Source organism: Diadema antillarum, unplaced genomic scaffold (assembly GCF_040938485.1).
Source record: "Diadema antillarum isolate AM-2024a unplaced genomic scaffold, OU_Dant_1.0 seq00000611_RagTag, whole genome shotgun sequence".
Lineage (NCBI taxonomy): Eukaryota > Metazoa > Echinodermata > Echinoidea > Diadematoida > Diadematidae > Diadema > Diadema antillarum.
In genome coordinates this window covers 356,106-500,284 of record NW_027271536.1, presented here as the reverse complement: position 1 = coordinate 500,284, position 144,179 = coordinate 356,106, and the positions used below count along the sequence as shown (strand labels likewise).

General features: G+C 38.4%; 4 protein-coding genes across 4 annotated transcripts in view; 2 read left to right on the top strand and 2 right to left on the bottom strand.

Annotated features, from left to right (window-relative positions):
• Window positions 1-113, bottom strand: part of LOC139735938 (uncharacterized) — an 8,041-nt gene extending 7,928 nt beyond the window's left edge. The window contains exon 1 of the mRNA XM_071646692.1: window positions 1-113. This exon is cut by the window's left edge and continues 535 nt beyond it. The gene's annotated coding sequence lies outside the window, so the exon portion shown is untranslated.
• An 82,924-nt stretch (window positions 114-83,037) lies between these two features.
• On the top strand, window positions 83,038-89,561 carry LOC139735941 (uncharacterized). Its single transcript, XM_071646694.1, has 2 exons — window positions 83,038-83,055; window positions 88,995-89,561. The coding sequence occupies exons 1-2, from the start codon at window positions 83,038-83,040 to the stop codon at window positions 89,559-89,561; spliced, it is 585 nt and encodes a 194-aa protein (XP_071502795.1).
• Window positions 88,200-94,101, top strand: LOC139735945 (dnaJ homolog subfamily C member 22-like). The gene is made up of 4 exons (XM_071646699.1): window positions 88,200-88,259; window positions 90,764-91,408; window positions 93,024-93,265; window positions 93,877-94,101. The coding sequence occupies exons 2-4, from the start codon at window positions 90,802-90,804 to the stop codon at window positions 94,099-94,101; spliced, it is 1,074 nt and encodes a 357-aa protein (XP_071502800.1). The 5' UTR covers window positions 88,200-88,259; window positions 90,764-90,801.
• A 5,720-nt stretch (window positions 94,102-99,821) lies between these two features.
• LOC139735940 (uncharacterized) lies at window positions 99,822-142,928 on the bottom strand. The gene is made up of 35 exons (XM_071646693.1): window positions 142,812-142,928; window positions 140,464-140,627; window positions 139,716-139,767; window positions 138,826-138,929; window positions 137,862-137,943; window positions 136,978-137,171; window positions 132,206-132,330; window positions 131,521-131,609; window positions 129,411-129,518; window positions 126,934-127,029; window positions 126,346-126,420; window positions 125,234-125,401; window positions 124,071-124,310; window positions 123,092-123,160; window positions 122,509-122,579; window positions 120,479-120,629; window positions 119,319-119,387; window positions 118,636-118,751; window positions 117,992-118,108; window positions 117,474-117,652; window positions 116,312-116,542; window positions 115,730-115,821; window positions 114,677-114,730; window positions 112,959-113,154; window positions 111,621-111,679; window positions 109,921-110,095; window positions 108,929-108,998; window positions 108,078-108,249; window positions 107,333-107,446; window positions 105,841-106,026; window positions 103,863-105,005; window positions 103,032-103,363; window positions 102,431-102,688; window positions 101,247-101,409; window positions 99,822-100,043 (listed from the first exon to the last, which is right to left on the bottom strand). The coding sequence occupies exons 1-35, from the start codon at window positions 142,926-142,928 to the stop codon at window positions 99,822-99,824; spliced, it is 5,853 nt and encodes a 1,950-aa protein (XP_071502794.1).
• Window positions 142,929-144,179: the final 1,251 nt, after the last annotated feature.

The window sequence follows — 144,179 nt, the reverse complement described above, 5'->3', positions numbered from 1 at the left end:
GGGTCATGACTCTATCCTTACCCCTATCTTACCAGGCACTCAGTTTTTATACCTGGATGAAGAGGTTAACAGGTTAACAGGTTAACATGGGATGAAAGGGACTTGACGTTAACCCCTTGACTCCAAAATGCAGTATCCCTTACACGATTCTGTGCATTAAATACCCGTTCCAGCAAGAAGTGAGTGAAGAAGTCTTGAGTACGAGTTCGAGCCCTCAACTGTTATGCAATTCCGTGTGGAAGCATTTCACCCACGACACTCTCCAAAATGTAAAGTTCCTTGCAGATATACGACCCTCCAATCCATGCCGTCATTTAGACTTCTCACTTCGCATTCGCATTTGGTTTATTCGAACTACATCACATTGTCTTTTCTCTTTGTTCGAGAACGATCACCATTACTGTCTATGTGAAGCCGAAAAATCCACAAGTGCGGCAATGTATCATTCATTTCAGCTATGCAAATGTGTTTCGAGCGTGTCATGCTGTACTGAAGGCTGCATTGTACATGTTTTTACTCAGCGCCGACTGCCTGTGGGTATGAGTGCGAAACAATAGCGTTTTGTAGGTACATCTGGGATGGAGTTAAACAAAGAGCATTCCTTTATGTTCTGATATATTTGATCGCATTTAAGTCTGTGTAGACAAATAAATGTAAAAATGCAATTCCAATGGCCCCTTTCATAAATGAATACACGAAAATGATGCTTGTGCTAGTTTTCGCAAAGTTCATGGACTGCGCTGGGGTGCACTGACGTGTGCGTAAACCCTTCAAATCTTTTTGATTTTTCGTTCTACGAAAGCTTATTAAAACGATTGTTCCCCTTTCTGTTTGATACAAGAGGGAAGACTTCCAAGTGGTAATGTTGTACACAAACAATACAAAATACATGTTGCTCCATACTCTTGATATCTAAAACGCTATTTGAAAAGTTTGAAGCGCTTACACTGAAACGGCCATATCAGCAGAAACAAAATGTCGGGCAAAGTTTAGATAACGCCATCCAATTAGAGTGTATGTAGTTGCAAATTTACAGCTAATTCATCTACCCCAAATATTTCTGAATGTTAAAACACATGTTGAGTGTTTAGGCATATCTCTCACGTTTCTGGTTCTATTTGTTTTTCCCTAGCTCCCCACCCCCCGTTTCTTTATCCTAAGACATTCCCTACGCGTCCTACCATCTGACCATTAAATCAGATTAACAGCTCAGACATTTGTATTAAGCGTTTCCTGCGATTTGTATTACTACCATTACATCGACTGAGAACGGAAGTTGCGGGGAATTAAAAGTTGTATAGCCCCTTTTGTCACATGACACTCGAAAGATAATCACAGTTCTTGTTGTCCATACACGATATGATAGGAAAAACTATGTTACTGTGTAATTCTAACCGAATTCAATCTCGTGTGCTATACGACGGAGAAACTGCGTTTGTAGGATAACGAAATTGTGAATTGTTCAGTCAGTGTATGTCTTGAGAATTAAATTGGAAGCTATTAGTTAACTCAGGACGTCGTCATTTGTGTTCTGACCCTGCCTTCGTGTTAACCACTGTGTATGATTTTCGTACGGTTTATTTTGAAAATGGTTGAAAATTCACCGAACTGAAGCGAGCACCAAACTCGAAGTCCAAATATGAGCTCTCTGGTAATAATTTCGTACTGAATGCAAACAATGTCAAGCCTTGCTAAAGATGCATGAAGAATACTGAACTTTCGCATTGCTCGTGTTGATGTACAAGTATATTATATTTTCCTTCATGCATATGTTCCAATGACAGTTCGTCGGATTTTGATTGATTGCCTTCCTGTGTTTTGTTTGCGTATGCGTGTGTGTGTGTGTGTGTGTGTGTGTGCATGTGCGTGTATATGTTTTATGATAAAGACATAAACACCATGAAAACATAAAAACGGCTGGAGATCCACACTATCCCCAGCTCGTTCCAAGTACACGCTGTACATACAGCTGTGCGTCTATAGACGATACGAAGACAAAAAAACAAAAAACAAAACAAAAAACAAAAACAAAAAAATATTGGAGCCAAAGGATCCCTGTTCGGAAAATCTTGACATTCTTGCACGGATGTTACAGTGATCGGTGTGTAATCCTCTTCATGAGACTAGTCGCTCTGGTTAGGCATTGTGTTCGGCCTTGCATCATGGGATTGCCGGATAAAGCGATGACAAAAACAAGATCTCCCACACGTTGCGCTCAGCTTAGACGGTCGAAAATCGCTCGATTTTTCATTCAACGGAAGGCGAAAAAATAGTGCACTAAATGTTGCTTTCATATACAGAATATGTTTTTTACTTTTCAAAGTTTATCTAAAAATATTCACTACGTCTGGGATCGAGCGGTCCATTCCTGACATAATTTTACGCTTTCAGAAAGCTTTTATTTTTGACTCTACTTGGGGGCATTTCATGAAACATTTTTGTCCGACAACTTGTCGGACAAATTTGCTCTCAGCCAATCAGATGCAAGGATTTCAGTAGCTTTTAACATTTTGTCAGACGAAATATCTGACAAAACGCTTCATGAAAGGCCCCCCCAGGTCATCACTTTCCCTGTGAAGATGTTGCTCCGTACTCTCTCAATTTACACACAAAGCAAACGGAAACGGTAAAACGGCAATGATCATGACAGAATGTAAAACTTACATTGATATAATAGCAAGAATGTCCCCCTGTAAGGGGCGACTTGATTAAGAAAAATAGCACCTTCGCGCCTTCGTGAGTTTCAACGTGTCGCCTCCCAACCATCGGGTCCTACGCAAGGTGTTATGGGTCTTCAGCGGCTGCGCGTTCCATCACGTCGCCGACTCGCTACACGTTCAAGCTGCCGGGGAATCGGATCGTCTGCTCGTCCAACAAACTAACCACAAAAGATGCTCATCTAACTCCACTGGAAGCCGCTGTCTCGACAGGTTAACACTTGTTGGTGTTCCCTCTACCTTTGCCTACCTTGATGAGATGAGACCGTAATCCGATGTCTTGAGGGTTTTTACGAGGCTACAGCTTCTTTAAGTCATAATCGGCAGAGTCCTAGAGAAGAAACTGATTGCTTCGCATTCCTTTGCAGCTTATAAGATTGCAGCAGACGGACAGTAAACAGGTCCGTACTCAAGTGACATAATGATAATTACTGAGTCGATATTTATTGATCGCAAGAACACCAGACATATTTTAGCAGGTAATGTTCCCCATGCTAATCCCCAGTAATATCAAAATGTCCATACGTAAACTTCATTTTTACATCCTTTAACATTGACTCGGTAAATATCAGTAACCGTGGTAACTAGCGCCATGTGGACCGGCTGAAATTCGTCCGTTAAATAAAGTGTGGTTGAGTATAATTTGTCATCTCTGTGAATCTCATGTTACTATGTACATTTACCATTAAGTTTGATAGAAAGTGGAGTCAACAGTGGAACTAACAAGGGGGTACTCGTTACTTATACCAAGACTTGGGAAGGGAATTTAGGATTGGATAAGATCTTGAGGGAATGTGTTGTGGATTTGGGTTCATCATCGAGGTTGCGAGCACAGAGTTATGATGAGAAACCGGATTAGACGAGCTGAAAGTATATCAAACAACTTCAGAATAAAAGCAAACTCACGTAATACTGTAGCCTGTCAGTTGCACTGTATACGTTTATCATAGTTGTTGGCATGTATAAATAGGGCTCAAAGTTGGATATCTCCAGGAAATTAGTTATGATAGAATATGGATCTATTTACTCAAGGGGGTCATGCAAACACGTGTTATCTCATTAATGAAAGGAAGGCATTCAAACGATTGGGGCAGAAGGGGCATTGTTGGTTAAACGTCTTGTCCAAGGGTGTGAGCAACGAACAGGTTTCGAACTTTGGATGCACACTTGTAGGGCCATATAGGTCTTTAATATAATCGGTTACACGGTGATGGCAAAGGTACGGATAATCATGGTGCTGTACAATATAGATTAAAAGGATTTTCCCCTGAACATAGGCATATGTTGATGCAGTGAGTGCAAATCATTAGTGAAACCCTTTGTGAAAATCTGATGAAAGCTGGACAACTGTTAAAAAGATTACGAATGTTCTTACAGTTTGGGTAATTCCATATCCTGTTGTAGCTGATGATACCCTCTCTAGATAATTTTGAACTCTGCAGGTATTTCAAACGGAAGAATCGAGTGAATATTGATAAGATTTGTTTACTCTTTCATGCTTACGAGTGTCAATGAGGATATTGTCCTTCTTGATTGGTTGAAAATGTTCTGTCGTGGAGAATAAGAAAAAATGACGCACATCGAGAAGTTATTATCGATGACACGTCTTATCATACGGTAAAAAAATGGAAAATTTAAGAAGAATTTCAACTGAGTTATTGCTTTTAAAATTGATTCCATGAATGCATTTCTTCTTTTATTTTTTACTTTTGTCGTATCATATAAGTCTGCACAGGCTATATGTTTCCACGTGTTATATCATTCCTTGGGCGGTATTACCAGCTTGTAGGCATTCTCTTTTCTGTAAAAGGTTTCTCAGCTGGACAGTGGCTACCTATTCATGTCGACATGCGGCTACACAATGCAGGGATGTATACTCAGTCCCCTGGTATTCGTCGAATCGCCGACGTGTTGATAATCAGTTTAAAGAGGCTTAACGGACGGTGTCTATTTGAACGAAGGTATTATAGAGAGAGAGAGGGCTCAAGAACGTGAAGACATATTGACAGCACACACTACCTTGAATGGAACAGTCCCGAATATTCCTATTATTTGTTCCTCTCGCGATATTTTTGTTTGACGCGACATTCCTACAAAGTCCAAATGTCGTCTTGGTTGAATAGCGCGCGCTACAGTTCCCTGTCGTCTGCAGAATGAATAGTCGTGGGAGGGTCCCTACATAAAGACAAAAAATGTACCCCATGGGAAAAAAACACAAAGATTGAAGAATACAAGGTGACAAAGGGAACTATGATCGAGGGAAGTTTGGAGCGAAATCAAACAAATCTTAAAGATATTAACACTGTTTGAATGTTGAAAAGTGCGGTGTAGAATCTAGGATAACGTTAACAGGCTCATCAAACCCATTTTGTTCGTCACCATGGAACCCCAGCGCTACTTACAAAATCTGTTCTTCATTCAGGCATGCATTCTGTGGCTTAAAGCTCACTTTAATACAAAATATCATACTTAATAAATACCTTCGTTTCTCGGCTGCAATCAAAACGCGGACAGAGTTGTTTCAGTCACATAAAGTCAATAATAAATCACGCTATGGCTATTAAGGGTGGGGGTATAAAACGAATTAAGCAAATGCAGGTGACATTAAGATCATGTGACTATTTCCCCCGAGGCTCCTCGTATATTAGGACGCCATGTTGTATACATGTAGCTTTCTCATGCAGAGAATCATCTCTACTGACGAGTGCGCCATTTCGCCAAACATTTCAGACCGTCCTTTGCTCTGATTCATCTTCTCCTTCTTTCTTTTTCTTCCAGAGGGATTAATTGCATTCATGAATCAAACTCTCCTGCAATCATCCTTCAAGAAATAATAAGTTAGACTATCAATTCGGTCCCGATATCTGTACCAAGGATACCCGGACCTTCATCCATTCACTATAGAGGAGGATTTGCTCCACCTATAGTTTGTTGTGATTGTATTGTTTGTTTTTATTCTGACATGTTTTTCGAATTTTGAAGATCACAACGTTTTCTTCCTATTTATATGACAAGAAAGTCGTATATAATAGGGGTATTTTCGTCCAATTATAACTTAACCGCTTATTTTCGTTGCAAATCAGATTATACTTAAATCAGCGCTATAAGGAGCATCTACATTGTATAACACAATTCGTCTTGTTACCAGTTAAATTCTATGGTAGGGTAAAAACGAAAACGATGAGGAAAACGGCGCTCTGGTTCTGAAAGTTCGCATTATCATCTGCACGTTGACCTGGAATGATTGAACACAATCACCACACCTCTTGTACGTGTTGTTAATCACCGTGGAATGTGAGCGTCTGCATGCAATAGCCGGGGAGTTATGATTTATGACAATTTAACAATTCACACGTTGGCAGCTTTTCGAACTGTTCGACCTACATGTACATGTATTTTCTTTTATCTTATTGTGTGAGTGCGCGCAGCAAGGTGGTCTATTCTTCAAATTTATAAACTCAGAAAGCTTTCTATATTTTCTATAAATTCCTTTTCATTTCAGATCAACTTGAGTTTTGTTGCAAAGAAGGCAAGACGGAGTGTCACGTTGGCGTACACGAGTCAAAAAGGTGACACGCTTTGTTACATTTAATGAACGCTGTGTCAAATTCGAATGAACAAATCAACGTCTCACCCGAAGTCGGTTGCATGAAAGAGGGTTATTTTCAACCCCCCCCCCCCACACACACACACATACATACATACATACATACATACATACATGCACACATACATACATACATACATACATACATAAAGTACATACATACAGACCCGAGGATCATATCGTATGCCATAAAAGTGTGAAAGTTCAACTCAGAAGCTGATTTTCCCTGCTTATAATGTTACTCTTCATTCGGTAGATTTAAAGAAACTAAAATAAGCACAAAGGACACACAGACATGCAACAAGTAAATACGGACAACGCAATAATCTCGGCCATTGACGACTGCGTCCCGTGGTCCTTATAATCATTGCTATATCGCCCTTGACCAGTTTCGACACACCCATTGTTGATGTTCAGAAATTCCGTCACACAAAAACCACGCGTTGGTCGCCGTTCCTGCATTTATAGCGCCAAAAATACGACACAAACAAATAAAAAAACTAGGAAGATTGGGATAAACAGAATCCTGACCCTTCATAGCTGAACGTGGCAAAATATTTTAAGGTGTGACTGGACAACGATCTAGAAAAGAATGATGTTTAAACAAACAAACAAACAAACAAACAGACAGACAAACAAACGGACAAACAGATAAACAGGAGGTAAACGTATGTAGTACCTGTATATAACGAGAAATAAGTCAATTCTTTAACAACGTTCGATTCGTCATCAATGTGTGGTTCGCCCTTCAACCATTTTACGACTTCGTGATGTTTAATGCGTGAAACAAAAAGAGTCACAGAGACAAAATTTAAAGCAAGTATAAAATGTATTCAGTAGCCAGTAGCAGGATATTTCAACTTGGGGACATATCCAAACAAGCTGTACAATATGTCCGTGCCTCGTGAATACATTTAATTACTTGGAAGCTACTTTTCATGCATTGTTGGTGTATTAATTATATGGGCGAGGAGTAGACAAGCTTGCTGGTTGCTAGAAACCAGTACGCATAATCATTTTATCTTTGCCTATGCTAGCAAACTGATATATTCAATGATTCCTTCGGATGCATTCCAAAATTCGGAATCCTGTTTGGATCCATTAAGGTACTGTTACCTCAGCCATACTTCTGTGGCGAAATGTATACGGACAGAGAAGTACATCATTAGACCATAATGTATATTCTGTCTGTTCGAATGACGTGCAAAAAGTGTATCACTTCTAAGGAATGATTTTCTTTTATCATTTTTTTCTTTGGAAAAATTAATACAAATATGACAAAGTTTAAAGAGTATCGGAACACACAGCTCCCATGCAAACATTCATCTTATACCCAAGCAACGTGATGGAAGTCTTCGCCATCTGAGGAAGTATTTGAATACTGAAATAAGCCAGTTCACAAGCCGCAGGTCACAGCTGGCTAAAAAGTTACTCGCGATGTTTGGCGGTGGTGGGGACCCCAACTCCCTCATAGCTTCTCGAGTGGAAGTTTCGCGAGAAGTTTCGCGAGAAGTTTCGAGGGAAGTTGGCGCGGTCACACCACGAAACATCGCGAGCTTAAACCTATCTTTTGCCTGTGTGACTGCGGCTATTGATCCACTTTGCGCATGAACAGGGTGCTTGCTAGCACATCCACCAGACAGCAGGTCTGATATTTCTTAATATTAGTTCGAAGAGGGTTGTTAATGCATTCGATTCAAAACAATGATTATGAATGCCTGCCGAAGTGTCAATTGACAGACCATTCTGGTCACCTGGTCTATACGCAAGTTCACTCTTTATTTGAAGATGAATTTCATAAATGAATTGTTACGTTCCGGTCGAGCAAGCTTTTGCATTATGCTGCTCTGAAAACGAGTGGCTCGCATAACCAACTGAGCAAAATAAGCAAATGACAATATTTGTCTATGTGCAAATGAGCTGATGGTGACCTGCCTCGTATATAGATCATGTTCACAAAATGATATAATCTTAAATTCATGGATCCTTTTCCTCTAAGGACCTATTGTAGTTAATATATAAGAGTTCCATCTATATACATACATTATTTATTTACACTATATACATCTCATAATTTCATATGTACCTCGCATGCAATAGTAGTTGCTAAGTCGGTCAAGCCTCATGAAGGTTCTGGTTATCAGAGCACGGTAATAATTATAAGCATGAATTTTTAATGAGTCAGTAAAGTTGACAGAGTATCTTTTTTGTTCATTGCTACGAATTCAGTCAAGATTGGCGCTAGAGTCAAGAGGGCATTCAAAGACGGCTCATAACATTTTCAAACCTCACCAGCCCACAGCCATTGCGATGAAACTGTTTTCAAGAAAGGACACATCTCCTGGAATTTCGAAGGTGTAGAGTAGAACGCCGCGAAAACTTAAAGGACAAGTCCACCTTCATATACATAAGGATTGAGAGAATGCAGCAATATTAGTAGAACACATCAGTGAAAGTTTGAGGAAAATTGGACAATCCGTTCAAAAGTTACGAATATTTTAAGTATCTGCGCAGTCACTGCTGGAAGAGAAGACTACTACAGTGTATGATGTCACATGCGTACAACTATATAAGGAAAATAAAAAGAGAATTTCACAAACTTTACTTTTTGAATAAAGTGCACATTTCTTCGTCTTGCTACTGACGTATGTTACGGGCAATATTATTCCCCCTGCTTTCTGAAAGAGAGAAGTCGAGTGCTCTTTTGTTATGCGAGAAAAATGGAAATATGTTGAATTTTCTTTATTCTTTCTCTGTATCGTTGTACTCATGTGACATCACAAGCTTACTTAGTCTTTTCATCCAGCCGTGACTGAGCAGAAACTTCAAAAATTCATAACTTTTGAACGGATTGTCCGATTTTCCTCAAACTTTCACTGATGTGTTCTACTAATATTGCTGCATTCACGCAACCCACGTGTCTATGAAGGTGAACTTGTCCTTTAAGTCTATCTACGCGCAATGATCGAAGAGAATTTTTCTTTTCGCTTACATTCTGTCTGTTTGTGCAGCGGCGAGGGAAAATATTTAGACGCGACAGCTCGAATCCTTGGGAGAAAGACAGAAAGAAAAAGAAACTATTCACATTGGGTCGCATTTATTTAGATCCATGTCAATATGGACATTGATGAGCACGTGGTACGCTCCTCTATCTCTAAGCAAATATACATTGTGGAAAGAATGTGCAGATTGCCGAGATTAAATACACAACTGTGGAATTTCCTATTCGAGAAATAAACACTCTGAACGTGATAACTCGATGAAAAAAAAATGAAATGTGACATTACAAAAGTAATTTTGGTCAAAGCAAACATCACCTGCGGAAGTCACATCGAATAATGGGTAAAATATCTTTGTTTTCTCGTGTTGTCTTTCTTCTGGAAGGCAAAAAAAAAAAAAAACGAGTTGCAAATAAGCAAGACGTGCAGCATACTATAGGGAACAACATTAAATTCTATCGTATAGAAAGATGGAAATGCTTCACTTGACAAAATATGGTATACTTGTAAGCAATGGAAATCCTATTTGGCTCTGGAATATGAGAAACAAAACCCCTGTTCAAATCATAATAGCCCGATAGATCGACGCAGAAGAAGGGGAAGGGGGAATTAATGGTGTTTCCCATTAGGGTCCATGATTTGACAAAACGTCAGCATAAATCGAGGACAAGGATTATACACGCATCATTTCGTGTGACAGCAGTTTAAACCACGACGAAATAGGGTGCCATATACAGGGATATACAATTTATTCACCATCTGGGCATTATACCCTTCCCAAGTTGACCGAACAGTGGTACTGTGACGTCACGTCTTTGCGGAGCATGATCAGACACCCTCTAATGATGCAGTCGGATAAAATGTGGTATTATCGGAATCAAATGCTGGAGTTTCCCTGGCGTCGTGTGGGCGACCGCTTTGCTCATAATCGGAAGACTGAGATTTGGAAGAAAAACAACCAGACGAAAAGCCCTTGAATTCTTTTAGAGAAGTTCACCTCAGTTTTCCCTCTCAAACAGATGTCTAACCTCCATTTGAACTCTTATCGATCACAATGATTTACCCTGACACAATGAACCATCCACTATATTTTTTTATGTTGATTTCTGTGCCGTCTTTGCCAATATAATACATCTTCGTGGTTATTATCAAGAAAAAGTACGTGTTGATGTTGTTGTTGATGATATCCTTAGGGCTATTCGTTTCATATTTGACCGACTGAACTCTATTGAAATTCCAGCGTTCATTCGATATTTCTACATGCCATTGCAGCTCCACCACTAAAACGTACATTCCTTCGAGACAGTTGTATAGGCTCGGAGAGAGAGAGAAAAAAACCAAACAAATAATGTGTCAATAATGCATTGTGCACCATCTAAACTGAGCAATGGGGCGAGTTATAAACTAAAGGCCTTCGTAATACATCATCATCACGAGGCAATTGTGTATTGCAGTTGAAGACGAGAGGTTATTCGTGTAGGCCTACCTGCATAAAAGCAAAGCTATCTACGGAATGTACTTGGTTCTAAAGGAGCCATGTGACGTCATGGAAGCACCTTTTAAATGTTTCAAATTTCTCCCTTGTTCTATATTTCTAGTCAGGAAAACACAAGCCGCGGTCACACTAGGCGTTTTCACATCAGCCCGATGTTTCGAAATAGCGCGCTATTTTCTGACATGGGAAGTTAAAAAAATATCTCGAGCTTGGATTTTTATCGGGCTGATGTGAAAACGCCTACTGACAAGTAGATCGAGAAGTTTAAGATCGCGATCTTTAAGATCTCGAAGTTTTAGATCGCGATCTTTAAGATTTCGAAGTTTTAGATCGCGATCTTTAAGATTTCGAAGTTTTGCCAGTGTGACCGCGGCTAAAGTCATGTCATCAGTCTATATATCGCAGATTCATCCTTCGTATTGTTTAAAGCATGTTTTCCCTGACATAAGCAAACTCCACATTTTTATGTAGGACCCAAATGAACATTTCTTTACATCTTAAACCTACAGACGCGCCCTTTTATTTCATAACCCTCACCGGTCACATGTGTAGTAAATACCTTTACAGTTTGTTTGTCGGAAGTATCTGCACATAAATGTGTTTGGAGATCAAATAACGATCCACTTTTAAAGACGTCGAATAATAAAATTCATGTTTCCAATTTATGGTCAATAAAACTACTAGAGTTGAGGTTCTAAACTTTAGTCAATTGTATGTCCCTATTCCGTGAAAGAAATCTTATACACGGTGTAGTATTTCCCCACCGCTTACATGTACAAGTTGTACGTTTATGAATGCATTTTTCATTTTTTTTATTCGATTCGTTTCGTTTGTTTCCCCCATCGAATGTTAGCCCTTGATTTTTTTTTATTTCAGGTCAAGTGTTTTCAAAGTTCATTGAGTTGCCCTAGAGTATGGAAATTCTCTTTGATACATTTGAAGGAAGATATTTTTATATAATCATTTTAACGAAGAAAGAGAGAGAAAAATATTGTAACAACCACAAGTTGGTTTGTTATAGTATGTACGGGTGTGTGTTTATTTAAAAGGAAGGCATGGGCTCGGCAATCAGGTATGGGCTGAGAAATGTGTGCATGTGTGGGTGTGTGCGTGTGTGCATGTGTGTATACGATTAGACCTACAGCTGCATATACACAAGTTTTCCTTCCATCTACACTGTATGTCCCATGTTGGGGACCTCGATGGTAACATAATGTCCTCGTGCAGTGTATAGACACAGACACATTCCATTCACAGAATTACATGGGGAGCCCAGAAAATAAGCACATACTTTGGTTGATATTTAACGAAAAGCGTCATTGATTCGCGCGAACACAAAGCAATCTAGGCACCATACAAGGTAGCTGCAGCGGCTGTCCACTTCGATCGCCTTCACACCTCCGTTGGGGATGATGTACATAGTTCATTCTGTGAAGAGTTAAAAGCCATTTTACTCTGATCGATCGCTCACTGCTTCAAGGTTGTATGCCCGTATTGAATGGAGAGAAGATACAGTAAAATAAAGTGCTTATCAAAAAAAAGGTAATCCAACGTTGGATGGCTACTATTTCGTAATTGTCAGCTATGGAGAGCGCAATGTTGGTTGTGAGGAAAGAAGAACTCGTCTTCTTTCCATTGGTACCTAATTATGTTGACCAATGTCATGCTTGCCTGAGCACATGAATTACAAATTGCCTTTTTCTACAGTTTTAAAGTTTGAGTGTCTCGATGTCATGAAGGAACAATGAATGTCTCACTGGATGGATGGAATCTGTCAATGAAAGTGGCCAAATTGACAGACCAGCCTGCATAACCGCAGGATTGTGTTCAGGGTTTCTTTTAACCTTTTAAGGTCCATAACCCTCAACATGGCCACATCGTCGATAATCTAGACACTACCACAAAGGTTAACCCTTTATCCATTTTTCTCCCTTCATATTCAAGACATGATTTTGTCGATACGAGGTATGTGTTGAATGAACAGAGAAAATGGACTGTGTGGGTTGGCCTTGTGCGAGTGACCAAGTTATCGGACAAGTGGCCATGTTTGCAGGTTTAAAATGGACCATAAAATGTCAGAAGAAACCCTGAACACAAACCTAAACATAAACGTGCATTATTTTGTAAAGGCTGGGATGTTGAACTCGTGCCTTCACAATACTCTTAAAACGCTTGCTCGCCGAGCAGTATTCATATTTAAAACAAAATTTACTGCATTGTGTGCTTTTTACTCTAAAAATCTGTCTTAGAACTGATCAAGTTCAGCGCCGCATCCAGTGTAATTCACAGCTCAAGTTTGTTTTCATTAGCAATTCGTTTTGACTGAAGCTTTTTCTCTCATGCGATTAAAAATGTTTCTGTAATATCTGAGACTATTGTGTTCATACCAAATCTGTCAACAAGGGGAACAGACAAGGGGGTACTTGTATTTGAAAACGGAGCTAATACGAGCGCGTGAAATCGAAGCTGCAACTTTAGTTCTAGACCCGCAAAGATAAGTGTTATTTGCTTTGACACTCTGCGCGAAATGCATTCACCGCTATTTACATAGGCCGAAGCTGGACGTGACAAATGCAGAACATTTCTAGCATTCTCCCATGATAGGATAAAGTCGGTATATATTAAACTCTTTACGGCTTTTGCGTTAGGTGAGTGTCTGATGAAACTGAATGCTTTTAATTTCCCATTAAAAAGGGATTTTATTTTCTTGAGTCCCATACCGATGCTGAGTTTTATACTGTACTTAAACGATGAGCTATCGAGGACAGACATCAGGTGTTACTGACTGTGGTCTCACGTGAAAAATGAAATAGATTTGCGATGACTTGGTCTCAAGTTACAAATTAGTATAAAAGCCTTAAAAAAAGAAAAATTTCGTACTTTTTCGGGGGGGGGGGGGTTGCGTGTCTTTTTGTGTTGTCAATTTGAACGTTAGCACAAATTTCTTGTATCTTCGGCATGTTCGATATGAATATTTCGGTCTCATTCTCCCAGGGGGCCTCAACAATGCGAACCCGCAGAGGGCCCGGCCATCATCACTACTGCCAGATACTACACTGCCGGGTACTCGTTTATACTCGTTTATACACGTGTACACCTGGTTCAAGACGGACACCTGGTTCAAGACGGTATCTCATTGGTCTGGGGACTAGGTGCAGACCTACAGTGTAGTGGCAACTCGAGTTTCGCTGGCTGCGGAGACATTGTGGAGACGTCTCTGCGACGCCTTTTGAAGACTAGCCGGGTCGCCTAGAGAATCAAACATGTTCGATATTTACAGAAAATTTTTTTCCAGTTTTGGAGTCGTCTTTGCGACGTATCCTTAGTCGCGGCTACGTCGCGGAAACTTATTTCATCCGCGACTTCTCTGAGACGTCTCCGCGACCTTGCAGAGACCCATGGATGGCGACCTACCGGTGACGATGTGGAGACGTCACGGATACGTTTCCTCAACTTAAAAGACGTCGCGGCGACGTCCCAGCGACTTCGGGGGGGGGGGGGGGGGGGGAAGGTTGTTACCTTGATAGGAGACGTCTCGGAGTCGCCTCCTTAGTGAGAGCGCAAGCTAATTTTTCGGTCTTTCAAGTCGTGGCAGTCGCGGCAGTCGCGGCAGTCCTCCAATGAGACAGGCTCCTAAGGGTAAAATTGGTTGGTGTGGTTGTGCTCTTTTCTTCTCTTTCTTCCTTTTTTCAGAAATTTCATGGAAATGAGCCAAATTGCAATCTAAAATCGTGTTCTGATCCAGGCCAAGTACAAGGCAAAGCAACGGATGCTTCATTCTATCATGCCTTGTCGTACCGTGGGACAATTTTCCACGTTCCCGTTTCGAGAGACTACCACTGACCGAGTATACACAACGCCTTTTTTGTTGTCGCTGCAACAAGTCACCGGCGCATGCAATTCTCTTGTTATACACGAACCATCAAGGGCAGTCAAATTGCCACAATAAGTTTTCCATCAAAGCACGCACCCTAGTTTTCTGCTCGGTGTGTTTGTAGAGAGTTCGTCCTGTTCTTCTGCTTAATGACAGTAGATAACAACAGCAACAAAGAAATAAGAATAGAAAGCATCATAGCGTCGGGTTCTAATGAATATAGAGCATGTGATCTAGAAACCTCACACCAAACCGCTAATGTCAGAATCTCAACAAGCGAAGTGCTAGTTACTCTCAATTTACCATCAGGTCCTTACCAGCTTCACCTAACTTTGTTATGGACCTATCTTCTTTAAGTCACATGGTCCTACTTCACCCTTGCGCGCGAAAAGCACAGTGGATATAGGAAAGGACTGCACGGAAAAAAAGCAACCTGCAATCGCGCCACGATGTTTATTTCACTCCAAATTTAGAGACAATTCGATCATCAGAGGAGCATGACAGATACAATAGGCACATAATTACGACTACGTGAGCCATGTACAGAATTCCTGTGATTCCTGTCCAATCATCTATTGTTTACTTAGACGAACAATCAGCTATCTAATCGACTGTCAGACTGATCGTCCGATGAAAAATACCATGCGTTCTTTATATCTCTTGTCAACAACCTTGAAGAAATCCCCAGTTTTGAGATAGTGCCAAATTGCATAGTACAGTGTTCATCTGTGCGATTTAAGTCTCGTATAGTGGAATCATGATAGTCCAGTTTACAAATTAATCTAAAGTTCATTCATTGCAAAAGGTCATTCCTTCAACGAAATGATTGGTCCAGACAAACAGGATACTTGCCTGATCCATTACCAGACAAATAACGACGGTTAGACACATGTACATATAGCATTGTCAGATATTTATCAGGATAAACCTAAATATATAGGCCTACACTGTTGAATGGAGGGAATGTGGCAATATTAGAAAACATAAGCGAAGTGTGAGGATAATCGCACAATCCCTTCTAATATTAAGGTGTGTGTGTGTGTGCGTGTGTGTGTGTGTGTGTGTTGAAGTTGTGGTGCAGCCATCGCCGAATGAGAAGACTACAACACTTTGTGACGTCACGTATGGGCAACGATACACAGACATTACGAAGAAAAATCAACATAATTATTTTCACTTTACGAATAATGAAAAGCATTTTACTTCATCTTTCAGAAAGCAGTTGGAATACATGTAATATTAACCTCAACATGTCAGTGACAAGTCGAGAGAATGCGTACATCTTTCTTGAAAACACAACCTTTCTTGGAATGCAATCTCTTTGTATTTTCTTTGTATCGTTGTACATACATGTACATTGTAAGTAACATCACGAACGGTAGTGGTCTTCTCATCAAACTATGTCTACAACGAATTTAAACGATTCACAACTTTTCAACGGATTGTCCAATTTTCCTCAAAATTCGATGTGATGTGATCTACTATTGAAATGTTGCTGCATTCACTTAATTTACATACTACAATTAAGTACATTGTTCAGGTATTATGTGGCTTTCATCCCCTTTAACAGTTGGTCTCTATTCGGTCTTGTATCTCCAGGGGATTATCAGAAAGTTTGACATCATTCGTAAAAATCGACCTTCTCTCCGACAATGACCTTCAATGACAGCTGATATAGAATTGAGACTAATTCATCAGAAATATACCAGATTGCTCACGTCGGGTGCTGTTCGTTATTCCGAAGGTTCGATATTCCGAAGGTTCGTAATTCCGAAGGTTCGTTGATCCGAAACACACAAATTCCCTATACCTAGAGGTTCGTTAATCCGAAAATGAAAAAGGGTTGGTTAATCCGAACATTTGTGGCGTTATTCCGAAGTTTCGTTATTCCGAAGATTTGTTAATCCGAAAATGAAATTCGGAAAAACGAACCTTCGGAATAACGAATCTTCGGACTGAAGAGCCTTCGGAATAACGAACCTTCGGAATAACGAGCTGTAACCCTAACGTCTGCGTTGCTACGAAAAGCAAAACAAAACAAAACGAAACCGATTGATGTTCGTGCCTTTTTAGGAACAATTTTGGGTGCACGTTACGAGACCGACACTTACGAGTCATACAGCCCACGAGTCATAGAGCTCGACCACAAGTCATACGGCCCATTAGTTCGACACTAAGCTAACAAGGCCCACGAGACCGACACATTAAGCCCCGTGTTGTATCTGTCGAACTCGTGGACTGTTTTTACCTAGTGTCGCACTCATGGGCATTATTTGCCTAGTGTCGAACTCATGAGCTGTATGACTCGTAAGCTGTATGACTCATGGACCTATTTTCGATGTCGAACTCGTGGGCTGTATGACTCGTGGGTGTCGGTCTAGTGGGATGACGACCCCACAATTTTCCTGTCATGGAGTAAATTTGCACAGCACTTTACTAACACTCCTCTCTGTGTGAGGACGATCAAGAGAAAATGGCATAAAGTATGGCCATGTTTTCCACGAAAGTTTATTATTTCAACCTACAGTAATACGCCATACAGGTACAGTAGAAAATGGTGAATATGAACCCCACATTTTCTGGTCATCGTGTTCATGTTTAGACGTGTTGCAGCATTTAGCAAATCCTGAGAATCCCTAACTCTTCTCAGGTATGCATAAAAAGCCTTTTTAAAGTTAGAAATTGTCTGCGATGACCTTTGAACCACAGACTTTTCAAAACATGGATTTATCTTTTTATTCAAGGAGGAGTCGAAAACAGCCAGGCAGAAAGGGGTAATTCACACGCAAATTGCTGCAATGAGAGGCTTTTCTTAGCTTGGTTGGAAAGAGCAAATATTCACTGTACATCCCGATATGCGAGAAGTTCATATTTTATTAAATTTTCATGAAAACCTGTGTATGCAGTTTTTCAAATACCTCAGGTGAGTCAGTTTCAGGTGAAGATCTACAATGCCCTTTATCTGCACATGCTCAGATTGTAGCTGTGAACTGGCTTAAGTGTTTGATTCCAGATTATGAAGTCTCGTACTAATTCTCATGCACTGGACCAGTGGTCCGCTTTTGGGAACATATCAATGAAACCTGTCAGTTACAATTTACTCACAAAACGTTGCCTGTATCAAACTCACAAATAATGCAGTAATGAGCCTATACAAGATGTATACGGACTGTCTCACCGGTCGCTTATCTGATTGAGGACAGATTATCAGTATCCCGGCATTAATCTTTATAGGTATGCATTTGCATCGTTACGCATGACAACCCGGATGTGGATAGGGGTATGAAAGGGGAATAGGTCGCCCCGTGGTTAATTCGCAACATTCAATCGACACGCTTCGATTCTTAGGGGAGATAAAAAAAGTCGACAAATGCCTTCCAAAAGCTAGACCACACGACGCAGGTTTTGTGAGACAATGGAGGGAGGGAGAGAGAGATAGAGAAGGAAAGACAGACAGACAGAAAAATCGATTTCGTTTGACTTATCCTCACGAAGAACAATGGCAGAGTACGTGCTTCAATCAGTAAAGTGACAGAATGCCTGTATAGGAACACTGATAGATAAACAGCCAACACGTTTCACGACTTTTGGGGTCGTTCCAAATCGTTTATAGTGTCAATGAATGTGTACTGCCACATCTTACTGTTCCTCACTATTTCAAATGTGTGGAGGTTGTAAGGTTATTTTTATCATACATTGCAATGATACGTAAATCGCAAATAAAGTGTGACTTGAATTCCTTCTCGCACGGTTCCCAGATTATGGGACCCATGGCTGGTTTTATGTCTGTGGTGATGCGAATATATAGCGCTATGTGGTCGGAGAACCACAAACAACAAGACTTAATCACGTCTGTGCTAACTTTTTACTGCATGTTTTCGTGAAAATGGATTTATTCATTTTTTTTTAATTCATCCTTCCTCCTCTAAGTTTTTTTTTTTTTTTTTTCAGGCAGTTTTCAATGTGCTTTCTGATGGACCTCCTACGGTGGTATAGGGCCTACATGTACATACGTACATTCTAATCCTTTGGACAGAACGCTCTGTGAAGCTTGTTTGGTCTATATTTTACCTAATTACTGTCCGTTATTCCGACAGTTCGTTATTCCGAAGGTTCGTTAATCCGAAAATGTGATAAGGTTCGTTATTCCGAAGGTTCCTTAATCCGAAAATGAAACAAAGCTCGTTATTCCGAAGGTTTGTTACGGACCCTATTTCATTGTCGGATCAACGAACCTTCGGAATAACGAACCCTATTTCATTTTCGGATTAGCGAACCTTCGGAGTAACAAACCCTACTTCATTTTCGGATAAACGAGCCTTCGGAAGAGCGAACCCTATTTCATTTTCGGATAAACGAACCTTCGGAATAACGCCACAAATGTTCGGATTAACGAACCCTTTTTCATTTTCGGATTAACGAACCTCTAGGTATAGGGAATTTGTGTGTTTTGGATAAACGAACCTTCGGCATAACGAACAGCACCCATTTTACCTCGCACGTCAACCCAAGTCACAATGTGATTTTATGAGCTAACGAAACCGTTTAAACGTTCTCCACCATTATTCCCTGCAGTACATCCAACATGAGTCGTGTTTCCCGACTTCAAAAAGGAGTGACGCCTTGTAATGCGGCCGTTTTTAACTGCACCACAGGAAAGCTACATACAGCAAAGCTTATTCCATTAGAACAGATCAAATATTTGCAGAACTTATTGTCAGGTGAGCCCGCATATGCAACACGTGTTCCACGCCAGAGTTTCGATTTTGGCCAAGGGGGAAAATTGGAATATTGACTTACCAACTGGAAAAAGAATATTTGCTTTTTCAGTTTTGTTTTGTGTGGAACCGACCATTTGTCATGTACGCACGTAGCCTACCCCTGTGAAAGGGAAGGTAATCGATTTTAGTGCACATTTTTCTCGATGTATTACTAGTAGTTTGAGACGTTGTATAGCCTTAGTGCCGTGACAAAACAACAGAGAAAATCGCCTGCATGCATTTCGCACACAATTCACCTGGCTAACATGAGTTGTTACAAACAAGCATATTCTTGTATGCTTGAGTTGGATCAAATTGAAGTGCATGTCCTTGAACTTTATCCGTTCAAATTCGTCCCACTGATATTTTTGTTTTACGACATTTTTTGCGCGTGCGTGTCTTAGTCACGAAATACTATAGAATATGTATATTTACATTGAAAAACCTAAAATCATTTTGTTTTTCTTGGTGAATAATGTACTTACTTGCAAGTTTTAAAGATTTTATTGTAGACCTACAACCCTGTACATGTACAAATGTACATGTACATACATGTACAATGTTTTCTGCCTCCATGCTCTCAATATTACGGTTAAAATCTGATTTCTCTCTGGACCAAGTTCTTGGTCGAAAATAAAGTGATATCACGTGATGCTTAACTTTTCCCCAGTAAGTGACGATTTCACTTGTATAAGTATTTGACTTTTGATTAATATATGGCGCTTGTGCCTTGTTAGATGAGGCTTGAAACCGCAATCATTAATTCAGGCGTCTTTGCGTTGTACCGCAACAGCAACGCTAATTGCTATTCAACACCAGGACACCATTTCATAAAAGATGTTGGGATAGCAACTCATGCTGGAATGGCAACGTTCCACAGCAACCCTAATCAGGAAGCTGGATTCTTGTCATTACCATTACCATGAAAACAAGAGTTGCTATCATATTCACGTTTTTTTTTATGAAACGGGGCTCAGGTCCATTGCAGGTTGACTGTTTTAAAAAGACAGACAGAGATCTGTCATGACAGGGTTTCCATTGGGGGAGATACCATAGAGCAGGTGTCAGAGTACAAATACCTTGGAACAATTATAGACGATAAACTTAGGTGGGATGCAAGTACTAAGAAAATTCAGTCAAAAGGAAACCAGCGATTGTATTTCCTTAGAAAACTCAGGTCATTTAATGTGAAGAGTCAAACACTTGTTCTGTTCTATCAAAGTGTAATACAGTCTGTTATGTGCTTCTCATCAGTAGCATGGTTTAGTTGTTTAACAGAGAAAAATAAGTCCAAATTGATAAGGGTTGTATCACAAGCCAGTAAAATTATAGGAATGCCTGTGCAACATCTAGAGGATATTGTACAATCTGCTCTTGTGTCTAGACTTGATATTGTAATGAAAGATGAATCACATCCGTTTCATGATGAGGTGACTGTAAACAGATCAGGTAGAATTAGATTTCCAAAAGTAAAGACGTAGAGGTTCAGACGGTCATTTCTGATCGCAGCATGTAAAGCTTTCAATAGCAGATTTAATAGATGAGGTTATGTTTTTTGTTATTTATAGTACATGTCATATGTTTAGAATATGTGAACTGTTTTAATGATTCATGATTCATGAGTCGTATTTTAAGACAAGTGCCAGATGACTCGGCCCAAGCAGGGCTCTGACCTATCTACATGTACTGCATGTGTTGAGCTTAACTACCCCTTGTGCAATGTACATAAAAGGTGTATTTGTGGTGTGAAAGTCCAGTATGTGTGCACTTGATGACAATTGTATTGTTCGTTAGTTACATGGTTGTATGTTGAATTGTTACATATTTTTGACTCATTGCAAAATAATTGTACACAAATTTGTAAACAGCAGCAGTGTAATTGTGGATGAGCCAACAGTAGACCTGGGAAGTTTTGAGCTGCATGTCTTGCCAACCCTATGACCTATGGCTGAATTGAATGTTCTAGATTTTGTGATGAAATATTTTTAATTTATTATATATCGTATTTGTTACTGGAACATACGCAGAAAAGGAAAGAAGGAAAAGAGTTAAGAGAACTTTTAAACAAAATGCAAATATGATAACATTATTGAGCATTAATATTTTGCAATACGTCACACTGCCTGTTATATTTTAGTATGGTGTATGAATGTCTCTGTCTTTTTATAGCCTTTGTCACGCAGCAAATTCTCTTTGAGATAATTTACTGTCTCCTATCCTTGCCCAGGCTTTTTGTGTGCTGGAGCGCTCTTTCACGTTGATTAGGTGATAGTTTTGGTGTATGTGTGTGTGTATGTATAAGTTTAAATGGGTGTAACTCGCGGGTGTGGGGTATGTGTGTGTGTGTGTGTGCGTGTGTGTGTGGGTGTGTATGTGGAAGTGTACTCTGTGAGAGTCGGGGGGGGGGGGTAGTGGTGGTGTGTAGAACATGTGTTAAAGTCTCAACTGGAGGAGTGCTCTAGCATATGGAAGTGCCTGGATGGGGCGAATGGGGCGAAGGAAAAAAATGCATACTTTATATACGCTTATTTTCTCCTGCAATATTTCATTTTTTTTTGTATTAGATGTATGTATTTTATGTATGTATGGCATAAAACTCATGTTAAGTTATTTCATGATTTATATTCTTCATTTATGCACCTCTATCTTTATGTATGTCCGAAAACAAATTTTATGTATATTTTATACATGACAATAGATTATCTTTAATCTTGAATCTTGAATCTTGAATCTTGAAATCTTGAGAGAGAAAGAGAGTAAAAAATAGGAATACAAACATATAGAGAAACACAGAAGTCTAGCAAAATCGGACGCTGTAGAAGTAGACAATTATAATAAGGAGACTCCACAATTCCACAGATATTGACAGATGAGTAGACTGGGCTGCAACAGCTATAATACAGGTACGCATTGTCTAGAGAGAGATAGTACGGTTAACTCACCCCCCCCCCCCCCCCCCCCCCCCCCCCGGTTGGCTTGTTGCAAAGCAATTACACAAAAATCATATTTGGGTCCACAATTCAGCAGCTATTTACATACCTCTTTTCATCAGGGTCACTATTGTTGCGATACTGTAAAAGTATCTTTGTTGTTGTTGAAAGAAAAATGACTTTCTTTTACTTTCACGTCAGAAAGGACGTTGTGAACATTTCTGGGATGCAGGTCAATGGTCGACATGTGAGGTTATGACATTATCATCTCGTCTTGAGTTTGATAGGGATTGTGTGGTTGCTGCTGATGTTACCACTTCGTGAAAATTATATCATACACTTCAGCGAAGATGGCAATGAACTCAGTGAACGAGGATGAATCATTTATCTCCTTTTGTGACCACACACCCACAAAGCAAACAATTCTTCTTGTTTAAAAGCAACCACGCACGCACGCATCACACACACACGCAAACACACACATGTATTCATTATTGCATATTATTACAATGACTGGACATACAGGTCGATGGCGAGAACTTCTGACACACGGTTAATCATGATTCACGGCTCGTTCTATAGAATGTTAGGTGCTGAAGACACAGTACACTCTGTCCGTAAAGCGTGTACTAGTATACAAATTTGTACAAAGTACATGTACTTTGATTACGTGTTATATACATGGAAGCTGCATCAATGAGAGTCGCTTCCTAGAACGCTGCTAAAAGCACTACACGACGTGGGGTAAATAGGGGGAGTCCCGACTTCCCCCAAATAAGCTCCCATAGGACGGGTTGTTCGGTACCCTTGTGGAAAAGCACAAAGTCAGCATGAGATAGGCCTACACAGAAGCAAATCGCAGAACCGAAAAATAGGCCAAGAACATCCATGAAGATTATGGGGCCAGTGGAAAAATGCGTGATCTAAAATGCACATTCATGATATGAAAAGTAAATGACAAGTATAACAAGTAGTTCCTGGTTAATTGACACACAAACACAAATCAATGTCATTATGCAGGAATTTTGCAATTAAGGCCGAGTGACTTCCTAGTTAGAAACGTTTTGATCGTGTCAATCATCAGTCAATGAACCTAGTCTCAATGCGATTCGTAATTATTTACAAATTCTAAACTAGAGCCTGTGTCAAAGCAAGATATTTCTCCATTTTGGCCAAAATGTGAGATATGCCTACCATCTACTGGTGATTTAGAATTTCTCGCATCGTTTCGCAGGAAAGAAGGGGGCTAAAACAATCCAGATTGTACCAACTCATGTCGTCGAGTTGTGTTATCGATCGAGTGCGACACACCTACCTCATTAACGGCTCAAAGAGGAGATCGAGCTCCCAGGCTGAAATGTTGGACGAATCTTGCCAAGATCTACTGACGATCCGGGCGACCTGCACCAAACTCAGTTTTGCAGCCAATGCCTTACTTCTGCTGTGCTGCTGAGATGCGCCCCTGCACACATACACACCATTATGCACGTACACACAAGAAGACAGAATCAACGAAAGTCATACAACGCCATACTCAGTAATATGCATGCTTTTTAAGGGCTCGCTATGTACTACATTAGCCTACTTGTTCTGCTTTTATTCTACCCCCATCTTTCTTTTTCCTGTCGTCCTTGTATTGTTTGTGTGTGTGACAGCGCACTCAAGTTCGCTCACTTTTTTTTGTAGTCCTTCTCATAGCCCGTCGTATTTGCCATGCTCTTCGGTACACGAAGATGACAATGGTGAGTGAGCACAATAATACGCTCGAACAAAAAACGCCCTGTCCACGCTCAAACAGAACAGGGTATAAGGTAAACGTTTTAGAGCCATGTTCTTCTGCTTGACTATCTGTTCAATGTGTATCAAACCAGAACGCCCAACGCTTCTGTCGTGTATATTACGTTTCTTCGGATTCGCCCTTCGTCTATGTCTTGAACATGGGAATGGCCAACCCGTGAATATTCGTCTATCTACATTGTATGAGGTATCCACTGACACCTGTTCACTACGAATGAAACCGGTCTACTTTCTCTCCGAACGGAACCATACCTTCAACCAAACATTCAGATCCCCCCTCCCCCAAATCCCATGAATAAACAAGGCCGTCAGGCACTGAGCTCATTCAAATCGTTCACCCCTGGCAATTGTTATAGGCCTATATAAAGTTTACACGAAATAAATGTTAGAAATCTCTTCATTCTTCTATATACAGCACTGGCATAGAGCTAGCATTACACCCATTTACTGTATTAGCTCAAAACATGAATGATCAATGCAGACGACACTGAGTGGTGAGAAAGAAATTCAAAGCACACTCTCCCAGACCAAATATGCAGACGGAAACGAACAGTTACCTTGGCAACCGATCAGCTGCTACAAATCAGTGCTCGCATATCTTGGACGGAACGCCAAGTCGTCCCCCAGCACGAAAACAGTGATTGATATTCCACTCCACGCGATGGATTGCGAACTGACGGCGGAGCTCGAAGCACAGTCGCCCGAGTTGATGGGTGCACCGAAAGCTAACGCACGAAGATGAATTCTTGCAGAGAACGCCTTGCTGTAGCTGCGATCTTCGTCACTCCAAATCAGTGATTGAAGAATCGGCAACGTCCACGACCCAACTCCGCCATTGATATTCCAAAACTAAGAAATGACGGTTCATAAGGTGCAAGGCAGTGGCGTCTGCAATTGAGAAGATGGCGTGTGGATTTTCAAACGCGGAATGACAAAGATTGTGCGTTTAGGAGTGTCGGGAGGGTTCCACCTTTATGCACGCTCCAGTACTTCCGTCCCACACGCACTCACGCACGTAAACACTGGGATTCGCTCAGTCCCTTTCGACATATTCTTGTCTTATTATATTTGTCCCTTGCGGCGGAGAATAGACGAAGACAAAACCAACAGCAACAACTAGTTTTAAAAAGGAGAAAGAAATGCGTAGGCGAAGTATGGTATCAATTTAACTTCGTGGGAACTTCGTATCCGTAGCCCGGGGGTTCAGCCATGAGCGGAGATGTGTTTTCTTCTCGGTCTTCGTTCTTTTATGAGGTAAACTTGAACGTTAGATGTGCACTTATGGAGAGCCGCCACCATTTTCGCCTTTGAAATAACAATAATAGCAATGATGATTACAATTACACACACACACACACACACACACACACACACACACACACACACACACACACACACACATATATATATATATATATATATATATATATATATATATATATATATATATATATAATTTAGGTACAGGAATTGAATTTATAACTATATAGTTATAAATGTAACTTCTTCGTCTATACACTTCTTAATTTTTGGGGTCACATTCAATTCAAGCTGCTTCTGCAAAACTATTGTGTATGGAACGACGTAGGCCTACTTGCCAAAATTTTGATAATATTACGAAGAACGCAGATTCGCTGGATGTATTTATGGCAGCTCTAAAAACTGTCCTATTTTGGAAGGCTCTTGGTGTTTAATACTATAAGAATTCTATGTGACTCTATATGCACCCACTCATCATTTCTTATTCTTAAAGGACAAGTTCACCTTCTTATACATTTGAATTGTAGGAATGCAGCAATGTCAACAGAACACATCAGTGAAAGTTTGAGGAAAATCGGACAATCCGTTCAAAAGTAATAATAATTTTTGAAGTTTCATTGCAGCCATCGCTGGATGAAAAGACTACTACACCTTGTGATGTCACATGTGTAGAACGATATAAAGAAAGTATAAAGAAAATTCAACATATTTTCACTTTTCTCACTTAATAAAAGAATACCTGACTTGCCTCTTTCAGAAGGCAAGGAAGGGATATAATATTACCCGTAACATTTGTCGGTGACTAATCGAGGGACTGTGTACTTTTTTTTCTCAAAAAATGAATTGTGAAATTCTCTTTATATTTTCCTTATATCGTTCTACGCATGTGACATCATAAACTGTAGTAGTCTTGTCTTCCAGCAGTGACTGTGCAGAAACTTTAAAAAAAAAATCATAACTTTTGAATAGATTTTCAGATTTCCCTCAAATTTTCACTGATGTCACTGGATGTGTTCTACTAAGATTGCTGCATTCACTCAATCCACATTGTATATGAACGTGAACTTGCCCTTTACTTCCATTGTACTGACTAAAGAAATACGTGCAGCGAGTATTTTGATTGTATTACGATATATGATAGTAGATATATATTTTGTTCATGATAACGCTATACTTCACATTTCAAGCGTATCAGGAGTCGCGGTTCATGGTTTATGAGTCCCTTTTGACGATTAAAAGGGACAGTTCCTGACGGTGGACCATTCAGCCGTTCTCATTTTTATCCACCACTCATCCACAGCGGGCAGAGATTTGACCTGTCAATGTCGCGCAGTTCCTCCACCTATGAAAATGTTAAAAAGCATCAGCCAAACTTACATTCATCCTTTATTCTTGTTACCTTGTTTCAGTGCCGTGTGGAAAAAAAAAATGTTTTCTGATGACATAAGACTGCATGAGAGGTTAGAATTATCATTTCATAATTATCATGTATGTGGACTGAGATTCCAATCGGGTGATGATCATAATATGGTTATGTATTATTAAAGATAAACGCTATACTGATCACAGTAATTTACACGTGTGAATATTAACCTTACTTTGAATGCAGCAACAATCACACCTGATATATTCAGTATTGTTGATTGACGTCAGCATGTTTCACCATAAATGTTCAGTTTTTAGACTATCGAGAACTCTAAGCTATTTAATCCTTCCCGCCTGTTAAAAAAACACCCCAATACAAAAGCAAAAAACTTATATGTAAATCAAAGACAAAAAGCGTGCAAAAGAAAAATATTATAACACAAATGCTGATACAAATACAATTCCTGAGATTATGTATGAAAAGACATAGGAATCCATAGGCAAAGTTCACATAGAAAGGGGACAAAAATGTGTGCATCAAAGTAACGCTATAATCAATGTAATGAGACTGATCAAAATCAACTAAAAAAAAAAAAGGGTCAATGAAGCGAAGAAAGAAAAACAGCATCGAGCCGACACACAATCAACACGGGAACAAGCGGGGAACAATCAACAATATTTTACGCTTACGAGTGAAATTACATCTTATCAATGTTTCCTAAGCTACATATTAAAGGTTTTCATAATAATTAAAAAAAGGGTCAGTTTCTCATAAATTCAATTCAATTCATTTCATTTATTTTCATTCTTCTTTTTCCAACAAAACATAACTCATGATAAATGTGGAATTACATCATAAACATAAACATGATACAGATAAACAAAAGAATGCATACTGGCCAAAAAAAAAAAGATTACAAAGTAATGCTTCAGTTGAGAAAAAAAAAGAATTGAGAGGTCCACTAAAAAGCAAGCTTGTATGTTGTGAACCATTCATTTACAGGTGCAAAAATTATTTGCCACTTACTTTCTTTTCTCAACCATGGGCATATTGATATCTGCATTTGTAGTGACGTTTGTATCATATACTATGATTTTTCCCCCAATTTCATGTAGTGAGATGCCTTGCTCAGGGATACGATTGTGTAAATACCAAGAAAACGGCAAACACAACCAGGAAAGAAAATCACGTTATCAAGACAGCGTACGACAGAACTTTAAGCAAACACGCCCACAAAGATTGGCAAGAAAATAAACTTTGAGAAGGACAAAGCGAAAAAAAGGAGAAAACAATGGCGAGAAAGACAAGCGTTCAACTGTTAAATGCTTTGAATTGACTTCATGTGATTTCATGGATTTTCACCCTAAAACAGTTAAAGTTATAGCCACATTTTGTCTGTATGTAACGAATTCTTTCTTTCTATCTTCCACATATCTACGAACACACACAAACAAACACACACACACACACACATATGTATATATATATATATATATATATATATATATATACATATATATATATATATATATATTCATTTAGTTATTTATTTATTGATTTATTTATTTATTTATTTATTTATCTATTTATATTTGTGGGTGTGTAGGCCTATGTGTAGAGGTGTGACATATTATGAAAAAAATATAAGATGTAGCAACCTGCCAGATTTGTAGAAGCTTTCGACTTTTGTCTTCCTCAGCTTTATTTTCTGTACACATAATACACGAAGTAATAAAGAAATAAACATAAACAGATGTGCATGCCATATTGGGATAGGAGTAATGACCGTAAAAACTTGAACACTAAGAAAAGCTCTGGATGTGATGGAATCACCAATTTTCTCCTTAAAAACATCATTAATGAAATAGTTATACCATTAACACACATTTTTAATTTATCGTTATCTACTGGCATAGTTCCACAAAAAATGAAAATAGCTAAAGTAGTACCAATTTCAAAAAAAGGACAAAAAGAATCTGTGACAAATTATCGCCCTACATCTTTGTTAACTTCATTTTCAAAACTTCTTGAAAGGTTGGTATATACGCGCACACACAAATTTCTCGAAAAGTGTGAAGTTTTTTGTAACTCCCAGTTTGGTTTTAGGAAAAACCACAGTACGACCCATGCCTTACTCACTTTTATTCATAAAGTTGCTCATGCTATAGATGATGTCTCCCACACTATTGGAGTTTTTCTTGATTTTTCGAAGGCCTTCGACACAATTGACCACGATATTTTGATTTACAAGCTACGACATTATGGTATACGTGGGAAGGCTTTGGACTGGTTTCGAGATTATCTATCAAACAGAAAACAATTTGTGAGTATAAATGGCCGTGATTCTCAGTTAAAGTTAATTTCATGTGGTGTTCCACAGGGCTCCTTACTAGGCCCACTATTGTTCATTTTGTACATTAACGATCTTCCTAGTTCCTCGCCAATTCTTTCCTTTATATGTTTTGCTGACGACTCCAATCTGTTTTTTACACACAGAGATCCTTATACTCTTGTTAACACAGTGAATAAAGAACTTAAATCTGTGCAATCTTGGATATACGCCAACAAATTGTCACTTAATATTGATAAAACTCATTGTATGCTTTTTAGCAATAGTCTTAAAACCCTTCCTTTTCATATTAAGTTTAATGAAACTGAATTAAATCAAGTCAGTAGTATAAAATTTTTAGGGCTTTTTATTGATAGTGATTTATCTTGGAAATCCCACGTTAGTTATTTAAGTAATATTCTTTCTAAAAATACGGGTGTTCTTAATAAACTTAAGAGTGTTTTTCCAAGTCAAATTCTGCTTAATCTTTATTCTACTTTGATTACTCCGTACCTTAATTATGGTATTCTTGTGTGGGGGAATGCAACTAGAAATCTTCTTGATATACTGTTCCGTATTCAAAAACGTGCCATCAGAAATATCAACCATGTCGGATATTTGTCCCACACGAATGATTTATTTTTGAAAAATAAAATACTGAAAATATCAGATCTGTTCAGTTACAACGTCGGCATATTTATGTACAAATTTTCTGCCAACGAGTTACCGGATGTTTTTACTAGCATGTTCAGAAAAAACTATTTGATTCATAATTATCCTACCCGCCAAAGTGACGCATTTCACCTTCCACGTACTCGAACAATTTTCGCTAAAAAAACGATAATGTATACGGGCCCTAGATACTGGAATGACCTCTCCCCCGAAATAACAAGCTGCTCGTCTTTATATTCCTTTAAACGTAAATTAAAAGAGTTTTTATTGAGTGCATATTTTGCAGACACTGAACAGTCGTAATGTCTTATGTAATACTGTGGTATGTTATTGTCCAATCAAACATTTTGTCAACAAGTTGCAGATTCCATTTAGGGTCTTGCCATCGGGCTCTCTGAATTCATCATTAGCAATTCCACATTCTACTTCGTTCCCTCTCTTCCTCTTTCCCTCTGCCCCTCTCTAACCTTCTATGCAGAGCTTGACGGCAGGCACCAAATGGCTTAATAGTTGTACATGTTACTTTTTGTGTCTTACTGATCATATCCTGGTGAAAGTTTTAATGCAACAATAGTTTATAGTATATATACCAAAGTAGGCTGTATAATAATGATGGCTCGGTCACAGTAAGTTCATATTAATGTATAGTTTGTTTGTTTTTCTTCTTCTTCTTTTTCTTCTTCTTTTTTATTACATAAAATTTGGCAACCTTACATCATCATTCTGGTCTTATCTTCTATCCGTTCTCCGTTTCTTTTTCACAAACACTGATTACTCGGGGCTTACAGCCAAACAAGCTAGCTTTCATGTAGGTCCCGTCATACTTCTCTTTGATCAACCCCATTTCGATTTCGATTTTGACCAGTTATCATTACATGTAATTACTGTGTTATCACCATGTATATTGTTTGTTTTCTGCACATTGTTCACAAGGTAAAAGAACTTGTCTGGTTTCTGTTGTTATGTTCATAAATGAGAAGTATGAAAATAAAATGAAAAAAAATGAATTGAGTCATGTAGAATGAAAATTGGGAATACGCTCTAAAGATTGCAAAAGCCAACGGTACATTATATCAGCATTATACCACTGTAGTTTCATGCAAGTAGATATTCATTCATTGATTTATCTACATTAGTGTCCGTATTAATGATGACCTAATTAACATGTGAGTCTTCGTGTGTATACTTTCTGTGTTAATCATAATTTTCTTGTTACCAATATCATATCAGTATGCCATGTTTTATTGTTCAGTAATGTTGTTCAGTTGTCTGGCCCAAATTTCACACATGAAAATAGCTGACTTCGTCAAAGCTACAAGGCGGGAAGAAATCAGGGCTTCCAATAGTGTGCAGACTGCCATAAAGTCACAAAGCCAAAAAGGTATGCGCTGGTATTCATACTCGTACATAATAGAGTGAAAATCGATTGAACGACCAACGTGAGAATTTTTGACAGGTGTTTGTAGATGCCAATAGTGCACGTTGTTGACACAAATGAAAGGAATACAGCCATTACATATTGTGTATTTTCTTTGCGGGAAACCTGATAATCATCCCCCCCCCCCCCCCCCCCGTCGGCACACTCGTACACACAAACTTACACAAACGTACACCTTGCAGCGCGCAGTCAGTCTGCGTACATGCGTGACTGCATTACCTCTTCCAGCCAGTATATTGGAAACAAGTTTTTGAACGGTGCCAAAAGGATTTTCAGATATTTGTCCTGAGAGGTTTGAACAATCGAACCCTAGCATTGAGCCCGCAACCTGCACTTTCGATGGTCATGTCTGCATTCAAACCAAGCGACCTCACCGAAATTTGAGGATGCAACTTCTTGTTGCAGAAGAGCAACTTGGTGAGGTGTTCAACAGCCACTCTATACTGTATGTCCAAAAAATAATTACAACGGGGACCCTCCGCAATGATATCTTTAAAAATAGTATGAAACTGCGGGTATGAAACTGTAACTCATTGCCCACATCTTACAGAAAACCCCACTCGATTTGCTCCAGTGGTCAAAGAGAAATACGGAATTTTGTAGAGGATGTCGGGAATCTCTTCTGTCCAAGTTCTGTCTATCATTCACACACAAGATCATCGAAGTGCTAAACTCGGAAGAATCCGATTCATGACATGCTTTACAACAATCCACATTTCTCTGTGACCGCTTTACCAAATCGAATGGGGATTTCAGCAAAATTGAGCTGAAATGTTATATTCTAAGACCTTGAAGTAGCATTAAAAATTTAATCATATTGGGCGTTATCAAAGCGAAAAAGTGATTGAAATTTTTCGGGGGACATACGGCAGTAAGTCGCCACAAAAAATTAAAATCAGATTTTCGAATTCATAACACCCAATATGATCAATCTGTCTAAGTGCTACCTCAGGGCCTTAAAATATAACATTTCAGCTCTATTTTGCAGAAATCCTAATTCGATTTGGTTAAGCGGTCACAGAGAAATGTGGATTGTTGTAAAGCATGTCATGAATCGGATTCTTCCGAGTTTAGCACTTCGATGATCTTGTGTGTGAATAATAGACAGAACTTGGAGGGAAGAGATTCTCGACATCCTCTACAAAATTCCTCATTTCTCTTTGACCAATGAAGCAAATCGAATGGGGTTTTCTGTAAGATGTGGGCAATGAGTTATAGTTTCATACTCTGAATTTGTATTTAGATTAATTCACTATTTTTAAAGATATCATTGCGGAGGGCCCCGTTGTAATTTTTTTGGGACATACTGTATATGGCTGAAAGAATATCAATTTGACGGGACGAAATGAATTTCATGAATTTACAGTCTGATCAGCAACGTACATACGTGGTTGCTGGGAAAATGAATTATTTTCTATTTTCAGTATGGAAAGAGGAGAGTAAATTACTCTGGAGGCATGTTAAAATTCTTTCAAATATAAAATGCTTTAGACATCATATGGAAACTGAACGAACGAGCGGATCTTCTTTAGGTTTGTTTTGAGTATCAAGAAAGCTTTCTTTTGAAATTAAGCCTTATTTGCAGTTTGATGATATTTTTGAAAGATAGAAGAGCAAACGAATAACTACACTCCGCATAGAGCACAGGGGAGACACGCACGGTCTGAAAAGCTTTTGAATTATGCTACGATGTAAATACAGCGTGTACAATGTTCAGTGGCGTCCGAGGGGTGCAGACTTCAATAAAAATGTGATGTTGAATGGTATCCATTCAGGACTTTCTTTGAAAGAGATAGAGGGTCGTGCTATTCTCCTCTTTTCAGAGAGAGAATCGAAAAGATAGAGAGAAAAGACGCACACGTAGCACCACGTGAAGCAGCCAATCTCTACACATTACACTCGCAAATAGTTCGCACGCACGCAACAGTACAGGAAACATGAACGCACACACGTGGTCACTTTATTGGCTTTTATACCAAGGACATCTTTGATACGGCTTTCTGAATCTATTCTCATCCCCGACCACATGAAACAATACGATACCTAACTGCAATTCGCCCATTGCGCAACATTATCGCACCTTTCAGGGCTATAAGCTCGTATTATTGTATTCTTCTTTGTTGTGCCATGCTGTATATTTTGTATGAAAACGAACACACACAAACGCAAGCAAACAAAAACATTCGTGAGACACATGACGGAAAATGTGCTCACGTAAGTCTACTGATCGTTTTCAATGTTGAAAGTGGGTGCACTGCTCATAACTAATGTCCTCTTGTGTATCATGTCCTCCACCTAGATCTTGTAGATTTCTTCGGAACACTGCCCTGTCGAGCATAGTACACAGTGCCAAAGTATCTTTATTTCACGAGATCACCGGAGGTTATTTCATGTGCTTTTCTTTACACAATACCAATGAGACAGGCATGTTTAATCTTACTCCATACTGTTATTACGTTTTTAATTCTAACGTGAAAAAAGGGATATGATCTCCAGTGAAAAATATCAACTACGGCAACAATCAAAACAAAGAGACCAATCATTAAATTTTGACCGCCGGTAGATAGAAGTAGAGCGGAATCGCTCGCCAGAAGCCTAAAGATGTAATTATCATACTATCTATCTGCCTTGTCAATACTTTACTGTTGCTGTCGTTGTTGTTGCTGCTGCTGCACACTTGCCAATTTGCCACACAAAAGAGTCGATTAACAGTTCTTTTGTCCTATTTATAGGCCTGTCGGCTTCTGTGTCTGCTAACAAAGCGATATTCATACCAACGTCCTCTCTCGACAGATTTCACTGGGGAAAGTTCTCTTTTTCAAATGAGTCTACGCGCCTCCATTCAATGAGTGTATTCGATCTGGTGCCCCAGCAATGTCTGTTGTTTGTTTGTTTGTTTGTTTGTTTGTTTTTTGTTTGATTTTTTTTTTTTTTTGCTTTTTGGTTTTTCTTTTTCTTTTTTGGGTCAGGAGCGCACGATAGTTTGTTTGACCTGTGTTATAGTACGACATAATATATTATTGTAGAAATCCTGAAAGGACGGTAGGATGCTGCTGCTATTGGAGGTACGATTCAAGCCAAGTGTGTGCGACCCCCGCACCCTTCCTAGGAGGTTGAGCATGATAATAGTCGACACAACTATTTGAACAGATTTGCAGACACAATTATATTTACAGACATTCTTGTATGTCTGTTGCTTTCGTTGAAACAAAAAGGAAAATACAGGAAACATGATTTCCGAGCGCTTAAGGGTACAATGTATCATAAATCAACACAAGTCGACTTGCATTTGCATTATCACTTCCTTTGGACCTGGATTTAAGAGGGCGCTGTTGCATAGACCCATGCTTACGCATCTGCCATGTTCACGCATCTGCTATGTTCCGAACGTCCGAATCAAGTATAGTACTGTACGAGCTGAAATTTTCGCGGTGGTTTTATTTTCACGAATCGCCTTTGAACTGCGAAAATAACAACACGCGAAAATAACAACGCGCGAATAGCTAAGTTCAGTTAGACCCTCGCAACCGCGAAATTAAAGGGACTGTACAGTACTGGATGAGGTGAGGATTCATGTTTTGAACATTCCTAAGTAAGATAATGAGAAACCTCCTATGAAATATGAAAGAGCATGTAATTTTGAGAAGGATTCAAAGTTTATTTGATGAAAATTGGTTTCAAATGGCCGAGATATCCAAAAAAGTGAGAATAATAAAAGGCGACAGGCCACGCCTTTTATTAGGATCTCTTTGTTTCACGTTTTTGGCTGATATCTCAGCCATTTCAAAACCGATTTTAATCAAATAAACGTGATTTTGATACCCCTTAGATTTGCATGCTCTTTGACATCTCATAGAGTGGTTTCTGAATATCTCGCAAAACATTAAAAGCTAAATCCTCACCTCAACCAGAACTGTACACACCCTTTAAAAACACGCGAAAATGTCCTCCATTGAGCAATTCGCGAAAATATCAGTACGCGAAAATTTCAGCTCGTACAGTACGACATTGTGTATGTCGAAAATGGTCGAATGACTATCTCAGTTCGTCTCTTGATCTGGCCTTTGCTCAGGCTAGTTCCGCGGCCTACGGGGCATACTAGTACATGTCTTGTTGTGCCTGAATATGTGATATGGGTGCACGTCAAGAGTCCGACACCCACGGGTCGCATACAGCCCACGGGTTATACAGCCCACGAGTCTTACAGCCCACGAGTCATAAAGCGTACGTGCTCGACAACTAGGCAAATAATAAAGCCCGTGAGTCCGACATATAGGCAAACAAGGCCCATGAGTCCGACAATCATTACATCACGGTGCTCAATCATACAGTCTGCATACAGTGTCGGTCTCGTGAACCTTTTTGCCTAGTGTCCGACTCATGGGCCTTATTTACATAGTCTCGGACTCATGGGCCTTATTTACATAGTGTCGGACTCGTGGGCCTTGGTTGCCTAGTGTCGGGCTCATGGGCTTTATTTGCCAAGCGTCGAGCTCATGGGCTGTATGACTCATGGGCTGTATGACTCATAGGCCTTTTTTAATGTCGAACTCGTGGACCGTATGACTCGTGGGTGTGGTGCTCGTAAGATGTCCTAGATTATGATCGTATGATCTTCACAGGGTATCAGTAACCCACAGACACGAAATCTTCGTCTGTTTCTATCCGATTTTGAAATTCAAGTCAATTAAAAAAGTAACTTGCTAACATTGAAATACATGCATCTTCAAACATTCTGCGTGCCTACCCGATTACTCTGTCATAACGACAGAAGTCTTGATAAGTGATGCAAACTCTGGTGAGGCCACCGTTACTAAACATCGTGAAGAACGCAAACTCGTCGGTAACTTGAACGACACTGCATTCGCAAAATTGTACAAATTTGGCATTATAACTATAACTTACGATTATGTGTCGAGTCTTGGTGTTCACTGAGCTTTGTAGGAAAAGTTTATCCAAATAATATGTATTGATTGGGTGAATGCAGCAATAATAACAGAACTCATCGGTGGAAGTTTGAGGAAAATCCGTTCAAAAGTCATGAATAGTTAAAGGACAAGTCCACCTTCATATACATTGGGATTGAGAGAATGCAGCAATATTAGTAGAACACGTCAACATCGGTCAATGAAAGTTTGAGGAAAATCGGACAATCCGTTTAAAAATTATGAATATTTTAAGTATCTGCGCAGTCACTACTGAATGAGAAGACTACTACAGTGTATGATATCACATGCGTACAACTATATAAGGAAAATAAAAAGAGAATTTCACAAAACTTTACTTTTTGAATAAAGTGCACATTTCTTCTACTTGCTGCTGACGTATGTTAAGGGTAATATTATTCCCCCTGCCTTCTGAAAGAGTGAAGTCGAGTGTTCTTTTGTTATGCGAGAAAAATGGAAATATGTTGAATTTTCTTTATTCTTTCTCTGTATCGTTGTACTATGTGACATCACAAGCTTACTTAGTCTTTTCATCCAGCCGTGACTGAGCAGAAACTTCAAAAATTCATAACTTTTGAACGGATTGTCCGATTTTCCTCAAACTTTCACTGATGTGTTCTACTAATATTGCTGCATTCACGCAACCCACGTGTCTATGAAGGTGAACTTGTCCTTTAAGGTTTTTGTGCAGCCATCACTACAACTTGTGACGTCACATACGAAGAACGACATTAAGAAAATATTAAACATTAACATAGTCTTACTTTTCTAGCATTAAGAGAGCACTTGACTTGTCACTTTTAGAAGGCATGGGGAATTATATTATATACCCTTATCATAATATTTCAACAAGCCGATTTAATGTGTACATTTCATTAAAAAAGAATGACATTTTGTGGAATTTTCTTTACATCTTCTTTAGGCCCTACATTGTTCTTCATATGTGACATCACTAACTGTAGTTGTCTTCTCATCTAGCGATGGCGGCATTGAAACTTCCAAAAAATTATAACGTATGAACGGATTGTTCGATTTTCCTCAAACTTTCACTGATGTGTTCAATTATTGCTGCATTCACAAAATCCACATCTATGTATTTACGTGAACTTGCCCTTTAACCCAACACTGTATTCAAGGGACACTCGTCTTCTACAAGCCAGAATGGGGGGAGGGGGGGGGGGGGGGTCATATCAAGATATGATAGATATTTACAAAATGTACATCAGCCTCGTGCACTATTCATATGCATATTTCACTTATGGTGAACAAAAAAAAAAGCCTGCCGATTTATAAAAAAAGAATAGCAACAGGCAGAGTTTGAGTAAAAAAAAAAAAAAAGGAACAATGAGAAAGAAACAAACAGAAACAACCAAAGCTGTGAAACAAGCTTGGAAAAAAATGAGAGAATTAAACTGAAAAATATCGCGTGATCAAGGCACACATATCACCCGCAATTTCACTCACTATTAGTTTTTATTTAACACAACCATCGTAACCTAAGTAGTAAGATGTTTGTGGTTCATATCGATTTAAGAAATATCATACGCATTCATAAATATGTCACTTCCCTTACAATAAATTGAATTCCGACATGTTAACATGACCAGCACGTTTTTGCAATATTCTGACATACATACATTAAACTGTATATAGCACACTAAAAGGTTAATAGGCGCTTGAAATATGGAGAATATTATTATTTCATCAAAATCAACTGTACAGTGAATTATTTCTTCACTACTTGTGACAACTACTGCGCATAACATCCTTTTTGTTTTGTTCAGAAGAGATAAGCAAATCCTTTTTTTTATATGCTTTGCTGATTTTGATTAAATGTATTGTTTTTCTCTGCGTTAATTAACTGTCTCTGTGCCAGTGGGTCAAATTTGCACAAATTGTACACACATTTTTATGGACAGGAAATTAATTTTGGCAAGGAAAATAGAATGCGTGTAGCACGTTACATCTTCTATAGAATTCTAATAAATACACATGTTTATTGAAATCTTTACGTTTACATAATATGAATGAGCAGCTCCCAACAAGTGACGTGATCACCTACGTCTCCAAGAAGGCAGTTAGACTTTTCAAAGAGAGTGTAAGAAGATATCAATTCATTTAGTATTTTGAAAACAGTGACCTGATTTAATTGCCAAATAACCCCAAATATACAAGTATCTAATAGCCTATACATAATCATAAATATGGTGTCGAGACTTGTAGGCCTACTATTGTTACGAATAATCCTACGTATGATTATGTTTGTTCCTTCACAAGGGCAAACCATCACGTTGCACTGGAATTTCCTTTAACGTCAGAACGTGCTTTCTTTAAGGTCTGGTGGTTTGTTGTTAACCTTTACACTGGCATGTCTATTACCGGTGACTAATGCATTACTAGTAACATTTGCATAAAAAAAGACGCAATGTGCATAACAAAAGGTGCCCCATCGAAGCTAAGCCCATTTAAGGAGGTTGTCAATTCAACCGCATCCGTCAGCAAAGCTCATGTACATCAGATTTAGTGCGCCTTTACAAGAGCTCTTCGCCCGACTAAAGTCCTTCCCTTTGCTTAGCAATGCATGAGTGAAATGTGAAGCATTATTATATCAAACAATAGCAATAGAAAAAATATGCTGACACGCCAATACACGAGATAATCAGTGTGTTTCTACAATATAGTTTCCGCATTATAAAGCAACTTTTGCCCTGGCGTTTTTTACTGTGTGCGTACTTGCATGCGTGTGTGTGTGTGTGTGTGTGTGTGTGTGTGTGTAGGTTGCCCTATGTGTATATGCGTAATGTAAGATGATTCCATTCTGCTTTGCTGTACAATTGTATTTTTTAATTTCAATTATTATCAATTAAACAATAAAGGGCGCTCGGTGTTTATATGTTCAGCTTTTATTTTCTACTTCTACTGTACTGACTGTAAAAAAAAAAGTGCACAGGAAGAAATGTTTTTGTTAATTGTGTCCGACGATGCGAATATTTTATATTGTACAGAAATACCAATTTTGATTACTGTCCTTATATTATTCGAATGGATATGAATGAATACCATTGACAAAAAAAAAATATGTGTGAGTGTGTGTGTGTGTGTGTGTTTGTGTGAATTTGCAAGAAATTGAATGAATATCATGACAAAAAGTAAGCACACGTGTGTCCTCACAGGGGATCTCTCGTGGGGTAGGGCCTACAGTGAGTACAGTATTACAAATGTACCGTTCCCCCCCCCCCCCCCACCAGGGTCGTTAGGTAAACCAACTTGTTAATTTAGTAGAAAGAATAATGCAAACAAACAAAAGTATATACACACAGATCAATGTATTTGAGATTGTTGTGATATATATATATATATATATATATATATGCATTCATGATCATTTTTGCATGTACATTTCAGAATATAATACCACGTTACATTTTTCTTTTTGCCAGTGAAGGAAAACATTGATTGAATTCAACATAAAGTTCTACTTGATTCATTTGGCACAATAATGTGAGAGCCAATTATATATATATATAATTTAATATATATGTTTCGACAAGGTTAACAGACATGAATGTATTTTTTCCTTTTGTTGGTAACCTATACTTCACAAATATTTCCCTATAACGGTACGAAAAAGTCTTTATTGCAGCTCAAGATCGCTTCAGGATACTATCTTAACTGGGCTGTATGAAAATGAAAATGAAAATGGTTTGCTACTATGGGGAATGCATCCTATGCACTTTGAATTTAAAGATGCGCTGGGAAAAAAAGGAAACGTCCCAAATAGAACCCTACTGTCTTTAAAGCTACAGTAACATCCCATCGAATATAGTCACAGGAAGTACGTCATAATATAATGGGCTTCAGTTGGACTAAATCGTATCTACTTCGGCATAGGTCGGAGCCTCATTCGATCTTGACTCGCTTGCGCCGAAACTGACGTCAGTATAATCATATTCCCTGGTGTCCAGAATACCGCCATCTTCTGCGCCACGTTCATTTTCCCGCCCCACGGGACGTGTGTCGGATGGGTGATATAAGATGTTATCAATTAACACGCCTTCTGGGACGCCCCCTTCGTCATTTTTGCCTCCTGTCCTGCTGGCGGGTTTGCTCGTACCAGTGTCACACGGTTTGTAGAGCACATTATCCACAAATACTTCGACGTTTTCGTCAGAATGTCGGCCATCATTCGGAGTTCCGGAAACTTCGGCCGGCCCGACTTCGTAGTACTTTACATTATTTGGCACATTGTCTGATGGCTTGTATAGTACATTGTCAATAAGTACATCGTCACCGTGCCGGATATCACTCGGGGATTCACTACTCACCGTCGGTCTGACTTCGTAGTACTTCGGATGAGCCGGAGGATTGTCTGATGGTTGGTACAGTACATTGTTGATAAGCCCATCAACGTTGTCGTCTTTACTTCGTGCGTCAGTCGGGCCTTCGGACCTGCCATTCGGCTCGACTTCATAGTAATTCGGATGAGCCGGATCGTTGTCCGACGGTCGGTACAACACGTTGTCGATAAGACCTTCAACGTTTTCGTTCGCGCTTCGTGGGTCACTCGGTGATACCGAACCCTCGATTTCGTAGTAATTCGCATTAGCTGGGAGGTTGTCTGAAGGTCTGTACAACACGTTGTCAATTAGCCCCTCCACGTTGTCAGTACTTCGAAGAGTATTCGATTCGTTTTGCGTCGTTGCCGATTTAACTTCGTAATAGTTCGGGGCCTCGATCGGTACAGCTGTGTTCGGCATTCCGTAGTTTGCGTTACTGATGGTCCCTTTCATTCGTGTCTCGTGCTTTTCCTTAGCGCCACTTCTATTCAGATACAAAAACAAAACAAAAATAATGTCAACGTGTGTACATTAATAGGTCGTGATATTCATATTCTAATGCTGTTATCACCTTTAATAGCAAAATTTTAATTTTAATGAAATTTTCCCAGTGACTACCGCAGATATGTCGACCTGTACGATTGCAAGTCAGCACTCCCATAAAAAACTTAGAGTTTCAAATTATAAAGCGAAAAGAGACAGTCAACGGAGAAATTTTTAAGTCTTCATTCATTCCAGAGATATAAACTTCGTAGATAACCCTCAGTAGGCATTTTATTGTTCATATCATTTACATGCTTTGATTCTATAATTCAAGCATATCAAGGATCAACCATGTTTCTCTTCTTCTTTTTTTCTTTGATAAAACTCATAATCTCTCGACGATGAACTTACGGAACATGACATTCCTTGGGAGAGCCTACATATTTCTATCTTTTCACACACAAATAGTAATTAATTGAATTGGGTTTTTCTATAATTGTTCCTTGACTTGTGTAAATTCTAACTCTTGCACATGCACTCTCCAGAGAGGTATATGAAAATTCATATTTGAAGAATTTGAATGCAAAGTCAGATAAACGCAATTTTCAAAGGTGTAATTATAAGGACATCATCAATTCAAGCAAACAAAATATTCAAAATCATACTGAACTCGTGACATCACAAGGAATAGTTTTGAAGATGTTATCAAAACAATCGCACATACTTCAATGATTTTTCTTTGTTTTCAAATCTCAAGTGTCTAAAATTGATAAATGTGGATATAATGTATATCTGCTTCTGCATTTGAACTCTTCATGTCATCTGTTTTAGTGTTAGGAATCTTCTTTTTAATTCCTGCTCCGAATGCCATAGCGCCACAGTAAATATACCTGAGTTAAAGCCACGTACCTTCTTTTCATAAAGATGTACAGCAGGAGACCAGACACCATCAAGAATGCTGCAACAACGACGATCGCAATAATGGTAAGTGTAACTGAAAATGAGGGAGGGGAAAAAAAGGAGAAAGATGCATTACATCTTGTCTATGTAAGTTCAAGCAACCAAACAGAACACAGGGCAGTGAATCAGCGCTTACGGGGCTTTTTTAAAAAGATTCCTTATACGACCTACACATTTCATTTTCATTTCGTTTCATTCATTGTTTCTGCATGGTACAATAAGTAACGAAAAGTCTGAAAATAAAATCTACATGACTTAGATAAGACATTGATATTCGCTTTTGATAACTGCAAAGTTGGATTATTCAACTACTTACTGTTTCAAGTGTGAAGCTGTTTAAAACGTTTTTTTAAGGAGGCATGTATACCGCAGCATTATGGTTTGATCGATTTTTTTTCACTGTTAAATCTCCAACATAGAGTTGATATGCTTGATTGCATTATTAAACTTCAATGCTGACTTTGTTTCCCTAAAAACTGGTTGTAGTTGTCCAATCTGTGTACTGTGTCTACTGTTTTTGTGGTTACTTTTGGAAATAAAGTGAGACAGAATAGGACGTAACTGGACATAATACTTCCCATCTCTTTATAGCTGATATATATGTACATAAATGCATATGCACAGGATACACGTACCTACAACATTACTGTGCTTTTATTCATCATCCTGAAGAAATGTTGGCGCACGAGGGGAAGCGTTTACCTTTTTTTTTGCTATTCTCTGTATAATTGTAATGATCGTAATCTTAATTTCAAGTTCAAGTTCAAGTTCAAGTTCTAATTTATTCGTTTTTCCACAATAAAGTAATATAAACATAAATCTCACTTTCTTGAGTGACAGAAACAATGCATGTAAATTCGTACAAAGAAAACAACAATAATGGGAAAAACTAACAGTATCAATACATTGCAATTGTAGCAGAGGTAACGAAAATGAAAGAATTGTCAATATACACTGTGTGAAAAAACGGAGGGACCCACTAAAAAGACAATGCTTGTAGAGTGTGGGCCCCTCTTGTGTTAAAAACTCGATGCAAAATTTGACTGAATATAGCAACAAAGCAGCACGAAAGTTTGGCATAAAAAGTTTAGCAGCCCACTAAGAGACAGACGGACAAACAGTTACACACAAAACAATAACAAACAAAATAATGAGCATGAGAAAAGACTGGGACAGCAACAAGACTACTTATAGGAAAGAATACTGACTTGACGACACGACAGGAAACAAGATTATAGCGCGACGAAGAGGTAACAAAATAGACAGGAATATGCGACAGAGACAACGATCCTCGGAGGTTTGAGGAAGAAAGAGAAGAAGAAGAAAAGAATGTACAACAAACCCTTCAACTGCGAGGTATAAGTTAAGATCTTATCATAATCAAAGCTTAGGCAAAGGTAACAATAATAAAAGAACGGCAACAAAGATTTTGCGGACGGGTTACAAAATAAGCCTATGAACTAATCTGATTCAGGGGGTCGTCATTATAGGATTGCAAAAGAAAAAAACTTCAATCTCCTTTTAAAGGAGTATATAGAAGGAGCAGATTTTATATCGTGGTTCAGGGAATTCCAATAATTAGGTCCAGTGTAAATAAGTGTATTCTTTGCTAGAATCGTTCGAAGAAGTGGTAAATGAAACTGTTATCATACATATACATAAATAGGCCTAAGTTGTATAAAAATAATTCGTTAATTCTTAGTAGCTTATTACAGTTAAACAATACATTTGTATGTGAACGCGTGGGAGAATTGGAAATGATACGGAGGGCTTTCTTTTGCAGTAATAACACTCTATTCAGCAGCGTCTGATGTGTATTGCCCCAAGCTAAAATTCCATAATGAAGGTAAGGGAGTATCAAAGAGGAGTATAACACAAGTAATGTCTTTTCAGGAATATAAAATTTTAGTCTGTTCATATTACGAGAAATGATTTTGCAAATATAATCAATATGCATTTTCCAAGAAAGTTTATTATCTATATAAATACCAAGAAATTTAAAATATGACACACTTTCTAAATTACAATCATCCAGAACTATTTCTGAATTCAAAGAATCAACAGTATTGCTGAAAAGCATATATTTTGTTTTTTGAACATTCAATGACAACTTGTTAGCTCTGACCCAGTTGGTCACTTTTTTCAATTCTGTATTAACTTGTTGAACAAGAACATCGATATCGTTATGGGCAAGAAAAACACTGGTGTCATCAGCATAGTGTATAAAGGAAAGTACCTCTGAAACAGAGGAAAAGTCATTGATATATATTATAATTTGAAATATGAAAACTGGTGAAGCTATTTCTTGAAAGAAGTTGCAAGATTTGAGTGTGACCCGAAACGTAATGTGGATTTTCTCGACCTGGCTTCAAGAAGATAATATGAAGGTCTATTCATCAATCCTTCACATACTAGATGTTGATTGCCTCATCCGGTATAAACGTTTCTTCCGAACAAAACAGGGAATTAGCTTAATATATATACATCCCTCTTTCAATTTCCAGGTCCAATTTTCAATTCACTGTTTTTTTATTTTCATTTCCAAACAATAGACATGGATAACACAAGCGTCCAAATAATAGTGTATTTCTTGGAACGTTTCTTTTTCCATCTCTCTACCTGCCTATCTATCTATCTACCTATCTATCAATCTATAAATCAATAATTCAATCAGTCAATCAGTCAAGCAATCAATCAATCCATCCATCCATCCATCCATCCATCCATCCATCAATCTATCTATCTATCCATCTATCCATCTATCTATCTATCTATCTATCTATCTATCTATCTATCTATCTATGTTAACAACAACCAAGGCTCTTACCTGCACCAGGTGAACCAGAGTCGGTGCGAGTACCATTTCCCATAGCTGTATTCCCGGAAGTGAAGGAAGGGAATGAAGTGCCGTTTCCTATGACTGTTACACCAGGCCCAGACGTGAACCCTGCGGTTGGTCGCCATAACAACAGAGAAAGGGAGATTTTTAGCGTCTTTCAAATATAATAAACAAAAAAGAAACATGTCTCCCTTTCTATATGAATCAAACTTTAGGATTTTGCACTGATCAACTTTATTGGGTGAATAGTTTTGGATACTGGTTTGAGCGGAGTATGATACTTTTCAATTGGCCCATCGCCTGTGAGAGATCATCATGCGCATTGCCAGTGGTCTGTATCTATATGTTTCCTTTTTTTAGTATCTGTATACAATACTTATTTAGATACATTGCAAACATTTACTTATTTAGATACATTGCAAACATACAACATGCATGAATAGATGCATAAATAATGACTATGTGTTTTTTTGTGTGTGTGCGTGTGTGTGTGTGTGTGTGTATGTGTGTGTGTATGTGTGGGTGTGTGTGAGTGTGTGTGTGTGTGTGTGTGTGTGTAATATCAATTCACTTTAGGGGAATATCTTACCATTGCCTGTAAATGGAAAAACCGTTGAAGTCCAGACAGATGTTTTCTCTGTCATAAAAGAGGAGACAGCAAGCGAAAGGAAAAGAAGTAAATTCAATTGTCTCATACTACTGTACTATTTTCAATTCCACATGTAAAATATAGCAACCCACTTTTGCTTTCTCCACAAGGATTTTCGTCCATTGCGATCTCGCTGCTTTCATTTGTTGTAATTAGACTCTGAATAAGCCCTTCATCATTGATACCGTTTTGATTGAGGCATGGAAAAACTTTCTCAACCATCTGATACCAACACGCTGTATACGCCATATTATAGGTCCTTGAACGATAGAGAGGGAGGGTGAAGTGCACATCCTCATAGACCACAAAAACACACCTTGACATATCACAATGTGGCTATATACAGTGCCGGATATAGGGAGAGGTGCAAAGCATAGCCGTAAATACAGTTCTTATCAAGATCACATCCCGCCTTTCCTTTTGCGACGTATTCCTTTTTCCTGCTTCAGTGCCTGTTTTGTCGTGCTATATTAAGGACAGCGTGTATTAGCATTTTGGTGGTTTCACACCATAATTTTGACTATCAGATATCAAACAGCAAAGAAGAGATGAGGTAATCATAGTAATGTAATTTACTGCTTATTAGTATATGCACAGACACACACACACACACACACACACACACATATATATATATATATATATATATATATCAAAGAAAACACACTAAAGAAATTAATACTAATACCCTAAAACATCTTGAGCACTGACATCAGGACATGATTGTTTGTCAAACATATATTTAATACACATAGCGTATTTGTGCAATGCGTTTTATGCGTATTAAAGTAGTGCTTCAACGAGATGTCGGCTATAACGAGGATAATAACCGGGTCCCGTTCTCCACGATATGTCGATTTTTTTCTTTTGTGTATACATACTATAGTACATACATACATGCGCTACCAATCTTGATACACGGAATACTCGGAGAAGAAAACTCACCATTATTTGTTACCGGAGATTGAGTTGGAGTCCCTGGGAATAGGTTATCTTCTTGCATTTTCCGCGTAAGAAAAAGTACAAAAAATAAATAAAAGAAAGATGTCATGTTATACTTGGATGAGTACGTTACTTCCAATGCTGCTTATGTTTTTGTTGTTGTTGCTTCTTACTGTCTGAATGACCATGAAAATGTGAAAGTCCCTTAAGATTTTTCTTTGTTTATCTTTGAGGGAGAAACCCTGTTGGAAACAGCATAGTGTCCCACAGTGTGCTCACAATGTCTTCACATAGTCGGCTCTGTAAATCGCTCGAATTTTATAGTGTGGAAATGCTTTCACACCGTGGTGTTGTAGGCCCTATGTCACATAGTGTTTACATCAATTATGTTTTGTTTCACATTGTGCATGCTGTGAATTGATGATTCACAATGTGTTTACATTGTTAAAATGTTCAGAAACTTAACAGTGTGAAATTTACAATCTTTTCACACTGTGTTTCACATTGTGTTTCACACTGTGAGACACATATGTGGTCTTTCCCGCAGAGAAACTTTTCAATCCACCAGTATCAGGCTTGACCAGCATACTGGTTGAGTTACTCATCAAAACAGTTCAATAGCTCGAAAGCGAGAAAAGAATTTCACGAGTTCCATTTGCGATGATTTCTGAATGCTCCTGGCTGTTGTCATCAGAAGGAAGATGGGTTAAAAAAAAACTGTGAATGCCACGTTTTATAGCCTGGACTGAATACATTGTATGGAGACAAAGGTTGCATGTAACAAAATCAGAACGGATGATTTCCTTTTGTTCTGTTGAGGGTATGTCTCTCGCCTTTATGACGAAATCTAGCACGTTGCGTCAATTGGCTGTACTATCGTCTTTTTTTTTACCCGCAATTTTCACAAACAATAGAGTACTAAACAAAGAAAAAGACTACTCCAAATGTGCCTATGATCTGGTTATTCAAAATCTTGATCAATATGTTTATCACAACTGAGTCTTATGAAGAAATATCAATGCCAAGGATTTTGTTTAGATATCTTCTATATGTGTATGTAGAGAGAGAAAGAGTGTAGGTATTTCCATTCACAAGAACGATGAAGAACATACTCTATTAGAATAGGCCATATTATTTCTCTTATCATTTGATACAGTGAACAGGGATCTGAAATTTTAAAAAGAAGGTCATAATTCGACTCTTGCGTTGGGCTAGAAATTTGTTTGTGCACAAAATGCCTTATCTTGCAATGTATTTCTTGTCAATTCCTCATTTCCATGTATAGAGTTAAAAATAAGATTGTATATTGCTTACTTGTTTATTTATCCATACCAAAGTTGATATCAGAATGATATTGTATTCCTGTTTTGATGAAACTTATATGATTCAAAGTTCATTAAAATTTCATGTATTCATGTTAGCGTTATGTATATTGCTTTGATTACTTTACATGGAAATAAAATCATTTGAATTAATGCTGGGAAAAACGGGTCTCCAAGAAGGGGGGGGGGGGCATCCAACATAATATAATGTAGACATGCCCGTTGTTATTCCTTTCCCCATATCTATTTGTAATATGTTGTTTGTGTGTTTATCTGTTTGCTTGTTTTTGTCGTCATGATTATAGTGCAGGAAAGACTTACCATCACAGGTTGGAATCGTCCCGTTCCAGTCGTACGACTGTGGGTTGCCCGTACACTGCAGTACGCTGTCACCTCGCAGCGTAAACCCGTCGGCGCACTCTGCTGTCACGACATCACCGAATCGAAAGCCTCCCAATGTACTGAGGTTCGGCGTACCGTCAAACGGGGTACAGAAACCTTTAGTTACTGTAGTGTGAAAATGAGATTCAACATATCAAGGCAGCTTACATTTCGTACCGTTCAACAGAAATATAAATGTAATATAAATATATATGAATACAACACCTACAAACCAAAACAAAATAATCAAGGGTAATTAGGCGAAGGCAAGTATTACTAAAAGCCTGAACATGCCAGAAAATAGAGATAAACGTTTTGAAATGTGTATAATGATAACAGTAATAATTCGTAAGGACCGAATATTTTGTGTGCGCCCCTGGGTGGGCGCTTTTGGTACAGTGGTCCAAGTCGCTGTCTAAATTCAAACGGATAAGTTACAGTGCTCTGAAGTCGGACTCATCTATATTACAAGGACATTCCCATATATTATTTTTCATGAAGAGTATACGAAGGCCTAATCCCTTGTACATTTTCCAGACATGATCACGTTGTAAAGGTGATAATACGTTGTACCGCCCCTGCATGCCTTTTGAAGGAGGCAAGTTAAACTCTAATCTACGTGTAATTCCCTGTATATTTCATATCTACTTTCACTGCTTGACTTCTGTGGCTTCCCCAACTATTTCAGCCTTGTTATCCAATAATGGATTAAACCGGAACTTTAGAAGTGTATACAACGGATCATTCTGACATTCCTCAAACTTTAGTGATTTGTTGTACTATTGTATCTGTACTCACTGAATCTAATGATCAAATCATCTGTACATACAACAAATCACAGCAAAGACGGTGAAGTGTGATCAATTTAAATAAAGATACTGATATTGCTACATACTGTCAAATACGGAATGTCTGTCTTCAGAGCCTCCACAAGTTTGATCGAGGTTGCCGCTGCACGACACAACGCAGTCTCTCTCCCGCCTGTTTTCGGGAAAGCTCCAGCTCTCGACAGCACATTGGCACTCGTCACCCTGCTGAATCGCGTAGTGGGCGTTAGGGAGTAGACCTCGGCAGAAACTGATGCAGTCGTCGTTTGTTTCCGAATTGCTCTTGATTCCTAGACGTTCGTTGCGGCTTGGAAGTTCCCTGGGACCCAGTCTGGCGCATCCGAAATAGTCGGGTTCTGCGGAACAAGATAATGCATAGGCCTATTACTGTCTGATTCATGAAGCCTTTTCTTTTTCTTCTTTTGTTGTTGTTGTTGTTGTTGTTGTTGTTGTTGTTCATTTTCCATCTGTGAAGATGGCTGGATAGCCCATATTCAGCTACACTAAGCTGGTCTTCCATGGGGTCCAGTTGGATGTGGGGTGGGAACACTTCACCGGGTTAGACACCCTGCTCTTTGCGATGAATGAATGAAGTGGGATCTTTTACGTGCATGAGCTGTGACTATCTCATACACGGGACCTCCATTTTATGTCCTATCCGAGGGACAGAGTGTTTTGCCTCTTGCTAGAGGGGACGGTATGTTTACACACAACATTGCTCAGTCCAGACTCGGGTTCGAACCCGGGCCGCGTGATCGTGAGGCAGACGCGCTACCGACTGAGCCAACTCACCGCCCTTTTCGATAATTCCTAATTAGACAGTGTTTACCGTGTGCGTTGCGTATTCAAATCTCTTTTGCCTGTGTATCTCGAACCCTAAAAGAAACTTCAAGCGGTCAAATAATAATGATAATGATGATAATCATCATCATGTCTTATTTATCCAGGGTAGCCTCTTCAGTGTTTCCACTGCTCTACCAAAAGGCCCTGCATGCCATATTATTATTACCCCAGCGTTGCCAGGTACCCATTTATACACCTGGGTCGGGAGGGACATAGTGGGTAAACACATCTTTTCCAATGACGTTTAACAAGCGCTAGTCCGGCAGCCAAAAGCTATTTTTTGGCCGAAGTACTTTTTCTCTGATATAGTTTTTTTTCTTTGTTGATTAATTATCTTTGGGGTCTCTACAATGATATTCAAGTGGGTGTGGAGCTCTCACCCTTGGGCAATTTTAATTATTCAAAATGGCGTCCAACATAGCCGCCACACAGCCCTAAAACAAGGAAAATGCATGTTATCGTGTGTTTTAAGTGCTAATATGCCAATGTTTGGATTGGAGCATATTGTCCAACAACTTGAATGAAATAATTTTTGACAATTGTTGAGCAAGACAGTTGCTATGGTAAAAGTTAAATAATTAGCTTAAAATCCCTAAATCACACAAAATCAGCACAAAAATGACATGGAATCGGGTTTGTGTGTGTGATTGTTGCATGATGGATATGTTGACCCGAAATTGGCAGAAAATCGTCGAAACTATTTTATTTTAAAGACCTGAGTAGATGGTTGCCATGGATACTTGCCCTTTCGCTGGTTGCAGACATTATGATATGTAACATACGAATGTAATGTAAACAGGGATGTATGTGAGTAACCTGTGTATATATATAGGAATCTTATCAATTTGTAAAAGAAACTGAGTACATGGTTGCCATGGGAACATGTCTTCTTTTTATATACATGTTACCATGAGCTAGAGTATCATCTGAAGATATTAGTGATAATTGCCTGGGATGTCTTGAAATATAGTAAATTCTATACATTGACTGGTACCTAAGAACTTTTAAAAAATCCTGCGAAATAAAGTACTCTAAGTTGCCATGGAAATTGATTATCCATACCAATATTCAAGATGAAAATTTCAGGGTCACTTGAAAATTGAAGTAATTATCATGAAAATGTGATTTTTAAACAGATGTAGCAAGGTACTGAATTATTAACATATAAAGCGGCACCATACAGTCCATAATGTATTAGATTACCAAGAATTGGAAACATCCAAACAATACTGAGAAACTTCCTCTTTGTTCTTGAACAACAGTAGACAGTGTCAGTTTTGGTCCACGCTTCAGCTTTTGTTAGTGTTCCCAGGGCCTGAATCAAGGCAGCTTCTTTCGGGGGCATTCCACGAGACCGACACCCACGAGTCATACGGTCCACGAGACCGACATCAATAATAGGTCCATGAGTCATACAGCCCACGAGTTATACGGCTCAGGAGTCATACAGCCCATGAGTTCGACACTACGCACAAAAGGCTCATGAGACCGACACTAAGCAAACATAGCCCACGAGACCGACACTAAGCAATAAAGGCTCATGAGACCGACACTAAGCAAAGAAAGCCCACGAGACCGACAGTAGGCAAAAAAGGCCCACGAGATCGACACTAAGCTAAAAAGGCTCACGAGACCGACACTAAGCAAAGAAAGCCCACGAGACCGATAGTAGGCAAAGAAGGCCCACGAGACCGACAGGATAAGCAGCGCCATCTACATGTCAATCACCTGTACAGGGTGTTCCATGAGCGGAAAAATAACATACTGGCGGTTGTAATTTCGTCACGCTATCAATTGAAAGATGGTGACCATCTACATAATTATGAACGACATCAAACATGTATTTCTACATACTTGGGGGGGGGGGGCAAGTATGTCAGGGAGCGACATTGTTATCAAGTAGAAAAATAGAATTGTATTCTTCATGCCCCCCCCCCAGAAAAAAAATAGAAGAATTAGTATTCTTCATCCCCCCCCCAAAAAAAAAAAAAGAAAATCGACAAAACAAAATCCCACAAATGAATGAAAAAGAGGGCAAGAACGATGTATGGATTAATTTTAGAGCTTTGATAATGCCATCGTGCTATTTTAACAGGCTTTCCCAGTTTTTAGCTAGAAGATGGACAGGATATAATTTTTACCTCTTTCCTTTCCCGATTCACTAGTTACTTATTCTATTTTAGATATTCTACCCTCCTGCTTGGAAGTTTTGCAGTAAGACCTATTTGTAATTTTCTCTGTAACTATAATGTAATGCTACTGATTAAAACGTTTTATATCGCAGGGATTCACCTCAATTTGTGGCTTGTCTTATTCTCCTCCAAACAGTACATTTTTTCGTGAAATACAATAGCTGTTTTCATGGATGCATCTAATTTTTTTCCGAATCCCTTACGCTACCTTAATAGACGATAATTTATCTTTAATTAATACTAATTCAACACCCTCGCAGGTTTACTGTGGAAAGATCTGTTACACACTTTTACTGCACTTTGTTCATTTTTTTTCACAAACAAACACCTATGCAAACACAATTAAAGATCCTGATCATTTCGGGGGGGGGCAACTGATGGGGTTACACCCTACCGGAGATGGCAACTCTTCTTTTCCCTCTCTCATCAGGACACCCTATACAATTTATTGGTCTATAGGTGGCGCTGTTCATCCTGTCGGTCTCGTGGGCCTTCTTTGCTTAGTGTCGGTCTCGTGAACCTCTTTTGCGTAATGTCGGTCTCGTGAGCCTTGTATGCGTAGCGTCGGTCTCGTGGACCTTTTAAGTGTAGTGTCGGTCTCGTGAGCCGTATAACTCCTGGGCTTATTTTACTTGACGTCGAACTCGTGGGCTTTATTTACTCAGTGTCGAACTCGTGGGCTGTATAACTGGTGGGCCTGTATGACTTGTGAGCTGTATGACTCGTGGGCTGTATGACTTGTGAGCTTTATAACTTGTGGGCTGTATGACTTGTGGGTGTCGGTCTCGTGACGTGCACCCGCTTCTTTCACCTATATAGTAGCAGCAGCTGAGTTAGCATTCATTTTGCAGTTCTGATCCCTGAAGGTACATGTTTGGAAAAGTACTATTTTGAATCACATAATTTCTCAAAAGGATTGTGTTGTTTTATTATCTAGTTATTATATTTTCTAGCTCGACCACAAAAAAAAGTTCCTAATTCTATACCCAGGCTTCGTCTGGATGCGGTTAACACTGTGTATTAGAAGAAATAGATTATCACTAATTTCAGATCAGCAATAGATCAAATTATTCCAGCAGATTTTATTGATCAAAGTCAACAACATTATATTGTACGCAACCATTTCAACATCGAAAAAGTAAAATACCATTCAGAAATAGAAGATGTTGTACATTGTTTTATATTTATCATCGGAACTAATGTGGTATTAAGCATCGGCATTTAGAAATTAAATCCTGAGCATAACAGTCGGTTCATGTCACAATAAAAGTATTGTACAAAGGTGTTGATCTTGTGCCATGTAACTTTATGTCAAACAATTTTGTTGCAATGTACATGCATGCATATTATAGGACTGTCCTTGAAAGTGACATTGAACAGTTACCATGGCAACCAGGACATATCATCTTCCTGATAACAAAGGGAGGCAAGCGCGCCGGAACATTCATGGTTTTGTTTTGTTTTGTTTTGTTTCTTTTTTGTGGGGGGGGGGGGGGGGCAAAATTTCTCGGAGGGCACATTTACGTGAGGATGTAAGATCCTGTGCGTGGGAGCGAAGCAAAGCGAAGCGGGGGAGGGTATAGGAGGGGGGAGGGTTCGGTGTAAAAATGGCAGAGGTAAAAATGGCAGAGGTAAAAATGGCAGGGGTAAAAATGGCAGAGGTAAAAATGGCAGGGGTAAAAATGGCAGTGGTAAAAATGGCAGAGGTAAAAATGGCAGAGGTAAAAGTGGCAGAGGTAAAAATGGCAGGGGTAAAAATGGCAGAGGTAAAAATGGCAGAGGTAAAAATGGCAGAGGTAAAAATGGCAGAGGTAAAGTTGTCAGTGGTCGAAATGTCAGTGGTCAAAATGCTAGAGATAAAAATGCCATTGATAAAAATTTAGTCGTTGAAATGCAAGAGGACGAGGTAAAAGTGACAGATTTTTTTTCTTCATGTTTCTGACACCTGTCTCGCAATACGCGCTTTTCGTGCCTTCTGAAATAAAGCACGGGGGAGACGGGGGAGAAATGGGACACGGGGAGAAATATGGGACACTCATGTAACTTGAAAAATGCTTGGCCAGTCAACAATCCAGTTATATCAGTAAAAAGATGAGCCTCGGTACACCTGAAAATGGACATATTAACCGCTATACAACTCTACAGGTATCTTGTCAGTAAAATATCAAACTTACTATAGATCTGGTTGGTACTATACTATGTTAATATGTATTTTAATAAGTGTGCAAACTTCTGAAAATAAAATTGCTTGATAACAGACATGCATACGGAAGCTTAAAAGTGCCAACCAGATGACGAGATGACAAGTTGTTGAAACTCGGTAAGTCGACTTGTTTGAGACAAAAAGACATGATAACGAGTTGTTGAAACTCGGAAAGTCGACTTGCTTGGGACAAGAAGTCAAGATGACAAGTTATTGAAACTCGGCAAGTCGACTCGTTTGGAACAAGAAGACATGATAACGAGTTGTTGAAACTCGGAAAGTCGACTTGCTTGGGACAAGAAGTCAAGATGACAAGTTGTTGAAACTCGCCAAGTCGACTTGCTTGGGACAAGAAGTCAAGATGACAAGTTGTTGAAACTCGGCAAGTCGACTTGCTTGGGACAAGAAGTCAAGATGACAAGTTATTGAAACTCGGCAAGTCGACTCGTTTGGGACAAGAAGACATGATAACGAGTTGTTGAAACTCGGCAAGTCGACTTGCTTGGGACAAGAAGTCAAGATGACAAGTTGTTGAAACTCGGCAAGTCGACTCGTTAGGGACAAGAAGTCAAGATGACAAGTTGTTGAAACTCGGCAAGTCGACTTGCTTGGGACAAGAAGTCAAGATGACAAGTTATTGAAACTCGGCAAGTCGACTTGTACTTCAACTACTTGTCATCTTGACTTCTTGTCCCAAGCAAGTCGACTTGCCGAGTTTCAACAACTTGTAATCTTGACTTCTTGTCCCTAACGAGTCGACTTGCCGAGTTTCAACAACTTGTCATCTTGACTTCTTGTCCCAAGCAAGTCGACTTGCCGAGTTTCAACAACTTGTCATCTTGACTTCTTGTCCCAAGCAAGTCGACTTGCCGAGTTTCAACAACTTGTCATCTTGACTTCTTGTCCCAAGCAAGTCGACTTGCCGAGTTTCAACAACTTGTCATGTTGACTTCTTGTCCCAAGCAAGTCGACTTGCCGAGTTTCAACAACTTGTCATCTTGACTTCTTGTCCAAAGCAAGTCGACTTTCCGAGTTTCAACAACTCGTTTTCATGTCTTCTTGTTCCAAACGAGTCGACTTGCCGAGTTTCAACAACTTGTCATCTTGACTTCTTGTCCAAAGCAAGTCGACTTTCCGAGTTTCAACAACTCGTTATCATGTCTTCTTGTCCCAAACGAGTCGATTTACTGAGTTTCAACAACTTGTCATCTTGTCTTCTTGATCCAAGCAAGTCGACTTGCCGAGTTGCAGTAACTCGGCTTCTCGGTATTTAACCTGTCTTCTCGTCTTCTTATCTCGTCATCTGGTTGGCACTTTTAAGCTTCCGTACATGCAGGTATGAAAAATTGGCAGGGATCTTTTACTGTTTCTGTTACCACTGGGAGAAATTTAATAGGGCAGTGTTACATTATCTCCCCGCGGCACATGTAAATCCTACTTTGGTCATGATGGTTATCCAATTTCTCTCCAGGTTGTCTCATTTCTCCCCGCTTGATGTCCCATTCCCCCAAAATTAGGGGTTAAACAAATCATTAATTACACGAAAATGTTTTATATATAAAGGGGTATCAATAAATACTCTTAGTGGGGCAGCTTAGCAAACCTATCGTGCATTTTGTGATACAAGCACCAAATTTGGCACAAATGTACATCAACATATTGCAAACATTTTCAGATATTGGGCCACTTGGAATTCTCTCTTTATGTCCGCCATATTGGATTTCAAAATGGTCGCCATTTGAAATCTACAGTTGCGATTATCTCTGGGTCTAATGGTGCTATTGACCTGATTCTGGTGTGTTCCGGGATTTACGCCCATGCTTTGGGGCAACAGCTAAGTTTGAAAGGCATCAAACATTTACATTTTTTCGCCTGCGGATTCGTTCAACAATGATTAAAAGAAATCCCATGGCAAACTATCGGTTTTTTCTCTCACTAGAACAGTTTATTGCTAAAGTTCGTCTCCAGTTTTAATAGGCATAAGTTTGTAAAGTGACCACAAAGTGTTCATTAAACTTCGAGATATTTGTTTTTGCGCCATGTGATACTTGAACAATGTGATAAAATATTTTGCAAGAGCTTACTTATGTCTGCCGATACATCTGCTGTAGTTTGTTTTTTGCGTTTTGTATTTTTACTTCTACATTATGTCGTGATCAGGCCTTGTGAGATAAATAGGCTCCTACGAAACCTGAATGTGAGAAAATAACATAGAACAGGTGAAAAATTAGCGGTTTGCTTCGACTATGTCTCCTTCACTTCTTTACACTAAACAGTTCAAAAAATGAAAAATAATGACAATATACTAGCCTGGACGTGAGCAGAATTCGTTTGTGTAAGAGTGTGTATGAGAGAGTATATCTGCGTATAGAAGTATATGTTTATACCAAAAGTGGGTTCGTGCGTGTGTGTGTGATAACTTCATTGGGCGAAACAACGTAGGATTATACTGTTTAAAGGGAAAGGCTAGCAACTGATCAGTGGGAATCAGTGGAAATGCTGGGAGATGATTGTTCCAATCCTCATGGGATTCATTCAAGAGTTCATTGTATATCTATTGTTGTGTGAAAATGATTTGCTTCAGAACGGTCTCATATTCAAGTAATGTGCAGATTAATGCTCCGTCACTGACCAGGGACGCTAACCTGGAAGCATTAAACTGCACATTACTTGAATATGAGACCATTCTGAAGCAAATCATTTTCACATAACAATAGATATACAATGAACTCTTGAATGAATCCCATAAGGATTGGAACAATCATCTCCAAGCATTTCCACTGATTCCCACTGATCAGTTACTAGCCTTCCCCTTTAAGGGCTTTGCAGCATTGTTGGAACCCCCTTATAATGATAGATAATGGTAATAATAATAATAATGATAATAATAGTAATAATAATGATAATAATAATAATACTGAATAATAAAAATAATTTCCCATAGGCCTACTAGGCTCTTAGCTGGTTTATCATACCTCTGAACAGACAGATTACGCCACTGCACTTGAATCAAACTCAGAATAATGAGAGTGCTCTAATCTTTTTAAAACATAATTCAATAAACATTCTTCAAATCTGCAGTTTGGATTTGATAATTCGATAAATACAGTTTGCTCTGGCTAGGTTATCATTCAAAACCTCTTCATACGTTTATCTCTGACGAAATCGCTCTCATTACTTCTAACATTTTACCTCCGCCATTTTTACCTCTGCCATTTTTACCCCTGCCATTTCTACCTCTGCCATTTTTACCTCTGCCATTTTTACCTCTGCCATTTTTACCTCTGCCATTTTTACCTCTGCCATTTTTATCCCTGCCATTTTTACCTCTGCCATTTTTACCTCTGCCATTTTTACCTCTGCCATTTTTACCCCTGCCATTTTTACCTCTGCCATTTTTACCTCTGCCATTTTTACCTGGCACCGAGGGGGGATACCCCCTCCCATGGTATGAACTTTTCAAAAAAAAAACAGAGTATAAAAGTCGCGTTTATAAAGCATTTTACACTAAATTTCTAGGGAATTAACATAGTTAAAACAATCACTGCGAAGGACTGCGATTCTAACATAACGGGGGTACATTGATGTGACGGTGTGAGATCCTCGGCGATGGAGAAAAGTGACCGAGCGAGGGAGGGTGTGGTATGGACTTTTTGTGAAAGCAGAGAATAAAAGTCGCGGTGATAGAGCATTCTAATCAAGTTTCTAGGGAATTAAACATTGTAAAAATCATTGCGATATAAAAATGTGATATAAAATGTTGAATTATGGAGGCAATAAATACCCTGTTGGGGTTTAAAAAAATCATTGCGATGGAATAGGGTCATAACTATAGGCCTAAGTACCGGTAGGGCGGGCGAGCCACTTTCATTTTGCCATTTGTCTGAAATGTATTCATCGCACTGTTCGAGCAATGAACATTATTCTTTTATTGCTAGAGAGCATTAATAAAAAAGGAAAAATGAAAGGTTTACTAAAGGTGTGTTTCACCAGGAACACTCGAGGACGCGAAGCTACAATCTATTATATACACTAAAGTTACTCATAAGCAAATATTAAATATAATAATGTATTATATTAGTGTATCATAATTTCCAGTTATGAAATTTTCAATCTTAGACAAGAAAAGTGCCGTTATTGTTCATTCTGGTCTTTAAATAATTGATTGATTATTTGTTACAGGGGGCACTGGGAGGGGGGGGGTGGTGGGGGGAGGGATGTGGGGGGCAAAAACTCGTTTTTGCTTCCGGCGCTCTTGGGGGGAGGTACCGGTACGTGCTACCCATCTCGGCATATGGAGAGTAAAGACCTGAAATATGATATGTCACATGTTCACATCATTACTATACTACAGTTCAATTCTTAGGCATTTATTTGCAATTTAATTTAAGTCTAGGTTGCTATTGCAACAATAAATAAAGTAGGCTAGATTAAAGGTAATTTCATTAAGACTTTCTTTGCAAGGGGTATGCAGGTTATTGATATTTTGTACACGTCGCACGAATAACAAGCATTTTTGCGTATATTCTACATAATTTTCTAATTTTTCAAGGTTTGTTCCAATAAGTTGATGGTTACCATGGCAACCATATTCTGCTCGGCAACTTAAGACATTAGGGCCTACACTGATATTACTGGTCTATTAGATAAGTGTTCCAATTGAAATACTACTCTTTCAGTAACAAAAAATATGAGATATCAATTTTTTCTTGCTTTTATCCTTCATGGCGGCCATTTTGGACGCCATTTTGAATAATTGAAATTGCCCAAGGGTGAAAGCTCCACACCCACATGAATATCATTGTAGAGACCCCAAAGATAATTAATCAACAAAGAAAAAAACTATATCAGAGAAAAAGTACTTAGCCCCCTCGGCTGCAGGTAGCACTAACATTGATGTGAGCAATAGCTGAATCGTGACAATTTTGCTGGAGATAACTTAAAAATGACAGCATAAATCAATTTCATTAAATTCAAGATTTATTTTTAAGTTAGGTTTCAGATTTTGATCTATTTTCAACCCTCTGTACAAAATTTTGATTTTGTACAGGGGTCAATTCGTATGTATGGGAGTGTGTGGTTAACACCCTGCCAATGGTCCTGAACAATGGCCAGGATTGGAATGCTCTTTACAAATTCATGACAATTCCACTATCACAGCTAGTCTTTATTCATCCTGAAATGTAGTGTATCCAAGTATATGACCACATGTGCTTATTTTTTTTTTCTTCTTGTGCATGCATTTTATTCTTTACCATGAATTCAGACTAGCAGTGCCCAGGGCAATCCATCATGAATTATTAATAAAGCATTCATGTGCTTTGGAGCAAGAGTCCAGAAGCCTAGTCAGCAGAGCTCTAAAAAGTGGTTTTCATGGTACAATATTCACGTCTATTGTTCAGAGTCATGTATGCACACACTCATATACACATCATTGGTTTTTGTGTAAAGTTCAATTTTGTACAGAAGGTTCAAATTTGACCAAAATCTCGAACTTAACTTTAAAATTAATCATATATAACTTTAAAATGTAATCAGTATGACAAACTAAAAAAATACAAGTAATGAAAATATAAGCAAGAGTTATCATTACAAGTATAAAATTGTGGGAATGATACGTTCATATATTTCATGGAATATCTTCCAGTATACACTGATACAGGTGGAAGAGACTGCTATCGATAAGCAAATCGCTTGACCTGGACAATGGCCTCTTGACATTATAGCTGGTAACAATTCTCTCTCCCTCTCTCTCTCTCTCTCTCTCTCTCTCTCTCTCTCTCTCTTTACTGAAGGAACAGAACACATACATATAGATTAAATCACGTAAAACTTTCAAGTATTTTCAATGTCGTTGGACCGAAGAGGACAACGCATGATAGAAATGAGAATAAGGGACAAGGATAAGGGGGTACCCGAATAGGAAATTTAGAGAGAAGAGAAGAAAAGAGAAGGGAAGAAAAGCGATAGTACACAGTGTTCAGGAGTTGAAAACTTTATACAGGAAAACAAAGCCAACTTTAATGTTATCTAAAAGTTCATATGTTAAAGAATAACAATTTACAATAAAGCAATTATTATGATTTGGGGGTTAAAATAAATCGGTGAGCATAATTTCCAATTCGCGTGAATTCCAGTGATTATTCGACTTAAGTTCACATTAGAATCAACATGAACATGAAGTAAAGTTTCCATGTATATTTTATCTCATGTCATTTTTATCAAATATAATTATTAACATATGATAGTCTATACACTCAAATCAAATACTTTTTCTCTTACTTTGACATATGACTCCAACTGCGACATAATTTTCGCAGTCTGTGATGGCTTCGCATTCAAGATATGTCTCGGAACTGCTGTCTGAAGACGGATAGAACGGGAGATATACAGACAGACAAAAATGTAAAGATTAAGAGAGATAAAGAGAAACATTGTGTGTATCCAAACAATAGATTGGCTCTCTCATTTTTCTTCTTCCACGAAGGCAATTAAGAATTCGCAAAATTTGAAATATTTTGTCTTTTTTTTGCCGGGAAAAGGGGGGGGGGGTTACAAAGAAAATGGGATAGAATGATAGAATGTTACTTGGACATTCAACATTATACAAAATCTTTCCGTTGCCCAATGGTCTACCCCTTGAGTTTCATTTTATCTCTATTTGCCTCTTTAGATATACTCTTGATTTCACTTGACATTGGGTTTTTTTTTTACTAAACGTCTCTTTACTTCGAAAGCTCCCTTTTGTATATCCGAATTTCTTTCACTGCTCCCTATATTGCGAAAGAAAATTAAGAAGCCAAAAGACAAGAAACAAAGACAAAAAGCAAAAAAAAAAAAAAATTAATCGTTGTGTTTTCTATTCTCGGATGATGAAGTGATTTTCCCATGTGACTGTGATCACCACTTCTCCTCCAAGAAGGCGCCTTAATAATCATGAACCTTCGAAATGATAAGATTGTTCTTATTTTTCCCGACATGAACAGCACTTTAGTTTTTCCGTTTGGTTATTTTTGCTGTGTGTTGATCAAACTCATGCTTCTATCCACCCCTGTATCCTGTATACTGCAACTTACCACTTAGCTCGCAGTCAAAGACGGTAGAAAGATCCCCGTCGCCAAACCTGGACGGGATCTGGAAGACGGCTGCCTCGAGGTATCCCAAGTGGTCGCACACCCTATGGACACTGTCTCTAACCCAGTCCGTTGTACACACTGTACCCCATACTAAACCATTGGCCCCTTCACCGCTATCCAACTCTACAAATACATTGACCTCAATGCGACCTTCGTTGGGCGAGCGTCCATCCACAAGACGAACTATTAAAAAAGAATAACAAAAACGAAGAGAACACAACCACAACTGATCATTATTATTATTATTATTATTATTATTATTATTATTATTATTATTATTATTATGATTATTATCATCATCATCATTATCATTAATATCATTTTGTTTTATTTTGTTGGCTCGCATCGTTGTATCTTGTATAAGATTTAAAAAAATCCCTGAAGAAACATCATAATCAAGACAGTCTCTGAAGATGCAGAACAATTTAGGTCGTAAGTGTATCTAACTCAGTCTAGATCTTAATACACAGTCAAGAAGATTGTGTGAGTTCGTCACATAGAAGTATACTTTTCGGGTATTCGGGGCTCGTTTTCGAGGGCAGGCGAATAGCTTGAATCGAACGATAGGATTTCCTCACACCGGTTCACATAGGAGGGCACTATTCGAAAGTACCGAATAGCTGCGAATAGAATAGCAAAGTGGGAATGCAAATTTATATTTTAGGCAATCTCGTCTTTTGTTATGGCTGATCTCTCGAATACACCCTTTCATTCCGTGCCAAATGATGATTTTTTTTTAATTGTGTAGGCTCACAACTTAACAACTGAATCCGACTCAGTTGATGAGGCACCAAATACTCAAACAACTCCTAATGACAACTTAGTTGCCGATAATCTTAATTCAGCGGTAAATGAACTGCCTTATGATTTTACTAATGATTTAAATTTGAATATGTCATGTAATTACGTAACAGTAAATCAATGTAAAGATACACACTAAGAAAAAAAGGTTCAATAAGGGAGCTAGAAGGGTTCGAAGTCGCGAAAATGGGTGCAAACTACACGATTTGAGAAAATGGTGGAACTTTGCTTCTTATATGGTTCATTTTGGGTTCGATCTTGCCACGGTCATTGACGGTGCAATATTACGCCCCAAACTAGTCTCAAAACAAAGGCCATCCTATGGTGTTGCTCGGCACTAAAATGCAATATTACATATCCTTGTGCTGATATTATGAACATATATTTTTTGATATCAGGAAACTTAAGTTTCTTTCATATTCTTTAATCATTCATCGAGAGTATATGTTCAAATTAAGTTGAGTCCATGATGAAAGGGGTCTACTAAAAAAACAAACGTAGAATACCTGATTGCTTGTCTGGTATTGACCAATCACATTGTACACATAACCTAGGAGGTTTAACAGATGAAGTTCCAACTGGATGTAATTATTCAAATAGTCGTCAGATTTCTGTTGCTGTACAAAACAATTCCACAGGTGCATTTGTGCCTTCGCTGATCGGGATTCGATGCCGCCGTCTCGCTGAGCAATCTGAAGATTCATTTTGGACGTTTACATAATTTTGGCTATATTTTGCTTCAAATGCAATCCTATACTTTAAGATAAAAACATATAACACAAAAGTCAATTCTGAACAGAAATATTATTGTGCAAAAGTGTTAATCAGAGCTGTTTCATGTGAAAATGTTTAAACTGTACCCTGGATAGCCGGTTTATTTTATTACTTTTCGTCATGATTCTGACAAAGCAAACTGATATGAATCTTCAAATAGAATTCTTTATCAATAGAAACATTAGATTACTGCCCAGGCATGCCTATTACAATAATGTTCGTTTTATTTCATTTTTTTTTGAGCAATTTCTATTCGTGTATCCCCGTGTCTTTAATATTCACCTAACCTATCTCTTATTGGTTGGGATGTCGAAACGTAATTACCATTACAAAGACATATCTTCCTGTTTGTGGTTCATTCTTGCTAAGGTGCAATATTGAGCCCACAACAAGTCTCAAAGAAAGACCCATATGGTGTTGATCGACACTTGAATACAATATTGCATACCGTCGTGGTGCTACTATGTACATGTTTTTTTAAAGACATCATAAAACTTGATGTTCTCTTATAATTTCATAATCATTCATCGGAGCATTTTTAAATGAAATTGAGTCTTTGATGAAAGGGTCTGCGAACAAGCTAACGAAGAATACTTGACTGCTCGTCTGGTCTTGACCAATCGAAATGGAATATGTCACAGCATTCCCTGCATGCTTACTGTGCGATGATGGAGTCAAACCCTACTACACGCTAAAGATTTTCGTTGCGACTCGATCTCGGGACAGAAAAAAAAAAGTCAATATTTTTTCAAGGCCCTCAAATTTGGAATTCCATCCACGCTGATGTGAAATGTAAGAAAACGGTACAAAGTTTTAAGAAAGCTTTCAAACGTATTTTACTTGAAAGGTTTTCTGGAAGTTACCAATATCATTTTACGAATTTATAAGAGACTAGCAAGATAGGGTGTGTTTGTGAAAATGACATCTTGTGTATTGCTAATATGCGCTGGTCAATGTTTTTGTCTGTGAATGCATGTGTGTGTATGTGTGAGTGTGTGTGTGTGTGTGTGTGTGTGTGTGTGTGTGTGTGTCAATGTTTTTCTCTGTATATACAATGTATTTACTTTTCCGGGATTAGTTTTAAATAAGGCCAATTGCCTTCTCACTCACCCCTTCACTTGATATCGTTTGCTGTTTGTTTGCTTTGTTTGTTTGTTTGTCACATTGTCATTTTATTCATACCATTGTCACATTTTATGTATGCATATTCTATTAAGTGAAAGTAAAGGAAATGATAAACTAAAATCATTTAGAGAGCAAACTCGCGGATATATAAGGGTGCAAACTACACGATTTATTTGTAAGGGTTGATTTTTCCCCCTTTTTTTCATGGATTCATGCACGGTAAAGCCTAAGGGTAAAATGCATGCACATGAAATGTAAGCACATGTTTCCGTGTGCTTGCAAACACCACATTTTAGAATGAATAAAGACTAGCTGTGATAGTGGAATTTCTCATGAATAAATAATAAAGCATTCAAACTCTGGCCATTGTTCAACACCATTGTCAGGGTGTTAAACACATACTCCCATACACACCCATTGACCCCTGTGCAAAGTGAAAATTTTGTACAGAGGGTTGGAAATAGAGCAAAATCTGTAACCTAACTGTGAAATTGATCATTGATTTCATGAAACTTATTTGTGTTTTAAACCACCTCCAACGAAATTGTACACTATACAACTATCTCCCATATCAATGATAGTGTTATCTGATATATACAACAGTAGTAACTGAATTATTAAGAATCAAAAGTGGAAAATGTTTTTTTTTTAAACGCCTATTAATCCATAGAATACATTCGATGCAAAATAATGACATGGATGTTTCCTAAAGTGTCAATTCACGGACCCAGTAGTTTTGTCACCTGGTGTGGGCATGTTCATTCTTTTCTTGAACATGATCTATGAATTCAATGAATTGTTGAGTCGTGCAAACTTATGTGCACATAAGTTGACTCCCAGATGGCTCATTGTACAGCTCGTTCATGCGTGTTTGAGCTGAGCATCTAGCGCAAATTCCATTTCCACAGCAGATCAGCTCTTCTGAGGCTTTTCGTAGCGGCTTACTGCAACTCTGACTTCAAAATTACTTTGTCCACTTCATAATATCAAGACCCCGCAGATTCCTGCTACGTGGAAAATGGTGAGTTGAAACATCATCGTAAAGCATGATTTGAAATATCCACAATGTTCTCGACCAAGGCCTTACTCTCGATATTACCCTTCATCAAATTTCTTGTATCTGTTATTTTTTTGGTTGTATAGCCATGTCTTATAATGTAGGCTTGCAGGCAGTAATATTAAAATGTTCATTTTAGAGTTCTGTTAAAACTGGCTAGTTTTATGCGTGCTGTTTTCTGTTCTATTTTGTTTTGTTTCGCAACCATTCTGTGGAATTAGAGCAGCTTTAGCGATAAAATGTCTTGCTAAAGACGTCATGGCATTCCCATTTCAGATTTCAGATTCATTTATTGTTCATTTAGGAAATTCTTTTTGTTGGTACATGGGCGTGCACATAGGAATATCTACATACATGCATAAACTCACATATATTCATGTACATGTACACATTATAAATGATACAATTTTCACTACATACACAATTATACAAGCATAATTTATACTCACAATACAGTGAACACATACATAATCACAAATGTCAAGTAATTCTTTATATTTACCGATCAACAACAAAACAAAATAGTTAGGAAAACGTGGAATCGGATATTCCTATAGGAAGTGTATCCTTAACATAACCTTTACGCCACCTCCCCCCCCCCCACACACACACACATCCCCAAGGATGATACATCGCGTCGTGCCATACCACATTTGATTAATAACGAATAAAAGGAACGGAAGTTGATGAATAATTGTTGATAAACTTATGGATGAATAGACCAGTGTACTAACTAAACTTATAATGGCAAACATTGCACGCTTATCTTTATGCTGGGATAATTCTCTGTAGTCAGGTAGTGTTAGTGGTGGACTTAAGTTCACCCTGTATGCAGCAAGGCAGTGCATAAGAATTGAACTATACATTAAGCTGCCATGGAGAGAGCTATGTAGTCACATTTACATAAGTTAGCTCTTCTGCAAAATTATTACACACGCATGAACAGTGGCCTTGAACTCATGACACTTGATTTTCCATTTCAGGTATTCAAGCAAGATACAATATGATGAAGTTGCGCGCATTCTCCTGATCACGTAAACTTATATGCAATTCTGATGGACAGAGTGATTCCTCAACAGAATATGTAAGTTTCATTCATGGATTAATCCGTAATACATGTATATGTATTGTCAGGTTATTCATTCATCTAGATTTTCAGCATGTGATATCCGTGAAGTATATTATATTAAAGCTTATTATTACACATGAACGCAGTTTTATCAGTTACTATAACGTAGCCACCGTTTAGTGGGTTGCAGAAAATTTGATAAGACTATAGTGCAATTTTTGATACCATCTATAATCGAGAGATATGTTACTCAAGTGGACCATTGCGATCATTCATTCTTGCCTTTTCCGTTCTACGTCTTCTCAGTTTTTTTGGACTTTTTCCTGAAAAGTCCATGATGGATTGTAACTCATACAGGCAGCATCTCTACCCCGCAAGAATCTTCATTTTTTTTCCTTTTTTATTTATTTATTTATCTAGTTATTTATTTATCATTTATTTTATTTCATTTTATTTTATTTATTTATATATTATTATTTTTTATTTTTTTTTTTTTGGGGGGGGGGTAATCTTCTTTTCTGTAACCAGCATTATCAAAGTAAATCAAATCAATGTTATGAATAGGTAGAGAGGGCTATATTTTCACTTTTTTGTGTGTGTGGTAGGAGGATTAGAGGTGTCAACCATAATGGGCATCATTACACCCATTGCCATGGCCAGCACCCGGACCATCATCTGTGGCAAGCTCAGCAACGGCTGAATGGCTGAGGTCTAATAAGTCTTACTCCTTTCCTAACTGTGTAAAATATACAGCAAACTGATGTTAAATTGGCATGTAATTTGATGTTGTCTTACTTTGTTATTTTATGTTATGAAGACTTTGAGTTGGTCAGGAAAAATGTGGGAATATTTGAATATGCCCTATGTCATAAATGTATGCAGGCCTACATAAAAGGTGTGTATTTTCATCTCAGTCCAAATTCGCAACATTTTTCTTTTCAACATGACTTTACTTAGGCTATTCCACATCTATTCTTTTTTTTTCAGCTCTAACTTAGTGATGTCGGCATGCTGTCTCCTAATTCCCCGTCTTCCTGGAGAGGACATGCTGTATGTCTGTGACAAAGTAAGTGCTGCACTTTTATATTTTTATGGGAGACGGGAATTCCATCTGCTTTGTGACTAGAAATATAAGAGGAATATTTCTTTGCAACATTATCATGTTTTACTTATATGACGAAGAGCTGAAATAAATCTATCCGACCGGATTTGTTTAGAAACCAATATCAAAGCTTAAAGGGATGGTATAGTATTGGTGGAGGTGAGGATTTGGGCTTTTCACTTTTTGTGATATACCAAGAACCTACTTATGAAATAATAGAGAGTATGCCATTCTAAGAGGAATTCTAAAGATTATTTGATGAAAATTGGTTTTGAAATGGATGAGCCATCCAAAAACAAAATAAAACGCAGCGATCGTGATAAAAAGTGAGTCCTATATTATATTATTATTGCTCTGTTTTGGATATCGCAGCTATTTCAAAACCATTTCTCATTATTTCAGCAAAGGACGTTAGAAACCTGAAGTAGATCTATGCAATCAATTTAATTTTCCATTTTCTGGTCAATGGTCATAGTTGCAACCTGTTAGTTTATGTAAGCAACACAACTGCGTAGTGTAAACGACCTATTTCCTTCGAAATTGTATTCAGTCATTATTTATTCATGCCAAAATCTCTTTCAGAACCTGACAGGACTAAATCCCACAATCTCCACTGTGAATGCTGCGCACTAGTGACATCACTATTTGGCTGGATGGTTGTGAAATCTGCCCGAATTCCTGTATACAATCGTGTCTTCCTTCGCTACAATGTTTCCGGCCTTCTGTGCTCTGTGGCTTTCAGTATCCCAGACAAGGCAGAAACACCCGATGCATACTTCAGCAGTACATTGCAAGCCTTGATCTGAACAGGCAACTATCACGAAGAAAAACCTACGGCATTTCATTAACAATATTGTTCAATAATTGTCTTGATATAGTTTACCAGCCTAAAGTTTTCATGGTGTATACTTTTACAAGGAATTGTCACCAGAGAAATGATGTTGTTCAGCTTGTCCCTCCGTTCGTACATCAGTCTGTTATCGATTATGGCAACGTTGTATCACGAAGGGAAATGAAACGAAAAGTACAAGTGGACAAGTTAATGCAGGGAGATTACTTTAGCAGTTGAACACATCGTCACAAATTGCGGAATATCGGAAAATCCGTTGAAGAGCTATATATACACATATATTTAGAGTTTCAGTGCCGCCATTACGAGATGAGAAAGCTACATCTTTGACGTCAACCATGGAAAATTATATAAAGAAATGTAAAGAAAATAGGCATAGTTCCACGTTTCTAGCATTACAAAAGGAGCACTTGATTTCCTTCATCCAGAAAGGGGGGGGGGGTAATATTACCCTTAACATTATGGCAACGACAAATAAGTGGAGGCAATTTGTACTTTTCATTTAGAATCAGATTTTATGGAATTCCCTTGATATTTTCTTCATATACGTTTCCATACATGAAAGTGACACTGAAACTTTAAAAAATGCATAACTTCCACTGGATCATACGATTTTCCATGTTCACTTATGTGTTCTTATGATATTGCTCCAATCCACGGGTACATTTGGGTTTCATTCCCCTTTAAGTACTGTTTGAGGTATCCAAATGAAACTTTGCATATGTATGTACGATTGGACGAAGTTACTTCTACCACCTTGTGGGTGCCAGCGTTCAAGGTCAAATATTGTAGGTCATTGTCAAATTCTACAATGTCATTTCGTGCTCTTTCTTTGTATCTCACCTTGTAAGCACTGTCGACATAGTACTGTGGTGTTCTTTTAATAACTTTCCACACTTTTGAGCTATATGACCACCAAATTCACTCCTCAGATCATCTAAAGATGGCTGTCAAGTGTTGATATTGGTGAAGTCCGACTCCCTCAACAGTCAAAAAGTCAATGAGCTTACATTTGAAAATCAGTGTAATCACAAATTCGATATGTGGGCAAGACATCACTTCGCTTTTACCTTGTTAGATGGTGAATATTTGTGAAGCTTCCGTTTCTAATTCATACAGCATCAGCATACCTTATGTCTGAGAATAGTGGTAAAGAAGATTAGATACTTTGGCAACAGGGTGTAAAATTCGCAAAATTTTATTTTGTGCCTTATTTGCTGAACAAACGTCGTAGGAGGACTACAACCTGCCAAGCAGTATGGCGGAACAATTACTCTATTATTAGCGTCATAGAATAAATGACAATGATGTAGTTCTGAAGCATGCTATTCATTAGATACTTTTGCAATGACTCCATGTATACTTTTAATCGAACTAGGTATATAATCATCAATGTCTTGTACTTGAATAACGACAGAATGATTTCGGTGAGGAAAGTTTTCTGTCACGTCATTTAGGAATAAGGGAACGTGTCAATATTATGCTATTTGTTCCATAGTTATTTCTGAAGTGGTTAAATGTATTTTCCTTAAAAAAAAACCAACATTTTATATATACCTACGTTGCATCCAGATGCCTATTCGTTGAAAAATATGGGCAATGTATTCAAAGGTCAAAGATCATACACTAATGGGCCTAGGGTATACAACATTTCACTATTTGTTGTTGTTTTGTTTTGTTTTGTTTTGTGTGGTTTTTGTTTTTGTTTTGTTTTGTTTTGTTTTTTTTTTTTTTTTTTTTTTTTTGGGGGGGGGGGGACACGGTTCAAAGTGTCCTGAAACCTTGGTTAATGCTTGCATTTAGTCATGTATGATGCCAAACTGTTCCCGCTCATACAAATGCAGTCGTTTCAAGGAAATAACATAAGATTATTCTTATACTCCATGATTTGGTAATGCTTAAGTGGTTCATAAGAGTCCAGTGAAACTGTGTACAGAACAAAAAGTGGATTTGACAATGGTATACGATATCCGCAATTTACTCTTTGACAGGGTCTATCATCCGATTAATATGTATAAGCACGGTAGTCCCCTATTCGGAAACTACAAGTTAGATAAGCTGCAATCATTTTGCACGCGACCATGGTGTTATAGCCAAAGGTGATCTGCAAATCCCTGTGTGCCTACAGAGGATTGGAAAACGTAACAACTTTCTATGTATTAAAATAGAACAACGAAACAGAAACTGGTGCATGTATTATTCTCAGTCACTTTGTTAGTCATTATGATGATTTGCTCATTGCAGTTCCGGAATCTCAGCTCGAGGGACTCGAATTGATCCCAAATCTGTCGGAATGCGTGTATCACCCAAAACAAAATCTGAATACATAACCATGATAACTGCGATTCTGCCTAGTCTCCATTGGTAGCCCATAAGGGCTGGTATCAAGTTCGATTTTCATATTATAATTATACCTTGTATTTAGATGTTTTCATCGAAATGCCCGTATACCTGTATATGGTATGCGTATGTCATATAAGTATCTAAACCATAATAGATTGTAGTCGTAATCTAAGTGCCAAGAATCTCATGATTTGAATAAGTGTGAACACCAAGACATGTCGTGATAAGGACTTTAAGACAATTGGCATCGTCATTATAAAACAAACACCTAATTGTAAGACATGTTTTAAATGTTAGATAAATTCATGTCTATGCTGGAAACATATCTTTTTGATGATTCATGATGACGTCACTGTTACATGAATATTGTACGCATGAAAATATGTAGGCCTATTCGTTTAAATGCATATAAACAACTTGTTAAATCCTCTTACTTTTTTTTTTTAAGATATGGTGCATACTTTAGAAATGTACGTAGCATGCTCTTGTTTTTAAGGCTTTGTGTACTGGTAAGAAGCATATCTTATTCTTATAGATTATGTGAATAAGTACGTATTCAAGTACGTTTTGAATAAAACGTATCCAGACAAATGTATATCATATTTTTACCTCTTCCTTCATGCAGATGTATACTCTTGCCTAGAGGGTTTGTTTGATAGATAGTGATAGTGCTCACCTCATTGGAAAGGTAATTGGGTAAATATTTGGTTTTAGTATGTCATTCAAACACAACTATAAGTTAACTTCTATATTAACATTTCAAAACTCACAAATTCCACACACACATTCCATGATTCACAGGATCCAAATTACACCAATCTTATTTACTTTGCAGAGTGCAACAACAGCATAAGTTTGATATACTGAGCAAACAGGCTTGCATTAGTTCGCACTATTCAAGGTTTAAAGTAGTTAAGTAACCAAATTGTACCTTGTTATGTGATGCTAAGTATATTTACCTTATAGGTATAATGTTGCAAATATGTGGTGCTTATTTCATCCATAACTGCTGCAAAATTGCTTCTTTAAAGGAGCCAATCAGTATCACTGCCTGTTCCTCTAGAGACGCAATATTGCCCAGTAATCTCAAGGTGCACTTGAGGTTATACTGGGCAACATTGCGCCTCTAAAGGCGTAGACAGTGACACTGACTGGCTCCTTTAAAGAAGCAATTTTGCTGCAGTCATGGATCAAATAAGCACCACATTATAGGTGCAACATTATACCTATATAATATGGCACAAAATCGCACCCTCAAGAGAGGCTACAATCTTGGAACTTAGGGTGCTTCTTTGCACCCTCACGAAAGGTGTAAAGTTGCACCAAAAGTAGAGGCAAGAGAGGGTGCAAAGTTGCGCCGAAAATTAAAGGGAGAAAGATCGCACCCTCAAGAAAGGTGCAACTCGGCACCAATTAGTGTGGGTGGAAAGATGCACCCTCAAGAAAAGGGTGAAACTTAGCACCACTTAGTGTGGGTGGAAATATGCACCCAAGGGAAGAACTTCGCACCCTCAATAAAGTGTGCAATGTTGCACCCTCTATGGAGGGGCAAAGGTGCACCCACAGGGTGCAAAATTATACCATTGCACCATGGTGCTACTTTTGCACCAATTTCTTGAGGGTGCAAGATAACACCCATAGGGAGCCACCAGTGTGACATCACTTTGCACCCTTAAAAGGTGCAAGAATGAATCATTTTTTCTTAGTGTGTAGTATGTACTTCAGTTTCTCTAAAGACACATTTTCTTTGTTGCATTTAAACATAAGAAGTTTGAATAAGTATTTCGATGAGTTAAAGTTTGTATTAGAATCCGATGCTAGCCAATCACTTTCTGTCATTGGACTTAGCGAAACCTGGTTGACTTCCACTACGGAAGACTCCTTTGCAATTGACGGATACAATATGTATGTCAGTAATAGATCGGACAGAAGTGGAGGCGGTGTGGCATTTTACGTATCAAGTATTTACGAATGTATTGTTCATAACGACATTTCTAGAATGGATAACACCGTTGAATCTCTTTTTGTAGAAATTTATATCCCAGGATGTAGGAATGTGTTATTGGGCATAATATACAGACCTCCAAATTCAAATATTTTAGATTTTGTGACTTATCTTTCAGACGTGTTAAAAAACCCAGTCTTTCGAAATAAAGATTGCTTTCTTCTTGGTGATTATGATATTGATTTGCTAAAATCGGGAAATGATCATATCCCCAACGAGTTTCTCGAAACACTTTTGTCTTCATCCTTTCTGCCACTCATTTCCAAACCGACTCGCATCACGGATCACTCTGCTACTTTAATTGACAATTTGTTTTGCAATATCTTACCCCTTCCCGAATCTTTTATAGTTCTTTCAGATGTGACCGACCATTATCCAATTATGATCCACTTTACTTTGAAAACCTTAGTCATTGACGCAAAACCTTCATCTCCTTTAATCAAACGCAAAATTTCATGTGAAAAATTAGCCAAAAAGTGATGATGTTAATGAGTCTTTTGATAATTTTATGGAAATGTTTACTTTTCTTTTGGATGTTATTATTCCAAAGTAAAAAAGTAAAATGGATTATAAAAAGACACCTAGGTTACCATGGATTTCCAAATCAATTCTCCGTTCAATAAACAGAAAAAATCGATTGTATTATAAATACAAAATGGAAAAAAATGAACGAACAAAGAACAAATATACATCACATACGCATATATATCATTATATATATCATTTACGTTTGGAAAAGAAAAGGTATTATTCTCAGCAGCTGTTGAGATACAAGTCTGATATTAAGAATACCTGGAAGGTTTTGAAACAGGCTATGAATATTCCGAATAAAGAAGCAGAAATTGGTGAAATAAAGTGGGATGATGAAATAATTGATGACCCTGTTGATATTGTAAATATTTTCAATTCTTATTTTTTAAAGATAGGTGAAACGCTTGCTCATGGTATTCCGGCTACAGAACAGAATTTCACTGAATTTTTAGGCCAGACTAACCCAAATCCTATTTTTTAACTCCAACAAATAGACATGATATTATCGACATTGTATCCTCTTTAACAAAGAAACAAAGTTCCGGTTATGATAATATAGATAATTGTATCCTTAAAGGTGTTATATCCTCAGTTGCAGATCCCTTGGCCCACATTTTTAATCTGTCAATTTCTAATGGTATTTTTCCTGATAAAATGAAATTGGCTAAAGTAATTCCAATATTTAAGAAAGGTCATAATCTCGATGTCAGCAATTATCGTCCAATCTCTTTATTATCTTCATTGTCGAAAGTTTTAGAAAAAATAATGTACATCAGAATTATTAATTTTTTGTAATGTGCACAAACTATTCACAAATTGCCAGTTTGGTTTTCGAGAGAGACACAGTACCATCCATGCAGTTCTTCATTTTATTGATAAAGTTGTTAATGCAACCGACAACCATTCTCATTTAATTAGTATATTCTTTAACTTCTCCAAGGCCTTCGATACGATTAATCATAACATTTTGCTCCATAAGTAATCGCACTATGGAATACATGGGAAGGCCTTGGAGTGGTTCAAGAGTTATTTAGCTTACAGAAAACAGTTTGTTTCTATCAAAGATAATCATTCAGTTATAAGAGATGTTAAGTGTGGCGTTCCACAGGGAAGTCTCTTAGGGCAGCTGTTATTCATAATTTATATCAATGATTTTTCCTCTGTTTCAGAGCTACTTTCTTTTATACACTTTGTTGATGATACTAGTGTTTTTCTTGCCCATAACGATATCGATGTTCTTGTTCAACAAGTAAATACGGAATTGGAAAAAGTGACCAACTGAGTCAGAGCTAACAAGTTATCTTTGAATGTTCAAAAAACAAAATAATTATATGCTTTTCAGCAATACTGTTGATTCTTTGAACTCAGAAATAGTTCTGAATGATTGTAATTTAGAAAGTGTGTCATATTTCAAGTTTCTTGGTATTTTTGTAGATAATAAACTTTCTTGGAAAATACATATTGATCATATCTGCAAAATCATTTCTCGCAATATAGGTGTTATATGAATAGACTGAAATTCTATATTCCTGAATAGACCCTACTAGTGTTATACTCCTCTTTGATACTCCCTTACCTTAATTATGGAAATTTAGCTTGGGGCAATACTCATCAGACACTGCTGAATAGAGTGTTATTATTGCAAAAGAAAGCCCTCCGTATCAATTCTAATTCTCCTACAGGTTCACATACAAATGCATTGTTTGACTGTATATATAAGCTATTGAAAATCAACGAATTATTCTTATCTAACTTAGGTCAATTTATGTATATGTATGATAACAATTTACTTTCACCTATCTTTGGTTTTATGTTTCAAAAAAAATCAATCATTCCATAATTACCCCACCCGACGTTCTAACGAGTTTCATTTACCACTTCTTCGAACGATTTTAGCAAAGAATACACTTATTTACACTGGACCAAATTATTGGAATTCCCTGAATCATGATATAAAATCTGCTCCATCTATATACTCATTTAAAAGGAGATTAAAGTCTTTTCTTTTACAATCTTATAATGACGACTCGCAGAATCAGATTAGTTTATAGGCTTACTTTGTAACTCATCTGCAATATCGGCATTCCCGTTCTCTTTATCATTGTAACTGTTGCTCAAGCCTTGATTATAAGATTTTCTTTAACCTATACTTCGCAGTTGAAGGGTTTGCTCTATATTCTTTTTTCTTCTTCTCTTTCTTCTTCAAACCTCCGAGGATCGTCATCTGTGTTGCATATTCCTGTCTATTCTGTTACCTCTTTATCACGCTATAGTCTTGTTTCCTCTTGTGTCGTCAAGTCAGTTGTTTTTTTCTTGTTTTTCCTCCTACAAGTAGTCTTGTTGCTGTCCCAGCGAGGAGTCTATAGTCAAACAACAAAGTTTTCTGAAGACATATTTTCCGTAAAAAGAGTGTAAATTATCGCTCGTGACTGAGCAAGTGTATGGTATGTACATGTATAATGTGCCATGCAAGCACGTGTGTTACCGTAAGCATACAGTGTAGTGTTTGGTGCAGTGTACAATACATGTACATACACATTGTGAGTGTCAATTGTGAATGAGACATGTTCTTCTGTTAATCGGGTACTCCGCTTAATCGGGTAAGAAACCCACTGCCCGAGCCTACCCGATTAGCGGAGAGTACTGTATACAGTAATATTGACAGACTACACAAATCGGGCGAATGATTTCCAAACGCCCTATGCGGAAATGCAAATCACCGCATCACACCAAGGAAGGTAGATTATCTAATCGCCGAAACATTTGTCCTTCGTAGAACGTCATTATAGAATGCATCATTGTTTGGTATTCACTCACATTTCCTGTTAGTACAGCCTCTTCCCAGAGCTGAGCAACACCAAGGAGGTTCGAGAAATGGAGTCACAACAGTCTTATTCACTTTGATCCCATGCTCGAAGCCGCCACTCAAAAATATTTGAAGTATGTCTCAAACTGGATCGGCCTCTCAGATGCGAAGACAATTGACTCATGTCTCATTGCATAATCACCAGCCACTTTCCAAGGAAGATATGTCGTTGTGATGGTAACTACTTTTCGCTATCCCTACCTACAAACGATGGGCGGTAGACAGTGGTAAAGGCACGGGGGTGCGCGAATAGAAATTGCTTAAATATTGCTGAAATAGATATCAAAATTACTCGAATGTACGTGATTGTACGCTAATCTGACATATTAATTTATAAAGAACTATACTTGAAGATGATACCATATTAGTTTCATTTTGCGGAAATAAGGAGAAAAGTGATAAGACCAGCTTTCCATGGGGGTAATATTTCAAACACTTTCACAAAATACAGCTCAGATTTACACTTTTGCATATATTTTCTAACGGAATTGACTTGTGTTTTTTCATCATTATATGAAATTTCATTGCATTTGATATATAAACGAGCAGCATATACCCGATATCATGTAAGCGTTAAAAATGAATCTTCAGATTGCTCAGAAAGATGGCGGCTTCAAGCATCGAACATCAAAGGCACAAATGCACCTGTGGAATTATTGTGTCCATCCATAGAAAACTGACAGCTGATTGAATAATTAAAATCGGTTGTAACTCCATCTCTCGAACCTCCTTGGCAACACTGTAGCAGACTATCGGTACGTTGTATCTGATTTGCTAAAAGGTCCAGTTTACCTTTGGGTGCAGTGATTTTAAAAATGTTCAAGATATCACATTTGATGCATATGTGTAGGTCTGTTGTATCACAAAACATCCTATAGACATATACAATTTTCGCAATTTGAAAAGCCTAAAATATAAAGAGATATCAGTATTTTTCTCAATAAACCGTAACTGTAGACGGTTTAATCTGGAAGCATTCTTATTATAACTATTGTTCACATTTTGTGCATTTAGCAATACTTAAAATCGATTGTATGGATCAATATTTCACAGAGGTTATTTCTATCCCAAACTCACATTTTTGAACTATTTTAAAGCATTAATACTGGGTTTTTGTTTCATCTGCAAATGGTAAATTATGCCTTAAAAAGTCTATTGCATGTCTGGAAAACGTATACGTTTCAGGAAATGCAGTAAATAGCAGATTGGTAAAAAAAAATGAGCGAAACTTTTCCACAATTCTGTCTTTACCACTATCAGCAATGAAAAATTTTTCTTTCACTTGCTATTTGTGAACGGGAAATGACGACATATTCAGAGTCATCGAGATATATGTGCTTCTAAAGTCCTTCTAAAAGTCCTTCCTGCTCAGTAAGATTCTTTTGTTACACATTAGTCATGCTTCTGGTATTTTCCTAACCCAACCCCCCCCCCAAAAAAAAAAAATAGCTCGTGATCACTGTCATCAAACATTTTGTACTCTTTTCATGTGTCTGTGGTATAACACAGAAACAAATGAACCGTATTGTAAACTAACCGAATACGTTGCGACCATTTGTTCAGAACATAACCGGTCAATCGAGTTCATGCAAGCAGGTAAGATGTGGGTTTAAAACTATAGTAATCGGGAAATCTTGTTGTGTAAACTATGAACCTTTTTATTTTTATCCATCTCCTTCAAGCTGCCCTTAAACAATAAATTAGAGTGCAATTGAAATAAAATGATAAATGTGTATATACATTCGAAAAAATACCCCTCCCCCCCAAAAAAAAAAAAAAAAATCCTATCCTTTCTTTGTGTGTTCATGTAGATTTCCTTATGTGCAAAAACACACGTTAAATTTAGCGGTTGACCGAATGAATTCCCACTTTTTGTCCCTACATTATTTTTTCCTCTTCCTCGTCTACTTTCAGCGGCACATAACCATCAATAGAAAACAAAGTGTTGGGTTGGAGCCTTTGGTTTTATTCATGTAGGTTTCCGGGTTCACTGACGTTCCCTCAGTGCTAGAACAGCAGTCGCCTTTAGCGTTTCACAGAAAGAATACTAACTCTTTCTTGCTGTTGTTTTTTTTTTTTCAGCGGGGTGCAACGATCAAACTGTGATAAAGCGCACCCGTCATATCCCCCTACGGAAAGTGACGAAAATGCAAAGAATAAGGTCAATGGTGTAAAAGACGTACACTTCATGCTAAATGCATGGGTAATTATTACCAATTGTATCATCGTCATTGCTGGTATAGGCCGGAGCAATGCGGTTAAAATGACAAAAGCGATCTTCATGGGGTCGGAGGGAAAATTGTTTTGAGGATTATTACCGGGAATTCATTTCATATTTAATAACAAGAGTGAAAACATATTCTTGCCTCAAACTAAAAACTTTATGCCCAGACTCATATACAGGGCACAGGCACTGTATAAAGGGGTTGAGTTAAGTTGAGTCTATTCAATTCAAATATACACATAATGCACGGGTTTTAAAGCCTGTTTTAAACAAGCCGTGTCCTACATAAGATAACAGATCTAGAAGATTTACGGTACAAAATGGAGAATATATACAATAATTTACAATAAACATCCACCTAATTAAGTTACAATAACGAAATACGAAACAAGTAACTGAAAATCCATGCCAGATATAGAGATATATACTGCGTTGGCAGATGTAACTTCAATAACTTGTTAGTCGATAGATAGCTATATATATATATATATATATATATATATATACACACAAATTGTATATATATATAGGTAGAAAAGAAGATAGACGATGTAGAAAGAAATATATATATATATTCTAAATATATATAGATAGATAGATAGATGGATGGATGTAGAAATGCAGGTGTAGTTGGTAGATGTGTTTTTATAGATATGATCGGACAGATAGATGAATAATTATCATTAGAAATGATCTTTTTTAAAGAAAAGGAGGAGTTATAATGACGGTGTATAATTCGCGATGTAACGTTTGATCGAACAGTGTTTCAATACAATGTTGAAGCCCCAATCGCTGGTAAAATCATCAATTTCATTGATTGACTAACTCATGAGGTAACATAATTCGTGCGAGGATTATCATTGATGATCATCAGCATGGTGATTAAGATGATGACGATGATTATCATCATTATTATAATACTATATTGTCACATTATTACTACCGTTATTATTACCATTATCATTGTTATTATTATTCTTATCATTGTTGTTATTATTATTTTTTTTCTTATCATTATTATTATTATTATTCCTATTCTTATTCTTATTATTATTATCATTACTAGCAGTAGTAGTAATAGTAGTAGTAGTAGTAGTAGTAGTAGTAGTACTATCATTATAGTCATCATCATCATCATCGTCATCATCATAATAGATTATCATCATTAGTAGAAGTATACCAGTAGCAGTAGAAGTAGAAGTAATACATAAGAACACATACCTTCTGTCACCCTGTCCCCAACTACGCCGTCTGTCACACAGAGCGTTACGAACGCGAAGACGAAGACGGATTCCAACACATTTGCCGTCATGACTTTTAAATTTGTATGAGAAGTTGATGTCTGACGTTCCGAATAAGAAAAATGTGCAAGCGATCGTCTGCCGCCTATACACCGATGTTTATTATCCTTCCTCACTGCAGTGAATGAGTCTGCAAGAATATATACCAAACGTGGCAACACTACGCTCTGGTCCTGCTCGTCCTTCCGTGGCGCTGCAACTCAGCAAGCGAATGCGTTATTTCGTAGAGTTTCAGATCTGCAAAAACACGTCAGAAATATTTTCGTCTTGCGTTCAGTCAGAACTTGCCGGTGTACGTCGTAGTTTACAGTTGACGCAAGTCGCCTGTGGGTTGTTTATTGGTGTGTATGTGTGTGTGTGTGTGTGTGTGTGTGTGTGTGTGTGTGTGTGTGTGTGTGTGTGTGTGTGTGTGTGCCCGCATTTGTGTGTGTGTAACACGAATGTGAGACAAAAATGGAACTGATGAACACGTCATGCGCAGGTATGAAAAGGTGTTGTGATATTGCCATTCCGGGTCAATACGACTGAACAATACTAGTATCTTTCGAATGAAGTAGGCCTAATTCTAGCATCAGCCGAGGTCCGAGCAAAGAATTTAGAGAGTTCAACGAACATGATGAATATGTTACGATGTCAACATCTTGTCTAAAGCCACCGAATACATATATATTATTCGCATGTAAAGTTCGATAAGCCTAGTTAATCAAAAAAAAAATATAAAGATTTCAACCCAAAATAACAACCAAAATACAGTGTAATTGAATTATACCAAAATTCTGCTAGTTTTTACGGTTTTTCTGTCTTTTGTGTGTGTGTGTGTGTGTGTGTGTGTGTGTGTGTGTGTGTGTGTGTGTGATATAAAGTGGGTCAAGAGCTTCGAAGTAGTTTAGAATGAAGCTGAATGTTCGAGATGACATTGCAAAGTACCATGAAATTGACAAACACATAGGCAGAAGTGACAATCAAATCGGGGCAAATGAACCTTTCAGATGGTACAACACAGACTCTCAGGTTTTCATAAATTGGTGAGTCAGAAGATGATGTAATAGTGTCATCGCTCACAACTTTATCACGCATCGATACCAGTCCATAATTGCTGCATTTATTCATTCATGTTGCTGTTGTTATCATTTAAAGGGGGTCAGCAGAGGCTTATCGAAGGGAAGAGAAGGTCCATGCAGCAGCCAGTCCTGGTGTCCTAGATGCCCCTCAGCGGTGGATTATGGTCAAAGAGTATGGATAGCTAATATGAATAGGCAATACAGTAGAAACACTTTTTCCATATGTAGTACATGTATATTATGTTTTTGCTGTTCTCCTTCTCTCTTCTTCTTCTTCTTCTTCTTCTTCTTCTTCTTCTTCTTCTTCTTCTTCTTCTTCTTCTCCCGGTTAAGCAGCGGCCCATGTATAAACATTTTTCACCGAAAGAGTTTTATATTATACCTATAGTATCAGTTTTCAGTTTAGTTTATTTTGCACCAAGCATTAAAAATATACAGAGCATACAATAAAACATGAGTGTACAAAATGAGATACAAAAAGAGAAAAATTCATAGGACATACGACATAAAAGTAAAAATAATGTGGCGGTATGACTACATACAGAGACAATGCCATTGGTGGGGGAAGCAGCAAGAAAGGAAAAGCCCTTGTGAGTAGCTGACCCATTTTACTGTAACATACATACCTTTGACATATTTAAGAAAAAAAAATGTCAGTTAAGTTGACAAAACAGAACAAGTCAAACCAATGCAATCATTACAAAAGAAAACTACGGAGGTATGGACGATAACAACACAGAAAACAGCAACAACAAAAATACGCCTTGAATTAACTATGTTTGTAATCTTCCAATAAAAAGTGTTTATGTCTAATTTTGAAATTATTTATGGATTTTGATGCTTTAATTTCTCTAGGGATAGAATACCATATATGAGGGCCCTGATATATAACTGAATTTTTGAAAATCGATCTCCTACAACTTCAAAGCATAGCAATTACCTTCTTCTACAGTGCATGGGAACTCGCTTTACTTATATATACTCATTGTTGATGGGACAGAGAAAAAGGAACTGTCATTTCCGATGAAAACCAAACTTTTGACCTTTATCACTTTCAGATGTTAGGTACTGTTGTAGTTGTTACTGCTGCTGCTGCTGCTGTTGTTAACAATTGTTGTTGTTGTTGTTGTTGCTGTCGTTGCTGTTTGGGGTTGTTGTTTGCTTGCATGCTAGCTTCTTCTAATCAAATGCACATAATAATTATAATGTAACAGATGGAAAGGCGATCATGAGGAGAAGAAGGAATTGGAGGAGGGAGAAGAGTTGAAAAATGGTTGGAAGAGAGAAAAAATAAGAGGAGAACGAGGAAGAGGAAGGAGAGGAGGACAAGACAAAAAAAAGAAAGGAAGATCGGAATCTGTGTTTGACCTTCACCGTTCAAACTGTTGAGATCTCAAGTCGAGTCAGTCTAAATTGCTTGTACGAATGTTAATAGCTTGTTTAAAGGTCCTGTTTACATTTGGGAGCAGTTATTTGAAATTTTTTCAAGCTAACACTTTTGATGCATATTCGATTATGTAGGTCAGATGTATTACAAAACATCCTACCATATAAAATTTTTCCAATAAAGCCTAAAATATAAGGAGACATCATTATTTTTCTCATTAAGCCATAACTGTTAAGTCTGGAAACACTTTTATTATATCATTGTTCACATTTTGTATGTTTCAATAACAATACTTAACATCGATTATACTGGCTCAAATTTTCACAATGGTTGTTTCTATCCCTAACTCACATTTTAGAACTATTTTAAAGCACTAATACTGGGTTTTTGTTTCATCTGCAAATGGTAAATTATGCCTTAAATCCTTTCTATGTCAATGAGTCGAATAATGTGCATACATTTTATAAACAAACCTGTGGACAAGAAATTAATTTGACACCCTGAGGGTTAATAGTGGGAGCATTATTGTATATTAAAGGGAGGACGGGGAAATTTCATGAAGCGTTTTGTCCGACAAATTTGCTCTCATCCAATCAGATGCAAGGATTTCAGTAACAGAAAAAAAAAAATATCTGACAATACGCTTCATGTAATGCCCCCAGGCGTCTTTGACAAATGTACATGTACCAAATGCGTGATTAGCAAATCTGCATATTTCATTTTCATTTCATTCATTTCATTTCCAATAATGCAAAACATTTACATACACGAAATAACACAATATCAATACAATTAACAATTACAGGTAACAAAGAAAAATATATGTGAAATTTACTACGCATCGCATTAGCAGATGAAACTGAGTTACAATTAAAGTTGCAGGAAATGGAGGAGACGTGCTGAAAAGCCAAGCTTGTATTTTGCAGTGTCCTCGTGGACAGAAAAACAACGACAACAACTAAATAACATCAAGGAAGCAAGTTGCTTAGATATATATAAAAAAAAGTGCACATACATACAGATTTATACAAACAAACAAACACACAGACGGACAGACAAACACAAGTAAGCCCTCTTGTTAAAGAGAAAGAAAAAGAAAAAAACAGAAAGAAGGAAAAGAAGGAAATTATCTTGGAAGGAGAAACAGAAAGAGACATGAGAACAGGAAAAGACAGGGAAAAGGCGAGAAGGGAGAAGAGATCATGAGGGGTCTTTAATAGCACACGCGAGGCACAAGATGCGATGGATCACAGAGGTAAATATATAGAAAAGGAATAGGTTAAAAAATAAATAAAATGAGTATGGTGAATAAGAAAGAGAAATAAAAGTTAAGGCTGACTAGAATGTAACTCATTCGGCTATAGAAGAATTTATAAACAACATTCTTCAGTTTGAATGTGAATGTGTTTAAACTTAAAGCTTTTTTCACACTTTTATCGAGAGAATTCCAAAATTTTGGGCCATGCAGTAAATGAAAATAAAGAGTCAGCAAAAATAGTCCTAGTTTATGGCAAATGAAATGAGTTGGATTGCCGGGTAGAGTAAAAATTAACAGATCGATTTTTAGTGAACATGGTCTCAAACACAGATGGGAGAGAATTATGATCATGTGACTGCATATCACTTTTGACTCCGAGTCATGTGAAGATGTATTTCTATTCTTGTGGTAATATATATAATGAATATCTCACGATGTTCAGTTTCACTTTCTTTCTTTCTTCTCAGTCAATCTAACCACGGTAGATATTTAATATTTCTGGGAGGCATCTTATGGTTATTTCATTGATACATCGACTTCATATAAGGTCATGATTCGAAACATACAGCTGTATATCATATTATTTCCGGTAGACTTCCCCACCAGAAATAATGTGTCGTCGCGATGAAGCGAAAGTTTGCATCAACGTATCTGGATAATTGTCGTTATAGACGTAAGAGGAACTTAGGATATATCTATACCTGCCAGAAGTTATATTGTATAGCCTCTATAGGTAATTCGTGTCTGGGATCTTCAAGTTTTAAAGGGCTGTTCCTTTCTTTCTTTCCATTTTGTCGTCATCACACAGACGTATAATGTCGCAGATTAAAAAAAAAAATAGGCATCCATCATAGTAGTAGTAAGATATATACTGATAGCAAATCTAAACTTCTGGATTTAAAAGTATTTAAATTGTACATTAACACAATCGCATGTGAGGAAGCTTGCTAAAGAAGCATACACCCCCCCCCCCCCCCCACACACACACACACAAGAGAATTATGACGATTCCATTTAGATATAAAGCATATAGTTTATCACTTCCCGCGCGTTTATATAATATACGCGCTCCCCTCTCTTTCTCTTCTCCTCGTATCACCTGTTTTCCTTATACCTCTTCTCATTGATTTTTTTTTAGTTGTCTTTTTTTAATTGGAAAATGGTGATTTTGAATGTCTTCCTTTCCTGTAGAAATATGCCAAAACACACATTTCATGGTCTCATAGATGTGCTCCAGCTATTGACTGATTGAATTCACGGCCCTCGAACAACAAAATGGAAATAAATGAATAGTGTTTGATGATAGCTTCTTGGTGGATATATTCAGCAATACAAACACGTCATGTCCTCAATGAGAAGGTTTAGATATTAAAGGGATGGTACGGTTTCGGCTGAGATGGAGCTTCAGGTTTCCAATTTGTGTTTTCATAATATTCTTTTCAGAAAATGAGAAACCTCAATGAAATATGAAAGAGCATTATTTCATAATTCTAGGAGGAATTCAAAGTTTATTTGATGAACGGTTTTGAAATGACTGAGATATCCAAAACAGGGTGATCGCAATAAAAGGTGGGACCCATCTTTTATAACGGATCACTTCTTTTTACTTTGTTATATTTTGGATAACTCAGCCATTTCAAAACTGATTTTCATCAAACAACCTTTAAATGCCTCTTAGAATTGTAAATGCTCTTTCATATTTCATAATGCCATTTCTAAGTATCTCGCAAAAAGAAAAAACAACAACTTAAAAGCTGAATCATCTCCTCAACCAATACATTGCCATCCTTTTTTAAGTCAAGGAATTCAAGGAAGGAAGACGATAACATAACAGAACTCAAGTTCGGATACACAAACATTACCTTAAAGTGTGGTCAGCGGTCATGGTTATGACTTTCTATATATTTTGGCTGGAAACGATGATTCAATGAGTGGGATGCTGTCTGGATGAGTGAAATCAAGAGCTCTTTTGTCATTTGTGTTTTTTTGAAGACCTTCTAGACAAAATGTTTATGTCTTATGTGATTCTCTTTTTTCTGCATTTCTTAGGTCCGTGTGTCTGCTTTGTTATACACTTGTAATATGATATTACACTGAAACAATATAAGTGATTCAGAGTACACACAATCATGTTCGTGGTCATGAGTGTGAAAAGTTCTGTTTCAAGTTCGTTGCAGGTCACTTCCTATTCAAGGCCCATTGGAATCAACCACGCATATTATGATTATAGATATCTGCTTTATTCTATGGATTTAGGTGTATTGTATTTCTCTGATGAATGCTAGGCCGAACGAAGGCAATTCAAAAGCACGTCCAAGTACGCTAATGATATAAATGCTATCCCTCCTCCTCTAACCAATTTAATGATAGTTATCTACACTTTGATTTCTTTAAAATTACAATGCATAGGCTTGTATTCATCCATCCCATGATTTTCGAGGGAAATGTTGTACGCCGACATCTTGATATATTCGTCAGTTGATATCATGGATAGATTTCATTTAAGATTTTCTCCATATTAGGAGACATCTATAGGCCTAACTATGCAAAATGCTTCTTCCTTCTCCTCTTCCTATATTCTTTTTCTCCTTTTCCTGGATTTTTCCCATCGTCTTTCTTGTTCTTCTCCTCTCTCTCCTCTTATCTTAAATCTTCGCTCCTTCTTCTTCGTTTCTTTCATCTTTTTCCGGCTTGTCTTTCTTCTCCTTATTTATTTTTCTTCTTCTCCTCCTCCTTCTTCGATTTTCTCTTTCGTTTTCTTCTACTTCCTTCCTGTCATCTTCCCTTCTTCTTTTTCTTGTTCATTTTTTTATCATCATCATATATTTAATCATCAGGGGGCGGATCCAGGAATTCAGTAAAGGGAGGAGGAGCAAAGCACTATTTCTGGTGCCACTTCTGGGTTTAATCAACCTGACAAGTATTAAAAAAAGAAAGAAAACGAAACAAAATTAAAGGGGCCGGGGCGCACCCGGTGCACCACCCCCCATCCGCCACTGGTCATCATCTTATTCTCTTCTCTTAATTATTCTTGCTTGAATTTGTCTTTAATCATGCTTCACATAGGCTTACCGACTACTATAATAGGCCTAACTTGTTCTCTATCTCATATCCATTTAATACCCGCAGGCAAATAGCCAGCCTACAACGCATCCACCAACATGACCAAGGACGCAATGACGAATCAGCGATTTCCGATGATTTGCACGTGATAACTAGACAAACTATTAATCGGTTCACCGACCGGACGTCACTGTGCACTTAAAAAAAAAGTCTTGCGTTGAGTTTACTGTAATTACAAATTCATCTAAGTTACTGCAATATATTCTGTTCGCCGATGACACCAATGTATTTTGTTCCAATTCTGATTTTCAGTCGCTTTTAAGAACTCTTGATACTGAATTACCGAAATTATCTTCATGAGCAATAGATTATCACTCAACTTAAAAAAGACAAATCTTATTTATTTTCATAATAAGAAGCATAAAAATGAAATGCACCATTTAAATATTATGGTTGATGGTATATTATTGGAACAAAAAGAGAGCGTCAAATTTCTTGGAATACATATAAGTGAAAATATGAAATGGAATGCCCATGTGCAATACATTTCAGATAAAAGTGTCTCGCAACGTTGGTATACTCTGTAAGCTTAAGTATTATGTCCCAAAGAATATTTTATTTATGCTTTATAATTCGTTGATACTATCGAACATTTCATATTGTAACATTGTTTGGGCAACTGCAAAAAGTCACATTGACAGTATATTGCTTCTACAAAAGAAAGCTATACGTATATGTACCAATTCAGGTTATCGGGACCATTTAGATCCTTTGTTCGTAGAATTAAAAACACTGAAGGCAAATGACATTAATTTTTTGCAAAATTCACTTTTTATGTTTCGTTTGCATAACGGTCAGTTGCCATTTTCTTTTTTCCCATTATTTCAGTTAAACAAGGACATACATTCTCATCCCACTAGGCAATCAGATAAATTTCATTTACAAAATCCTAAAACGGTGATGGCTCTGAAATCTATCAGACACACTGGACCCAATATTTGGAACTCTCTTCCTTAATTCTGAAATTCGAACTTTAAAGTCTATGTATTCTTCTAAGAAAGCTGTAAAGACAATGCTGCTCTCTGGATATCAGTGATCTTATAATGTCATTGTAATTGTATTGTATATGAAATTCCCTCGTGGAATTATCGCCGTTCTGAATTTATTGCGTAATGCTATGTAACCGACCATGACCTGTAACAGTTCACCTGTACCTCGGTGAGAATTCAAATACTTTGCCATGCTTTACTATTCAGTGATCCAGGTGATCTAACGTTGTGTATTAGCGAAAGCAGACAGACTTCTCCTCTCTCCTTCTTCTACCATATCTCTATGCAAGTCATCCCTCCCTCCTATTTTCCTATATGTTATGTATTATGTAGGCCTATATACGAGGGCTGCATGCAAATCAAGCAATGCTGAAGCTGTAGCCCTAATTCATTTCATCGCTGATATGTTCTGTTATACATTGTAAAGGCAATTAATGAAGAAACTGTATTGCTGTATATTCTAAAGGTAATGAAGAAACTAATTTGTTAGCAATTAATGTTTATGTATATATGTATGGCACTATCAATACATATAATATATGTGTATGTATCTGCATGAGTAATGATATAATGCAGGAACCAATCAAATCAAATCAAATCAAACGATCTAGGCCTAGTACAATATTGTAGTTTGGATCTATTTTACTAACTCGTCAAGTGCCATACATGCATCCACTGAAGGGTTCCAGGAGTCGTCTGCTTAACTAGGTACCTTGAGTAGCACAGACAAAAGAAAAGCAAGCAAACAAACAAACAAACAAGCAACGAATACCTTTTCGCTCATCAAGTCATACTTCTAATACTGTCCGTCATTCACACATAATATACCAAGTTGCCTAGTACCTCCTTGCACATACCCCCTACATCGAATGGTTTCTTCTCATTTTCCTTATCTCTCTGTGACCCATGACCTCAAGCCAATGCACAGCTGACACATGCACCAAGTGTTATCATAGTCCCATGCGTTGCGAACAGTGCTGGTTGGTCGATAGAGGTTGATAATGAACACTGCCACTGGGCATCATCATCGGTGACCTGAAATCATTTGCTAGAATACGTTGGATTCTCTCTCCAAGGATCAGTTAAAATGTAAGTAATGACCATCTGTATCCAACAAGGGCAGTTCAAAGTCTGTTATCGACAAGATTAGTATGGTAACGCCAGAGTTTAATTTCATTTTGATTTACTTTAAAATTTACTGTAGCCTCGTACTCGTAGCGGAATAGGATTTCTCTTAGACTTAGCAGATGCTTGCTGCTGTTTAAAAAAAAAAAAAAAAAAGTTTTCCCAAATTGAGTTCACCCTCTGCCACCATGCACCACGAGTTTAAACTCCGCTTGGGGTCTTTTGCAGGATCACTACCAAGTACATATAAACTTGCGGCTTTTGCCAAAGACAAGTTGCAGTACATTGCACGTGCAGGGCTGCCAACTCTCACTCATTCAATGAGACGAGAGTGAGAATCACTCATTTTGGTCTTTCTCACTCTAAAACTTTATTTAATTTGCATGCATTTCTATTGATCTCACTCATTTTGACTCCTAAATTACAGCATTGGCCTATGGGAGTCTCACTCTCAACGGACTCAACTATGTCTAGAAATAGTTTCCAATGTTGGCAGCCCTAGCACGTGGTTGGCACCGTAGGTTGAACCTTCAATCATGCGGGTCCCCCCCCCCCCCCCCCCAAAAAAAAAAAAACCAAACAAACAAACAAACTGCGAAACACAGCCCGAACGCTGGGAAAGGAAAGCGTTTGTCGCTCCCGGAGAGCGATTACCAATTACCAATTACCAATGACCTGAGTTGGGGTGTACACACACAGAAAACCCAGGCTAAGGCCTCCAGAACCCTTGGCATCATTCGGAGAACTCTAGGCAAATGTGACAAGAAGGTGAAGGTAGCTGCATACAACCAACTCGTCAGACCTCAGCTTGAGTACGCAACCTGCACCTGGAACCCACATACCCAGAAAGACAGCCAGATGTTAGAAAACATCCAGCGCCAAGCAGCCAGGTTCGTGTTCCATGATTACTCAAGGGAATCCAGTGTCACCCCTATGCTCTCTTCTCTCGGCTGGGATACACTACAGCATCGTCGCATCCTCCATCAAAGCGAGATGTTGTACAAGATCCACTATGGTTTTGTCAACATAACCATGCCAGAAGAAATCAGGATAGCACAAAATAACACAAGGAACCACAACCTGTCATACCTCCAACCATACTCCAGAGTCAACTGCCACCTCTACAGTTTTTACCCCAGAGCCATAAGAATTTGGAACACTCTCCCTGCCAAAGTAGTAACATCAGGTACTTTGATGACCTTTAGGAGTGCAGCCCTCCCTGTCATTAGACAGATGGCGCCGCCCCCTACTCTTAAGATGCTGTAATGAGAGGCACACCCGCACCGAGCACCTGCACCTGTATATAGATGCACCTGAATTCACGTCACCACAGGCACATGCTACAGCACACCGCACAGCACAGCCCTCTCCAGGACAGCGTCTTCGCTTTTGGGAGAGTACTCATTCAAGGTTCAAGGTTCAAGAGATCCCACAGGCCACTATAACTGTGTAACACGTTACAAGGAGTGCCCCGGGGTTACCATGTACACCCCCCATAAGCATGCAGAGCCCAAAATAGGCAGAAAAATATGTTTGTCCGGAGGAGTTTTATAATATTTAACAGTCCTCGCTTTGGAGACAGGGATTCCATGAAGCTTGAAGCTAGTAGGCCTTTGTATAAAATTTCTAGTCTCCACTGATTTTATTCTGGATGATAGATCATAGACAAAGACTGATCTTTCATTCAGTCAAAACCCCAAACTACTGCAAGCATGCTGGCATGTAACTATGCACACAGCCCAGTCGCTGTATAAATAGCAACCCAAGCACGGCGTCTGGTCGGGCTAGCTCATAAGTAGCTGGCACGAGCAGCTAGCAGTGCCATGTAAAGGGTAGCTGCTGACCAAATAATTTACTGTATGATCATCATCAATACACTTTCACTGCATAGAGCCTACAATGTACTGCAGATCTCTTTTATCATCTACGTTGTATGCCATATTTTGCGAGTTGACTGATATCTGATGAGCTGAGAAATTTAGATATATATGGAGAAAAAAGACTTTTTTTAGATAGTAATTGCAGTAGAATTAGAAATGCAAGGCTTACCATCTCCAATTTGGAAACCATCCACTGTTCTGTTGAGAAGTGGGAATAAATTCACTTCTTTCTCCTTTCATTGCTGTGATGATTCTTGATATAATGTCTCTCAAGACTCGTTTTTGAATACAAAGTAATTTGATAAGATTCAATTCAATTCAATTCAATTCAATTTTATTGTCCGTTTCTGGAAATTTGTTTTGTCTGCATGCATATCCGGTTACATACATAATATACAAAGCACACGTATGCGTTGTAACATAGATACATAGGCATGATAGACATACAAAAGATATACATCAATACAATATCACTATCATTGTCATAAGATGTACAGTACATTATGTATACAGTGCTATATTGTTGAAAGATTTCCTCCTATGATGTAAAATTTACTGAAGAAATGTATTTTACAATTTTTTTGACAGGTGACATTGATTTGAATTGACTCACACCAGAGTGGAGAATGCAGAAACGAAGCAGTGTAGCGTACTTGCTGTGGCTGGTTGGGGGATGGCTTGGTCTCCACCATTTCTACCTCGGACGCGACAGGCAAGCCTTTGTCTGGTGGTGCACCCTGGGGGGATTCTTTGGTCTAGGGTGGCTGCGAGATCTGTTCTGCATACCGCGGTACGTAGAGACAGCCAACGACACTCCCGAATTTGTCAAGTACTACACTGAGCTTCTACGGACGCGGCAGTCGCCGAGATTTAGCGTATCCCGCTTTGCTGGGCAGCTCTTCATGGGATCCTTCTTTGGGTTGCTTGCGACTGTCTCGGTGCCCGATGAAGTGGATGAGCTCTACCCACTAATACGACCATTCATCGCTCCAGTCGCTGTCGCCATAGGTGTTCACACTGTGGGAAACATTGGACGTGAGGAGGGTCCACTGAAAAATGCTCTTATCGGAGCATACATCCCTGCATTGCTACTCTATGCAGATCCAACTAATATTGTTTACATAGCCATCCTCAGTGCAGTATTGTTCAGACGAGGCGTTTCATATAGGAGGACTCCAGAAAAGTGGAAACGAGAAGGCCTGTGTAAAAGAGTAGTTATATTGGGGGTAGCAGGTAAATATTTTCTGCTTTTGAAGTCATTGTTGGAGTAAATCTGTAAAGTAGTTTGACAGAGTCATGTGAGAGATGTTTGTTTGGCATTTGTGATCACACACACTTGAAAAGCTTGATTTCAGCAAACAAGTTTGCACAAGTGTTCTCAAGACTTCAGTTTGTGAGCAAAATGATTCTTAGATGTACCATGTCATACAAGATCCTAAACTCCTTTTATGGTTTGGATAACACATCACATTGCACAATACAGTGCACTCCCGTTATAACGAAATGCTCGGGACCGGCAGTTTTCTTTCGTTATAACAAAATTTCGCTATAACTGAACAAATACAATATATAACGAAAACAAGGAAACCACGTATATACAGATGTATATCATATTCTGTTTGCTGAATACTCATCATACACTGGAAAGCTATGTGAAATGTGATGGGATAACTGTATTACAATAATAAACGCAAGTTCCCCTCAGAAACTGTGCGTGACACAAGGAGCGAACACACAGTGGTGTGAAGCGTTCACCCATGCAGAGACACAATATATGCTTGTTCCGCTACGTATTTTCGAAAGCAATTCGCATTTCGTTATAACGGAGCACATTTCTTTTGTTTTTCTTTGTCTGTAGCGCTCGGAAAAGACTTCGTTATAACGGAAATTCCGCTATAACCGTGTTCGTTATAAGCGAATTTTGTACCATAGACTTTAATGGTGATAATTTTGGGACCAGAAAATTTGCTTCGATATAACGAAATTTCGTTATAAACGTGTTCGTTGTAACGGGAGTGCACTGTACAATCATTACTTCTTTTGTTGATTGTCTTTCAGTCTTATTGTGAAAAGCATCTTGTGTATTGTAACCTGTTATTTGCTCATACTCTTTGTAGTGAAATATGTGCCTAAATATTGAAAGCAAATAAAAGTTAGGAGTATATAACACATTAGCAGTATAGAACTCATTCCATGCTGTTTATGAAAAGTGCTTCTTATTTCCTGCTGTTATTGGAACAAAAGTGGAGCATGTTCTTGAGTGGCATTGGGCTAGTTTTTTTATGAAAAAAAAAAAAACAGACTCTGAGCTGTATTACCATAAGATTTCATACATGATGTTGGGATACATTTTGTTTTTTTCTACCACGCAGGATTTTGTGACATTTGCAAACAGGAATATATGACCTTAAAGGGAATGTACAGTACTTGTTGAGGTGGGGATTCATGTTTTGAACATTCCTAAGTGAGATAATGAGAAAACTCTTCCGAAATATGAAAGAGCATGTAATTTTATGAAGGATTCAACATTTATTTGAGGAAAATTTGTTTTTAAATAGCTGGGATATCCAAAAAAGTGATCAGATAATGATAAAAGGCGACAGGTCATGCCTTTTATTAGGATCTCTTTGATTCACCTTGTTTATTGATATCTCAGCCATTTCAAAACCAATTTTCATCAAATAAACTTTTGATACCCCTTAGAATTGCATGCTCTTTGACATCTCATAGAGTGGTTACTGAAAATCTCGCAAAACGTTAAAAGCTAAATCCTCACCTTAACCAGAACTGTACACACCCTTTAAAGAGGAAATGGCGCACAACAAGTACTTTTCCATGTTTTCCACAGGTTGCATTGTGTGCACCGCTTGGGGCTCTGCCATCTATTACAACATGAAGGTCACGACCGCCGAGGGCGAGTCGATACGCGTGAAGGACGCCCTCAACCACTTCTTTGAGTCGCCGGCCTGGAAGGACTTCAAGGAGGTGCTGGGCCACGTGGTGAACCTGATTTGGGAGCGGGGCTGGCGAGAGGCCTACAGGGAATTCGTGGAAGCGTTGGATCCAGAGGGGGAGGCCGCCGCATACAAGGTGAACACCTCTTTTGCCTCTTGCCCTCTTCACGGGGGATTTGGAGAGATAATCTGAATGTTTTATATACAAGACTAGTATATGAACAGTCACACCTGTCTAGACTGTATAATGGTCAACCAATATGTATGTTGAATTCATTGAGATATTCAAAACAATATTTAAATTGATGATATAAGCACTTTAAGAATCTTTGGTGTCTACCCAAATGTAGAGTGATAAATGATGTGACTGCATGGCTTTCTCAAAAGAAAATGAAAAAATGTTAAGAGTTAATTGCTCTAAGTTTTTACCTTCTTCGAAAAGAGTGTGGTATTGATCACTGTATTAAATTAGAAGCATATAAAAATTTATTTGTAAAGTTGATGTGATGTGTGATGGACACCAAGCATTTTGACCTAAAAGGTCTAAAAGCAAAAGAGGACATATAAAACAAAAGGCTTCTATATTGGGAATTTAGGCAATGTTCAGCATGTGTGTGTATGGCCAGAAGTGAGCTGCTTGGCGGAGATCTGCACTCTCCAAGTGCTTTTCTAGTTCACTATGACCCTAATCCTGATCCTAACCAAATTTCCTTGGTTATAATAATTATTGCTATTGTCCATTTACAGACTCTGGAATTGGAGGAGGGTGCCACGCAGAAGGAGATCACCCAGCGCTACCGCAAACTCGCCCGCACCTGGCACCCGGACAAGCACACGGGGCCGGGCAAGGAGGCAGCCGCCCAGCAGTTCATGAAGATCCAGGGGGCGTACGAGACGCTGTCCAAGATCCACACCCGCCGTGCCACCCACAAGAAGGAGCACAGCTTTGAGCAGGAGGAGAGGAGATTCTGAGGAGATGATCGAGATTGGTGGTGGGGTGGGGGGATTGGAGATGGGAGGAGTTGGTATTGGGTAGGCCTACTTGTTTCTCCGTCCACTATTATGAGATTAGTTAACATGAGTCCATCAGAGAGTCACAATCATGTGGAGGAATTGGAGCCATTTTTTGGTGTGTTGCCAAATGAGTAAATGAGGAATAAGCTTGAGAAATGCAGCAGTGATGGACAATCAATGTATGTTTTATTGAAGATTTATAAGATGAGCTTTTACTAAGGAAAATCTCTGTCTCCTCAAAATCTACTTCATCTACTTAGATGAAGCAGCAAAACAGAATGCAACTTGATGTATGGAAAGTCAGGTACACTGTCATCAGGCAGGGATTACCTTGTTGTCGGTAAATCATTTTGAATGTCATGAATTACAGTAATTGATGAAGCTCGAGAGTGTTTGACAGCGACCTCTGATTTCTGAAGGATTCTTGTTTCTCCCACACTTTGCTGCCAATGAGAAATGTCTGTGCAACAAATATTTTTCTCACTGATAAAGTCATGATAAGCTTTATCGTGAAACAGGACAAGTTTTGTGCTTTGTTCAGAGTCAAGGAATCATGAATGTGCAAGTAAAATTTTTACAACGCATCGTTGGAAAAAGGACAAGGAGTTTGTCTCAGAAAGTATTTGCAGAATTTTTGAAACCACAGAGAGGGATAAGTTAAAGATGGGCAAAGTGTGAGAGCATACATAGTATGTATTTTGTACAAAAAAAAAAGTTCCACATAAGGAAGAGATTGCCATACAATCATGTTTTTCCCTTTGCTGATTGGTGAGTTACGACAAAATTGTTTTTCCAAGAAAAGCGATTGTGACACAGAGGAATTTATGAAGAGGGACGTGAGTATGAAGTCAAGAGCCATGATGGGAAATTGAGGGGAGAAGATGCAAGCATGCAATGATAGCAGGAAATACGAAAGCGGTCGTCAATCGGGCGACTTTTGGCAGGACGAGCCTTCGTGGTCTGCGTTAACCCATTCAAGATGATTTGACGTCAGTAGTTGGCACTGATTCTGTGTAGAAACCTACCCAGTTGTGCTCGGGATTACAAATTAGCAGTACTGAGGAGGTTGATGATGAGTTAAATCATTCCTGGGCTACCAGTTCAGTCGGTGAGGTGCCAGGGATGAGGAAATATCATGCTGAGGGAAGTGACCGAGTTCCTGTCTGATTAGATCGATATCATTTTATAGGGGAAGTGTATCATTTGACGATGTACATGGAATCATGGTTTAATATCCAAAGCAAATCACGTGCTCATCAGTCAGTCAAGGTGGTTGGGTTTTTTTATGTTCGATAGTTTGATTATTTTCGTGTGAGGAAAGGATGAGTTGTGCTTGTTTGATATTTGTTTTCTTTTTGTCTGTCATGTCTAGAAATTATGACAAAAAAAGAGAAAGTTCACGTTCTCATTATGCACGCTACTAATTCCGAGCCTTCTGATATGCAACTTTGTGTACTGTGCATAATTTGATTTTATGCTAAAGAGATAAATTTCATTTGTTTACCAAATATCATGAGAGTGATCCTGAACTTGAAGTATAGATTGTCTGATTTGCAGTCATTATGCAGATGTATATTTGAAATCATTGTACTTTTGGTAGAGGTGTTAGTTTTATCTGTGCTCTAGATTCATCACAGGGGAATGGAGGGGCATTTGAAGTTGTTGTATTTTTATTTCTTCAGTACAGAAAGGACACACCATAACTCGTTGATGGTGTAATCTTGCCAGCACTTTGACATACAATGCATTTAACTCTTTTTCATTCCAGCCAGAAATGTGTGTATGTACATGTACAAAGTCAAGAGGATTTTTGGTGATGGTTCTAAAAGGGTTTGTACGTATCATTATGTATGATGGCGTTAAAGTGCACACTTGAGATACAGACTGAAGAGTGATTGTAACAACATGTATATTCTTGCATTCTGCCATACCCAAATTGGGCAACAATTGCTCCACTTTTATATTTGTTGTAATGATCACAAAATGTGAGTGTGCGAGGCCTTTCCAGCTTTGAGAAAAAAACGGATGTCACATTATACTACTTTGATGCATCAACTCTTCATGTGCCATGGTGGAAACCCCCTTTGTGCCACATTATTCTGAGACACTAACGGTTTCATGCTTTGAGAAAACATTCTGTTTTTCAAGTCTAATATGTAACTTCAATCTATAGATTTCTGTTCATCTGGACAAATGGTGAGGAAAGTTGTAGAGAAAATGCCAAGCTTTGCTTTGATGTGTTATTGTATGACAAATGTCTGATTGTTTTTCTTTCACATGACCAGTAGCTACATTACTGCAAAGGCATGACTTTTGCACACAAAACAGTGACAGAAACCTAGAAATTACTCTCATATCCAGTAGAGAACACCTCTTGATAATCAATCACTACATGAAATGCAAGCTGTATGTGAGAGGAACGGAAGCGTGAGAAACGCTTTCATTGTACCGCAGCATTTGGCGATTTATCGATCGGATTGGGTAGATCGGTGCGTTTGAGCAGAATATGCGAAGTTGGCATGCCGTCGACTGAGTCGGACGTGCGAACGTGGCACATGAAGAGTTAAGATCACACCTGCCAACTGTACAATTTAATAGGAACGCTCCTATTTCCTAGGAAAGAAGCTTCGTTCAATCTTTTGTTTGTATTTTTGTCAACACCTGCTATTAGTGATGTATGGGAAATGAAATGGGTGAAAATTCCTAGTTTTTAGTCATTTTCGCCCAGTTCCTTACTTGGCAGGTACATGTATGTAGCAAGATTATTGAACGATGAGCAATTACTTTAAATGTTGGATACTGCAGTATGCGTATTTCAGGGAATAATATGCCCTTCTGTGTGTGTGTGTGTTTGTGTGTGTCTGTGTGTGAGAGAGAGAGAGAGAGAGAGAGAGGAAAAATTGTGTATACTGTATTTGGGCATGTGTACCTTTATGTGATTGCATGCAGGGTTGTGATCTGTATTTCACAGAAGTAATGCAGAGTTATTTCATGCTTGATATTACCTCAACTCAATGATCAAGAAAATTGCTACACTGTAATTTAAAAAAGGAAATCCCAAATGTCCTCGTGGCACCGGCCAAAAAGAGGACCTCAATAAAAGGTCGGTAGTCCTGCTTCATTTTCGACATTATGTCATGCCACATGATTACTATTAACCCGTTGAGGACAAGTCCGGAGTATATTCGGGCAGGTGTTTATGGAAAATGCGTGTTGTAGCAAAATCAGTCCATCCTCAATGGGTTAACAACTAGGGTATGTTTACAATGCTGTACATTCCATGAACATAACCACAACACTGCCCAAACCCAGGCGTTGATGCTACTGAAAGTAATTATTTGTGGATCATGTTTTTGTTTTTCTGTCAAATGCTTTAAAACTTTGAATGATGCATGAACATGCAGGGGGGGGGGGAGTGATATAGAAGAGTAGTTTTTTTATACTTCTGAATAAAGTCAACATATCAGAGATTTGTGAAAATAGAGAAAATGTAAGGTGTTTTAAAGACACAGAAGACTTGATATGAAGAACACAGTATAATTATGCAAGTATATGTTTATTAAGTTTGTAGTGATTACGTTCAATTTCTTTATGACTGAAATTGTAAGCAAGTGCCTTTGAGCACAGTAAGAAATCAAAATATATCAACTTTCTTTCTGTACAACTATAAAATTAAACATCAATAAATCAAAATCGGATGAGTCATGTGTCACTACCTGTAGTCCTTTTGGCTTGTGTGTGTGCATGTCAAAGTAATGAATAGAAATTGGAAGGTTAAGACAGTGAGAATTAATTACAAATATTTGCCTTGTCATGAATATGTACAAATGAACTAACTAAAATGCTTCACAGATATAAAGTACATATTGTGCAAGAAGCATACAACCCACACCCCACACAGAACTGGCCCAAACCACATACAACACATGAGAGCACTCGAAGTCGCAAACACCACACATGCACACACATAAACATACATGATTGCCCATACAGTTTGCATGACTTGACTTTTAAAAGAAAAAAAAAATGAAAACACAATTTGTTCTTCAACTGTTAAAATTGGACAAAAACTGAAGCAAGTTGATTGCCCAACCCTGCAAATCAGTACAAAAGGCAATGTTGTTTGAGATAGATAGGTATTCTCATGCTTTATTTGTATACAGTCCTTATTCCTAAAACCATATAAATGCAAGCACATGTATACGTACACGCTCAGATACATGCTACAAAATGTACATTATATACTTTGCATCATATGTTTCTATTCATCTCTCCTCTTGTGCTGTCAAAAGTCTATAACTGGGCCTTTCCAAGTAAAAAGTCCATGAAATACCCATCAAAATCAAAGCCACGAAATGAGCAATTTAGTCTTTATATTCTAGAAGTAAACACACTAGACATCAGGGTTTCTATATTCTTATATATATATATATATATATATATATATATATATATCTGTCTTTTCTCTCCCTCTCTCTATATCTCAAGGTTTCTATATTATTTTTGTATATATATATATATATATACATATATATATATATATATATATATATATATATATATATATATAGATAGATATATTTCTCTCTGTCTTTTCTCTCCCTCTCTCTATATCTCAGGGTTTCTATATTATTTTCTTATATATATATATATATATATAAATAGAAAAATATATTTCTCTCTGTCTTTTCTCTCCCTCCCTCTCTCTATATCTCAGGGTTTCTAAATTATTTTCTTATATGTATATATATATATATATATATATATATATATATATATATATATATATATATATATAATATATTTCTCTCTGTCTTTTCTCTCCCTCTCTCTATATCTCACCACCTCACCATCTTTTTCCCTTTTCACAGAATTGTAAAACTTTTAATCTCTTGTTTTTCTTTGGTCCTCTCTACTCAAGATTCCCCTGTCTCCACTGTAGATGCAGATTGCATTACCTTGTCTATTGAAAATGACTCCGTCTGGCTTCATGGGGCTAAAATAAAGCGACCACACCCGGAAATACAGAACATAAAGACCATAAGATGAACCTCACTTAATTTTGTTCATAAGCTGTGCATTATTGTCATCTTTATTCGATCTCAACTGGCATCATATGATTATTTATCATAGTGGGCAAAAATTGTTGGCCAATCCTGTTGACTTTGTCTTCTCTACCTAAATCAGTTTGTGCATGAAATCATTTACACTAGCTTCCTACAAATAAAGGAACATGTCTGCATCATATTGGCAAGATGTAGGCAGATCAGCATCAAAATCAACTTGTAAGTAATAAATATAATGAATAGGCAGCATTTAATACCTCCTGAAGTGACTTTAAAAAAAGAATAAAATAGGACTATTTATGATCCAATGCCTAATTTGTACTTTATTGCCCTTGGAACCATGAGGGCCTATATTCAATCAAAAACTCTAAAAATGACACTAGTGGATATGAATGATACCTCAATTTGAGTCCACAATTCTTGTATACATATCAAAATGTTGCCAATTTGGACACTGGACGTGATATGGTAAGGATTACTAAAATTGCTTGCATTAGGTGGAACTCTAAAATGCAAGGGGCAATGGTGCAACATGCAATGACAGTCAAATTGGCAGTACAGTATAAGAAAGGCTTGTCCCCATTTTGTTCTTCTTTTGTGTTATTATTCTTTTTAAGACTTGGCCTTGATCTCCGGGCGGGGTTTACGGGCTATCCTCGCCCCCGTGGGCACCTGATCCCTATTGGGCCCACACATCAGGGCTGGCAGAGTCACGGGGTCACCCGTGGATGCCATGGAATTGCGAGGCACAATGGGGGTTCCCTCTGCTACCTCCAGCTCTGATGAACTGTCCATCACGCGATTGCCGTTGTTTTCCACTGTCGGCTGCTTGGGCTGGTGGGGGACATTGAAATATGCATGGAGTTTAATAAAAATGACCAAAAAAGAAATCTAAAAATGCCTCTTTTTTTTTGTTTGCTCACAGTAAGCCAGTTCACAGTTAACAATGATCTGTAGTGTGATCACTGAACCACACACTTTTCAAAATAAGGATTAATCTTTTGATTACAAGAGCAGTTGACAACATCCAAGCAGAAAGTGGTAACTACATTTTAGTGCTGGATGGATGGCTTTTGTAAAGTGCGGTTGAAAAGAATACACATTCACATGTTTGTACCTTCCAAAAATGCACCTGCAGTTCATGCATGAATATTCATAACAGAAAGTTTTCATGAAGACCCGTATCCAGTTTTTTTTTAATACATCGGTTACTAGTCACTTTCAAGAGAACGTCAGCAGTGATCTTTATCTGCACATGGCCAGATCGTAAATTCTGAACTGGCTAATATACTGATGAAGGTGATTGATAAGGATGCAATTTATTCCAAGGAGATTCTCATGCCCTGGTCATGTCATGCTTCAGACTCACAAAGTAGTTCATTTCCATGCATGCTAGTGTTGATGGCCATCCATCCCCAGGTATAAACACCAACGACATATGAAGGTTATTTCCCCATCTTCCTAAATCTGTCACTTTTGCAACGACTGAGTGTACAGCTGTATGACCGTGTAGGTAAATGTGGGGTGATTAAGTTTCCCTAAATGTACACTGTACCTGAACACTGGAAAATTAAATTGCCTTGTAAAGAATTATCTTTCAAAACAGTACAAGTGACTAACGCTCAATGAATGACTGCCTGCCATGCAGAAACATGTCTCTTGACCTTTGACTCCATGACCTTCAACCCCTTACCTACTATCAGCTAGGTCACGATTTATTTCGTCCTACACAAATACCACCTCTGGGAAGCTATTTCCATTTGTTCTCAATATATCGGAGCCATATGAAATTTTTCACATCAACAAACGAACAACGAATGACCAGACAAACACCTAGAAAGCCTGGCATATTTCCTCCAAATCCACTTTTTTTTTAAGAGAGAGAAGTAGAAAAAAAACCCTCCTAAAAACGAAGGAAACCCAAACCAGCTAGACACTCCAGAGGAAAAGGCACTCAGACAGCAATGAATTTCCCCACACCTCCTCTCACACATGTGAATTTGAAAGAGCAATCACAAGAAAAGCTTCTGGGTTTACCTTCTTGGATGGTTGCCCAATGCCGCCGTTGCTATGGTGGATGCCGTCGTTGCTATGGTGGATGCCGCAGACTCTTCTGGTAGCCTTGCTGACGATGATTGGCAGGGGGCGCTCCCAGTGGTAGATATCTTCGCACCTGGTCGGACGAGCGGCATTGGCAAATCTTCCAGACCATTCAGGAAAAAATGCAAGAATCAATAAATTGACAACTACGATCTCTTTGGCTTTCTCATTTTGTTTTGTTTTGAAACTACATGAAAGATCTACAATCTCAATAACTTAGAATTCAGCACATTCTAAACATTACTGGTTCTCCTCTCTTTCCATTTCCTTTCTATCTCATGTTTTCTCTTTTTTCTCCAGTGCACACTTAGGCTGTTTTGTAAAGTTTATTACCTTGAAAATGTTATAATTCAACTCAAAATGTTAAGGTTAATGTTAATCTACTCTAGTCCACTTCCAGTCAAGCTACATGAGGAATACATTTTGGAACTGTAACAACTTAACATTTCTTGCTTGTGCTTTCTGTTTGCCAATATTTCCTTTCAAAATAGGGGGATGGCGCACACAAAGCATACTAAACAAAGCTCAACGTACAGCACTATATTGTTCATTTGAAAAGCACATTCTCCCCTCTTGGATGAAGAAAGAGCATACTGTATATAGTAAAACCAAACTAGTCAGGGGCAGCAGAATGTGTTTTCATCATGGGTTTATTACTATTTCGTTTTCAAAGAGTAATAGCCCCTGTTCCTCTTTTCCATGGCCCATGCTACTTAGGCAGCTCACATACCGTAAATAACGGTGTATCATCTGCATTTTTCTTCCCACTGAAACAGGTCAAGCCTCAGGGTGCGATTTATACACTGTTACAGCAAATGCGTAGTTACTTAATGTTTGCATATATGGTGTGCAAGCAATGTTCAATGTTTGAAATAATTTCTTTTCGTTGTGCATTCTACTGTATATTTCCTTCTTTATTTATTATGGCACAAAAAATCAACACATTTTCTCCCCCAAAACATTTCACTCAATTCAACCAATGCGTCGGCAGTATCTCCACCATTGCATGGCAGTATCCGCGCTTGTAGGCAGACTGCCATTTTTTTCCTCCTGATGGCCGAAAAAAGGGGGTATGGTTCATATATACATCGATGCGGTTAATACATTGTCATTTACCATACCTCTGCTTGGCTAGGTCAATGTCTTGCAGCTTGAAGAGAGATGGGTACAACATCTGAGTCCTCAGCCAGTTCCGATGCAATGTCTCGCTGCACCTCCTCTCATTCTCTTCTTGTCCACCCCTCCACTGAGATGGGATGCCCCGCTGTCCCTCCATCGCTGGGGTGACGAGGTGCCGCATCCTGTCCCAGTTGGCCTTCTGCGGGGTCATGCATGCCCACGACATCTGCAGGGCGCCGTAATTTGTCGTTCCCTGTCTCCTGGTATGCACGAATCAACACAGAGAAGTTCAGCCAGCCACGCACAGACATGATACATTCATATTTGATCTGATTTCATTTCATTTTTACATTCCTTCAACAAACAAAGATGACTCTCAAACATACTTTTACACATAGTGGAAAAAGTGGTATGATTAACGTGTAACCCTACAAAATTGTAACAGTATACACTAATAGACTTGGAAAACATATACCATTTCATAATCATTAAAAGAAAGAAAGCTGGGGGATTGATACAAGTCATAATCAACCAAAAAAAGAAAAAGCAAGAGACCTCCATTTCAGGCTGTTATGAACACTTTGGTATTAGCACCGCCCTTACCCTGTATGTTTAGGAAGCTCCAAATCTGCCAGGCACTCTTGACCTTTGCCCCTTGACCCCATGGTGACTGTGTGCAGGAGTCTCCGCCCACTGCTGCCAGGCGTGAACGCCACACCCCGAGGGATGCAGTTGATGACGGTGTCTACCTTTCCATCAAGGTAGCAATGGTTGGATGCAGAGGCAAGGGGAAGGTGATGAAAACGAGCCCCGCCCTCTGTTGCTAGGGAACGGCTCTGTGCATCCTGGAGGGCCCTCAGAGCCTTGTTTTGCTGTCTCCGCTCCTGGATCTCGGGGAGGTGGAAGAAGTCGCGCCAGTTGGCCCTGGGCTGCGGCTGGAAGAGACATCAAGCACAGTTTAGTATGAACAGAGATGGGTAGGCCTACCACATATTCCGTGTTTATAAATCTTCCCTTCTGGAAAGTTGAATCACTGTTTTCGAGAAACTTTTATGCACATGGACAAGGTCTAACATTAATCTTCAGTAAATTTGCTTATAACCACAAAGTCCTACTTGACTATTTGTTCCTTTGCCACTCCCCCCAAAAGACTACAAATTGATTCAACTTAGATTATCAAATCAACACATTGTTTGCATGCATGCAACTATTTTGCAAGCATATATATTAAAGCATGTCAGTAGAAAACATGTATTTCATTTCACGAGGAAGGGCGTGATCAGAAAGGGAAGTAAATGTGAAAACAATTTGTGATGCCTATACCTCAACTGGATTTTTTCCCAATGATATGTATTCACTGCCATTCAAATAAGAGCAAAAAAAGCGATTCAATTCAGTATTATTCTAGAATGTAACAAACACAGGTATACTCACTCCATGTTTACCACCGCAGTGAGAAGAGTCTCCTCTCTTTTCAGCGCGTGCACTCAGCAGTTCATGTCTCCGCAGGTTAGCCATGGTCAGGTTGGACTTTGGCCGGACGTCCAGGTCACGTGGGTTTGACTTGTTTGTGGGTACCATACCCTCACCACCTTGCTCAGTGCCAAACAGGGTGTCACTGGTCGCCCCTTCCCGGCCGGAGGAATCCAGTGTCAGGAGCTGGCTGGGTCCTGTCACCATGCTGTCGCCGAGGCCTGAGTCACCCGCCTGCTCGTCGGGCCTGCCAAACTTGGGATGCCACGGTGTGGCATGCCCTTCTGCGATCAGCTGGTCCATCTTCCATTTTCTCCTCTCCAGGCGAACACCGGTTCCTGCTCCACAAGTACCTGGTCCAGCGGACTCATCTCCCTCCAGCACATCGCCTCCTAGTGCTAGGCCCAACTTCTTCGGCCGGTTTGGAGTGACACCAGAATCACCCGACATCTCATCGTTGCTCTCGTGAGCATCTTCCTTGAGGTGGGCAGAGGACTTCTCCTGCTCCCAGGCACTCTGACTTGTCTCCACCGTGCTGCTGACAGTCGCTTCCACAAGATCTGAAACGGAGTTCAAGATGCTCTTACTCACCAGTCCCTGCTGGCGGGGTTGGCGGGGATGATGGGGACGACCTTGGCGCTCCAGGAGCTCCAGCCTGTCATAGTACGAGTAGAAGCCGGCATGGTAGGGCAACAAGTGCTTCATCTTCCGGCGTTTCCTCCTCATCGCCTTCTCGTACTCCTCGATGTGCCTCCGCATCTTCTCCTTCGCCGCCTTCTCCATCAGGAGCTTCTCCCGTTGCATCGAGGCCTCCTTGGCCAGCATCATCGCCTCGTGCTTGTTGAGTTTCCGTTGCCGTGGATGCTGCTCCTCCGAGACAGAGTAATCCTCACCCGGCAGAGAATCTTCCTCAATCATCCCCTCATCCCCGCTATCATAGTAATCCTCCTCCTCCTCCTCCTCATCTTCCTCATCATCATCTTCAAACTCCTCCTCCAGAATCTCTTGCTCCACACCCTCATCCTGCCCCTCCTGCCTGTGGGGTCGATGAACGAGGGACATTCTGCGCTTCTTCTTCTTCTGGATGGGAGCGTGAGGTTTGCCCTGGAAAAAAAAAAAAACGACATCAAATACACAAATGGAACGTTTTCAGAGCATAGCTGTACTTCCTGTGCACACACAACCATGTGCAAGTAAAAGTGAGGCACAGTTCCATTTGTTTATATATCTTTGGCAGTATGCTTCCTTCGTTCTGTACCTGTTAATATCATCTTCTCTTTTTTTTACATTCATATTCTCCAGAAGGTTAAAATGTATAAACACCTGTCTCTGTTCCGATTCTTACCATTTCCTCGTTTGGAGTATTCTCACATCATATCTTTCCAGACTGAGGAAGTTTATACTTTATTTCCACTTATCATCCTAATCTCTCCCACAGTTATCCTCTGTCTTGTTTATCAGTCTTTACTGCTTTTCCGCTAATAAAGTCAGGGAAGAAAGTGGCATTTACTACTTTGACTAGAGGAGGTGAGATTTGACCCATTATATGACCTTTTTTTTTCTGCACCATATCTAGAGTTGAGTCAAGAAGAGACACACTCTGAAATAGGTGACATTTCATACACCAAACATATTATGGTCTTCTTTACCTGATAAGCTTGTCATCGAAAATACATTTTCAAAATACACACGAGATGTATCATATGGCTGCTGACACACAGGCTCTAGACATTAGTTTCAGCTGGTTTTTTATCATCCTGTACCTAAAGGTAAAGTTTGAATGATCTGTATGAAATAAAACAAACAAACAAACAAACAAATTTGATTACATGGCTTTTCCTACAAAAAGCTTCTTGATAGAGGAAAGTTCCTTAACTTGCCCTACCCACCTCCTCCCCCCTTTCACCCTAGTCGTTCACTCCTTCTCCAAATGGCGTACCTTATGTTTGTATTCGTAGAGCTGTCTGTCGTGAAACATGCGCTCCAGCCATTCCTCGACCATCTCCGGGCTGTAGACCCGCTCCCTGGGGGGAGAGATCGACGACAGCCGACGCTCCACAACGCTGGTCACGGAAGTCAAGAGTGTGCTCTCGCCGCGCTGCCTTTCCCGCCGGCATCGCTGGGGCTAGGTCCGCTAACGGATCCTGCATGAGACAAAAAATGGCTTATTGATGCTTTGTTGTCCCTGTTTCCAAATATACATACTAGCTCAATTGAATTCACCCGGCATTACCGGTGTACAGGTCGTAATGAGGTCTGAATCACAAGACTAACAACTATGTCGGTGAAAAAACATGGCTTGTAATATAATGACATGACATAATAACTCTCTTCTACATCTTTCTCTAACCTATCCCTACAAGCTGAAATCCCCATTAACTTTGACATGAAAATGAAAATATGTTGATCTTTACTTTCATTTTGTAACAGCATTAAGGAAGACAGCAAACAGCATCTATGAAGGCAAACTTTGACAGATTAACAAATTAGGGCTCACATGTACAGGTGCAAATAAATATGTATGGCCGAGGTATTTCACTTGCACAGCACATTTTCCTTTATGGCCAACCCCCTTGGATTTGGCACAGGCATGACCCTAGAGAGTGACCTTTACCCTCAAGGTCTACAATCTTGAATTTGGCATAAGCATCACATTAGAGTATGACCTTTACATTCAAGGCCAATAATCTTGAATTTTGCATAGGCATTACCCTAGAAAGTGACCGTTAACCTCAAAGTCTACAATCTTGAAATTGGCATATAAGCATTACCCTAAAGTGTGACCTTTACCCTCAAATTCAACTATCTTCAATTTGGCATAGGTATTACCCTAGTGTGTGACCTTCACCTCAATGTCAAAAATCTTGACTTTGTCATAGGCATTTCCCTAGAGTGTGATCTTTACCCTCAAGGCCAAAAATCTTGAATTTGGCATAGGCATTTTACAAGAGTTTGACCTTTATCTTCAAGGTCAAGCATCTTGAATGTGACATGGGCATTACCCTGGTGTGTGACCTTTACCCTCAAGGTCTATAATCTTGAATTTGGCATAGGCATTGCTCTGGAGTGTGACCTTTACCCTCAAGAATAACCCTTGAATTTGTCAAAGGAATATGACCTTGAAGACAATACAATGTACCTCCTGACAAAAGCCCAATCCATAACATGACTCAGAATGTGACCTTTAACCTTGTGACCTAACACCTCCATGTAATCCAGATAATACTCCCACTTTGCAGACCTGAGGGCCCTGTTGCATAAAGGCTGAGATCAAACGTAAGCTATAAAATCAAACATAAGCCAGAAAATCAAACATAAGCCTCTGAATACTCAATTCTGATTCGCTGATACCAAACTTACGTTTGATATCCTGATTTATGTTTGATTGCACTTTTTTTTTAATGCAACAGGGTCAAGGCCCAGTTTCTCACCTCTTGGTGTTGGGACAGAATGCCGATGCTGGCCAGGTATTTCTCCATGGCTTCCTTGGTGGAGATCCCAACGAGCTTGTCCAGCGCCTCCGCAGCCTCCTGTTGAATAGATGCCTGCAAGAGTAGGTAGGAAATAAAAACCCATAACACATGTACATATCAGGTCAGTGGATGCGCGTCCTTGGTATGTTTCTGTTCATACTTGATTATCATGGAAGGGAAGGCGTGGCATCTTTCAACCAGCGGGATTTAAGCTGGAGAAGAAACTGATGTTAAAGATATATGCATTCCTGGAGCAAAGGGTGTCAAAATCTGAAAACAATTATGGCCTCTCTCAATATTTATTTTACAGGTTTCTAATAGCTTTGTCTGTCTGTCTCTTTTTCTGTCTATCTGTCTGTCTCTCTTTCTTCCCAGTACCACGCACTCTGCAGCTAATCATGAATTAGTTTTTCATTGTATATCTTCTGATCTATCAATCTTCTTATCCATCCATCAATCTATCTACTTGTGTATCTATCTATCTATCTATCTATCTATCTACACTGTTTCTATCTATCTAATCTAGCAACCTATCTATCTATCTTTCGGCTTTAAGCATCATTCTAATGGGAAATGACAAGCGAGAAAATGATATTTCATGACTGTTCATTCATCAATCAGCCTATGGTGAAACCATCATGAGAAACAAATTCATCTGAATCACACACAACTCTTAACAGCTGCCATTAAACTGTGTGCTTACATCTTCGTCCGTCATGGAGTTGAGCACCGACAGCACGACGAAGGGCCTGTTGTCATGGAGATTGGCAAGGGTCTTGATGGCGTTCAGCCGTGTCATGAACAGGCTGCTCTTCAGGTCCCGCAGGAACTTGCGGATGATGGAGTCCAGCAGGTTTTCGCTGAGCCCAACAATACTTCAGGAAAGGAGGAATGAAACATTAATGAGGTATGGTGCACGGACCAACTAAGTGATTAAAATAGAATCATCCAACAAAAGATAATCATGGGAAGGCACACAAATATTAATCAATATATTTTAGTACAATATTAGACTTTTATGAAATAGTACGTAGATGTCAAGGAATAGATATAAAATGACAGATGAGAAAGACAAGTAATTGTAAGAAGAAAAAATATAACTACAAAATGGAATACTGTTACAAAGTGGTGTCATACATTCATATGCCCGCACATGCACTCAATTATGTGTACATTCATACATAGCTGAGCACTTCCCTGAATAATTTATTGATTAATGCTCTTCCAACTGCATAATTACATCAAGTGGATATACTATACGTACACTGTAGTGTAATGCAACCAATGTAATTTGCTGTGGAGTATCAGTGGATCATTGGTTCTAGCGCAACATGAGTATGTATGTCTGTGATTTTTCTATCACGGCTACTACTAAAACGCTGAATTGTAAGTGTTTATTTACATCAGTGAAGGGCAATTCATCAATCAGTTGCAATGTGTTTTGCATCATGAAAATTGTGGTCAGGGCAAAACGAAAAATTGAGAATTCGTGTCAAGTGCCTCGGTGATGATCATACACTGAACGGTGACGAGATCACGGAAATGAATACTCACTCATTCAGTTCAATCAACGCCGAGCAGATGAATTTGTAGAGCTCATCCGATGCGTTGTCGAGCAGATTCACTGAAACACAACATAGCAAAGAGCGATAGGTGAGAAGACAAGAATGTAAACTTCGTTACAAGAATGGCTTTACGTATAACCACCAGTACCTATCAATCAGTTGACACTACTGAACTTTGTCACAAAAAGATTTGGAATCTATTTATCACATCAAATGCCCACTAGCAAACACAATGTTCTCTCCAACGTGTTGGAGGGATCCAGAACTTAATCTCTGTTGCAGAGCGTTTAAGCTTTTAAGCAAAGCATGTGAGAGATAACACTCTTGGTGATTGCATTCCCCACAGCTTGTACAGCATCTATGAGCCTGTATCTTAAAGGGACTGTACAGTACTGGTTGAGGTAAGGGATTCATGTTGTGAACATTTCTAAGTAAGATAATGAGAAACCTCTTATGAAATATGAAAGAGCATGTAATTTCAAAAAGGATTCAACATTTATTTGATGAAAATTGGTTTTCAAATGGCTGAGACATAAAAAAAAGTGATGATAATAATAAAAGGCGACATGCCACAACTTTATTAGGATCTCTTTGTTTCACCTTGTTTTTGGATATCTCAGCCATTTCAAAACCGATTTTCATCAAATGAACTTTTGATACCTTTTAGAATTGCATGGTCTATTTTCTTTGTATCATTCTACACATGTGACATCAAAAGCGGTTTCCAATGTGTTCTACTGATAGTGCTGCATTCTCTAAGTCCTTAATATGTAGGTCCCTATATGAAGGTGAACTTGTCGTTTAAAGTGTGCTCCTTGCTGGGGTAATGATAATGACAGGAGCCCTCTTTGAGAGCAGTGCCAACACTGAAGAGTCTACTCTAGATTAATCAAAGACCAACTTGTCATTATCATCATCCCCTCTCATTATCATTACCCCCCTCCCCCTCCCTCCTCACCCAAGAATCAGGAGTGGACTCACGCAGTGTCTTGACCGTGGTCAGCACGTCCATCTTAAGCCCCTTGGGATACCAGTACATGCTGGTGATGCGGTTGAGCAGGCGGTCCAGCGGGCCTCTCTCCTCCTCTTCATCCTCCGCCACCTCATCATCCCCGCTCCCCTCCTTCTCCCCTTGGATGTCATCTAGGGGGCCAACCTGAAAAATACCATGCATAAAATTTGGTGCAAGAGGCATTGCACTTAAGTGTTACTTGTGGAAAAGCCAAATACCAGTTTGGTAAAGAAGTTAATTATCATGCTATCATCATCATTTTTATATGTTTCTACAATGTAGGAGGATCTTCAGCTACATTTTATCTTAGAAAACCTCTCCTGAATTGTATGAGCAGAACAATATGTGCCTGGTAATGCGGCCAAGAACTTAAAGGGGAATTCAGGACCAGCTAAAAGTTAGACTGATAAAAAAAAGTACAATTTCATGTTGAAGTGTTCACAAAAGTGAAAATTTAATCCAAATTGTATTAAAGATTATAGAAGTTATGAAATTATGAAGCTTTGCTAATTTTCAAAAAACAGTTCTTGAGCAGTTAATGTGAATATGTAAATGAGTGAGTTGATAATGTGTCTGTCTATAAGGGATTATGACATGATCTCAGAAAAGTGAAATTTTTGGTGCATGCATGTTAACGTTCAGGCTAGATTAAGATTTTTGTCTTCAACATCAGAAGAAGCCTTTATCCCGTTGAAGACTAGTCCCGAGTATACTCAGACAGGTGTCTATGGGAAATGTGTCTTCAACTAGCAAAAGGAGTTTGTCCTCAACAGGTTAAAGTTCAATTATAATCACAGCCATTATTTTAGTGGAGATTTTCCCAACATGGCAACGCAACGTGCAATGTCATGCATTATTACACTAAATACACTGTATCCCTCTTTTGTGCAACGTTATTCTAAATCCAAGAGCTTAATCTTACTTGTATATTGCACTATAAATGCATTTTAGATTTATGTATTTTAACATTACAATTTGTACATGTACTTTCATTGCGCATAAACTTGTGCACAATGTATCTGAGAGGTGCAGACAAGCATTTGTATTCATAACTTTTTCTGCTCCCTTAGACACATTGTTTTAATTTGTCTGAATAAATACAAAACAATACAATACAGATGTCATATTATCAAGTAGGATTCTCATAGGGGATAACACAGCTAATGCCTTCAGACCATAGGCCCATGAGAGCACCATCATTCCAAGTATCAAAAGATTTCAAGACGACAGTTCTCACTTTCCCATATCTTTTCCGCTTTGTTTGCTCCGTGTTGATACCTCTGCCTTTTCTGCTCTTCTTCTTCGAAAGCATCTGAAAAAAAAAAAATGGCAGAACAGGTCAGCACCGAATCTAGTTTATATTTCGGGGGGAAGAGAATGCATTGATCATCTCAGCTACATGAAAATACACAGGAGGCCCTATGTACTCACTTGTGAATATACATGTGAAAAAGTGATTATAGCAGAAGCACACAATTCAGCTCTGGTGGCACATGAGTTTTGGTTGTTAGATGCTTCAACTGTCGACTGCAAATCATGCAAACACAATGCCGCTTATAAACATTCACTACATTTGGGTTTGCTTTAATTTGTTTTTTGTTTTTTTATGTCTCGTCTTAATCTATGAAAATTTGTTTATTATATCCAGAATCTTTTTTGTGAAGCCTACCGTCCTCTCCCTTTCTTCGCTCATCCCTGGGTGAGATATGACAAGCCTTCCAACTGTCTCTGAAATGTAACAAATTGGTGCAGTGGTTAATAGATCATTTTATTTGCGCTTTCCTCATTTTATTGCTTGTATGATATCATCCAGAAGAAATCAAAGGAAGAAACATTGATGTTAAAGGATGTGAGTAATGCTGAGTAGTAAAGAATTACCCCCCCCAAAAAAAAAAATAAATAAATAAATAAATAAATAAATAAATAGATAAAAATATGATACTAATAATAAAAATGGTCAGTCTTATCTCTGTCACTGGTATACAATCATGCATAAGAGTAATGTCAAGTATCAAAATTAAAAGGTCATATCGTATTCAAACACAGAAGGTGTTCTGATAACATTGCTATCAGATTACTCATTAGTTAAAGTCACATCTTGATAATTTTATATGATTTTGATTGACACACATCACCTAATTGAAATATTTACTTTTTTCAGACCATCACATCACACAGAGTTTCTTATTATTCTTTTCAGCTTAAGTTGGTTCATTCAGATGAAAAGTAATTCTGGATGCAATATATCAGATGTGATATCATACTTCTTACATTACATTATAAGGCTAACAAGACACAAAGATGAATAGATAAAGAAAGTCATACAGTTTATACAAATGAATAGATAGCTGTATACATTAACACAAAAAGATAGACATATACATTGTAGATGGAATAGATACAGATAGAGACATATAAATGAATAGGTGGAGAAACGTATACAGATGAATAGATACAGAGATAAGGGAATATATTAGCGGTAGATGTAAAGATATAATATACAGATTGATAGATAGATAGATAGATAGATAGATAGATAGATAGATAGATAGATAAATAGATAGGTAGATAGATAGATATAAATAAATAGGTAGAGAGATAAGGGAATATATTAGTGGTAGATGTAAAGATATGATATACAGACTGATAGATAGATACTATAGATAGATAGATAGATAGATGATAGATAGATAGATAGATAGATAGATAGATAGATAGATAGATAGATAGATAGATAAATAGATAGATGGATAGATGGATAGATGGATAGATGGATAGATGGATAGATGGATAGATAGATAGATAGATAGATAGACAGATAGATAGATAGATAGATAGACAGACAGACAAATACATATATAAACGAGAGAAAGGGGACGACACATAGAGAATGACATAGAGCAAGGAGATTTTGCAACACTTGTGGGGAAAAAGACAAGGAAAAGGGAGGAAAAGAAAGAAATCCATCATTACAGTAATCATAAGGGTTATCTCACTAGATACTCACTTAGGCTCAGCTTCCTGATCTTGCCTTGATTCACCTCTGCCTCCTCCTTCTCCGCCGCTGCAACACCTGGTTGCTTGGCAACCCGTTTCTCGGCAGCAAGGTTGGCCGACGCCTGAGGGCTGGGCGTGGTGACGGGCGTTTCCGCGGCCACCGTGCTCTCTTCGGATGAAGCCCATGTGAATGGTTCGTGGTTCTCCTGATGGAGACAAGCAAAGCCAGACGAAGCTACATCAAAGCTGACCCAATAACTATGTGAGCACTGCATGAATCAATCCAATCTAGAGGAGATGCTGACCCCTCGTGGGTCGCCCCACTGACTAGCAGTAATCAGTCAAACAGAATTAACCAGGCACACAGTGCCATACAAGAGGGTGAAAAGAGTGAACATTTTCATGTGCAGATATTTTCAGATGTGGCAGGGTGGCAGAGATTTTCAATAACATTTCATTGGATTTCATGAGTGTGGCAGTCACATCATACAAGTGTCCTTTCTCCTACCTACACGAAAATCATCTGTACCAGAATGCTACACAAAGTCTTGAGGTCTGAAGTATTTCAATGGGAAGGGGGACAGGGTTGTAATTCACTCTGCCAACAGGAGTGCTGAATCAAGCAATTTCCGTGCCCGAGCTGACGGGAGCAATGCTCCACTAGTTGCATACAAAAGTACAGAAACTTCATTTGGTACAGGGGACTCCCATCATAATATTCAGTCCTCAGGACCGGCAGTTTTCTTTTGTTAAATCAAAATTTCACTATAACCGAACCAATAAACAATAAAAAAAACATAGAGTGGATAATGTTGCGGTCTGAAGTTTTACTTCGTTGTAACCAGAATTTCATTATAACCATGTTCGTTATAACAGAAGTGCACTGTATTTGGTGGGTGGCAGCTCTCTTGTACTCATACATAGCAAGATCAAATACTTGAAAAAGTGACAATATATCTTTGTAATTATTATGTTGTGAGTGTCCTTCCATTCACGAATTAAATATAATACATACTGCATATGCCATATTTTTAGCAAGTCTAATTTTTCATGAATCAGGACTTCTTGACAATTTTGCAAGTGGTTAAATGCGCAATTGCGGAGCACAATTACGAACGAAGAAACATATTGGTGCATGTCACATTCATATCGGGATCAGAATGAATATTTTCATGCTTTTTTACATTCGCGAATGGCATCCAACTCATGAAATAAGAAAATAAAAAAAAACCTTGCAAAATATACAAATGTATGGCATGTACAGTATGCAACAGGTTATACAGTACTTAATCACTCGCAGGTCTAGTCGATGGAATTTGACTCATGAATATGTAGTTCTGCACATATCAACTTTGCACCGTGTACTGTTTCACATGATCACAAGTTGAGACTTACATGAGAATGACCATTGATATAAACTACTCAATCAGACTTATTTAGTCGCATAACCGCAAGTATCAATTTACTGAGACATATGCCCTACCACCAGTACGATTAGTAAGACAGTGATACAAAAATGATCTTATTACTCAACAAAACTATTTCAATTATGGGTGTGATTCTATATACACCTACTTGTTCTGTGTTCTTTTTTGGTTTACCTCTCTGAGAAAGAGGCATCTTCCCTAAACTCTAAGCTCAAGTGATTTAAGCAGATTGAGGGGGAAAAGACTGAATCTTTGACCAAACAATTCTATAAGATTTTTTTTTCTTCAGTGAGCGACTCACATATTCGGTGTCCTCTGATCCCTGTGCAGCAACAGGTATATCACCTACAGGAACCTGTTTGAACAGAAATTGGAGTATGCTGAAGGTTATATCTTGCCAAAAGCATCAAGGTGTCTGCCCATCTTGGAACTCTAAGACACGAATGACCATCTGTGAGGTACTTTTGTTCCAAATGACCTGCATGGAATGCATTTGCACTGAAATGCTCTGACTTATCATCACAAATAAAGAAGTCACGGAAACAAAGACACCAGGAAAAAAAGAAACAACACTATAATATGAAAATAGTGGTTTTCTTGACAAAACCTCATCATGCATATCTCCACTCTTCTCCAATCCAATGTTTATATTTCTCTTCTTTTTTTTTTTACATAGAAATATTTCATGATACTGTCATATGCAATGTTTTGGTCTACATAATTGTAATATCATTATATGCAAGGTGGATCTCCATTGTTCTCTCAACATAATGTCACAAAGCATATCACCACATTTTTCTCATGTAATGCTTACATTTTTCTCTCTTCAATTACACATATTTCACATCATAGTTACCGGATTAAACAATGTTATGACAGCTGCACAACTGCAAAATATAATTTTATACAATGTACATTTCTAAAAATCATCTTGACATAGAATGAATGACACTGAAAAGGGCAAAGAAAATTTCATCATTCTGAAATGGAAAAGAACTAGATGTAAATACTGCTGTCAAGAGGCAAAGCAAGAAAGGATTTGAATTGAAACTTTGGGGGGAAAAATGTGACGGAGAAAGAACTACCACTGAGAAAGTTGAAGACAAAGAGAAAGAAAGTTGAAAAAAAGACGAAAATTCAAAGAGAAAGTGGAACTTGCCAATGAAACAAAGGATAGGAGAAATATTGCAGGTATATTCAAATTTGATGACTTTCAAACACCACACATGGCAAGGATGTAGACACAAACTTTTAATAATGAATTTTCTGAACAATTATTCTAATCATTTTTTAGGGCAACATTGTGAGAGAGAAGACCAGAATGACGACAAAAACTGGTAAAATCTCTACTCACGCTCCGTGGTCGCCATTCTCCCGGTGGAGGGGGCGGGGTCGGAGGCTTGGGTGGCTGGACCAGCATCCTGATGACAGAATTTGGGATGTAACCTTTGGCAAGCAAAAAAAACCCAGATAGTTTGTGTAAACTCACCAAGAGAGTACACTCTCACAAGCTTTAGGAGAGAAAACATCTATGAAGCTTTTAAGTTTCCCTGGCAAGCAGACGAAATCTCTAAACAAAGTCTACAAAGTCTGGTGTCTCTCTCATATATATATATATCTCTCATTATATCACAGATAAAAACAAAGGAATATAAAAGGAATGGGACCTGGAAAATCACCTCGTTTTATTAGGTATCTCACTATTTATCTGATGCTTTATAGCAAGGTTCCACTGTATTTGAAATGAAAATTGAATTCACATTTTCTTAAAATTCGCAAAACTCACCATCGGGAGCTACCAAGAGCTGGATGATCTTCTCCTTCTCCATCTCCTCCTCCTCCTCCTCCTCCTCCTCTTCTTCCTCCATTAATCCTGCATCAATAACCATCTCCTCCCCTTCTTTATCCTCTTCTTCCACTTCTCTTTCGACCACGCCCTCCCCGTCTCCTCCCACGCTCTGTCCATCTCCGCCCTTCCGACTCTCCCCCGCCACCGATTTTTCCGTCTTCATCTCAAGTTTCTCTGTCTCCTTCTTTTCCTCCTCACGCTGGTTTTTCTCTCTCTGGATATGTGCTTGTGAGACTGTTCCGTTGCTAGGAGCATCCCCACTCTTGTTCTGAGCTCTGATATGCTGGGATGATGCCAGCTCTGAAATGTGCCTACCAACTGGAGTTTAAAAGAAGAAAAATAAAAAAACACATATATGCTGATGACCATGCTTTTGATGATTGCTAGATACAAAACATCACCACTACTTGTCTGTCATAAGAGAACGAAAAAAAAAAAAAGTATAAGTGAAGAAAGATCTGACTGCTTAAACATTTCCTGTGCCACAGACCTCTGACAATGTTTAAAGTGCTGTGGGGTTTTCTGTGTCATTCAGTACTAAAAGTACACAACAGGTTACCATGAAAACAGTATGCACACTAGAGATGATTATAAAAACATATGTCTTTGTGATGCTGGAAGAAAGACTACAGCTTACATTTTTGTCAGATGTCTTATTTTGGTTCTGATGTGTCAAATGATATACCTGTATTTCTTCACTCAGCTTTTGTGATGTGGCCAGCATTATCCCCAGCAATTTAATACAGAAGTCTACATTGATTGCAATGGGCAAAAAGCACGCAAGATGACAAACTTGGGATTGTAAATTCAGGCATGTCTACAACAGCAAAAACACAAACTTGAATATTTGGTTTAGCTTCCAACATTGATTTGTAATGTCCTGCTTGTTTCTGTTTGTGCCTGCCAAGGCCATCATGTTTTCATTCCAATCACAAAGACCTGTGTAAATCCTCCTTTTCATTTCATCAGCTGGGTTTAACTTCTAGTGATTACTTGTGGACTTTTAACTTCTTGCTGAGTATACCTGCAAAAGCTTTCATATTTCAATGCTAATTTCCAATCATTTTAAAATATTAAGGTCTTCCTTCTATCTGCGTAAAGTTTCATACATGTGTCAACATTCTGCGATAATCTGAACAAGTGTTATATCTTGAAACCATCAGAAGCATGTGGGACTCATACCAAAGCTACACAAAAGCTGGTATTCAATAAACTATCTGTATATCTTGCTTTTATATTCCAGCCATACCCAAGCTCTCTGAAGTGACTTCTGTGCCTGTCTCCGACATCTGTCTGCTGCCCTCTTTGCTGGCCGAGCCGGGGATTGGGATCCCGAGGATCTGCTTCCTCAGCTGCGGCAGTTTGCTCTTCACGTGTTGCCGCAGCAACAGGTCGGTGGGATAGGTCGGGAGGGAGAGCAGGTCAAACCTGTGGATGGCAGAACGGAAGTGGTAGACGAATCATGGAGCAACAAAGATGAAGATTTGAGATTATAATATTATTGCTCTTTCGTCTTTTCATGACTAACGCTCCTTTAAGATGTATCAAGGTCAAAAAATCAACTGAAATGTATGGACAGCAAATATTACTTTCACAAATTACACCTGCCGAGTTTATAACTTTCTTTTCTGCTTCCATCAGCTGTATGGACGGTCAATTATCAGCTTTTTGGTTTGACATGCCCTTCTATGGAAAAGCAATGCAAGGGATTTAACATTTCACACTGGCAAGGATCCTGGTGCAACTTTTCATACCCTCTAAGCTTACCACAGGGGAAGATCAGGGTTGAACGGGAACGGCTCTTCCACGATCTCGTCTTGGAATTCCATCTCCAGAAGGTCTTTCATGTAGGACAAGGGGAGGTACGACGCAATGCTGACATAGCTGCGTCAGGAAAACAGGGGAAAAAAATTTTCAAGGATAACTGCAATGCAATTTCAATTAAAACAAATGACTTAATTGATAAAATGTCTGGATATGAGAAACACAATTAACATAGTAAATTTATGACAGTGTTTTATAACAAAGATGATGGCTATAATGAAAGTATGACAATAGTAATAACGATAATGATTACAGAACAGGTAAGAATGCAATAACAGTGACGATATCATCACCAGCAATAAAAATATGACTATAGCCATGACAGAGTATGGTTTTTGTGTTTGTTGTTCTTGTTCTTGTTGTGTACATTTCAAAATGTGATTCAAATATAAATTAAAATGACAGTATCAGAAAAACTGTACCAAATATGGTAACATCAATAACAATAATGATTACAGAACAGGTAAGAATGTAAAAATGATGATGACAATATCATTAACAGCAAAAAGAAAACAACAATAATAGCAATGCTAGTATTTTTGTTGTTGTTGTTGTTCTTGTTCTTGTTGCCATTCTTGTTTCCTTACGAAATATGATTCTGGAAGCCCACAAGGAGGTCGCCCCTGTCGTTGGCGAAACAGACGCTTCGCAAGGTCTCGTCAAACCACAGCTCACGCACCATGGTGTTTGTTCGGTCCCAGATCTTGGACAACGAGCGACATGAAAACAAATTACGCACATTTATGACTGAAATTAGACTACATGTGTGCTTGATCGAACTTCACTTCTAGCCAGGGTCTACCCGAAGTGCTTATGTGCATCTGTGTGTGTGTGTGTGCATTTCAATAGTCTTGATACATGTATTCTTACAAAAAGAAACTGCATTCTACTGCTAGTAGATGGCTTGTCATCCTATTCCAAATACAATTGATTTTAGGTTAGATCCCTGTTTTGTATCTGATAATTAACCAGTTCACATACATCAAGCCCATTATAATCTATTTAGTCTTCAACTTTTATTCCTTCTGTCCTTAGTTTGGATTTGTTCAAATGTCTGCCTTGTGTTACTCTACTTCAATCCCTTGCTACCTCGGTCAATTTGATTTATGGTGTATTACATACTGTACATGTATGCTCAATAGTTTTGTCACAATTGTAGTTGTATGTATTACAAGTCTAGTAGTAGCACTAGTAGGTGGCATCATCATTATCACAGTCACTATCAGTCGTAGAACCTCATTATAAATCTTCTCCTTCAGGGTAAAATTACCTTCAATGAGCCATCATTGCTTGTTGTTGCAAACACACCAAGGCAAGGGCAGCTACACAGAGCTGTGATCTATTAAGGCATAATTACATGTACAACAACAAATTATCATTATCATTATTCATGGTTCATTGCAATCGTGACAGGAAGCAGGTGCTGAATTCCTCACAATTTCAAGTCATAATATTGAAACATGCATACATATAAATTAGAAAATAAATAAATAAATAGATAAATAAATTAGACTGACTATGACCCCGTTTACAGTGCAGGGCTGGACCAAGCCCCGACTGAGCCCAGGCTGAGCCCGGCCTCAATTGCGGTAATCGGCCCCGCAATTCTGTGTGTATACAGTGGAGGGCTCAGCCCGGGCTTTTAATTCAATATTTTGTTGTAGTGGCCCTCTGCTTGTAAACAAACAATTATTTGGGAGCACGCCGGCTACAGTTTGGTACCACATTTGGCCCAGTTTGTATTTACAGTGAGAAAAGGCCAGGCAAAGCCCGAGCTGATCCCAGGGCGAGACTATACCTCCAGAGCTTGGCCAAATGCGCGGCCGTTTTTGGTACCGCATTTGGCCTATTGAGCGTTTACAGTGAAAGGAAGGCCAGGCTGAGCCTGGGCTGAGCCCGGTGTTTTCACCCACTGTACACGGAGTCTATGTCCACACGTCAAGATTTGTTTCTAATGTCTAGTTGATAAGCAAAAGTTTGTTAAATAAGTCACATTCAAATGTGACTATGTAATTGTCATCATTTGAAGACACACAATAAAACATTTAAAGGAAAATGCAGAATTGAATGAAGGATGATCAAATTCACTGGTACACTTTTGCTTTTGTTTGTAAATCTTTGTTTGTAAATCATTATGTTTAAACAGGATAACCATAAGGGCATAGGTCCTACAACCCTATTCATAATCACAATTAAGAATTACATTATTCTACATGTGTGCATACATGAATATACATGACTTGTCAATCTCAATCACATACTTGCCAACTCTACCGCATTTGGTGGTAGACTACCGCTTTTGAATGATTTCATTAGCATTCAAGCTAGCGCTGCTCGCATAGGCATCCTGGATTCTACAGCTTTCTCAAATGAAAATGTTGGCAAGTATGCAATCACTACTTTGTGCGCCGTGGGTGAACAATTTTGTACTTGTTTGGTGTGGTCGTGATCCTTGAGGTGTTTCAGGAGTCTGATGCCGGGCACCTTATTGGCCGCGATGTGATTGGCCAGCTGCTGTTGGGGGACGCTAGGGGGCGGAGACTCGTCATCGTTGTCGAGCAGCTCGTACATTTCCACCGTGCTGGAATTGATTTTTTTTTTTTTTTTAATGACAAAATTGATATAATGTTATGATCTGAGTTTACAATACTATGCAGATCTCTACCAAGAAAAAGGTATCAAATTTGCCAGCCCAGAAACAATTTAAAGATTTCACTATACCGGATGTCCCAAAAAAAGCGAAACGGTGGATTTTCAGTACCTTGCGGTCTAAAAGTTATATATTTTTTGACATCATTAGAAAGAGCATCTTCCGCAGAAGACTATGATACCAAAATTATAAAATTTGGTTCAGGACTTTTAATTCTACGCCAATTTCTGAAAATGCAGTCATTGTCAAATTTCGCCGGATTTTTGCGACTTATGAGATAATACGGTGAATATTGTATAAGCTTGGTGATGCATGTCAACAAAAGATACAGCTTTCACATTGGGCACGGGCCAGGAAAAAACAGTGTGTGTGTGTGTGCGCGCTCCCAATATGAAAGCGTTATCTTTTGTTGACATGGATCAACGAGCTTACACAATTCCCCGTATGGAACGCGTGTCGCACCCAAATTATTATCTCATAATTCGCAAAAAATTGAAAATGACTGCGTTTACAGAAATTGGTGTAGAATAAAAAGTACTGAACCAAATTTAATGATTTTGGTATCATGGTCTTCTGCGGAAGATGCTCTTTCTAATGATGTCAAAAAAATATATCACTTTTACAACGCAAGGTACTGAAAATCCACCGTTCCGCTTTTTTTAGGACACCCGGTATTGTGCCATAAACACTGGTATATCAAAATGCTTGTTTCTTTCAGAGAGGATCAAGTTTACTCAAATTTACAATTCTTGCGCTGGGTTGCTTTTATGCATTTGATTGATAAAATGCCTTTTATCGACGTAACTATCAACTGTAAATCTGGAAATATTTGTGGCATGAAATTATTGCAAATTGTAGCCAACAGCCTTTTTCACAGGACGAACCTTTTGTGAATTTTGCGGGAGCCAATATTCATAAATTTAAAAAAGCACAAAAAAGTTCTTGTCTATACTATATGCACTGACTGCCAGTGGCGATTTGCGAAAATCTTATGCACGCAAAAATATCTGGTTTTACAGTAGGGCCTACACTAGTAGGCCCATGAATGAAATGGCACTTTCATGAATATTCAGTTGAAATTGCATCACAAATAAAAAATGCAAAAATGTAAATTCCAAATCTTGATGATGAGATTACATACATCACAAACACATTAATTGATACGATTGACAGAGCAACAGATCTACATTTCATGACAGACAACATGCAGCATACACAGCAAAGGGAATAGACAGATAGAACAGGATAACAGATAGTATATTCTGAGGGTGATGGGATTTGGTTTACACAGTGGGAAGAAATAGTGCACTCAGTTGGAGAACTACTGTATGCACATCCCCTTTGCATTTGAGACTAAGATACCTTGGAACTCTTTGCAACATGATTCTGACAATTCATGACTTTTATCATATCATCATTTGGCACACTTATCAGTATTAAAATCTAAAAATAAATCACAGATGCAGTCAGCATTCACTGAATGTTTTTTGGTTTCCTCTGCAAGAAAAGAAATATGTTGTTCTTAACAAAATTTATTCTACTGATAAGCAAAGTGTAATGGAAGAAGGCCCCTTTTAGCACACTTGTACACCAAATTGTAATTTTAAGGATTGAGTGAGTTGTGCAAGAAGTCTTATCTATTTTAATCCATACATCTTTCCAGACACCTACAAATCCAGTTGTCCATCCATCAACAAAGTTATCTACATCTATCCATGTGTGAAAAAAAGTTTCTCTTTTCCATCAATAAATTTAATGTGTAACTGTTTTTTCCATTCATCAATTTGATTAGCCTTCCTGCAAGACTCACTTTGTCTCAAGTGTTGTGCACAAGACATTCCCTAGCATGGAGACATGTGTAGGGGGTGTGGTGCAAGCAACCTACAAGAAGTAGAAGGAAGAAAAGCAAATACACATATGGTGCACACATGCATAAATGCTGTTTGTGATGAGCGAGACATGTTTTACGGTTAGTGGAAGCAAAGCTTTAAGAGAACAGGAGAAAGAGAAATCAATGGAAAAACATGAAACAGCAACTGCCCACAAAATGGTAGCAAAAGTATGGAATGAAGGCAAGTTAGGAAGTCATCACATGCTGTTATTATGTACACAAGTAAAAAATGGACAAGGAAATGGGTTGAAATTAGGTCATTTCAGCACAGCAGAGCTTTAATTAAACAATAAAAAGAAATGCAATGCATGAAGAGACAACGACAATACTTAAGACAGCATATAAGAGCAGGATCATCTCTAACACGCCAAAGGGACTTTATGGTGCTGTGCTTTGATGAAAACATTCCATGACTGGTTTTTATTCCGTAGTGTGTTGTGACAAGTAAGCTTGATGGATATGATGGGAAAGAAAATAACTGCAAACAAGGAGGATTTCTCACCATCTTCAAACAGACGAGTTTAACGGAGGAGAGCTCTTTACTTGCGCTGATCCCCCAAATCTTCACCATCTATTGAAAGAGAGATGAAAATGTGGCAACAATAGAAAAACCTGGATTACATCATACTACAATTATACCTTTAAGACAAGGGTTGCTGCTGACAACAAACATAGCATCTGTTCAACTAATGCAGAACACCATTTTTTTATCTTTTTATTTTTTACACATAGATCTTTTCCAAAGCCCCCTTTTTCTGTTTTTATGGCTGATGTCTTACCATTGACAAAAATAAGTATTGCTTGACGTTACATCAAAAACAGAAAAAGCATGTAAGACATTGTGAGACTCGACCAGAATACGACACGCACTTGTCATAACATGTTTTAACATTACAATCTTCTCAAATGTATAAGTTAATTTCAATGCTCAAATCATCAAAAGTAACATACAGATGTATTTTAATCATCTGTCAAAGCACGCCTAGCATAACATTCAATTCCTTTATTCACATAGCTACTATGCTGAGATTCTTAATCTATCATCAGTATACCTCTGGCACTTCGACACCTAACTTTTTATCAAAATATGGATAGTAGTTAAAACTCTTTCTTTTTGACATAAACTGTTGGACATGACTATAATGTAGCTAATCATAACGTTTCTTTCTGAAAGTAAATCAAGGGAAATTTTGACATTTGCAAAGCCATAAAAACTTTATAAACATATACAGAAAGGATCACCACCAGCAGTAAATTATATCATATTCAATCAGCTGCAATATAATCTAATGATATTTGAAACAAAATTACATAATCGGGAAGTAAGTCAAATGCGTCTACACAAATATAAATGTACTTTTAATGTTCCTTTCACCAAAACTAAAATGGCAACAATCAATATTCATATCATTCTAATGTGGCATCAGCATTCACAAGGTTTGTGGCCTCGTTACTGCTTCTCTTTAGACGAGACTACTCACTTTGTCAGACCCACAGGAAATTAGTCTGTCCGCTGCTCCAATCTCGTTCGTCGACCCCTCCTGGTCACTGCCATACACCCCATGGGAGCACTCCAGGGCGAGGATGGTACCCCCGTGGGCCTGCAGGGGGTGCTTCATGGAGTGGGCGCGGCACTCCAGCAATGAGATCTGGCCGCTGGCGTGGCCGGCAAAGATGAGGTAGTCACCGTCGGGGGACTCCCCCATCCCAAGGGCACAGTCCTGTGAGGAGGAGAAAGGGAGCAGGAGAGGGGCGAGTGAGAGAATGAAATATGGAATAAAGAACAAGGTAAAAAAAAACCAAAAACTGGTAAATAGACAGTGTATGAATAAATCACAATTTCATGAAGATAGGAAGACTACAGACAGACAGAATAGGGCTTGTCGTATTACTGACAGATATAGATGGGAAAATACAGAGCGGGATGTATACATACATGCTCAAGCACACATTAATTTTCACAAATCGATTAGCACAAACATCAATACAAAAGTTAATAAATGGATAAATGACTGCAAAATAATGGACATGACCCGTCCCCTACGAGAACCTAGTTGCACATGTCATGTATCAAGTCTATGGCATTTTCAGAATTTAGTATGGAACGGGTTAAAAAATGTGGATGGAGAGCTATGCATATATCTACATACAATACATGCACAGGCACGAAACAAATGCACAGAATACAATAATTTAGTAGACACGAGTAGAAAAGAGAGAAAGACAGAAAATATGTAGATTGACATAATATCTAAGCATAAGCACACCTCTACATGACCACTGATTCATTCTTGAGAATCATGGACCAGTTGCTTTCTTCTGAAGATGTGAACTTTGACCTATGGAGTGCCACTTGCATACAGAAAAGGAATAGCATTTGTAGAGAAAGTTTATAAATTTGCTACAGCAAAAATGTTGTACTGCTGCATTCTCAGAGAGCACACTTGCTCTAGTCCTCTGAGCAAGTAAAAAAACCTCAATGCTACATGAACTTGTAAAGAAATTTGCAACTCTTGTTGTTGATGCTACAGGTTTACATACTCCAAATAGGTTTACATACGCCAAAACCATGATCTACTAGTAGTCAACGGCTTTGATAAGACCGGCTGTGTTGATGCGGGTCTTGGCAGTTTAGCTCCCTCACCAGCTTCACGAGGGCGAGGCACGTGATGGACTCCTCAGGGATGAGAGGAACGAGCAACTCCCTCGCCTGGCAAGGATTGGTAGAGCTGTCGAACACCAGCACATCCCCCATCTCAAGGACGGTGACGATCAGGGCATTCTTGGGGTCGTAGACAATGTCCGTCAGCACCTGGCCAGTGAGGGGAAGTTTGAGATCCCATCAAAAGAAGACTCTTTTTCATCTATTTCTAAATATATTTCTTTTTCGTGATTACAGCTCTGTTTTGAAAGACTTAACTAACATCCTTCAAGTTCTACCTGAGAACAGCAGTGGAAGTATGCGTATATTTATGATGTACAACAATGATACTTACAATGTATACAAAGTGTATATGATATGAATGGTTCACATGTGCAATGTACATATTACGTGTGAGCAAAATTATTAACGTGTCTATGGTAAATTACTACTTAAGTAGTAATTTACCATAGACACGTTAATAATTTAATGACAGATATGTAAAACATAACTCCTTTCACCACCCTGCATTTCTAATAATTATGCACTACTCTTTGAATGCGTGTGTGTGTGTCTGTGTGTCTGTGTGCGTGTGTGTGTCTGTGTACAAATATTTACATACATTTCAAACTGTGCATACCCAATGATTTGCAATACATTTGGGAAATCTATCCCCCCCCCCAAAAAAAAAAAGAGAGAGAGAGAGAGAGAGAGAGAGAGAGAGAGAGAGAAAGAAAGAGAGAGAGAAATTCTCCAAAGTAATAATAGCCAGGAAGACAACCATGTCAAAGGCATGCAAATAAGCTTCAATAAGTTAACTGCATGAAGGTCAAAACTTTCACACTCACATATTACATTTATATCGGTACTTTTGTCACAATCACTGTACTAGCTCTCTGGGGAATACTCATATTTACATGAGCAAGCTCAAGTTATTGGTTCATAAGAATGATTTTGCTTTGAGTTATTAGTTCATAAGAATTATTTTGCTTTGAGTTATTGGTCTGTATGACTGAGAGTGCGTTGGGAATATTTCACATCCAAAACAAAATATGGTAAGCCTAAACTAAACTAAGCTCCATCCTGGTGGAGGCTTAAAGGGAAGAATCACTCACCTGGTAGGAAGGCATGGGATAAATGATGGTCAGCTCTGTACCAGACACTGCTGATATCAGTCTCACTCCGCCATCCTGGATCACCAAAAAAAAAAAAAAAATATCATCATCATTATTTTTTTTTTCATTCAGAAATTCAGCATCAGTTTTAGTGATTTACAATCTGGGAGGACTCACTTTACATTCCACACACTTAAAAGTTGTAACCACTATACATAAAAATCATACTGTTACTACAATGATGAGGATAACAATGAAGCTGTTGATAATGATCATTATTATCATTACCATAATTATCATAATTATTGTTATTGCTAAACTTTAACATGTTATTGTTTTGTTGTCATTATCATTTTGCAGTGTTTTTCTGGATTGTACCTTTTTGAGCAGCAGTGAACCATTAGATTTAGCTTGATTTGGAACTTTATATTTTCCTGGAACATCTGAATCTGATATTGTTTGCTTTTGCACAATATATATATATATATAAAAAACTGTTATCATTTTACTTTTTTTACTGGATCAAGCCAGCTGAGAGAGAGAGAGAGAGAGAGAGGGAGAGAATATAAAACAAAAAACAATATTCACCTCTGCTGCACAAAGAATCCTGGATGGAGTGGTTGGACTGACTATTCTGGCCAGCTTGTGGACACAGGACCTTACTGGTGTGAACAGGTGATGAAACTAAAAAAAAAGAACAATAGCAACAATTTCTCAAATGTTCTACATGAATACTCGTCGTGGTGATGACTGGTGATATTGCTGTCACATGACTGAATGCAGCAAAGATGGAAATCATTATGTTGCAAGCTGCGACTTCACATCAGGTAATATGATTTCAGAATTTGACTGGCTGCTGTCAGGGCTAGAATAAATTAATGTTTTATATAAAGACGATATAAAACAAAAAATATTGCCTTGTCTATCAGTGCAATACAACACTTGCCAGTCCCTTGGGAGTTACATTTTCCCCTCAAGAAAACATTTGCCATCAGCTCTTTGCACTTCAAGAGAATTATGATTTCTGTGAGGATTTTGAGTCTTAATACTGCACTTCTACAAAAAACAAAACAACAAGGCAATATGTGTATAGATAATGTGACAGACACAATAAGAACAGATTTCAACCTGTTCAAGTCAGTTTGCTGAGGCATGTTGAGACTGGGACTGTGTTCATCAAAAATATATTTGTGCTATACAGCGTGTCCCAGAAAAAACGAAACCGAGTTTCCATGCAACTTATTACTATCAAAATCATACATTTTCTTTACGAGCTATACATCAATGGAAAGATAAACTTTTCTTCTTTCATTTGATGTACAACTTAATGTTCATTGTTCATGCATGACTGAGTTAGAACAATGAAAAATGGTGCTACCAAATTTTCATTTGCACGCGCAAATGGTGACTTTAAGTGAATTTTTCAGACTTTTAACGTTACGTTTTCGAAAAACGAAGTTCTTAACCCAAATATTCATATTTTTATCTTTCAAATGAGACCTTTCGCATCAAATATGAATTACGCATGCTTGAGAAAAATATGTATGAAAGCATGCTTCATTTCTGCCAATTCTACGGATAGTCGAAGAAAACAAGCATTCAGCTCTCCCGACATAGCATTAAACAATGGGCTCATCTGCACAATTGAATTCACACAAAACAACCGCAGTGCTACAGTGAATGTTGTGGGGGGGGGGGGGTATTTACAGAGAATGCTGTATGAGACGGACAGCCCTTTGTTGTCATCTACTTAGAATAAGCTATGAGACATAACCAATAATTGAAGACTAATATCGGGAGTATTCTCAGGCTGCACGCAGTCCAATGGCTAAGGGAAATCTTACAACAATGATACACATTTTGATGATTTTATACCCCAAACTTATTTCACTGTTTTCATTCCGTTCTACATTTCCCTCACGCGTGGTTAGTCTCATCAGTGACAGGGTTTTGAAGATTTTGAAGGGGGAGGTGAAACAGAAAGAGAGGGTTCTTCACTTTATTTATCACTGAACTTGCGCTTCTAGCATTTCAAAGGTAAAAGTGCAGGGCAGAAAGTCGTCTTCTGTTGTTGTTTTGTGTGTGTGGGGGGGGGGGGGGGGGCTCGGAAGGCTTTTTCAGATACTTTCCTCCCCCTTCACATTCCGCAGAGGAACACGCTTGCTCTGTGGTTGGATCATGTGCTAATTTACGACCCTATTCCGAACCGTCTGTAACATTCCCTTTTAACCCCTCCCTTCATGTTTGTGTAAATTCATTGAGCATGAAGGCCATTGTTATCTGCTAAGTCGGGCAGGCGTAGGGAAAGCTAACTGACTCCTCAATTACTATCCATCTTTCTGAGTAAAATGGAAGCATATTTTCAAATTAAGTTTTCTCGAGCAGGCGTAGATAATTTTATTTACGCATGAGATGTCATTTGAAAGGAAAAAGAATGGATATTAAGGCTATGATTTCATTTTTTACAAAGGATTGCCAAAAAGCCTAAAAAACTACTCCAAAGTCGCCATTTGCTCGTGCAAATGAAAATTTAGTAGCATTACTTTCTATTGTTCTTACTCAGTCATGCATGAATTATGAACAATGAGTTGTGCATCAAATGAAAGAAGAGAAGTAAATCTTTCCATTCATGCATATCTCATAAAACAAATATAAGATTATGATCGCAAAAAATTGCAATGAAACTCGGTTTCTTTTTTTCTGGGACATGCTGTACAGTGGGATGGATCATCCACTTAAACCATCTGACAAGGAAAACAACCACCCCCCTCACTCTCCTCCACCCCTTCCTTTCCACTTCCTCCCCATCCCGCCCCGCCCCCTCCATCATCAAGCCATTTTTCAGACATTGCAGTCCTCTCTTGTAAAAGTATGAGAGAAGAATCTGCTGTGATTTAGTCTTCAAATGCTGCATTCACCAAACTTTCCATGATGGCTGATTAGTGAAGTTAAACCCCAAAGTGTAAGATGCGTTAGATGCTATGTGTGGTGTAACCATTGTGCCACAATTGCCACGTAAAAACACTGGCCGTTAAACGGTTAATGAGTCTTTACAAATATCTCACCAGGTTGAAGTTCCACACTTTGATGTCCTTCAGGGTGTAGTAGTAGAGCTGGTTCTGATTAGCTAGCCTCATTCCAAGGACTTTCTCACCAACATTCAGTATCTGAGTCTGATTAGCATAATCAACAAAGACGCACACACATAATTATATAGATCTATGGGTTCCATGGCATTTGCTCCTTTGACAATTGCTCCCATGAAATATCTGCATGATATGCCAAACATAAATCCTACCCATAAACATAACCCTAATTCTAATCCTAATCCTCACATCAAACTAACCCTAAAACCCTATCACAACCCCAACCCTAACCCTAAGTCCTTTGAGAAAATAAGACCAGAGCACTTGTCGCAGGAGCAAATTTTGTGCCACCGGTGTTTAATAAAACGCTGTCAGCTCTAATGTCACCCATAACTGGGAGACTTCAAAGAGAAGAAGAAAGGATGATTTAATGGGCTATGCAATGAGTCAGGTGCATTGCTTTGTCAGTACATAAATCAACTATTGTTAGGCATACTGAAGCCCCCAGCTATGGCTGAAATAGATATTACAATAAAAAAAATGGCACCCAAACCAAGCAGGACTATACTATCAAACACACAACTGATTATGTTCATTAAAATGTAGCCTACTTGCCAAAATATTGGGGAGACATAAATCTATCAGTTCATATAATTTTTTTTTTTTTGTTTGTTTTAAAAGCGATGCAGAAGGACTACAAGTCATCGGAAAAGTTCATGTTTTGATTGGCTATTGGTCATAAAATGGCATTCTTTGGGTATGTTTTGTACTTTCTCTAGGCTTAGACTGCACATTTGTAGTATACAACAGAAAATCTCCAGAAAGCCACCACTTTATAGTCAGTTATTGATGACATCACATGAAAAATGTTTTCAAATGTATGTCTCCTTTAAAATTTGAAATTATCAAGGAATAGCAATTTATGACACATTTCAACAATCAATTTACACACAAGATATACTGTACATTGGGTTTGCATCACTGCCTTGTTAAGCATTCTCATGTATAATATGCTTTATGATTTGAATTCTGATTTTGCTGACAGCTAATTAAAAGGGAACTACATTGTAAGAGGTGCAATATGCCCTACACTCAGGACACAGTTAAGTATTGTTGTAATGATTTGCCTTAGATATAACGGTATATGTATGCATATTTTATCTTGTATGTACATATGTATCTTTGTATGTGTGTGTGTGTATGTATGTATGTATGTATGTAAGTATGTATGTGTGCGTATATGTGATGTTGTATGTGAGCACAATTTATACAAACCACGTCACCCGCTACAACAAAAGGATCCGAAAGTCAGGGGAGGTTGATTTTCTGAAAATGACATGACATCATTCCCTTACTCTTCCACTTTAATTTCATATGACACAATTCATGAAAGTACTCGGTTGTGGAGATATCAATGATTTTATTAGAGCATGTTGAGTGGTTTAGGAAATCATATTTTCGAGAAAACAGCCTTCAAAGTTTTCCTTCCAACACAATCAGAATCAAGGGGAGGCAAGACAATTTTTCCCTTTTGACAATAGAAGGTATGCTCCTAGCAACCTCGGCGATGTTCATTCAAGCTTAGCGCCAGCGGTCTACGCACGACCAGTCAGTAACTAGGATGCCATGCACTGACCAATAAGATCACTCCCTCATTGCTAGGGACAAAGTCTATCTGCAACACTAAATCCAAATCTTCGGACACATTTCTGTTCCATTGAAAGTTGGAAAATCATGGCAAAGAAAAACACAAATTTCTTGCCTTTCCTTTGATCATTTAGCTTCGAAATTTCGACAGATGATACATGATACATTAGACTGCTTAATTATGCCAAAACGGAAATCTGATCGTTTTGACTGATTTTGGAGATATGATTTCAAACTCAATTTTCTTGGCTCATCTGTCAGCAATTTTTGGATCCTATCGTTGTGGCGGGTCATATGTAGTCATGTCTGTATGTATGTATTGTTATGTATATATTTGAATGTGTGTGTATCATATACAATGTACAAGTATTGCAGGATGACATTGTATGTATATAAATTCAAGGTCAAGTGATGAGCTACGGTTGTACAGCCCACAATTCACCAATTCAAACGTGTCCAGCCGCCAAATCCTGACCGTACCATCCTTAGAGCTGGAAATGAGAAGTGGGTCGGCTGGATGGATCACCAACCCTTGGGGTGTATGGTGGGAGGAAAGAGAAAATAAGAAAGGAAGTTATGAAGGAAACTAAAACACACATTTCATGTGCATTATGCAGAGGGAAAACAATAAAGGAATTAAAGCTAAAACATAATACTTGGCAGGACTCAAAGTTCATTGTCCATCATCTAGAATTTGCAAATTTGAGAACAGGTGAAAATATTAACTCTGATCCAAACATGTGTGCAACGTGCAATGTGTACATGCACTCGTATGCAGTACAGTACATGATGATACTCTACTCTACGATAGCAAATTTAGACTTGTAAAACTGTAGGGAAGATCAGATTTGCAAAAATTAGACTCCCTACATATATACCTTGTACAGTACATCACAAGGAGGACGTCAAACAAATATATATAAATTTTATCTTTACTTCATTCAAACTTTCCCTCTTTTTTGTGTTGTTAATTCATTACCCTGCACAGAGAGCTATGTTTTGCTGCAAGACAAAAATCATGAAAATGACACTTGAGGCATGGTTCTGACTGGCTTGCAGCCTTTATTTTTGACTTGACTCAAGGTGATGGCAACCTCCCTTCCCTGGCATTAAGAGCCCTCACTTACCTGTGACATTGTCATAGTGGCCCACAAACTGATGCACTTCCTTGAAGACAACCGCATTCCACACCTTGATTTCCCCATCCATGGACGCCGTGATGCAGTACTCCAGCTTGCGGTAGAAGACAAAACTGAAACAGCGAAGAGACGATTACAGTTTAACAAAGCAATGTGAGAATACAAGGTGGCCTGTGCCAGTTGGAAAAAGAAAGCTTAGAAGGCCTTGATAACTTGCAATTGCATTGGTGTGCATGTAAACCATACCGAATAGATGTATGATCACAGTACAGAATTTGCAAGACAATGATATAAATGCCATGTATTTCACGAGGTTATTAGTTTTGCGAATTTCACAAATCGGGTGCTGTTCACAATTTTAAAAATCCCATGAAAATATCAACTCTGATTAAGACACGAATGTGACATGCACCCATACCCTTTCCGTTCATTAATGTATTGTCTCCAAGAACACAAATTCAACCCCTCCCGAAATTGTCTGGAAGTCCAGATTCACAAAATTTAAAAAAAAAAATCAGACTCATTAAATATATGGCACTAAAGTACAGTATTCTTGCTTTTTTGGTTTGACATGCTGAATCAGGAAAATGACCAAATATTTATCAATGTATCTTGCAATGTAATCAGAGCAACACATCACTCAAATCTGAGGCTGCTCAAATGTAAAGTGATATAATATCAAGTACGATAATTGCTCACAGCTATGGTGATGAAGATGAAAATGATGATGATGATGATGATGATGATGATGATAATGATGATGATGCTGACGCTGATGATCATTTTCAGCATCATCCAGATATCATCATTTAACATTGTCATCATCATCTCCATTATCATTATCATTATCACTATCACTATCATCATCATCATCATCATCATCATCATCACTATCACTATCACTATCACTATCACTATCACTATCACTATCACTATCACTATCACTATCACTATCACTATCACTATCACTATCACTATCACTATCACTATCACTATCACTATCACTATCACTATCACTATCACTATCATTATCATTATCAATATTGATACTACTGCAATTACAATAAATATTGTGATGATCATTATTATAATCACCAGTGTGAAATCACTCTGACTTTCACAAATGCAGCACATTCAATTCTGGTTGGTCCATGAAGTTTACTTTACATCAATACCCACTATCTCAAAACTGTAGACCATAAGACTGTACTTTGCTATGCCAGACCATTTTTACCTCCGCCAAGGGAGGAGGTTATGTTTTCATTACCGTTGGTTTGTGAGTTAGTCAGTTTGTCCGTATGCAAAATAACTCAAAAAGTTGTGCATGGATTTGGATAAAACTTGTATGAAAGATTGAGAATGACACAAGGAACAGATAATTAAATTTTGGTAGTGATTCAGAATTTGTAGGGATTTTATGAAGAATTTTCGATATTTTGGCAGGAAGGGTCAATGAATTTGGGAGTTCAAGCTGCGCATTTTTTAGGTTTTCATACCCCCAATAAAGAGCTTGCTCTAGTTTCTGCTAGGGCAAGGCACACCACGCAGCTGAGGGTTTGACGTAATGAAGGCTTCTATATTGGGAAATCGGACGATCTTTCAGCATGCATACATATGGGAGGAAATCACCGATCTCTATGGAAGAGCAAAATCATCATTGGAAAGTAGCTGCTTGGTGGAGGTTTGCACTCTCAGAGTGCTTTTCTAGTTTTTAATGTAATCTGATAAGTCAGTCGTCGACAGGTCATGCATTCACGACTTCAAAAACAATGTCAGCTGAACAAAGAGCACCTCTCATGATTGAAACTATATATATCCTGCGTGAGTCATGAAAGAGTGATCATATTGTTTCGATACCAGCAACTTTCTGGAGGCAAGACGCATCATGCTCTTTGAAATGAGGTGAGGCAGCAGCATCTCAACCAATTTACTACCAAATTCTGAAATCCTCGCTGATTCTGCAGGGGATCCACCATGCTCTGGTAAGCTATGGCTTTATACAACAGGTGTTTAAAATTAATTATCCCCCAAAATGTCCAGACATGCTGGCATCTGTGTCTTTGTCTCACTTGTCCAGCCTAAAATCAGTCCATGATACTGGACATTGTATAGCAACAGCCAGAGTGCCCCACTGACCTAATTGCAGCCAAGATATGATGCTACTACCTCACAACAAATACTTTAGAACTCTCACAGGGGCCAAGAAGTTACAACACCTTTGCCTGCAACAGAGCACTTATCTAAAAGTGCATTCAGGCTTGCCATCGGCCACATATACATGTATATATGGGCCATGAACTCTAGCAATCTAGCATCAACATTTTATGGGGTCTTTTGATGATAACAGATGCAGTAAGCCCTATTTTTTTTTTTTTGTCATTTTCGTAATTCTTTATGCCACATTGATAAGATGATTGTCCAGCTAATTCATATAAGTTCTTTACCGCCTCCAGCCCACTTTGAGTTCAAGTTCCTGACCTATATTCTTGGAAAGCCGGAAAGCATGGTTGCTGGCTACTCCCTTCATTGCAGACCCTGCTGCTCCAAAAAGAAAGCAAGCGAAATGACATTCGAGGCACATTAAAGGGTGTCACAGTTCTGGTTGAGGTGAGGATTTAGCTTTTAACGTTTTGCGAGATATTCAGAAACCACTGTATGAGATGTCAAAGAGCATGCAATTCTAAGGGGTATCAAAAGTTTATTTGATGAAAATCGGTTTGGAAATGGCTGAGATATCCAAAAACAAGGTGAAACAAAGAGATCCTAATAAAAGGCGTGGCCTGTCGCCTTTTATTATTATCACTTTTTTGGATATCTCAGCCATTTGAAAACCAATTTTCATCAAATAAACGTTGAATCCTTCTTAAAATTACATGCTCTTTCATATTTCATAAGAGGTTTCTCATTATCTCATCTAGGAGTGTTCAAAACATGAATCCCCACCTCGACCAGTACTGTACAGTCCCTTTAATGTCAAACTGTTGCTCCGAGCATATGTAGTACCCTTCAAATATATAATTATACTTTTTTTGAGGATCTGCACTGTTGACAAATGATCAGGTATCACGGGGGAAACATGGGATGCATCATCTGAGTAACACTAGATGCCGTAAATCAAGAACAAGCCTGAATGTTCTACCAGCAAGTATGCAGCAAACATGGATACTCCACTTCCTAAATGGGGGCACGATACAAAAACAACAACTACAAGCATCAGCAGGTTCTTGAGCATTCATAATAAAAACTGTCTGAACATTAAGCCAGAGGCCATCGACCCCTGTGGTCGGAAGTATACTTGATATTTCTCCTTCCCGCTATCGACGTGTTAGCTGAAATAACAGTCAACAGCTCCGGACTTTAAACGTCACAACCGCGATGGGTGTGAATGAGATATTATCGAATGTGCGTGTCACACTCTGTCTGAGATACCAGCGACTTTTAACGAGAGGCGGTCGATATGTGTCATCTCGCCCACGTGCTTGAAGAAAAGTGTCAGACGTTTCCTCAAATCACTGCCAGCACTTTTGAAATGAATGAGGATGTGCCACCATCTAAAAGCAATTGGAAATTGACCCTGCAACGAGGAAGGGGGGGGGGGGTCTCACATGTCAGGCAAATCAGATAATACCAAGGTAATATACTTCAGACCTATCCTGAACTGGTTTGTATGTTTTACTGAATCTGTTTACCAACATTTTATGAGAAAAAAAATAGAAAATACAAAGAAATATTTAAAACCAAAAGAAATATTACCACAGAAAGACCAAGTCAAAAATGGCAACAATTTTTTTTTCTTTGAAAACCTAGGACTGCTCACGTTGAGTTTGTAAGCTTAAAGTATGACTCTTCAACCAAATAACCAAAAAATATGCTTTGTTTACAAATACATACTAATACAGATTACTGTCCGCAGTGTCGTTGTATATGTTTGCCCTCTTTAAAAACAATGAAACATCAGCAATGCAATCATGTAGTGGTAGCAAAATGCAAAGAAAATTCGGCTCAATCACATGAACCCGTGATGTACTTTGATCACCAGTTGACACATAAGCTGGAGTGCTTTCTTCGGCAAATGGCACAGACGTTTGGAAACTATAATGTCAATAGGCGCAGTCAGACTGGCAGAAGATTGAGAAGATTAAGATCGCGAAGTCTTCGTGATCTTTTGTTGTCTGGTCACACTGGCAGCCAAACTTCTTGATCTTTGGATCGAGAAGTTTGGGTCACTAGTGCGTGTGCGCAAAAAAAAAAAAAAAAAAAAGAGTACGCTGTCTGACGGCTAGTTATTGTGATGTAACAATGAAAATCTGAGCATCACAATGGCCGCGTGCTTCAGAGGCAACAGTAATCGAGACGTTTCAGTTTCTAGTGGTCACACTGGCAAAAGATTGATAAGTTTGGTGAAGTTGGAGAAATATCCCTGGTTGGAGTGGGAAGTTTCACGGGAAATTTGCGGTCACACTGGCAAAACTTCAAGATCTTACAGATCGTGAACTTAAACATCTCAATCTTTTGTCAGTGTGATTGTGGCTAATGAGTAGAGATTACTTAACCCCCCCCCCCCCATATCTATTGTGTCATCATGGCCTTCATGTTGGATTGTGAAACATTATATTGCTACACCCTAGTGGACTTGCTAACTTGCAATAAGGTCAAATTTGGAGGGATTAATTGAATACATGTCTTGAGGAAACAGCTAGGCAGGTTAACTGCAAATGCCTGGGCACATAAAGGACTAAACATCTCAGACCACTTCTTACCACGTGAGGGCTGAGGCGTGCCAATTTCTGATCGTGTAGACTTCGCGATTGGTGACATAGTTGATGATGTGCACACCCTCATCGCAGAGCGCGACCACCTGGCGTCGCTTGCGATCCACGCGCAAATCCCTCACCCAGTCCTCCTCCTTGATCTGACTCTCGATGGGGCGCCCTCTCACCAACGGATCACGAATCTGACAAAAGGTTTTAATGTGAAAAATAAGAACACAGGCAAACTAAGAAATAACAATAAAGTACAGAAAGAGTGCAATCTTACGAGCACAACAGTGAAAATTTGATCAAAATCGGATGAACATTAGAACGGCTGTAAATTAGTATTAAACTTTTGATCTCAATACAAAAAAACTTGCCTGCGAAATCTTTAGCAATGAATGCTACAGCCTTCATCAGTGGAATGACCCGCCTTCGCCTTGATCATGTGACGGTTGATAAGTGGAAACAGACTTTCAGAAGTTTGTAGCCCCCGCTCCCCATCATTATTGAGGGAAGGTTGGTAGGCCCTGATGTACAATGTAGATTGCTTTGTTACAGCTTAACTCCCCTTTCAAAGTACAGAGGTTCCCAGTCCAGAACTTCCCCCTTATCGAGGTCCACATGGTGGCCTGGAGATTCAATGTGGATGTGCTGTGAAACTTCAGAGGAGGTGGAGCTTGGGCATTGGTAATCAAGCCATCTTGTCCTAAGTGAGGCGAAGACGGATCATTCCACTGATAGAGGCTGTAGCGTTAACAGCTGAAAATTCTGGTGGTAAACATTTTGTGAATATTTTGAGATTAAAATTTTAACACCAATTTCAGATGAATTTCCCAACACATACATATTAATGAGCTTCTACCTTAAAATAGAGATGACTTGTTTAATACCTCAACATGTGCCATCTTCCAAGCCTGGATAAAGCCACGTCCCCCAGTGATCAGCTCATCTGTGTCTTCGTTATACACCATGCTGCAAAATCATTTGAAGAGGACAACTTGCATAAACATCATCAACTCCTACTCTGCCATCACTGTACTTATAGAATAATTCAGAATGTCAAGAGAAATACAGGAGGGCAATTGCATATCATGTAGGGCAGACAGTGCTATACAATACGATATGAGAGCTTTAGTAGTCAGAAGGCGAAAACCTCTTTCACAAAGCTTATAGACAGACTTCCTTACTTGAAGAAAGTGATAAAGTATGCGCTGATATTTAGAGCTGAGTTGTTTAGTCTGGATATTTGAGCAAATCAAGAGTGAAATATTAAGAAATTAGAATAGCACTCGGAGAGTGCAGACCTCTGCCAAGCAGCTCAGTTCCACCCACACGCACATGCTGAAAATTGCCCAAGATCCCTATAGCTGCATTCACACATACAGATAGGTAATGATTGCGATCTAAATCTTGAGATTTGTATAGGGCCTATAAAGTGTGAATCCCACTTATGGTACAGAAGCCTGTGTTTACTAGTACCTCATCACCTTCCTGAATGCTGTGCAGCGTATTGAGAAGAGCATGCTGTTTATTGCACGTATGCAAACCTCAAATACACGCAGCTTGAACTTCCAAGTTCATTGACCCTATTTGCAAAAAGATTTAAATATCCTTCAAAAATTCATAAACATTCCCAGATCACCACCAAAATTTAATCATCAGTTCTTTGGGTCATTATCAACTTTTCCTGTCAGTTCCATCCAAATCTGTTCACAACTTTCTGAGTTATTTTGCAAACAGACAAACAAACAAATGCTGATAAACAATAACCTCCTTGGCAGAGGTGAATAAGTGTCATAAAGGGTAAATGAAAAATTGCCCAATACATTATATCAAACATGCCATTGTACATACCAGAGAACCGTTTCTGTGCAGTGGACGCTGGTGAGTTCCATGCAGTTATTGATGAGATCACTAAACACGTGGAGGGTGACATCGGGAGAGTAGCCTACAAATACCTGCTCAAGGCACAGAGAGGCAAAAAGAAGTAGCTGATTACACTATGATGATAAGTACATTTAGTCCTATTTCGAGTGGCAAAATGAGAACTAAATCAGAAACAAGAAATTGAAAATTGATTATACAAAAACAAGTAAACTTCAGAATAGATTTGTGCAATTAAGTTCTCACTCGGTGAATCTAAAAGAAAAGTTACAGACTCAGAAAACTATACAATACTATGACGTTCATAAATACGCCTCTGCAATTTCTCTTTTGTTTCACTGAGTTCATTTTGTCTATATCTTACCTGTACATCAGTGTCTCCACTTCAGCCTGTGAAGTTCTCTCAAACTCTTCATCTTGACATATGACCTTAAGACCTTTGTAGTTGACGAAATTTGCGACGGCAAGTCCCAAATGTAATCATTACTAAAGTATATCATCATCGTCTACCCTTCTACCTACATTTAGAGTCTGACTTATCATGCTTTAGAGCTCATCTGCACACCACATTAAGGCAATTATAGAATTTCGCCTGTTTAGTCAGTATTCCTGAGCAATGATATTTTAGCCTCTGTTAAATTCAGTAAAATTTTGTCTTTGACCACAGGACTCACATCCCAACCTCTCATGGTTACAAAATGCATGACACATACAAGACATTTTATTCACGGTGGACAACTATTAAATATCTCAAATTATTGCCATTAACAGAGAAGCCACTGATAGTGCTGCCACCCTTGATGTAAAAAATTAAATCTGCCAATCCTGTTGATTTACATCTAATTAGAATCAAATCTCACCCTGTGCTGAGGAACAAAGATGATTTTGGAAATCAGGAAATTGACTTTGATCCTGTGGAGAAAACAAAACAAAAACAAATATTGTGTGGTTCTTCTTCAGGTCTTTGACTGTGGTTGTAGTTCAGTAGTTTTCATGGGTTATGAAATGCCTGAATAAGAACTACAGAATGTTTGTGATTCAAGGAAGATTTTTTCATCATTTCCAACAACTGGACTAATTGACTAAGTCAGTTAAGGTGAATAAACTCATATAAATTATTCATGATCACTTTCCATTTTCTCTGTGCTTTTTTTTTAAGTTGTTAGCATTGGGAAGTAAGATAAGACATGAAACTACAAAATGTATTAAGCTCATCTGTGATGAAATTGGTATTATTGGTGTTTTTCTTTCGATCACGACTTGCCATTTAAAGTTTCTCTGTCTTGATACTAGCTTAAACAATACTGATAATTCATCCACAATTTATTCCTACTATGGTGACTACAATGTCTGATCTTAAATGGCATATATGTACAATAACTAGAGCGGATGTTACCATCTCAAGGAGAGAGTAGCATATGTGCTATTCACTATAAATCTGTGCGATTGTTCACAAGTTTTGGACATGCCAATATGTTTCTGACCAGTTTTAAAAGGTTTTAGCTGTAGGGCCTTCTGCTGATGAGAAACAAGATTCAGCAGCGTTGCACATAGTGTAGTGTAATAGTATAAGATGGTGATCTTTTTTTTTTTTTTGGTCCTACTGACCTATGACATTTGACCTCCTCATCCTGCAAGGTGCTTAGCGACCAGCAGTGGAACTCTTTGATGTAGCCAGTATCCACATGCGCGACGTAGTTGTTGCCATTAGGACCATAGTGGTAGAAAGCCAAGCAGCGGAGGACATGGGCATGGTGCAGAGTGTGCGCCAACTGATCGAAAGCAAACAATTATGTGAAAAATCATGGACACCATCTGACTCTTTGTCTTCTGTTGGACGACAGGCGATGTCAGTTTTGCTATCATTATTGCTGCAGAATAAATCTAATTGTTGATTGCCAAATCCCAAAACAGCATTCTCTTTAAAGCCAAAACATACTTCTGGTACGCCTGCAAAAGTTGTCAAATTTCGCTCCCAAATGTGAACGTATGCCTAGGAAATGTGCGGAATAACGCTGTAATAACAAGATATTCAATGGGTAACGACGAAAATGCGAAATATTAACCAAAAAGGTTCAGTCTCAGAACTTACCCGAACGGGGTCAGGCTAAACTCAGACTCGGGGATAACTCGGCCTCGCTTTGACGGCGGGCTGAGTTGTATTGGTACTGTCCCTCTGGATTGTACAGTGTTGTACTATGGGAGCGGCCTGTATAAACTACATTGTAGCGCTTCGTGTTCTGGCTACTCGCAGTAATGGTCCGAGTTGTTACAACGCGCGCATCAAAAACCTCTTTGGCACGCATGCAAAATTAGCGTGCGCCTATCAAGCACCTCTAAAAACAATCAAAGACGCTTGATAAACAACAACAAAAACTTCAAAGACTGCGCATCTCGGCAACTGAGGTGATGTGCGTATAGGCTTGAGGACAGCGCGCTGTCCATTTGTTTTGTACAGGATTAGCACGCACTTTCCTGTCTGTTCAGTTAGGCCTCGTTTGGTATTATACAGTAGAATATGGCGATCACGAACTGCGTGTAAATTGTCTGAAATAGGGTCGAGTTTTCCCTGAGATCGAGTTAGTCTGGAGCCTTCTGGAATAAAAGTCGGTTTTCCGACTTTCATCATTTTTCTCAAAATACTCCAAAACGACTCATCATTCGGGCAAACCGCGCCAGCCAGGTAAGTTTCTTTGTAGACTCTTTCGATATATTGCAAGCAAATATGAAATGGTGCCAGACGGGTTCTCAAGCCCTTACCAGAAGTTTGTTTTCACTTTAATATTAGTATATTGCTATGCACACGTACCAAACTGTCTGAGCTGAGCACACTCAGGGTCAAATCTTCATTGGCAGATAACTATAAAGTCAGTCCCCACAGGGCCAGGCAGATACAGATGTCTAGTAGTAGACAGCAATGCCAGATTTAATCCCTTAATTCCTATCTTTTTTGCTTTCCAATCAAGCTACACACGGTTACACAGCACTTCTCTGGTATGAGAAAAGCAACCATTGTAGTTTTTACTTTGGTCTTTGTCCGCATTTATCATTTTTTTTTAAAAGAAAACAAAAGAAGATTCATAGATTAAACTGCTTTAAAGTGTGCACAAGAATCCCAGGATGGTATAGAATTTCAAAATATGGTAAAATTACATAGTTCATCGACATCATGTTCATTAAGTTGCAGGACAGGGTCTACATGTTACTTGTAACCCTCACCCATCCTCAATCACTAGCAATAGTAATTCAACATCCATAAGTCTAGACTGTCCAATTGTTTTATAGAGTCTTTACACTCTGGTGGTGTAGTAATGGTTTAATTAATTGGTGATCAAATTCAAATAGGGTTCTAACAATGCCAACTTCTGTTCTACTCCTAGTTTTACAGCATAAAATATAAATAATTTTCACAAATAGATATCAAATTCAAATGACCCATGCCCAGTAAATTGTGATGAAGACTGTCCATATCAGACTGTTGCTCCTGGCAAAATGTTGCTTATAATACACTTGATAAAAATATAATGTGGTGCTTAACTGGTTTCACCGCATACCATTATGGATAAAGCTGAAGCGTGTGTACTTTTTTTAGAGCGTACATTTAGGGTCTAAGACTTGTGGATGAGGTCACTCTTTAGTCTTACATTCATGTTCAAGCTGTATTTGGTTTATAGACGCTACAAAAGTCTGCCCAACTTGCTGGCCACTTCTGTGGTCAAGCCGTGAAACTCCCTCCCAGAGCATGTTGTGTCTGCACCAACTATGGCATCCTTCAAGAGTAGACTGAGAGCCCTTCCCACAGGAATAGAGGGCTAATCAACCAAGTATCCAAGTGAGTAAGTAAGTCTATTTGGCAAGATCACTTTACATCCCCTGTTTGCAATATATGGGACTGTACTAATTTGTTGCAACTTGCGTTGCGGTGAGGAGTGGGTAGCATAGCTAGCCATTCTTACCTGCAGACCGTATGGAACCATCACAGAATGCTCCTCTGGATCAGTGGTCCTTACGGTATGATCGAGGTGTTCTCGGACCGTGGTCCAAGGCTGGAATTTAGAATCTAAAAGCGCCATAGTGGATTTCTCACCCCCAAGCAGGGGCGAATAGGCCTTGTTGCGACCGAATGGCCCGCCGCTTCATTTGAGCATGCGCGCCTGATGTTTGTAAACAAATCTTACACACGTGCGTAATGTTTCCGGCTTTGCGTATTGTGACGTAATACCAGTTAAATGTAGGGTGTTTTGTGCACACATCCCCAGCCCTCTTGTGGGATAAGGCAAGTAGGAGTGTAGACATATTCAAAGTGCAAGTTTTGAGGATTTCTTTCAAATACCACTGAAATTAAAGCATGTATAGAACTTGTAAGTATGAAATTAAAATGATTAATTGAAATACCCATCTATTCTCCATGCACTCGCACTGTAAAAAGTGAGATACAATGTGTATGCCAGCTATAATTACTGCCTGTTGATCCGGGTATAAGCACACAGACATTATCATTATTTCTTGGACATTTGTGAACATCAAAGAGATTTCATAGGGTTCTTGTTCTTATTCAGTATTCTTTTTGTGTACGTGAGCATCATTTTCTTGCATCAAATTTACTTGGTAGTCACAATTTTATGTTAATATATCCATTTGTCCCAACAGTCCTGTATAAACTTCTCAGAACATACCCTCTGATTTCAGATCATGGTTTGTTATAGCTATCATGTACTTGTGATTATGTACTCCAGTATTTTGATTGGTCTGACTGAAATAAATGTATGTTAGATTAAATTGAATTGAACTGAAAAGCAGTATATAATAACATGTAACATATACGCTATAAGATAACTGGAATTTATATTCATCATCTATAAAATGTATTCTTAATGCCTTTTGTACATGATACTGTAAACGTCGATATTTTCGTGTGATTAATTTTTTGCGCCGAACGGCTCAAAAACATAATTGCGAGTTGTTGAATTCGCACTGCGCAATCATTAACCCATTCACAATGTGCAGAGAAAATTGTGAAGATGTTTTGCAGGTTTTAGAATTCGCGCTAGCCAAATCAATGTAGCACAAAATACGCGAAATTTAATGTACAGTGAAAATTTCTGTGTTTACAGTAGTCATTCACTGGTTTTAATGTCCTTCTGTGATATTCTGTGCTTTCTACTATACACACTCTACATTTACTTCTGATCAAACATAGTTGTTAGGCAGCTGATGTAGTTATTAGAATACAGTCAACCTTTCTGCAACCACTCAAAGGAAAGACAAAATGTGGTTGATTTCGATGTGTAGGCATCGCAATTGATCTTTTCTTTGCTGGATAT

Coding starts and splice junctions, on each gene's coding strand:
- LOC139735945 (XM_071646699.1), top strand. CDS start 90,802: ATGCAGAAACGAAGCAGTGTAGCGTACTTGCTGTGGCTGGTTGGGGGA. Junction 91,409..93,023: donor AGTTATATTGGGGGTAGCAG/GTAAATATTTTC, acceptor TGTTTTCCACAG/GTTGCATTGTGTGCACCGCT. Junction 93,266..93,876: donor GGGAGGCCGCCGCATACAAG/GTGAACACCTCT, acceptor GTCCATTTACAG/ACTCTGGAATTGGAGGAGGG.
- LOC139735940 (XM_071646693.1), bottom strand. CDS start 142,928: ATGGCGCTTTTAGATTCTAAATTCCAGCCTTGGACCACGGTCCGAGAA. Junction 127,030..129,410: donor AAGTGTGGAACTTCAACCTG/GTGAGATATTTG, acceptor CTTTTTTTTTAG/TTTCATCACCTGTTCACACC. Junction 102,689..103,031: donor GAGCTTCCTAAACATACAGG/GTAAGGGCGGTG, acceptor CGTGCATACCAG/GAGACAGGGAACGACAAATT.